The sequence below is a fragment of the Andrographis paniculata genome, unplaced genomic scaffold (assembly GCF_009805555.1).
Source record: "Andrographis paniculata isolate CXL003 unplaced genomic scaffold, ASM980555v1 Contig37END, whole genome shotgun sequence".
NCBI classification, from domain to species: domain Eukaryota; kingdom Viridiplantae; phylum Streptophyta; class Magnoliopsida; order Lamiales; family Acanthaceae; genus Andrographis; species Andrographis paniculata.
In genome coordinates, this window is record NW_026137570.1 from 6,235,282 (window position 1) to 6,379,460 (window position 144,179).

The window sequence follows — 144,179 nt, forward strand, 5'->3', positions numbered from 1 at the left end:
AGATTTAAAAAATATTGATATTATATTAGTAATGGGTAAAAAGTACGGGTAAAAAACTTTTTTGCTCTTGTGAGTGTATTAGTGTAAAAAGCAGTGGCAATTGTGTAATACTCCCTCCGTCCTAGATATTTTGTCCTGTTTACCGTAGACACGAGAATTTAGGAGGAGTATAATTAGTAAGTAATTAAAAATATATTAGTAAAAATAATTATTATATAATAAAAATAATCATAGATTAAGATTAAGATAACTCATTAGTATAATTAAAATTAAAAAAATTATAAATTAATTTTTTTTAAAATAAGATTAAAGTGTATAATTTTTTCCAAAAAATGAAAGTGACAAAATAACTGGGACGGACGGAAATGGAAAAGTGGACATGAGAAGTGGGACGGAGGGAGTAATAAAAAAAAAGTAAGAGTAGTTTTATAGTGATATGATTAAAGTGTATAATTTTTTATTTTTTATTTTTTTAAGTAAAGTTACATTACAATAAATACAAAAATATTTTTACTTTATCATTACATCATTATTTTTACACTAAAAAATAAAGGTGAAATTGTCTTTACATACATGTTTGTACTACACTTCAATAAAATACTAATATACCTAAATTCACGTGTCAAAAATAAATAAAATATTATTAATGAATGGAAGAAATATATTATACTTTTTAATAATATTAATTCGAAAAGTATCCATAAAAATAATAATTTGATGAACAAATCCAATAATATTACTCCCTCCGTCTCATTGAAAGGTTATCATTTTCCATTTTCGTCATTCCCAAAACAAGGTTATCATTTCCTAATTTAGTAATTGTACTACCTACTTAACACAATAAATACCCTTTCAACTTATAATATATTACACAAATGTCATTACTTTTATATTACACCATACTAATAGGGGTATTTTTTGTCTTTTTTATACAATCCAATATAATACTAATATTAAAAAATCTATGTGCAAAAAACAAACGTCACCCTTCCAACGGGACGGAGGGAGTATATTGGTGATTTTATTTTGTTTAAGATAAAAAAAAAATAAAATTAATGATATCATTTGCAATTATCTAATATTCTCTAGTGTGTAATGCTTCATTCGTCTCACTCTGATGTATTCTTTTGAATTTTTATACTTTCTCTATTCATTTTGAAAGATTAAATTTATTTTTTGCGTGTTGATATTTAAATATTAATTACTATATCAAAATATGGTACAAATAAAAAAAATGGTAAAAATACTTATGTTAGTGTCTTACAATATTAATAAAATGACGTTTATGTAAAAAATTATAAAAATATAAGAATATTTTTAATATTAAGTACAATGACGCAAAAAATAAATGTAAACTTATTAAGTGGACGGAGAGAACAGTAAATTAAAAAATAATACTCATTTCGTCCCACATATCATATCACAATTTTTATTTTTATGTGTCCCACATCTATTTTTTTTTTTTTTAAAAAAATGTATTTTAATCGCATTTTAAATTCTCTACTCCCTCCGTCCCAGATACTATGTCCACGTTGCCGTTTCTGTCCGTCCCACATACCATGTCACTTTCCTTTTTTTTAAAAAATGATTACACACTTTAATCTCATTTTAAATTTTTTAATTTTATTTTTTTAATTTTAATTAAACTAACTAGTTATCTTAATATTTATTTATAATTATTTATATTAAAGGATAATTATTTTCACTAATATATTTTTAATTATCTACTAATTACACCCCTCATAAAATACCGTGTCTACAGTGTAGCAGACACGGTATCTGGGACGGAGGGAGTAATATATATACTCCATTCCCTCCGTTCCTTTTGAAAGGGGCCTGTGGGGTTTTGTAGTATTAAACAAATAATAGTATTATTTTATTAATTAGTGAAAATGTATAAAGAGATTTTAACACTTTTATCATTTGACTTTATTTAAAAGTAAGTGCATATGTAATGATATGTTTATAATTTAAATAAAAGTTAATAATATTATGATATTAGTGTATGATTACTTTTACTAAAAATGAAAATTGATATTTTGAAATGAAATGAAAGAAAATGGTAAAAATAATAAATTGAGACAGAGAGAATATTAAATTTTAATTATACTAACTACTTATTTTAATTTTAATATATAATTATTTATATTGTATTTATTTTTTTAATACATTATTAATTATTTACTAATTATATATTTTTTTAAAAAATTATTGTGTCTACAGTAACCATGACACCATATTTTGGACGGAATGAGTAGTGTTTCATTAGTTAATGAATGTGTGTTAAATAATTATAACATTTTTATCATTAGTTATTTCAAAATATATTATTATAATTTTTTTATTAGTTTTATGTTTGTTTTTAATAAGTTTAATAATAATTTTTTTATAAAAATAATAATAATTAAATAAATAACAATTATTTTTTTAAGAAAAAATTATCATTTAAATAAATTAATAAATAATTTTACAAACTTCAAATAAATATCTAATAATATAAATTATGATTTACAATATATAACTAAAATAATATAATATTAAAATAATGAACAATATCAATTAAAAAATGTATAAAAACTTGAATGTGTTTAGATCTTTGATTATGATAATAGTAAACTATTTATTTATATATAAAATGAGATAAAATCAATAATTACGGATATATATATGTTTGACAATACTTCTTTTATATAAATTATACAAAAATATTGTTTATGTAACATGAGTTTATTTGATTTTTTTTTAATAGTAAATACTATAATAGTTTTTTATTTAAAAATAAAATAAAATCCATACTTACAAATTAAATATAAAAAACTCAACTTTTTTTTATAATAAAATGTAATATAAAAATAAAACTATTATCTTTATACATAACAACAACTGTTTTTTCTTTTATTAATGATTATAAGAATGATAATATATATTTAATTTAGACAAAAATTGAAGATATTAGTTACTAGTTAAACAAAAAATAGTAAAAAAATAGTTTTAGATGGAATAGAAGATGTAGAATTTTGATAAATCGAGATTAAAGTAAGATAAATTAATATTTCTCCCGCCATTTAAATTTATATTTTTTAAAATTTTTTTTAATAAAAATATTATTTTTTCTATATATATATTTTTACTTGAAAAAAATATTTATATTTTTACTTATTTTTTTAAAAAATCCCGTTTACAATCAAATGAATATAATCTTTTATAACAGAAAAAATAAGTCAATAAAAATCACGGGAAATATAAATGGATATGAGCTTTTTAAACTATATTAATAAGATAAAATTAAACAAAAAACAAAAAAGAATATTTTTATATGATAATTAATTGGTTCTTTTTGTATTTGAACTTAAAATACTTTTAAGTTTTATAATATATATATTTTTCAATTTTTAAAAATAAAAATATAAAAATTATTTATATATTTCAGTTAGTTAATAAAATATTATTATTTTTAATATATTATAAAAATAAAAAATTCATTAAATTCAAATAGAGAGAATATTATTTTTATAAAAAATAAAAAATAATTTAAAAGCCCAAAATAATAAATACAAGTCCACTTCACCATTTTATTTTAAATTTAATTTAGGTATTGGAATTATTGGGTAATAATTATAGAATATATATATATATATAATAATCCCTTCATCTCACATATCATGTTCATATTGCCGTTTTTATCCGTTCTACATTATATGTCACTTTTTTTTTTGGAAAATGATTATACACTTTAATCTCATTGTAAATTTTTAATTTAATTTTTTTAAATTTTAATTAAATTAATTAGTTATTTTAACCTTAATATATAATTATTTCTATTATATAAATATTTATTTTCACTAATTATTTTTAATTATCTAATAATTATACTTATTCTAAATTATTTTCGTATCTACAGTGACCCAGACATCCAACTAGGGAAGGAGGGAGTATATATGTATGTGTATGTATATGCGACACGGAATAATTCAACGTTGTTGTCTGGATTCTTCTGGAAATATACGATGGTTGACATGACCACAATCTTTAAAGTTAATCATGTTTATAAGTTTATTTGATTTTCTATAGCAAAATTTTGAATTGAAATAGTTGTTTGATGTGATATAAATATGTGTTGATGTGATATTTTGAATATAAAATTAAATTTTAATGTAATAAAATAAATAAAAATTAGGTGTTTGATTTGATGTTTTTGAAGGAAAAAAAAAGTTAGGAATAGTAATATCGAGTGTAAAACCTGACAAGTAAACACACTTAAATATTAAAAATTAATAAATTAATGATAGTAAATTATAGTCTCTCAGTACCACATAATTTGTTCATATTTTATATTTTTGTCCGTTTCATATAACTTATTATTTTGTTTTGGAAATATGATTATCCACTTTAATCACATTTTAAATTTTATAATTTTTTTAATCTTAAATAAACTATTTACTTTTTTTTAATCTTAATTTATAATTATTTTTATTAAATAGTACTCCCTCCGTCCCAATACAATATTCTTGTTTACCATTTTCGTCCGTCTCAAAACAATAGTCTCATTTCTATAAATAATCATATCATTGTAAAACTATCATTCCTTTTTCATTATTATTACACAATTCACAATTGTAACTACTTTTTACACTAATACACTCACAAGGGCAAAAAAGTTTTTTACCCGTACTTTTTACCCACCACTAATATAATATCAATATTCTTTAAATTCCGTGTCAAACCCAATCCAGACTATAGTTCTGGAACGGAGAAAGTAATGATTAATTCTACTAATCTATTTTTTAATTACCTACTAATTATATTTTACCTAAATATATATATATGGGACGGATGAAGTAATATTATTTCATGTAGTAATTTTTTATATAAGTGAATAAGTGATGATATTGATATTTTCAAAATATGAATTAATATACTTTTTTCGTTAAGATCCAAAATATCATTTTTACTATTTTCGTTTGTCTATCTAAAATTATTTATTTATTTATTTTAATATAATAAAAGTATTTTCTATACATACTAAAATACCCCTACATTTACACAAATTACAAAAATATGATTATTTCATTTGTACTCTTTAAAAATAAAAATATCAAATTATCTTACATATTTCAACTAACCAATAAAATGCTATAATTTTATTCTTTCTATTTTTTTTTCTCTCTCACGTTTTCTCAAAAATATTAATACGCTATGTACTTTAATTATTTTTATATTTCATACCCGACCCTATAATTCATATAATTTTTTTTTTTTCAATATTCTCACAGAACAAACATACTCTATTATTTTGATTTTTATAATATTATGTTTTTTTTTTCATTAAATATGAAATGTTATTAATTTAATATTTGTATTTCGTTAGAATTTCAATAATGGGATAAAAAATAATGAATATGTTTTTGTAGTAAGATTAGTTTTAAATTTTAATGATTTCTTTTTTTTTTAATGGAACTAAAAATATGACTATGTTTTTGTAGTAAAATTAGTTTTAAACTTTAATGATTTTTCTTTCTTTCTTTTTTTTTAATGGAACTAAAAATATAAAATAAAATAAAAATTTGAATGAGACTATTTTTTTTTTTTTTGGTCTATATATAGTGCTATATGAAAAGTATGTAGCATATAAATATTCAATAAAATTTATAATTACAATTACCAAATTACTAAATAAACAGATTTAAGTAGGGTTTTGTTCAGTTGTGTTTCTTCTCCTTCTTTTATGTTAATTTTTTTGTGTATTTGTGCCTTAATTATTAAATTAAATAATTACTAAATATCATATTTTATATAAAAGTATTTTTACAAAGAACATTAAGGGCATAGTAAAAAACTGAAAAAAATAAAGAAATAAAAAAAAGGAAAAAAATAATTTTTGGTCCCAATATAAACAAAATTCATCAATTTTGATCCAAATATAAAAATCTTATCAATTTGGTCCCAATATAACCAAAACTCATATTTTTTGTCCCAGTATGACTAAAACTCATCATATGTGGTCCAAATATAAAATTTTTATTAATTTTAGTCCCAATATAACAAAATTCATCATTTTTTGGTCCCAATATAATCAAATTTTATCTTTTTTGGTCTTACTGTTAACAAACCGACGGAAAATGCTGCAGATTGTGCAATTTTTTCAAATATAAATATAAGGTTTGATTTCTTTTCACGTCAACATTTTCTGTTGATTTGTTGACAGTGTGAGACCAAAAAAGATAAGATTTGATTATATTGAGACAAAAAAAGATAAAGTTTGATTATATTGAGACTAAAAATGATAAGTTTTGATTATATTGAGAGTAAAATTGATAATAATTTTATATTCTGACAAAAAATGATGAGTTTTGGTTATATTGTAACCAAAATTGATAAAATTTTTATATTTAGACCAAAATTAATAAATTTTTGTTATATTAGAACAAAAAATAATTTTTTTTTTCCCTAAAAAAAAGAAGCCTTAAATATACACACATTAACTATATCGTACTATTACATATTTATAATCATCATATTGAATCGAAAATAAGAATACAAAAGTAATTGAAGAATATAATCGACATAATATTGAAATATATATGTATATATATAGTAACTATGTAATCAACATAATATATAGTTTATAAAGTACTCCCTCCGTCCCATGTAATATGGGTGTATTACTGTAAATACGATAATTTAGGTAAAATATAATTAGTAAATAATTAAGAAGTGTATTAGTAAAAATTATTATTATTTACTAAAAATAATTATAGATTAAAATTAAAATAAGTAAATAGTTAATTAAAATTAAGAAAATTATAAAATTTAAAATGCGATTAAAGTGCATAATTATATTTCTAAAAATAGAAAGAACAAGTTACGTGAGACGGATGAAAATAGAAAATAGAAACAAATTATGTGGACGGAGGGAGTAATTTAAAATATTTACTTAAAAAATATATATATATAATTTAAAATATTTACTTAAAAATATATATATATATATTGTGGAAGAAATAATGCTAAGTGTAAACACAGCAAAAAGAAATGAAATAAAATAATAGAGAATATAGAAAAAGAATGAAGCAGTTGTTGAAAAGTCTTGACAGTAATGCGTGTTCTTTTGTATATTTATTTCATTTTTTTTTTTCAATGCAATGATAATTTTATGATATCTTATATAAAAATAAATATTAAATATAATATTTTTAAAAAATAAAAATACAATAAATCTTCGTACAAATCCATCCCAAGAATATTAAACAAACAAAACGATTATTATTATTATTATTATAAAAATATTATTATTATCCAAACATTACCATCAATACATACTTTTATCGAAAAAGAAATATCTATATTGACCAGTAAATCAGCTAATTTTGGTGTTTGATAAATTAGCGTTTTTAATTAACTTATTAGATCCAAAAAATTAATTTTTCATTTTAATTTTTCTTATTCCTTATTTATCTTTAAAATTAATTAATTCTTTGAATTATATTAATATTTATTTTTTATTATACTATTTATTAATTATTTGGATATATTTTCTTCTAATAACTTATAAATTCATATTTATAAATTTAAAATAATTATTTTTTATATGTCAATTATCTTATTCATAATTTTTTTTTAATTATTTAGAATAAAGATGATATAAAAATATTACTACTATTATTGATTCATTTATATAGTATTTTTTATCACATAATATTTTTATTAAAAATAAATATATTTATTTAAAATTATAAATTTAATAGAAATATATATTAATTAAAAATTAATCTAATAAAAATATATATACTAATAATTTTTATTTTTTTTTTATATTTATACTATTTCTAACGAAAAAAAAAATATTTTTCAATAAATTTTCATTAATTTTTTACAAAATGTTTTAAAAATAATAAAAATAAATATCTTAATAAAATTTTCTAATTTTTAAAATTAATAATAAAATTCTAAAAAAGTATACCATTCGAAAAAACTCAAGTAAATATATTGAAAATTACATAGAAAATGTCTTTAATTGTCCTTTTAAGTATAAACAGCTAATATCAAACCGCTATTTTACCGAACACTTTAATACAAATAGTTAATCGAATCAGCCAATCAAACCAGCTAATTGAATCAGCTAATCGCTAACAACTAATCGAATCAGCTAAGAGCTATCGGCTAATCGCCAAACACACCATATATATTCATACCACAGCTAAAAAAATGTAACCAAAATTTTTATATATTTTAAGTTTTATAAAAATTATATTCAAAGGTTTAATTAAAATTGATTTTAAAAAAACAAATACATTCAACTGTTCATAATTAAATTGCTATTATATTTCAATTATAATTTAATTTGTTAATATTTGAACAAGTCCTTTTAGTTATGATTTTAACTAAAAACAATAACTTGCTTCATATACTAAAATGATATTTTATCACAAAAGTGAATATAAAATTATGGTTTTTTATTTAAAACTAAAACACACACATATATATATATATATTTATACTCCACCCGTCCTATATCTATATATCCATTTATTTTTTACACAGAGTTTTAAAAATATTAGTATTATATTGAAATAAAGTAGAAATAAAGGTAAAAAGACTAAATTAATCATATTAGTATTGTATGATACAAAGGCAATGACATTTGTGTAATATATTAAAAGGATATTTGTAATATTAGATAGATAGTACAATTATTAAAAAAAAAAAATAGAGATTTTGTTATGAGACGGATCAAAATAAAAAAATTGATAAATTGTTAAAGGAGAGAGGAAGCATATAAAATGATTAATTGCATCAATCCTTGTTATCAAAATATCATTGAAATGAAGATTCCCAATTACATCAATTTGCTTGGAGTAATTATACATTTCGTTTTTCAAATGCTAAAAAATATTACCAAAAATGTATTTTTATAAACATTATTATCGAATTTTACTATTTGAATTTCATATTTTTTCAAAAAAAAAAATATCACATCAAATATTATTTAAATACAAAAAATTTAAATTAAATCTTTTTAAATCAAATCCAAAGAAACAACAATTCAATTGTAAATTTTTATTTGAATATAATATTTTGTGTGGTGAAATACTATAATTTTTTTTTTTTTTTAATTAGAAATTGTGATAGTTAAACAATTTATAAATAAAAATCAAACTGAAAAATAGAACCCTTAATTTTATATAGGGTAAACTATTTTTTTAGTTTCGTAACTGGACCCCTTATCATTTTAGTCCCGTAAGTGGAGCCTGTCGCAAAAAAAAATTTAAAAAAAATAATAAATCCATGTGTCCGCCAGGTGTCGCTGACCTGGCGGGACACCTGGCGGACACGTCACCTCCGGCGAGCCACGCGGGCGTCTCCGGCGCAGGAGGACTAAAACAACGAAAATTTTTCACTCATGTGACTAGTTTGCGACAGGCTCCACTTACGGAACTAAAATGATAAATGGGTCAAGTTCCGGGACTAAAAAAACAGTTTACCCTTTTATATAAAATGACATAGTCTCTCCGTCCCATAACAAAGTATATATTTGTCTTTTGCGTCACTGTACTTAACATTGAAAATATCCTTATATTTGTATAAATTTTTATACAAATGTCATTGTATTAGTATTATAAGACACCAATATAAGTATTTTTGTCATTTTCTCTTTATTTTTATACAAATGTCATTGTATTAGTATTATAAGACACCAAAAAGTAAATGAATACGTTATTATGAGACGGATGAAGTAGGTAATTTTACTTTTATTGCATAAAATCTTATCAACTTACCTGAGATAAAGATCAAAGATAAAAGCATATTTTCTTTACCTCCCGATGAATTCTAAGGTCCAAAGAAGATCCCCACTCCCATAGCTAATCCGGCACGTATATAATTTATCACTGATCGCTATCTAATACTATAATCGTTACAAATTTTTAACTCATCTCTATTGAAAAGAAAGAGAAAAAAAGAAAAGAAAAGTAAATCAATTTCAAAAAAGAAAGTGATGCGGATACGCTACAAACTTCTTTTTTTTTTTAAATAAAAAAATGAACATCGAGAACTAAATATTGACACTTATTTTTCTAAGTAAAACCTTGTATCCGTCCAATTTTCACCTTATTATTTTTTAAAAAAAATTAAAAAAATATATCCCAAATTATTTAATTTTCTTTGTGAAAAGAACTAAACACAAAAAGAGCCTTTAAATATTCCTTCTCCATCAACAAATGGATGCCAACCATAGATGATTCTCCATCCCTTTTTCATCGATCATCTCTTCTTTTCTTCAAAACCATTCATTAAACTCTATTCTTCGTAGCAAAAACTTTCCAAGGTTTCAACAATGGAGGTACGTTTCAAGCAAACAAATTTCAAAAAAAAAAAAAAAAAATTCTAACACCAACACACACTTCTTAATCTAACTTCAAGTTTTTGTTTTGTTTTCGAAATGTCGAAGAATCCTAGAGTTACCGAGATTCGGGTGAGATTGGATTGCAACGGGTGCGTGCAAAAGATCAAGAAATCCTTACACGGCGTAGCCGGTTAGTTATGACAATGCGTTGTCGCTATGCCCATGTTTGTGTTCGTGTTCTTGTTTCGTGTCTCTCACAAAAATTAAGCTTTTTTTGAATTTTTTTAGGTATATCCGATCTCTACATCGATCTCCCTCAACAAAAGGTGACGGTAGTCGGATGGGCCGATCCATCCGATATCGTCAAGGCGATCAAGAAAACTAGAAAAACGGCGGTTATATGTTTGCATACTGAGCCATCCGACGAGGCAACTCAATCAAAGTTAGAACCAGAGCCAGAATCAGAAACAGAACCAAAACCAGAGCCAGAGCCAGAGTCCGCCGACGAACATCAACAAAACAACACACAAGTGCCGTCACAAGAAAACGAACAAAATCACGAAGCCCCGTCGCAGGCGGACGATACCGCGGTGCCCGAGCCTAACGACGAGACGAGCCAAGCTAAACCTCGAAAAAGCCTCGAACAAATTCACGTCGTGTACCACCACCCTCCCGACTACGCCTACGATCAATACTTCCATCGAGGGAACACCGCGCAACGGAACAGCCCGCAAACCCGAGTCGAGCCGCCGCAACCACCTCGACCAATTCAAGTCACCCATAGCTACAATGCATACAAGCCATCGCCGTACGTAACCGAGTACGCATATCCCCATCGACCGCCACCACTGCCACCACCGTCGCCGCCGCCACCTTACTCACATTACTACAACCCGTCGGAGTACCAAAACCACACTTATTATAGCAGCGCAGGAATGCCACTGCAACCACCTCAGCCGATACATTATTACAGCAGACAAGAAATCCGAGGAGAGCCGTCATATACACCAACCGAATACGCATACCCTCAGTCGCCGCGAGGATATTCGCATTACAATATGGTCGAAAATTACAGCCCGCCGCTTTACTACAGCGGAAACAACGGCGGCGGCGGCGGTGGCAATATCACGTCGATGTTCAGTGAGGAGAATCCTAACGCTTGCAGAATTGTCTAAGTCCCAAAGATTCGATAAGATACTACTACTACTATTACAAGGTTTATTTGTTATTTTTGCCTATTGCATCTTCAAAAAAACATAAGAACCAAATATATCGATCATTTTTATTTACTACACAGCCTACAACCTTAAAAATAAATGAAACAAGATTTAACCATTTTTACCTCTACTGATTTCATCTGTCGATGGCGGTTCGGATGGATCGAAATCATCAATGGAAGACTTGAGAGGATGCATAGTATTCGCTTTCCTTGAACACGGGTCGTAAATCTTCCTTGCACATGAAGTCGAGAGGGAACGAAACAAGATGTCCATTTATGGATTCTAACCTTTCCGCAGGGTCTGCGCCGGAGACTTCTCCGTTTTGGAAGGTTTCCAGCTTGTTTGGGGCTATGCATAAATCGGTAGTTGTGTGGCTGAGCTTTTCCCTCCTCAAGCTCATGCATTGTCGAAGCGACGCCCTGGAGAGACAAAAAATCAGGTCGAGATAAGCTAAGTTGTATTGAGTGTCTACATGTAGTGCATCACTCTAGTATTTGTCAAATTTGAACTCGACTTGTTTAATAAAATGAATGTATCGAGTTTAGACCTTAACAAGCAGATCCACATAGAGTTTTCGAGCAGTTCAAATTGATTAACATCGGTACTTGAGAATAGAAATGGAAATGAAGGGGCATACCGTGTATGTATTAGATCGTTCGGAATACAGGCAAAGACATCTTGATAGATCATGGTATTTGTCTGCCGGCAATGAGTTTGAATGAAGAAATTGAGTTGATAATATTGAATTTTGATTGATGAAGTTGAGTAATAAACACAGAGTAGAGACACGATCCGAAAGTTTGTGTACCTTTGCTGTTGCCATCCACAAATCCTTGTAGGTTGAATCAATCACAGGGTCTTCAATTTGATTGACCTAAATGAATTCAAATATAATTTGTCAATTTCGATAAGATTTTACGGACAGAATTAGAGTATAGCCAATAGGAAAAATACCTCTCTGGGATGAAGGCCGAGGTGTTCAGACCACAGAGAAAGTCGAAGACTCAACGCAAATTTCCCAGCTTTCCAAGGCTTCCCATCTATCACCGAATCGACAAATTCTTTGTCCTCAATCACTGCTCCAATCTGAATAAAAAGAATTCAGTTACATCAAGCCATAGACAGTAAAGCCAATAATTTGATCTGTTTCAGAAAGGAGGTGCAATATGATGATAGTTATCAAAGATGGTGGTAATGAATGAATGGACATTATGATACATAGTTCCGACAACTTAGAACAACCTTCATGCAAACAAAATTGTCTTAATAAACGACAAGTTTCCATTGTACTCAGTGATGATAAGAATAGTTAGTGTGCTCGTATCAGGTTTCCCTCCATTCCATTCATTCATTTTAGATGAATTTAAACGATGTGCATGTGATATGTCCAAAGGAAGGTTAAAAGAGTATATTTCATATTACGAAGAGTACAAAAATAACGGTAATAATTCAAGAAATAATTTAGATGATACCTCAGAATCTCTGGATCCAAGCAAACTTCTGTCATTAACATTAGCAGAGCCGACCAATGTTGTACGGTCATCGATAATCATGATCTTGCTATGAACATACACCTGAGAGAACATAAAAGAATTATACGCCCAAATTCTATAGCTTTAAGAAAAAACATCGTCAATGAACAATAATAAGTTCGCATACCCAAAAACAGGAAAAAGTTCCACAAAAAGAAACGTCATCAAATGGCAAAAGATATATATACACAATATATGAGAAGAAAATTTTCATGTAGTTGGAGAACTATTACCATGCAAAGGACAATGTACTGTCTTGATTCTCTGATGAAAAACTGAGGCATAATGAAAAATATAATAGAAAAGAGACAATTCTACTATCTACCAAATCGAGCCTCAAGTTACTAAAGAGGCAGTGCGGAGAAGGGCTACAATTCAAAATTCAATATTGTTGATCAAAGAACAGGACTGAATATGAATATTTGTACAAGAAGAACATGTATGCTTACCTGACTAGTGGCAACAGGGCCCCCATCAAAAAGTGGACCATAAGCTCTGAGACCATAAAAGGATATATAATCATGCATTCTGGGGCCAACAAGGTTTTGGAGTTTATGAAGTATTGAATTAGGTCCTCTGCTTATTGTCCGATATTGCCAGTGCATAATGGCTCTCACAGATGCAGCACCAGAATCATCGACACCTCCCTGTTAAAATATAACAAGGTAAAAGTATACCAAGAACCATTGAAAACAGCTATGGCATAGCAGAAATGGCAGTACCTGGAAACCTGGTAGAAGAGGTATGACAATAATAACCCTGAAACACTTGTTTTCATTGTGTGCTCGCATAATACGCCTACACAATGCATCTAAAACACGATTCTGAATCATCTCATCACCTGATAAACCAGAGATGAAGAACTGATTCTGGAAAAGAAAAACATTACAAAAGTGCATGTTAAAATGTGACTAAAGTTTAATGCTTTGGGAACTACATTACAAAGATGTCACTCTACTTCTGTTTACAATCAACATGTCTTCTGTTCATTTATCTTTATACCAATTTTATATAAATGGAATTTCAACTTGTTTACAGTAATTGCACAAAAATTAACCCCACAAGGTAAATTTAGCAGATTTCAACACTTCAGAAGCAAACGATGACAACAAACCTCAATGTAGACATAATGCTCTGCTTTATCGATGAGTGAACAATATGCATTGTGAATACTTTCTTCAGTCTGGCTTGTGCCTGCTGACCACTGGCTAACACTCCGTATAATCTGAGAATCACAGATCATAGTTCATCCATGTGAAATGAAAATTCAAATTTGCAAGCAAAGGACATCAATTGTTACCTTTGCTGAAAGCAATTAAATAGTAAAGCACCATATAATAATAACAAAGTGGGTTTCATAAAACTCATAAAACCCACAAGTTGATCCATGTGATAGTTTTATCCTGCACATGGGGTATCGTCACCTATCCTATATTTACGCATATAAATTAGTACTACAAATGACACGATCGGATAGCTATACATGTAAATAGGCTTCGATAGATCAAAATTCATCTACTGACCTACCATAGATAGGTGATAGAGCCCCTTGTGCAGGACACACCTACCAGACAGACCAGCTACATATCAGACTTGAAAGTAAATAAATTTATGTCACGTTAAGGATCATAGGGCTTTAAATTCACCTGACAGTGACAAGAAACACGAGGACCAACTTGCCCAACTTCATCAGAAGAAACAACTTCAGCACCTTGCTCCTGTGTTTCCATCCATTCCTTTTCGGGAACTTCGAAATCAGGATGCATCACATGGGAAGAAAACTCACTAGAAGAATCCAAGGTGTCAGGATCATCCCCAAAATCCCTCATGGGCATATCTTGGATCAATGGGTCATTTTTGCTTTTATTGAAAAAGAAAGAACTCTTGCTAGATCGTCCTGATTGATCCTGAAGATCATGCAATGGGCTTGATACATTTACTTTTGGGACTATCTTTGCTGAATCAGGACAATCGGCATCTTGAGGCATCAGCAAAGGGACGTCTTGGAATGATGAGGAACAGTGCAGAGAGCCACTTCTTGTAATGTCATTATGATTGCTATAATCATTGTTACCAGAAATTTCTATCTCTCTGCTTTTTCCCAAATAATGAGGAATAACCATGTGATGCTGAGGCAATAGCAGCGGAATTGTATGTTCGTTTGGAGCCTTACTTCTCTGGAGATCACATATGAAAAATAAGCAAAAAGGAATTCCAAGATAAATTTTATTCAAAAGTCCACAGCAGAAAATGTTCAACCTTTGCATAGTTCCATCTCTGCACAAAATGCCGAGCCACATCACGGCAAGGGGCCCCCCAAAGGGCACAATGAACATCATGCCAAGGCATGCGAGGATATTTCAGTCGATCTAACTCATCCTTCATTGTGTCCTCCCATGAATTGGGTTCTGATTCCCTACAATTTAGTAACAAGTCGAGCGGTTTAAAATTAGATTGAAAATAATCGCAAAGAGTAAAAGTATTGTGGCAACACATAAAAATACTCCAGCAACTAACAACTATCCGGGTACGTGATGAGGAATGCTGTACAACAACTGTTTGTGATTTAAATTTTAGTAAGAATAGATAATAACAGAAGTTCCATGATCATCTGTGCAACTAAAGAAAAACACAGCTCCTAGGACTCAAAATACCTAAGTGGCCCATGCCAGTGGGATAGATGAAATGTTTAAAGAATCAGCTACTAGATGTTTGTGTTTTACTAGAGAATTAGAGATTTGATTACACCCAATTGATGTCATATCATATTCTAATGTATCCCATCTAAAACATGTACTCACACACCTCGGATTGTAATAATCCTTGCCTGGCCATATTCGAGATGGATGATCACCCACTTTGTGCTCAGGAGAATCATAACGACCAAAGCACAGATCGAGCCCTCCAATAAAACATATTTGATGATCCACAATAACAATTTTTTCGTGGTGAGACCTATGCACCAGAAAAATCAGCACATGTAAAATAATAATAATAATATTAAAACCATTTCTGGTACCAAATTCTATCAACATAATAAAATGATTTTCATTTATGATACAAAGCATACCATAGATAGACGCCTGTAGAAAAGTGGTCAGGATAGCGAAGCACTCTGATATTTTCATGGATGCCTAGAAGCCTTCTTTTGCTATAGACACTATTAATTTTGAGAGCTAGGGCAACCTCTTTGTACAGAAGAACATATACCTAGATAGATAATATAAATCAAGAACTACCAAGCACTCAAGTTAAACCCGGAAAAAAAAGGTCATTCATATGATGCAATGAAACATAATTAATAGATTCTTTACATGGAATTACCTGAACACCTTGCTTGGCTTTAGATTCCAGCAAATAATCAAGACGAAAGGATTTATGTTCCTGAAATGGACGCTGCATGTATAGTTCTGGGCATACCCACCACCCACATATAAATATCTGCATCGAAGATCTGATAATTGGTCACTGTAACTTGTATTCAATTATACAAATCATGGTTACTTAAAATTGGTGAAACTGACCTCTGACTTGGCTTCCTCAATGGCCAAAGCAATAGCTTCAAATGCAGCACAACCATCCACAAACCATTGAGCCTCACTACCATCTTCAGTTAAACCTCGGGGAGGAGCAAAAGAGCCAAATCGATGAGAATGACACCAACCTTCAGGTGGTCGAAGACCAGCATCATTGATTGCAGCAACCCAATTTTTTGCTTTTTCATCACTTTTGGCTCTGAGCATTACACTACGAGTACCAGAAGTCACCTGTCATATGAATCCAATATCTTTTAAAGTTTCTCAAATATACACTATGAGTTAAGGAAATCTTACATTCTAGCAAGTCTTCATTTATTACTGACATTGCCGTTTACAGTTTAAACTACAAAAATCACTTAAATGCTCATAGTCAAGTATTATACTCAAAACAGTGGCGGATCCAACTACTTTCTTGAATCGGTGTACAATTTATTAAATTATCATTTACAACATAAAAGAAATAAATTACAATTGTCTCTTAAGCGTGACAATTATACTCAAGCTGTAATATTTCAGACACTTGTGACTCTAATAACAACAATCTTCATATCAACAATCTTCATGCATCAATACCTAAAGTTACAATCCAAACGAAGAAGGAAGAAGGGATGAGTTTGAAGAAGAAATGAGTTTGACTTGGAGAATTACATTCCAAACGAAGAAATCACCAAATTGATACCCAAATTGATATGTTGTCGTGCTGTCTTTTGAATACAGAAGTATAGAATGAAAGTAGAGTAAAAGAAATTGAAGTTTGGATAGAGTATAACATTAATAAATTATATAACTAAATACTTTTTTAAAAAAATCTAATTCGACTTTTTTGATATAATTCTAAGAAGGAATTTGTGGGTAAAATTTGCTATTTAGGTATTTAGATTGAGAAAAAATATTAAATAATTAATAAATATATAGTTATATAATATATTCAAGTGGGATCCTGTAATCCCACTAGTTATATGATGGATCCGCCTCAGCCCAAAACCCAGGTACAATGAGCAAAGCAAAGAAGTAAAATCCCATAGTTTGAAGTTTTACATCTAAGCTTCCATATGAACAACAGTTGTGATTAGAGAAACCAGAAAAGCAGCAATTCTGTCTTAGGCTAAAACGGTACTCTGTGTGTAGTGTACATGACTAACCACTAGAGGCATACATAATTGTTGCCAATTAACCTCTGCTGATAACTACTGTATGAAGGGACCATTTACTGGACCTCAGCAACTGAGGTTTCACATGCTTAGATAATTGAGCTTGAGTACGTATGAGGCCCAGTGCACATTATAAGGACATTGGACATCACTCCACTAGTTGGATGAACAAGCAGTGCTAAATAGAGAATTCTCCAAGAAAATGGCTCACGCATAACTTACCCTGAAATAATGCCGCAAAGGATTGTGATCACTCACTTCTTTAGCCAAGGGTACTTGGCCATCTCCATTTCTGTCGGAGGCTGGAAGAACATCAAATACAATTATATCTAAAGGCTTTGGATCAAAAGGGTCTTTAAGAATGGCCAAAAATCCAGGTTTCAATACAGCCCAAACCTGCATATTATCCAAAACAGCATACATCAATTTCAGTAGTAGCTGCAATTTGCACAATGCTTAAGATTTTATATTAATTAAACAATAGTATAAGCCTTTGTTAAGAAGAATTAAAAACTGGTCTAACAAACTTCATTCAGTATAAGATATCATTTCGGATAAAATGATTATCAACTGATAAATAATGAACCATTACAACAATGATAAGTTTTATACTTCTGTCCACTGCAGAACATAATAACTACTCATATAGGAATGGAATTCCTTTATTGCTTCTACAAATAAGTAAAACAACAAACAAAAGTATGAGCAGGAGCAGGAGCAAGAAAAGCAAAGTTATGGACACAGAGCAGGCAAGCAGTTAACCATCATGAGCCTCTTCAAACTGGTTTATTGCTATTGAATATTGATTCAATGATCCGTAAAAGGTGTGGTCAGGGAGAATTAATTTTTGAAGATAAACAGAGTGGAAAACAGCAGTAGCCACTGAGTAATAAGAAGTAGATACATGAAAGGACATGGGGGAGATCATATTTGAATGATAATGAGTGTGATAACAGAAGATTGTATACTCATAGATATCCCCAAAAGAAAATAAGAAGAGAAAGAGAAAGATAAAAAGATAACAATAAAGCAATGCAAGCACAATGGAAACTATTTACATTTTCTAAAATAACTGTTTAGGAACGCGACCATACCTTTTGCCAGTTATCTCTACAACAGCTGAACCATTGACATGAGCAACATTTTCTATCATCAGCATCGTTGAGAATCGTTGGTAAATGGTTCACCATAACATAATCTTCCTTTAGCTTAGGACCATACTCTGGTAAAAAGGATAAAGTTGAAACTTCCAGAAACCTGCAAACCTACAAAAGCACAGAATTTCAACATGAAATAAGAGAACGGAAAAAGTTTCAATACCTAGAGAGTGCACCAAATGGAGCCAACCATTTTGGTTATTTTGTTGGGTACAGATATCAGTTTAAAACAGTAATAATGAACCTAATATGGATATAACTGCTACTCAATATCAATATATGATTAAAAGGGAATGCCAATTGAGACATTCCTGTATAGTTAAAGTCCATTTTCAACATGATCATTCTCTTATTTGAAATTGAAAACAAAATATTCAGATTAGTTCTTAGAATTCCAAATATGATATTAATAAGGCTGGAAAGTAGTTAGCCCTTGCCTCTTCGGAATTTACAATGTCTATATTGGTGAGAAACTGCTTCAAGTATCCTTGCATAGCTCCCTTTGCTCGGTCAGACATTGAATACTGTCTTCCAAGCGCTGGCCGTATGAGCGAAAATGCAGCACTAGATGGAACGTCTCTGAACAAAAAAGCACCTGTAAGGTATGTAAATATTACAACAGTAACGGATGTGTATCACTCTTTTTAATGCCTAAGCAATTTGACTAAGAAGCACCTGTTTTTAGAACTCTCATCATTGCGCGGAAAAACTGCTTCATCATCAGGTTCTTCTTCATCCTGTAAAACTGTCGTGTGGTCCACTATTCCTAAATTTTGAAGCCATTCTCTAACCTTTCCAACAATTGAATGAAGTGTAAATTATCAATAGATAAGACTAGCCTGTGCAGGCAAAATTTAAAATGTGTAGAAGGGTAGATGCCACTTGTTATTATACTGGGGATGATAACAAATCTATGGAATTTCAAGGCATGTGCACAGTCAAAATTGAACCATTCCAATAGGATATCGAATGGAATACTAAGTTAATTATAGTTCAGAAGCATAATAAAACTTATCGATATGAGCGCATTACCTGCTCCTGTTTCTCATGTATCTCCTCAATGAATTTTCGCCTCTTCAAAGCAAAGTGTAAATAAAAAACTTGTGAAGCTTTCTTCACAAGTTGCCACTTGAACTAAAACAAAAAAAGGATAAGAGTAGCCATCGTCAATTTAGATGATAATTCAAATTCACAAATAAAATGGAAAATAATCACTAACATGCAGATAAACATGTTACCAAACTGAGTTGCTAATAGCTCCCTAAAGATAATATAGTTAATACACAACGGTGAATATAATGACAATTTTGAAATGCATCTCTTCGCACTAGGGTACCACAACCGTCGAGGTAATATCTTTCTAATCACACAGATGATGCTTCCACACTTAGAAATTCAATCTTCGATAGTAATCCACCATGTCTGATTTTATACACATTTAATATTGTTTTACGATATTGAAACAAGTCCATGATTTCAAAATGAAAAGATTTTCGGGAAAAATAAAATGAAAAAAGTCCATGATTTCGAAATGAAAAGATTTTTGAGAAAAATAGAATGAAAAAAGTCCATGATTTTAAAGGGTAAGCAAATGTATGTCCACATGAATCAGAAAGGATCATCATTTCTTTACAGAGCTAACTCCACAGATCCAAAAATTCTCCTTTCAACATAGCGATGGCATTTAATCTTTCTAGAATGCTTAACATGTTTCCGATTGTATACTATAGTAAGAAATTCACAATACACTTAACCCGAAGCTAACATCCCCAAATTTGAATCGTCCAATGTGCTAATTCAATTCAAATTATTCCTAAGGCGAACATTCAATCCGTACAAAACAAACAGTCATATAACAATAAAAAACCTAATCCCAAACACATCAGAACAATCATCAATATGCAATTCATAATGAATTCGCACCTCTTTATACCGGCATTGAATCGTGTAAGTCAGTTGCATGGGGCTAATATCGCCGGCATCAGGGCGCGAAACTTGGATTATTACAGCGTTGGGCAACTCATCAAAAATCCGAGCAGGCTCGAAGGCGGAGGAATTCCTCTGATGAGCCGAGGACGGTGTCATCGACGACAACAACTCTGATTGCGCCTGCACCTCCGTCTGCATCTGCACGTACTTCGGCCCCCCGCCGCCGCCCCCCATCAATTGCTCGGTGGACGCCATAAACATTACACAGAAAATTAATCGGAAAACGAGATGACACCATACATATAAATTGAAAGATCTGATAGAGCTTCGATTTGCACCTGAAGAAGAACATCAACTTTATTCGATTTCAGGTTTGTTCATATCTCGCGTTCGATTTCAAGGTTACGGTTATAGTTCGATTCTGAAATTCGGGTCGGGTATACGGATATGGATCGCCCGCATGAAACTAGTGCCGTGCGTTTTAATCAAAGGTTAATATGTGATATGCATGACTCTGTTCTTTGTTGGTAAGATTTTATTCAAATTTGTTACTATCATTCAAGAAGCTTTTTCTAAAAATATCCAAGTTAAATATATTTTTCTATATTTATTATTATTTTTTTAAAAAAAAAAAAACTTTCTTTCTATTTAAAATTTTCTTTTATTATTTTTATTTGCATATTCAAAAGTATAATTATTTATTATAATAAAAATAATCACACACTAATAATAAAATATTTTAATTTTATATAAATTACTAATATAATAATAAATAAAAAATAATTATTTTTTATTTTTCTCATAAGTATTATAATAAAATTAATTTATATTTATAATATATCAGTAATTATTTATATCATATTAAATTAATTCAAATTTTTATTATTTAAAATTTACATTAAAATGCAAATTATGCACACAAAAAAAATAAGTTGGTTCACTTACTAGTTTTAAATTTATTTTTCATGTTAGGTATGAAATATCGTATCAGTAATATAAAAGATTATTTTTTATATTAATTTATAAACTTTTTGTGAGTAAATCATGTATATACATTATATGGCCGCAGCCGTAGTGTTCAATCTGTGCTGAACATTACACAACGTAGTAACAAAAAACAAATGATATTATTAAAGTAAATTGCAAAAAAATATCCTACACTTATACCCTATTATCACTTTTGTCTTGTATTTATCTCTTTAGCAAAATATATCTCACATATTTATAAAACTCGTTATTTATGTCCTTTTCTCGCGCGTGAAATTCACACAACGAGCCCTTACGCGCGGTCAAAGGATAGAAATAGCGACTTTTGAAAACATGTGGGATATATTTTGCCAAAGAGATAAATACAGGACAAAAGTGATAATGAGGTATACGTGTGGGATATCTTTTGCAATTTTCTCGATATTACTACTTCTGAGAGCACACAATTTATATTAACATAATACAAATATAACATATGAACTAACAACAAATGGCATAGTCTCGCTACAGTTTGATTTTAGCACATACAATACTCTTATATATATCATATGTTATAATTATGAACACAATATAATTACGAACAAACAACACATACTTTTATCTACAAACAACACATGTCAGTGTATGATAAAAACATATGTTATTTTTATATTTTATGTGTGCTGAAAAATCAACATTGTCCCATATTATATATTTTGTGTTAATATGAATATATATTGTATTTTTTTTATTATTGTTGATGTAATTTTTCAACAAAAATAAAGTAAAATTCAAAGATATAGAAAATATCCTTAAACTTGATTAATTAGTGCCTGAGATTAGGAATCTCTAAACACTGTATGGTACAGAAAATAAACTGGAAAATAAAAGACTGAAATTTAAAGTGGTGATCCCCAAATCTGACTTTGCTTTGTTGAAGTTGATTGAAGATACCTTGCCCAATGATTATCCAAGCCTTTAAATATTCTCTGGGAAACCGTACCGAAAACCGTCACCCGAACGGTTACAACGTCTCCTTCCCAACCGTCTTCCAACCCTTCTCATGCTGACACGCGTCCCCAGCAGACCAAAATTATCCCTATATTTCACTCTTTGAGCCGACCACAGACCTTCCGCTCTTTTGGCCCGACTGCCAATCTACAATAGTATGGGTCCGACTGCCAATCCTCCCGACTTGCGAACCATCTGGCTTGAGGTCTTTCCGCCTTGAGGACTTCCCGACCTGAAAACCTTCCGACTTGAGGTCTTTCCGTCTTGAGGACCTCCCGACCTGAAAACCTTCCGACTTGAGGTCTTTCCGCCTTGAGGACTTCCCGACCTGAAAACCTTCCGACTTGAGGTCTTTCCGTCTTGAGGACCTACCGACCTGAAGTCCTTCCGTCCTGATGACTTTCCGTCTTGAGGACTTCCCGACCTGAAAACCTTCCGACTTGAGGTCTTTCCGTCTTGAGGACCTCCCGACCTGAAAACCTTCCGACTTGAGGTTTTTCCGTCTTGAGGACCTACCGACCTGAGGTCCTTCCGTCCTGATGACTTTCCGTCTTGAGGACCTCCCGTCCTGAAGACCTTCCGACCTGAGGTCCTTCCGTCTTGAGGACCTACCGACCTGAGGTCCTTCCGTCCTAATGACTTTCCGTCTTGAGGACCTCCCGACCTGAGGACTTTCCTTAGTAATAAACCTATTTTCCTTGATTTCCTCATGGTGCCCTTCAGTCAGTTCAATCAACTCTATTGCCAGGCCCATTCTTCTTTTTACCTTGGGCTTTTAACCTAATTCTAAATTTCGTACGTAACAACTTGCCCGCCGCCAAGGGACTTTCAAACGCCATTTAACAATCAATGTTTGGAAGTTCATAAATCACCACCCTCTTGAAAAACTCCCTTAGCAACTGCACCAGTTACTGCAACACTCCTGATTAACTTCCTTCTCCGCAATACAAGCTTTTGTGAATCACAATCCCAAAACACTCTAACCATGGCGAATCAATACATTCCTGCCCTTCCCTTCGACGGAACCCTCCCGGAGGGCCCATTTTCAGCCTCGAAAGTACTAACTCCGACGATCCGTCCATATTGCACTACTCCTGAAGATTCAAATCGGATGAGGGAAGTCTTGGAATCCCGAAATTCCTTGGCTATCAACAACCCTAACTACCAAGCAGTTCGCATTCGAGACAGCATCAAAACCCATCTCACGGACCCAAAAGATCCTTACCGCGCTTGGTATCGACGGGTAGCAGAACACTTCCAGACCCAATGGCGATCCCAAAAAATCGACCAAGCAATACTACTGTCCACCATGCCTATCAATCTGCATGAGAAGGTGCTGTTGGCCATGTCTGCCTTCTGGAATGCGGAAAATGGGGTTTTCCTCTTACCATCGGGCCCCTTTGGTCCAACTCTTATGGATGTGGCAATGATCGCGCATCTCCCAATCGTGGGTGAAGACCCTGTGATGGGAGCCCTAGATGGGCAGGAGCCATCAGAAGACCATCCAGGATGGTCTTTACAAGGTGTGAAGGAATGGGGTTGGACAAAATTCGCAACCGACCAGCAAGGGGCTCCAGGGACCCCCGTGACCGACCGGGAGCATACTGCCTTTATCCTTTTTTGGCTTTGTAGGTACGTCATTGTTTCCCCTTCCAAAAGTGTTCTTCCTTCTCATCTCGACCTAGCCATTCATATCGCGTCAGGTCGTTTTTTCTCTCTTGGCACCCTGTTTTTAGCCAATCTGTTTGAAGGACTTACTAGAGTTAGCCTTCGTCTGACAGATAATGATAGTAGAAAATTAGACACTGCCGCATCGGGTCCTTTTTGGTTTTTAGAACTTTGGTTCCGTCTTTACTTCCCCAACGCGTTCAACTTAGGATCTCCGCCCACTATGCCAACATCTGAAAAACATTTGGGATTAGCCCTCAACCGACTCTGCTCAGGACGCAATAAACTCCAATCTTCCGATCCAATAATAATCGCAGTTTTAACAGATACCCGCAGTAACTCTCGATTTTCTATGTATAAAAAGTATGCGGGCTATGCTCCCGACCATTTTTGGCCTTTTCCAGTACCAAATCCGCTTCCGACTCCTGAGCCTTGTCCTCATTCCACTTATCCTTTTGCCTGGGACGTTGCCCTCAAACCCAGGTCTCTTTTTAGTAGCAAAAAACTTGATAAAAAGGGGCAGAAAACCTTTTACACTTTTAATTATGAACCTCAATTCATGGCGCGCCAGTTCGGCTGTTGCCAAGGTATCCCTGGACCCGTCGCGTGTCCGCATATAATTTTTCAAAGCCCTGACCGACGAGTCCTACCGAATTCAATCCCTTCTTATATCTCCCAACTCACCACGTATATAACTTCCAATTCTTATATTCCTTTCCGCTCCAACCCTGAGACTGTAGAAACATTCAATGAATGGTGGTCGGTTGTATGGCCCCTGATCTCCCCTGATGAGGGTCGGTTGCTGAACATACTCCTTCCCCCCCAAGGATTGGTTCTAGGGGCGGCTAGACATACTAGCACTCCACAACAAACAGCCGCCCCGGGGATCGGGTCTAGTGTTCCAACGCGAAAAAGGAAAGCGTCCCAGCTGCCAACACCCCCGACCTCTGGGGCCGACCAGCAAGCACCAGCGGACCTTGGAACTACGAGGATGTCCGCAAGGACCCGACCCCGAATAGGTAATTTTTTCCTTACAACCGTGAACCAATTCACTATATCTTAACTTTGATGTCACTCATTTCATTCCTCAGAACCGACTTTGGTAATACCGACCACACAAGCAACACCAGTCCCAGCCGACCATTCAATCGGGCCTTTGGTCCAGACCCATTTGCCAATGAGCAGTCGGGCGGAGGACCCGACGAGGAGGCAAACTCTTCCTCCCGTACCGAGGAGTGGTCGGGCCAGGCACCCGACCAGGAGGCAATCTTTACCAGCAGTGCCTATAGAACCAGTAAGTTCTCTCATCAGCAAAACTTATGATTCTCATGACCGACCTTGGTATATTTAACCAACAACATTTCCATGATTTTTCACAGACACCTTCACCAATCGCATCAGCAGCAGGGGTCTCTTCTGACAGCGAAGGGACTACTTCCCAGATGGGTCGACCGCCATACATGGCATCAGACTCATCCGTTTCGAAGGAAGGACCAACTGCCCCTGCCGAAGCGGACCCTCACAACAACATACCTGCTGCTGGTGATCTCGAAATAGTCCAATCGGATGCAGCCGCACTGGGAACCGAAAGTGTCCCGACTGCGGCTATCCCAGTTGCTCCAGAGATCCCGACTGCAGTGGCTCTAGATGCAGCCGCCCAACCTGCAGCCGCCCAGCCAGCAGCAGCGTTACCTTCAGCAATCGAGTGGCAGGCAGAAGAACCACCTGTGGCAGCCCAACCTCCAGAAATGGAAGAGGTTTCTTCATCCGATTCGGAGACTTCTGTGAATTTGGTAAAATTAAACCAATCCATGCCATAATGTTTCTTTCGAAAAACACTAACTGTTTCAAATACTACTTTCCATAGGGACCCAGGTCGGCACCTCAGCGACCATTCGCAGCAGCCGACGAGTCGGCTGCTGTTATACCAGCTGTCTGCCCTACTCGACCGACCTCATTGCTGCCCCCCTCACTGACAGCAGTCCGCCCAGAGGTAACACATATCTTATCTGAATAAATTTGCACCTCCCTTGGAATACTTATTGACATTGTAGGACTTGCAGGGGCCTTCGGACTTAGCTGTCCTATCGACTGTTCCGGTTCCGGCGGAGGCCCGAACCATATTCACTGAGGCCATTAACCATCCCCTTTCAGAATTAGGATCCGACTTATTGGACAGACTCATTCAGACGGTTGGTGGCCTTCTCTTTTACACTCCGACGGAATCGCCAGCCGTCCCCATTCTGCATCGGCTGATGGAAAGACTTACAGAGCTCAAGACTGAAGTGTTAGTCATTGGACTCCTGTCAACCGAAACCCCCCAGCCCGACTTCGATCAAACAACGCTGGAGAATTCTTTGGCTAAGACCCGAGAATCCCTTCAGCAGACTACTGGAAGGCTGGGTGGTCTCCTTAGCACGAAAGCTCAAGTCGATGAAGCTATTCAGAAAAATGAGGCAGAATTGCGGGAGCTAAAGAAGGAACAGTCTACCCTGGATAAGCAAATTACCAATGAGCAGCGTCTGCTTGAAAGGTATACCAAGAATGAAGCTGAATTGGATCAAGAGCTGAAAACCCAAGCCCGATCCCAATTCATCATAAGATATCAGACGGCTGCCAATACCAGAAGGCTATCCAGGGATGAAATCAAATGGACACATATAAAAACTGCCCTAGGGGCACTGTTGTAATATTTCCCCCTTTGTAACAACATTTGACTTAGTAATCCATTTTTTCTTTCGTCTCTCAAAATAAGGATCACCTTTCAATTTCCAACTTTGTAGGAATCGAAACAAACTCCTTCTTTAAAAGAACATTGTTTCTCACATTTTAAGAAACACATTCCAAGGCATATTTTGAAAATCAAAAACACTTGAAGTGTTAACAAACATGGCGAATGACCGACCTCATGTTCCATCAAGCAACTGGGAAGGTGTTCTTCAACCCTTCTTTGTGGGTAATCACCCTATTGGAGGCCATGCAGAAGACTTGTTACATATACTCAAGCAACTAGACTTCAAATTCCGATTCTCCCAACGAGGTAGAAGAACTATTCATCGCGTCATCCGCCTGATGGAAAAAATCATTGAGGGATATGAACCTCTTCGTGACATCCTTAGCCGCATTCCTGATCTCCATCATCACATGGAAATGATAGAAAATCACGCAGCAACTATACTTCCAGATCTTGGTTGGGATAACATCTTTTCCAATCAACGAAAAGTCTTCTCAAGATTACGGACCATTGTTGATCGTGAACATCAAGCCATAACAGACATGCAAGCACGTACCCATCAAGATTTAGATGAAATGCAAAGCCAATGGGAAAGGTACCGACCAGATTTGGAAGATCTTATTGAAGAAGAACCAGAGCTAATATCCACTCACTGGGATGAAAAGTCTGATTCAGAGGCAGAAAATTTCTCACAACTACACGATGACTAACTGAACTGAACCTTTAAATAGGTTCGAACCCCACAAGTGGGTTCTGAATAATATTTGTTTCAGGCAGTTTTGTTATCTGAAAAGGCAGGATAATACCTCTTCAGATATTTAGCATTAATACAATCATGTACTCTCTTACCTTCATGATTTACAATAATGAAAGCACCATTCCCAATATCTTTTTGAACAATGTATGGTCCTTCCCAATTCGGTGACCACTTTCCCAATTGGTCAGTTTTCTTATACGTAGGAAGAATGGTCTTCCAGACTAGGTCTCCTTTTTGGAATATCCTGTGAAGAACTTTCTTTCCGTAACTCCTTGCTCTGATTTCACTCTGTTTCACACTTCGATCTATTGCATGAAGTCGGTTAACATCCAAATCTTCTAACTGTTGCAACATAAGTTGTTGGTATTCCTCTGTAAGATCACCATCAGTAAATTCTGTTCGGCCAGATGATACTCGGATTTCGGCTGGTAAAACAGCATCTTGGCCAAACGTGAGTTGGTAAGGTGAGAACCCTGTGGCCGTATTTCTGGTATTCCTATGTGCCCATAAAGCCTGAGACAATAACAAATGCCACTTTCTTGGATTCCCTTCAACCATCTTCTTTATAATCCCAATAATAATCTTATTTGCTGCTTCCGCCTGTCCGTTGGCTTGGGGATAATAAGGTGAAGAATGATGTAATCGAACACCGAATTCTGCCAAGAAACTAGAGAACTTTTCCCCTGTGAACACCAGGCCTTGGTCGGTTGTTATAGACTGAGGAATACCATATCTGTAAATAATTTGGTTCAAAACGAAGTCTATCACTTCTTTCTGATCCACATTTTTCAAAGCAACCGCTTCTACCCATTTGGTAAAGTAGTCAGTCGCGACCAATATGAAACAATGATGTTTCGATGAAGCAGGATGTATTTTACCAATAATATCCATAGCCCATGATTTAAAAGGCCATGGTTTTGCCAAAAATTGCAATTCGGTTACTGGCAAATGGTTTAAGTTTCCATGTCTTTGACATTCCTGGCAGCCCTTGGCAAATTGTATGCAATCTTCAAAAATCTTTGGCCAGAAAAAACCCAAACGATGAATGGCCCATCTCATATTCAGACCTGCCCGATGAGCTCCACATATCCCACCATGTACTTCTGTCATCACCTCTAGAGCTTCTTTAGACCCCAAACATTTCAAAAGTAAACCTTCAAATGATCTCTTATACAAAATTCCATTTATCAATTGAAAACGCAAAGCCTTCAATCGTGTCGCAACTGAAACACTTGCACCTGGATTCTGTAAATACGTGATAAGCTCTGTTCTCCAATCGGGCACTGTTTCACTGGTATCTTTGTGTCCGACTGTAACTAAGCCGTCGGGCTCCTGTCCGACAGTAACTATGCAGTCGGGCTCCTGTCCGACAGTCTCCTGCCCAACCATAATTTCGTAGTCGGTCTCCTGTCCAATAGCCTCTTGCCCGACCGTAACTTCGCAGTCGGGCTCCTGTCTGACAGCCTTTTGCCCGACCGTAACTTCGCAGTCGGGCTCCTGTCTGACAGCCTTTTGCCCGACCGTTCGGTCACATATTGGGTCTGTCTTTTCTTCTATGCCCGACTTGACCTCCGACCACATATCCTCCAGAATTCCTTTACAGGCCCTTTGAGCCAACTCATCAGCACGTTGGTTTTCTTTCCTCGGAATGAACTCAATTATTACTTCTGAGATTTTCGTCAGTAACCGACCCACAATGTCCCTGTATCTGCGAAGATGAGGGTAATTGCAAACATATTGATTGTTTACCTGGTTGACTACTAATTGAGAATCCCCCCTTATTATTACAGACTGGACCTTCCTGGCTATTAAAGCCTCCAAACCCAAAATTAAAGCTTCATATTCTGCCGAATTATGGGTCATGGCTTCCAATCGTAATTGTAAGTTGATCTTTTGACCATCAGGTCCTTGCAAAAAGACCCCTGCCCCTGATTTGTTTCCAGAGGTAGAACCATCAAAGAACATCAACCATGTTCTGGTACTTATATAAGGCACACATCCGACCTGTAGATTATCCAAATATGATGAACAACTAAATGGTCGGACACTATCACAAAGAGAATACCCGACTTGTGAGAATTCTGCTAAGAAGTCGGCTACTGCTTGTCCCTTGATTGCCCTCAAAGGGGAATGTTGAAGATCAAAAGGAGCCAATTTGATGGCCCACTTCATAAGTCTGCCCTTCATAGTAGGTCTCTGTAAAATCAATTTGATGAGATCCACCTTAGATATGACCTCAATTCTTCTGGGCAGCAAATAATGCTCAAGTTTAGTACAAGCGAAGACCAATGAATAACACATTTTTTCTGGCATAAGTAATTCAGTTCTGGTCCTGTAAGGGTTTTACTGAGATAGTAGATTGCCCTTTCCTTCCCGTCATCACCATCCTGTGCCAATAAACAGCTAACCACTTCATATGTATTTGCCAAATAAAGTTTGAGTGGCCGACCTTGTTTAGGAGGCATCAAGACTGGAGGGTGAACCAATGCCTGCTTGATAGCATCTAAAGCCATCTGTTGATCGGGACCCCATTCAAAAACATTTTTTCCAGCTTTCAACAATTTAGTGATGGGTCTGACCTTGCCAGCAGCATTAGAAATGAAACGCCTCAAATAGTTCACCTTACCCAAAAGACTTTGGATTTCTTTAATCGTCTTGGGTGGCCGACTATCAAGAATGGCTTTAGCCTTGTTGGCATCAATTTCAATTCCTCTCTCATGAACTAAAAATCCTAAAAAGCTCCCGGCTGATATTCCAAAAGCACATTTGGTTGGATTCATCTTCAACTTGTACTTCTTCATTCTTTCGAATGCCTCTTCAAGATTTCTCAAATGTTCATCAAAACTGGCAGATTTAACAATAACATCATCAATATACACTTCCATAGATCTGCCAATTAAATCATGAAAGATTGAATTCATGGCTCTTTGGTAAGTTGCCCCTGCATTCTTTAACCCGAATGGCATGACTGTCCATTCATAAATACCTAAAGCCCCTGGGCACCTGAATGCTGTCTTAGGAATGTCTTCTTCTGCCAGAAATATTTGGTTATAACCTGCATAACCATCCATCAGACTAAGGATTTTATGCCCTGCTGCTGCATCTATCAACATGTCGGCCATAGGCATCACATATTCATCCTTAGGGGTAGCTAGATTCAAATCCCTGAAATCGATGCATATCCTAATCTTACCATTTTTCTTGACCACTGGCACAATATTAGCCAGCCACTCCGCATAACGGCAAGGCTGAATAAAACCCACTTTGAGAAGTTTTTGGATTTCTTCCTTGATTTGAGGCATTAGATCCGGGCTCATTCGCCTTGGAGGTTGTTTGTAAGGTTTACAACCTTCTTTGATAGGCAATCGATGCTCTATTAGACTTCTTGTCAAACCAGGCATCTCTGAATAATCCCATGCTAAACAATCAATGTTGTTTCTAATAACTTCGAGCATCATTGTTTGTTGCTCTTTAGACAAATAACCACTTAACCTGATCACTTTTGGAACCAATTCGGTTCCTAAATTAAACTCCAATAATGGGTCTTGTGATGAAGCTGTTGGTTCTGTTTTTTCTAATAGGTCGGGCCAACGAAATTGTTCATCTTCTTGGAGGTGAACATCCAGAATCTCTTTACTATTTTCTGCTTTATGTAATAACTGCTTTAAATAGAACTTATTAATAAGAGAACTACATACTTCTAAGCTTGTATCATCCATAACAAACAAATTATATGGGAATGGGTGTGGCTTTATCATGAGCCATACAATAAAGGTGTTCTTTTAATAGAACATCGAGTTCTGGCCAGTAACTTTATAACCCTTGTTTGGGTATTCCCTGGCCATATACAACTGAGACATCGGAGCCAAATGACTGGAATAAAACACTGACTCTTCAACTTGTTCTGATACATCGAATGGGTTGTCATTCGCTTCCATTTTGAAGACCTGATTTCCTTCCCAGAACATTAATTGTTGGTGCAGGGTTGAAGGCACACATTGAGAGGCATAATCCAGTCTCTTCCCAGCAAGAGAGAGTATGTAGTATCTGCGTCCACAATAAAGAAAACAGTGGAGATCTTCTTTGGTCCGACCTCGATTGTGGCAACCATCATGCCCTCAGGCTTAGTCGGCTGCCCTGTAAAACTTGTCATTTCGAATTCCACAGGAGACAAATCATGAATTCCTTTCCCTAGCTTCTTGAGAGTCTTCAATGGCATAACATTAAAAACTGCTCCGTTATCCACGAAAACCTTTGTGATTGGTTTCCCACAAATATGAGCATTAACATACAGAGGCTTCAAATGGGAGATCGCACCCTCTGGAATAGGAGGAAACACAATCGAAGGTGGCTCCGGCTGAGGCTCAGAATCTGAAGTCTTTGCCCACTCTGTTTCCTCTAATTCATCATCTGCCAAGAATGCCCATAACGGTTCGTCCATAGTATCATCTACCAGACTCGCCCATATCGGTTCATCTCTCATCTGATTAATCTCTGTCATTCGACAAGGGATTCGTGGTCCCAGACGAGATTTAACAGATCTTGAACTTTCCTCTGTAGTTAGAACTTCTTCCTTCGTCTTGTTCTGAGGTTGAAGCGTCAAAGATTCTATACGGAAATCTTCAAGAGATGGATTGATGTTGATCCGTTCACAATGTTGGCATCTAAAACCTTTAATTATTTCATCTGCCATTCCTTTACCTTTCCCCTGTCCCGACGAACTTCTTTTGGTATGGTCGGAAGCGCCTAATCCGTCATTCGGTTGCTTTCCTGACCAGACCCGACTGGACCGACCAATTGGAGACTGAATGGCTGCTCCCTGCTCGTTGGTCGTTTGTTCTGTAAAGACCCGAATGGACTGATCTCCTGCCAAATGGTCGGCTGCTTTTTGTTCGTCGGTTAGTTGTTTTGCTGAAGGAACTCGTTTCCCATACTTTGCAGCATACCTGCGTTTGGCATTGCGAATCTGTGTACGATTCATACCTGGGAAACGAGGATCTATATCAACTGGTAAAGGCTTTTTATTTCGAGCCCAATTGTTCCCGACTGACCCTGTTTTTCTGGTCGGGTGGTCACGCACTAAAACCTTTTCTTTCACCTCCACGTTAAAAGAACCGTCTGGATGGTCCCATTTTTCAGCGACTGGTTTCTCACAAACTTTGAGTCGTTCTTCAGGTCGGCTGCTTTTTGGCTGATTTCCTTTCTTTGTTCCGGGGCTTGCCTGAGTTCGTTCCCCTGTTTGTCCATCATTGGCCGAACTTTTCCTTGTTTCCGAACTTGGTTGGATGTCAACCATTGCAGTTGTTACTTTCGGAAACGGTTGCTGGTCTACACCTAGAGTGATGTATTTGAGCCGACCTGTCTTGATGGCCTTTTGAATTTCCTTCCTGAAATGAGTACACTGACTTGTATTGTGTGTGAAAGAATTATGCCACTTACAATATGGTCTCCCTTTGATTTCTTCTTTAGTGGCCAATCTTTGCCCCTTTGGAATACGGATCTGCCCATCAGTCAGTAGGATATCAAAGATTTCATCAGCTTTCGAACTATCAAAAGTCGGTTGCTCCTTTCCTTCAGATCCTGGTACTGGCTTCAATTTAGGGCATACATAAGGTTTTCCAGAAAGGATTTCGGCTGCCATCTCTTCTGACTGATTAAAATCAAAGTCACATGTTTCTGTTCCCATACTCGCCATATGTTGGCCTCTATTACGCCTGTTATGCTGATCTTCCTCTCTGAACAAAGACTCTAAACGTCCTGCCTTGGATGCAAGACTTGCCAAATCCTCCACATCCAGGGCAGTGAGTGCCTTTCTTAAACGAGTATGCATATTCCGGACCACTAAATTGGTCATCTCTTTCTCACTGATTACCGTAGGACATCGTCCTTTCATCAATCGCACCCTTTCTATAAACTGTGAAGCAGATTCTTCTGGAAACTGTCTCAATTCTAGTAAATCAGTTAAAGAAACAACTGGTAAAGGATTGAAGAATCTAGCGTGAAATGCCATCTCCAGTCCTTCCCATGTCTGAATTTGTCCAGGAGGCAGACTTACAAACCACGAAAACGCCGTTCTAGTAAGAGATAAACCAAACAGCTGTAACTTATAAAAAGGGTTATTGCCAACTTCTCCTAATTGTGCTGTGAACCGACCAACATGTTCTATGGTGGAAGATCCGTCCTCCCCTGAGAATGCATGAAAATCGGGTGGTCGAAAATTCCTTGGGAGAGGGTGTTCATTAATGATCCTTTCTGGGAAAGGTCTCTGATATGCAGGGCGGTTAGCCATCTGAGGAGTTAATCCATACTGATCCCTTAATATGTGTGCAATCTCATCAGGATCTACATGAAAGCGTTGATGATCAGGAACATGGAACGGATCCGGCACAGGAATATGAATAGGATCATGTATATATCCTTCAGGCCTATCCTCCCTTGTATTGTTTGGCTGCGGATTGGTAACCCTTGGTCCCAGTGGAACATTGTTGGGAAAAGTCAAAGGAGATTTTCCCCTATCCGTTCGGTTGGGATTTGTGGCACTTGGGAATGTACTATCCACGAATGATGGCCCTGCGAAATTTGCCTGTGGTCGGGACGGTGACACTCCTGGTGGCGTTTGAGTGGGTTGAAGACTAACCCTTGACAATGCTTGATCTATCATGTTCTGCATCAGACTCTGTTGCTCACGCAACATGTTCGTTTGTTGCTCACGCAACATATTCTGCATAACCAAAGTATGCTGGTTGTTCATCTGTTGAACATAAGACCACCAATCAGTTGGTGGTTGTGGGATTTCCCCGGCATTTGGCACAATGGGTGGTGGAACGGATTCTCCCACCGGTGCCGAAGATGATTGCGGTTGTGAACCTGCCATATGGACCCTTCCGATGATTCGGCCGGATCTAAGACGTATGAAATTATCGCCGGAATTGGAATGAGCAATTTTGTCTTGCTCCCACTGTGGTCGCCAATTTGTTGATGTAATTTTTCAACAAAAATAAAGTAAAATTCAAAGATATAGAAAATATCCTTAAACTTGATTAATTAGTGCCTGAGATTAGGAATCTCTAAACACTGTATGGTACAGAAAATAAACTGGAAAATAAAAGACTGAAATTTAAAGTGGTGATCCCCAAATCTGACTTTGCTTTGTTGAAGTTGATTGAAGATACCTTGCCCAATGATTATCCAAGCCTTTAAATATTCTCTGGGAAACCGTACCGAAAACCGTCACCCGAACGGTTACAACGTCTCCTTCCCAACCGTCTTCCAACCCTTCTCATGCTGACACGCGTCCCCAGCAGACCAAAATTATCCCTATATTTCACTCTTTGAGCCGACCACAGACCTTCCGCTCTTTTGGCCCGACTGCCAATCTACAATAGTATGGGTCCGACTGCCAATCCTCCCGACTTGCGAACCATCTGGCTTGAGGTCTTTCCGCCTTGAGGACTTCCCGACCTGAAAACCTTCCGACTTGAGGTCTTTCCGCCTTGAGGACTTCCCGACCTGAAAACCTTCCGACTTGAGGTCTTTCCGTCTTGAGGACCTACCGACCTGAAGTCCTTCCGTCCTGATGACTTTCCGTCTTGAGGACTTCCCGACCTGAAAACCTTCCGACTTGAGGTCTTTCCGTCTTGAGGACCTCCCGACCTGAAAACCTTCCGACTTGAGGTTTTTCCGTCTTGAGGACCTACCGACCTGAGGTCCTTCCGTCCTGATGACTTTCCGTCTTGAGGACCTCCCGTCCTGAAGACCTTCCGACCTGAGGTCCTTCCGTCTTGAGGACCTACCGACCTGAGGTCCTTCCGTCCTAATGACTTTCCGTCTTGAGGACCTCCCGACCTGAGGACTTTCCTTAGTAATAAACCTATTTTCCTTGATTTCCTCATGGTGCCCTTCAGTCAGTTCAATCAACTCTATTGCCAGGCCCATTCTTCTTTTTACCTTGGGCTTTTAACCTAATTCTAAATTTCGTACGTAACAATTATATTTATACGAATTATACCATAAAAATAATGATGGTCAATAAAACAAAGGTTTTCTTTGATTAAATATTTTTTCACCGGTCAAATTTATACTTTCTCGGTCTCAAACCAATAGACGTATTTTTAAAAATTGCATTACAAAAAATTAATATATTACACACACTCATTATTTTTATATTATCTATACTTTTTTTTTTTACCTACGTTAAAAAGAAATAAAAAAAAAAATCCTTCATATCAAAATACAAAACAAACACATTACTTGGTAAGATTTTGCCATTATTTTTAAGTATAAAAGTAATAATGTAATGATAAAGTATAAGTATTCTGTAGAAAAAAATAGGGTATTTTTGAAATAGTTATTTTATAATTGGATAGCTCAAAATATAAATATGTATACTTTTTAAGTAGACAGATGAAATAATAAATATAAATTGCATAATACCCTATTACATTTTTGTATGAATGTATAAAATTATTTTATACTCCCTTTGTCCCATATACCATGTCCACGTTGCCGTTTCTGTCCGTCACACATTCCACGTCACTTTCTTTTTTTGGAAAATGATTATACACTTTAATCTCATTTTAAACTTTTTAATTTATTTTTTTAATTTTAATTAAACTAATTAGTTATCTTAATTTTAATTTATATTTATTTATATAATAGGATAATTATTTTCACTAATATATTCTTGATTATCTACTAATTACATCCCTCCTAAAATACCGTGTTTACAGTATAGCACACACGATATATGGGACGGAGGGAGTAGTATTTATTTATTAGGGTAAACTGTTTTTTTAATCCCGTAATTGGACCCCTTTATCATTTTAGTCCCGTAAGTAGAGCCTGTCGCAAACTAGTCCCATAAGTGAAAAATTTTCGCTGTTTTAGTCCTCCGGCGCCGGAGATGCCCGCGTGGCTCACCGGAGGTGACATGTCTGCCAGGTGTCGCTGACCTGGCGGACACGTGGATTTTTTATTTTTATTTTTATTTTTTAAAATTTTTTTAAAACTTATTTTTAATTTATTTTAAATTTTCTTTGTATTTTTTTTTAATTTTTTTTATTTGGTTCAATTAAAAAAATTAAAAAAAATGAAAAAATCCACGTGTCCGCCCGGTGTCGTTGACCTGGCGGGACACCTGGCGGACACGTCACCTCCGGTGTGCCACACGGGCGTCTCCGGCGCCGGAGGACTAAAACAGCGAAAAATTTTCAATTATGGGACTATTTTGCGACAGGTTCCACTTACAGGACTGAAATGATAAAGAAGTCCAGTTACGAGACTAAAAAAACAGTTTATTCTATTTATTATGTGAAACCCCTGGTGTTAAATTAAAGTATACACAAAATAAATTGTAAATGTGTAAGTAATTATGCAAAGTTTATATAAATAAAATAGGTAAAATATCTTAAATAGTGTTATTTGAATAAATAAATAAATTATTAATATTTTCTTTTATAGGTTTTTTTAAAAAAAAAAATTAAAAAATAATACTCCCCCTGTCCACATACAAAGTGTACACTTACTTTTAACACGGTATTTAAGAAATAATACTATTTTAATTATAGTTGGTTGTTAAAAGTAGATTTTTGTCGTTGCTGTTTTGGTGTAAAAGTAATGATGTGATGTAAAGTAATGATATTTTTGGAAAAAATGTGAAGTATTTAATGAAATATTTACTTTGTAATTGGACGTTCCAAAATAGAAATATGTATACTTTCTAGTTGGACGGAATGAGTAAGTCTGTCTTAGAAAAAGTATTAAGTGAATGATTGATAAATTATTTAGTTGTATTTCATTAAAAAAACATATTATTTAAAATATTTTACCATTTTCATTTGTATAAAACTTGAATAATTAGTTATATATTTCCAATCAAGCATAATTTTGGATAATATAGATATTTTATTCATACTTTAATATAATACAAAAAAAAATTCACGAATACAAAATATTATATACATTTTTACTAAATACAATATAGCACTTGGTACATTATCATAATTAAACAAACACACTTTTGTATTTAGTAAAAATATATAAAATATTTTATATTTTATTTATTCCGTAAAATTTTTGTGGAATGCCTACTTAACATTCTATTTGACATTATTATTATTTTGGCTATGTCCTTCTATTTTTTTTAAAAAAATAAAAATAAGAATTCATCATTCTTACTATTTTTCTTCTAAAAACATATTTAAAATTTTCATAAAATATTATTTTAATAACTATTTAATGTAAAAAACTAAAAATAAATATAAATAGAAATAAAACATCATCTTTTAACATTACACAAATTAAAAAAAATGATATAGAGAGATGAATGCATACCAACAAAACATGGATTATATAACTTGCAAGCACATAAAATATAAATAAACAATACAAAACATGCATTAACATGATATAAGTGTAATATATTACCTCTACCAGGTTTTAACGGTCTCATTTACTTTTTGTATGTTCATATTTGAATATTAATTATTATATCAAAACGTTATACAAATTAAGAAAAAATTGCAAAAATATTTTCATTAGTGTTTTATAATACTAACAGAAGGATATTTGTACAAAAAAATTATAAAAATATAAAAATATTTTTAATATTAAGTACAATAATACAAAAAAGAAATATGACCCTCGACAGAGGGAGTATAAACTAACAATATAGTGCTAATATTCTATACACCTTAATAGAGAAACAACATACTCCCAAAGTGTGAGTTTATATCAAATAATTTTACAAAATATATTGTTTTAATTGAACGTTAAATCTAGTGTTTGTTCATCTAATTTATTTTTTTAAGTGGGATAATCTCTTATAAATATTACTCCCTCTGTTTCAAAACTATGGTCTTATTTGAGTTGGGTCCGAAATTTAAGAAATATTGATAGTTTGTAAAAAAATATGAGCAAAAGACTTTTTTTGTCATTGTGAGTGTATTACTGTAAAAAGTAATGATATTTGTGTAATAATAATGAAAAAAGTAAAGATAATTTTATAGTGATATGAATATTTATGGAAATGAGACTATTGTTTTGGGACGGACAAAAATGATAAACAAGACTATTGTATTGGGACGGAGGGAGTATAAAAAAAGTATAATATATATTCCCTCCGTACCAATTCAAAATACAATTTTTTATCATTTATGTATGTTCTATTTTAAAGTATTAATTTTATATTTCTAGAAAAATTAATATACATTAATACTAAAATACTCTTAACTTTTACTTAAATTACGAACATACTATTACACATACAATTACTTTATACAAAAAGTCAAAATGAAAAAAAATATCAAAATCTCTTACACACTTTCATTAATCAATAAAGTATTATGTCTTAACCTACTGCAAAATAGAGTATATTATATTCACTCATAAAATTTCTTAGGGTGTGTTTGTTTTGGGGTTTGGATTTTGGATTGGGATTTGAATAGTAAAAATTTTGAATTTGAATAGTTGTATGATGTGATATAAATAGGGTTTGATGTGATGTTTTGAATGTAAAATTGATTTTTAGTATAATATAAAAAATAAAAAATAGATGTTTGATTTGATGTTTTTGAGGGAAAAAAATTGGATGAATAGTGGAAATCCTTCAAACAAACACACCCTTAGTCGACTATAAAACCTGAGAGGGCTCCTTTAAAAAAAGACGGATGAAGTATTATATTCACTCACAATCTTTAATAATTTGATATAAATATTATTTTTAATACCAACGATACAATTTCTCATACTCAATGGCGGAACTACGCGGGGCAAGAGGGGCTCCAGTCCCCCCCACCCCATCTCACCCTTTATTTTTATTTTAATTTATATAATTTTAAAATTATATACACTTAAAAAAAATTAAAAATTTTGATATATAAATATTCTTTTGTACCAAAAAAGTTTATTTAAAAAAGTACTGAAATTTTAGTTGAGTATATCAAAATTTTTGGTGTGTTATAATATCATATTAAATTTTTGTGCAATATTTTCAGTATATTTATATATATATATATAAATAATTTAATATATTGACGCTAAAATTAATATTTTAAATTTTAGTATTTGGATATTAAATGCTATATATAAATACAGTATCAAAATTTTGGTACGGTATCAATATATGCATTTATCATACCGATTTTTCAATATATTGAATTTTCGAAAAATAAAATTTAGCTCTCCTTTTATTCTTGTTCTGATTCTGCTGCGGCTTATATTTAACAGGAAAACACATTCATTCAAAAATACACTAATCAAACACAATCATAATGTCTGTTAATTTTGTAATTCCTTATTAGATTTAATCAATAATCCCTCCGTTTCACTTACTATGTCTACATTTTCATTTTTGTCTGTTCAACTTATTTGGTCATTTTTCTTTTTTGGAAAAGTATTATACATTTTCATCTAATTTTAAAAATTTAATTTTAATTTTTTAATTTTTTTTTAATTATATTAATTAGTTATTTTATCTTAATTTAAAATTATTTTTATTAAATTACTCCCTCCGTCCCGTTGAAAGGGTGGCGTTTGTTTTTTGCACGTAGATTTTTTATATTAGTATTATATTGGATTGTAGTAAAAAAGATAAAAATACCCCTATTAGTATGGTGTAATACATAAGTAATGATATTTGTGTAATATATTGTAAGTTGAAAGGGTATTTATTATGTTAAATAAGTAGTACAATTACTAAATTAAGAATAACTTTATTTTGGGAGTACGAAAATGGAAAATTGTAATATTTCAATGGGACGGAGGGAGTATAATTATTTTCACTAACATATTATTAATTATTAATTAATTATATTTTTAGTAAAAGAGACACCATATCTGGGACGGAGGAAGTATCATACTGATTAATCCTAATTAACACTCAAATATAGGGATGTGCATTCGGTCGGCTCAGTTCAAACCAAACCGAACTTTCAATTTTAACCGGTTATTGGTTTATAAAAATTGAAATCGAAATCGAACTAAAGTTTTTTAAAACCGAAGAAACCAAAATTTTATTTATATATATATATTTTTAATATACAATCAAATATAAATACTCAAAATTATCATATATCTTATTTATTAATATATAATTTATTATTATTTTTATAAGTTAGATTTTTTCGGTTAACCAAAGTTAAAAAATTGAAAATCATAAACGAACCGAAACTAAAATTTATAAAGTCGATTTTGAACCGAATCAAACTAATTAACCAAACAATCGAAACCAAAGAGTCCGAACCGAAAAAAAATTTTGATTTTTTCGATTTAAATCAACCAATGCTCAACCCTATTCAAATCCGGTTCTATATATATTTATAAAATAAAATAAAAGGGACAAAATCCACAACTATTACATAACTGCCCTTGCTGATTCCCCTAAAGGAGGAATCCCTTGCTGATTCCTAAAAACATTCATAGGATCAATCATAGTCTTTGCCCTAACCAGCCTTTCATAATTCTCCAAAAAATACTTCTCCCCCCAAACCCTAGCCCTCTCCACCTCATCTCCACCGTCCACGTGTCCATCCCCCATCACTCCCAGATCATAGTCCACGTAGTTCACATACGCCGCCCTCGGATCTGCCGACACGTGTCCCTCCATCTCACCGTACACTCCCCTTATCCACTCCATATACTCCTCCCTTCTCACATCCTCGTCCTCCTCCCAATCCACCAAATACTGCACTGTAAAAAGATTCCCTTCCCTATGTGGAAAGGCTATGGAATCTTTTTTTATTCTTCCCATTTTGCCCCCGTACGGATCCATAATTACATACCCTTTTGGCTGCTTCTCCAGGGCCCCGATTAGGGTCCGAATTCCTTGTCGGGTTATCGGGTTTCTTACGTAGTCCGATTTTGCTTTGAAGTAGTTCTTGTTGTGTAAGAATCTGTCTTTTAGACCTTCGATTTGTGTCCCGTTTTTAAGACCTGAAAAATACAGTATTGATTCGATCCACGTCATTTCTTGGCAGTTTTCGATTTTGATTTTTAACTGTGGGAAGAATTTTTGTAATGTTTTGATGGTTTGTGATTTGGGTCCTAAAAAGAAGCCTTTGAATGTCGCCGAGATTCCGCCGGAATTCGGATATTCCGGCAAGCCGGCGCCGACGAATACCGAGAGGTAAAACTCGTCGGGTAATTTTGGCGCCACGTGCTGCCACGTGTCCACCAAATTGGTCACGTGATCTCCGCCGTGTCGGGATGCGATGAAGGCGGTGACCGTTGGCGGGACGGGGTGTAGCCGGATTTTCCAGGCGGCGACGACTCCCCAGACGCCGCCGCCGCCGCCGCGGATGGCCCAGAAGACCTCCTCCCCCATGGCGGCGCGGTCGAGGACTGCGCCGCCGGCGACGACGAGATGCGCGTCCACCACGTTGTCCGCCGCCAGGCCGTGCTTCCGAGATAGTAGTCCGAATCCGCCGCCGGCGATGTGGCCGCCTGCGCCGACGGTGGGGCACGATCCGGCGGAGAATCCTAGCGCGCCGCCGCTCGCCTCCGTGATAGCGTAGTACACCTATTATGTTTTTATTGGAAGAAATTTTTACTATTTAATTGAAAAAATAGAATTATATATCTGGAAAAAAATGATACTCGCATATGGATGTATAGACATATAATATCTTTAGTAAGTAATTAAGATTAAGATAACTAAATAATTTAATTAAAATTAAAAATATAAAATTAAAAAAAAAAGACAAATAATTAAGGACAAAAATACAAAATAGAAACAAAACGTGAAAATTGAATAAATTGAGTGCATTAATAGTTGTAGATTACACAAATGTAATATTAAATGATACTCTCCCCTTCATATATTATATCATATTTTTTATTTTTATTAGTATCATATTTTATGTTATTATTATTATTATTATTATTATTATTATTATTATTATTTGAAAAATTAAAGGTTTACACATTTTACTCATACTTTAATTTTTTTAATTTATATTTTTTGATTTTAATCAATAAATATTTATAGTATATTGTAATTAATTTTATTAATATATTTTAAATTATTTACTAATATATCGTTCATAAATTATTCCTAAATTCTCGTATTAATTGTGACATTGTATTCGGGGCGAAGATAGTATAAATTATAAAGTGTGTATGAATTTCTTATGTTATAAATAAAAAATATATATCTTTTGGAAAAAATCAACAATCTTCTCCCGTCATAAAAAAATCGACTCAACATATTGACAAAAATATTTATAACCCATAAATTGAATGAAATTTTCTTGTGTTTTAAAAAATAACCATCTCCCGTCATCGAAAATAGACTCAAAATATTGTCAAAATTAATTATAATTCACGTGTGATTTGAAAAATTTGCACAAATTTCTTTATAATTTAACAATTGTTTGAGACTCTATTATATTTTAAAAAATACTGTACAAATTTATTTTTCTTTTAGAAAATTCTATGTAATATTTTTAAAAATACAAAGAAAGTTTCATTCAATCTTTAAGAGATTTTATGCAATTTTTTTTCAAAACACTGATAGAAAGCCTTGTGCAATTTCTAACTAATAAAATTATATATATAATACGGATTTTTCAAACCATAAATAAATTATATGCAATTTTGCTCAAAATAGTTGAACACATATTTTAATATGTTGGATACGTTTGTTATTTTTTACTCCTTCCGTCTCAGAGATACCGTGTCTGCTACACTGTAGATATAGTATTTTAGGAGATGTGTAATTAGTAGATAATTAAAAATGTATTAGTGAAAATAATTATCCTATAATATAAATAATTATAAATTAAGATTAAGATATTTAATTAGTTTAATTAAAATTAAAAAAAATAAAATTTAAAAATATAAAATGAGATTAAAGTGTGTAATCATTTTCCGAAAAAAGAAAGTGGCATGGTATATGGGATGGACAGAAACGGCAACGTGGACGTGATATCTGGGACGGAGAGAGTATCATTTATAATAAAAAAATAAAAAATAATAATATAATTTTAACTAAAAAGAAAACACTTATATCTTTTAATGACAAACAAAAATAAGAAACAAAATGGTTTGTTTGTCCACAATTTTCTTTTCGACACGAATTTTAATATATATATATTTTATCATTTCACAAAATTAATATTCAAAATAAAATATTATTTTTTATAATATTAATACAATTTTCTATATTTTATATCAAATAAATTCTTCAAATAAAAATACTAAACAAATTAACCTAAATAAAATGAACATATTGTTTTTCATATAGGAATGGAGTATTAAGTGGATATATTTAAATACTTATTCGATATCAAAGCATTTGACTAGTGAAATGGTATTTAAGGAAATGAAGTTAATAAGTTAATGATAGTAAATTATTATACTCCTTTCGTTTCAATACAATGTCTTATTTACTATTTTTGTCCGTCCAAAAACAATAGTTTTATTTCCATAAATAATCATATCACGATGTAACTACCATTACTCTTTCATTATTATTACACAAATGCCACTATTTTTTACACTAATACACTCACAAGGGTAAAAATATTTCTTACCTATACTTTTTACCTATTATCAATATAATGTCAACATTCCTTAAATCTCATGCCCAACATAACAAAGATTATAGTTTCGGGACGGAGGGAGTATCATTTTATAAGTTTTTTATGTGAGTGATATTATTTATATTTTTAAAATACAAATGTTTGGGACAATATAAGTGATCAAAGAGTAGTAATTCATATTATGAGAGGAAATTTTGTGCTCTTTTTAGCAAGAACTATTACATGAGAGAATTAATATACTTCCTCATTCCCACGTAATTTGTCCATATTTTCTATTTTCGCTTGTCCCACATAATTTGTCATTTTCATTTTTGGAAATATAATTATACACTTTAATTTAGTTTTAAATTTTAAATTTTATAATTTTTTTAATCTTAATGAAACTATTTAGTTATTTTAATTTTACTCTACAATTATTTTTACTATACAATAATTATTTTTACTAATACACTTTTTAATTACTTACTAATTACAGTTTATCTAAATTCTCGTATCTAAAGTAACACGCTCATATTATATGGGACGGAGGGAGTACTTCTTTCGTCCCAAATTAAATGGGCTTTTTAGGATTTTGTAGTATATTAAAACATAATAGTATTTTATTAGTTATTAGAAGTGAATAAGAGTTTTTGACATTTTTGTCATTTGATTCTTATAATTGTATATGTAATGATATATTTATAATTTAAGTAAATATTAAGGGTATTTTGGTATTAATAGATGATTATTTTTTTAAAATAGAAAAAAAATACTTTGAAGTGGAAAAGACGAAAATGATAAAAAATGTACTTTGAATTGAGATATAAAAGTATTTTATTGGTTAGTAGAATTATATAAGATATTTTGACATTTTTGTTATTTGACTCTATTTATAAAATAATTGTATGTGTAATGATATATTAATAATTTTGTATATGTTGATATATTAGTAATTTAGAAAAAAATTAAGAATATCAATGTATGATTATTTTTAATAAAATTAAAAATTACTACCTCCGTCCGACTCTAAACGTCTCAATTACTTTTTGCTTGTGATATTTGAATATTAATTATTATATCAAAACGTAGTACAAATAAAGAAAAAATTACAAAAATACTTTCATTAGTGTCTTATAATACTAATAGAAAGACATTTGTAAAAAAAAAATTATACAAATATAAATATATTTTTAATATTAACTACATTGCCGCAAAAGATAAATGTGACTTTTAGAACCGGACGAAGACATTAATATTTTGATTGTTATACTAGTATTTGTTACAGTAGGGATGAATCATTAATTAAAATAAGTATCTAAAAAGTATCTCAAAAAGACCTGGCCTAGCGTAGCGCCGCCCTGGACCCACGCCGTCGCCGCCGCCACGTCAACATGAACCCGGTCGAGCCGCATCAAGTCCACCACCACAAACGGCGCCGCGCCGCCGGAGACGTACGAGGAGCCCTCGTAGCTATGTCCGCCGGATCTCACTCTTATTTCAAACCCCTCTTTCCGGCAGCACCGCACGCTGTCGGCGACCTCCGCAGTGCTCGCCGGCAAGACGATCGCCGCCGGCTTCGGCACGGCGGCGCCGGCGAATCGAAGATTCTGGATAGAGAAATTCAGCAGGCTGTAATAAAAACCGCCTGGATCGTTCCCCGCCGTCGGATACATGTAAAAATTATTCACTTTCCGATGGATTAAGCACGATTGCAACGTGGCAATAGATTCATAATTATCGCCGCCATGGCTAAGAGCTCGAGGAAATGATAAGAAGACAGAAATTGTAAGAACGAAGAGGCAAGAAACAGTAATCGACTTCATTTTTGAGGACATAAATGTATATGCATACATACATAAAGCCTTATATATATATATAAAGCTGAGAATGCATCGATTTGTGTCGGATTGAATACTTTAAACGGGTTAAATTACTCAATTCTAATCCGACCGGTTTATTATCGTGTCGGGTACGTGTTGATCCGTTTATTATCGTGTGGACCCGTATACAAAATTAATTCGAGATTTTTTATTCAAATTAGATTATATTTTGTCGTGCTGTTATTTTATGTTAGTTTTTATTGGTTTAAGCATAATATGTGCAATGAATTAGGTTAAATTATTTAATATTGAACTTAGTTTAAATTAATTTACGAGCAAATTATCAAATTATAATTATTTTACATAATATAATCTGGTTATCGTGTCGGGTTTGAGTTAAGAACGTCAACTCTAATCCGACCCGTTTATTAACTTATCGGGTTCGTGTCAATCCGTATACATAATCGGGTTAAAATACGTGACCCAAATCCAATTATTTTATGTCGGGTTTATATCAAATTGTCGTGTCGGGTTAGTTTTTGCCAGCTATATATATACATATATATGTGTATACGTATATCCGCCATTAGAGCCGGCCTTGAGTTTTTTAATGTAAGAATTGATAATTAAAATGGAGATTCTTAATTGTCTGTGTATATATATATATATATATATTTTAATTGTCTGTATATTTAATTAGGGAGGAACGAAACGACTGAATGAGACAAGGAGGCAGAACAAAGCCGCAGGCCATTCTTCTTGTTGTTACATTTACATACACGAAGGCACATAATATATATACTTAGGGTGTGTTTGTTTGGGGGTTTGGATTTTGAGATGGGATTTGAATAGTAAAAATTTTGAATTTGAATAGTTGTATGATGTGATATAAATAGGCGCTGATGTGATGTTTTGAATGTAAAATTGATTTTTAATATAATATAAAAAATGAAAAATAGGTGTTTGATTTGATGTTTTTGGGGGGAAAAAATAGGATGAATAGTAATATTTTTACAAAATCTTAAAACCGAACACACCCTTAATATGTTCAAGAAAAATTGTCTATTTTAACGGTAAATACGAGAATTTATATAAAATATAATTATTAATTGATTAAAAAATATATTAGTAAAATTAATTATTATATTATATAATTAAAATAATTTTAAATTAAAATCAAAATAATTAAATAATTAAATTAAAATTATAAAATTATATATTATGAAATTTAAAATACAATTAAAATGTATAATTATATTTTTTAAAAAATAAAAAATTATATGAGAAATGTGGATAATTTACGTGGGATGGAATGAGTAAATGTCGGGATTGGCTTTAAATATTACTTCTTTCGTTCCAGTCAAAATATTCATTTTGTCATTTTTGTCAAAATCAAAATTATTTGTTTTTTTATTTTGCTTTTTTATTTTTTTATTTTTTTTTATTTTGTAAAAGTAGTTCCTAATTAAATATCATAATAGGCATTGCTTTATTGTCCTTGTTCTTTTCATCTCACTGGTGCAAATAATAAAATAGACTTTACAAAAAAAAGAATGCATCCCAATGCACTTATGAGACATTCGATACAGAGGATGAAATTGGAAGAAAAAAAATTCACTGAGAAATAATTTTTTGTTTAATAAAAAAGATAAAAAAAAAAATAAAAAAAAATACAGTTTTATGAATAAATTGGTCAAGAATAAATAATTAATCGAATAAAGAGATAGTTTTAATAAGTGAGCATCTATAAGAAATATTTTTGGTAATTTTTTTTATTTAAATAATAAATTAGATAAGATATTTTGTAAAATCAAATTTAGTGTATTTTTTTTTTTAAATGGTATTAATTAATTACTTAAATAATATATTAAATGTAATATTTTGCAAAATTGAAATAATATAATTTCAAAAAAATATAAAAACTAAATAGTACGAAAATAGAAAAAATAAATAATAAAAATAAATATATTACATAAATATTCAATTATCTGCATTTGTCAGCATGTGAAGGAGAAATAAATTTAAATGAACACCGCCAATATAATCCATTTAAGTAGGGGTGAGTATTCGAATTTTTAGTTCGGTTTGCAAAATTCATACCGATTCGAAAATTTTAATTTTTTGAAAAAATCAATCCGAACCAAATCAAACCGAAAAATTCAGAATTCAAAATTTTATAATTAATTTTATATTTTATAATTGTTTTATAATATTAAATATATATATATAATAAATATATTAAAATATAATTATAATTTTGAGTTTTATTTATATTAAATATATAATAAAAAAAATATATTAAAATATTATATTTCAAATTTCGAATTGGATCGGATTTTAAGCATACTGATCTAATTTGATCTGAAAATTCGATATTTGACAAAAATATCAATGCCAAAATCCGAAATTTATCAAAAATTCAATCCAAACCAGTTGAAAATTCAAGTAATCCGAACCAAATTTAAATTTCGGTTTAATTCTAATTGAATTTTTCGGATATTTTAATCACCTATGCATTTAAGATTACTTAAATTAATCATATAATGTGATGTAAGATTAAAAAAAAACAACACTTTGAGATATTTTGTTTAAATTGATTAATTAAAATTATACTATCAATTGAACAGGTAATTATGCTTATGCTTGTTATATATATATATATATATATATTGGCTTCAAACCCCCAACGCCTCAGGTCCTCCTGCTACACATAGTTCGCCTAGTGTAACTTTTTCGTCGGACTTAGTTTGCAGGGTATTAGGTTCGGCCGAAAGTTTACCCAGTGCGTACTTTCGGATAGCGGCTGCGGGTTACCACGTCATAATAAAAAATAAAAAAAAAAAAAGTTTGATTCTTTGTTTGAATAGTGAATTGTAATAAATTTTTGTAGGATAAAAATATATAATATAGTATATTTTATAGAAAATTATGTAAATTAAAGTGTTAAAAGTAAAAATAATGGTCAAATGAACAAAGTTTTAATTCAATAAAGTTAAAGTGTTACTTTCATTGCAATTATATAAAATAAAATAAAATTAAATTAAACTCCAAGTCAAGCTAAAAGTAAAACATTTTCTACCAACTGAAGTTAAAGTATTATATGTTTGTTTGGTTTGTATTTTTGTAAATTTTGTATTTTTTCTATATAGGTAAAAGTATTATTGATTGTGATATTGTAATAAAAATAAAAAAATCATGTATATTTTTACTATGAATGAAACAATTAAATAGAAAAAATCGATTTATTTATGTGCGTATCTATTAGGGTTGGGTCTTTGTTTCGATTTAATCTCTGATATTAACGATGGCAACCGTCGCAGCCCATTTATTTTTCGTGACAATTTTTCGAATTTATTTGTATATACTATAATATAAAAAATACTAAAATTTAGAATTTGTTTGATTTAGATTTTAAATCAAAATTATTACTTTGTCCAACTCTAAAAGGATCTTTTGGAGTTTTGTAGTCAATGAAAAAATAATAATCTATTTGTCCCACGTACCATGTCCACATTGCCGTTTTTGTCTGTCCCACGATACTATGTCACTTTCTTTTTTTAGAAAATGATTATACACTTTAATCTCATTTTAAACTTTTTACTTTTATTTTTCTTTTAATTTTAATTAAACTAATTAGTTATCTTAATCTTAATTTATAATAATTTATATTATAGGATAATTATTTTCACTAATACATTTTTAATTATCTACTCATTACACCCCCTCCTAAAATACCGTGTCTACAGTGTAGCAGACACCGTATGTGGGACGGAGGGAGTAGTATTTTATTGCTTAGTGGAAGTGTGTTTGAAGTTATGATATTTTTGCCATTTAATTTTATTTATAAAGTAATTATACTTATAATAATATGCTTGTAATTTAGGTAAAAATTAAGGTTATTTTTGTATTAGTATATAATTATTTTTATTAAAATACAAAGAAAAAAAGATACTTTGAGAAGAAAATGGTAAAAAACGATACTTTCAGTTGGGATGGAGAGAACATTATTTAGTTTGTATAATAAAAATATACATTTTTAAAATATTATTTTGAAAAAAATTAAATAAAATATTTAAATTCACATAAAAACCAAACAAATCTGTAGTTGTGAGAATGAAATAATTTAATGATTTTTGTTATTAAGTGTTAAAATTTCTTTTGAAGATATATGCATTATTTGTCAATTTCAAATAATACAAAAAAAATATCTATAATATGTATTCGTTATTTGTCAATATTTTTAGAGACTTTTAGGGTATATTTCTTTAGAGGAGTTTGGTAAAAGTTGGGTTAGGGTTTGGTTTTTATTTGAATTTTAGGATGAGTTTGGATTTTGTTGTTTCTTTTGTGTTTGGGTTTGGCTTTGGTTGGGGTTTGGGGAGTTTTGATATTTATTGATTTGATGGATAATGAATAAAATAATATAAATGTGTATTAAATTTAATTGATAAAATTTATATTGTATGATTTGATTATGAATTTATATTATACCAAACATATATATATATTTAAATTTTTATTTATTTGTATTATAAAAAATTTTATTCTCTACAAAATGACATATATTGTATATATTTTTTTCATTTAATTATAATAAATATTAAATTAAATTTTAATTTAAAAAAGAACGGGGGTTTGTCGCCCATTTTACTGTGCATCTATTACAATTTACCAAGTGATAGATTAATCTAATCAACACCATAGCTAGCATAAATTTTAAAATATAATAATTCAAAAATATAATTACTCGAAAATAAATAGATATATACTCCCTTCGTCCCAAAATTATAGTTTTGGTTGTATTTGATACGAGATCTAAGGAATATTGATATTATATTGCTAGAATGTAAAAAGTACTGGCAAAAAACTTTTTTGTCCTTATGAGTGTATTAGTGTAAAAAGTAATGGCAATTATGTAATAATAATGAAAAAGTAAAGATAATTTTATAGTGATATGATTATTTATGGAAATCAGACTATTGGCTTGGGACGAACAAAAATGGTAAATAAGATTATTGTATTGGGACGGAGAGAATATGTTTTATACGTATAAATTAAATATACTATATTATTTTTCAAATTTTTGAAAATTATCCATTCTTCGGCCACTTAGTGCATATGATATTTATACAAGCTTTGACGGGCCGGATCGGCACGTGGCCCAAGCCCAATATCAACACAATAGCCCAACATTTGTGGGCCCAAAACAATAATATATATAATCATTGGACTGTTTTGCAAGAATAATCATATATATATATATAATCGAACTTATAATTTTATCTCACTCCCCCTATTATTACTTATTACAATTTACACACTAAAATACATTTATATTATTAATATTCATTTTTATTAGTATTATTTATTTATTTATGTTTTTCTTTTTTTTGAAAAAAAATCAACTCTAAAGTGACATATTTAATATACCTTAATAATGTTAATTTTAAAATATATATAAAATATATATGTAGTTATTGTTATTGTTGATGAATTTTTATTTTATTTTTATTTTTTACAATCACATGTTTTTAAAAAACATAGTATTGTTGTATACAATTGGTTTATTTTCTTTTCTGAACGATAAAAGATGATTATAAGCTTTTTTTTATATTTTAAATTTTATAATTTATAATTTTTTTATTTTAATTACATTATTTAATTATTTTAATTTTAATTTATAATTATTTGTATTATATAATAATCATTTTTATTAATATATATTTAAATTATTTACCATATATAATAATCATTTTTCCATTTTAGTCTGTCCATAACAAAGTATCCATTTCCTTTTTTAGTAACTGTATTATCTATCTAACATTACAAATACCCTTACAATTTACAATATATTACACAAATGTCATTACCTTTATATCACATATACTAATAAGGTTATTTTAGTCATTTATACTTTATTCCTACTATATCACAATATAATACTATTATTTCTAAAACTACGTGCAAAAAGCAAATAGATACTTACTTTTGGGACGGAGAGAGTAATAATATTATATGAAGTAGTGAATATATATAAGATGGTTTAACATCTTTTTTATTTGTACATTACGTATACATTATTGATGTTTATATAATGATATATTTGTAATTTAAATAAAGGTAAAAGATATTTTGATATTTGCGTATAATTATTTTTTTATAATAGAAAAATAAATAGTTTTGGATGGACTGAAAAAAATAGTGAAAAATTGCTACTTTCACATAGGAAGGAGAAATATATTATTTTTCTATAAACACATAAAATATAATTTACAATAAAACACATAAAACTATAAACATTAAACAAATATATACTCAAAAATTTTTGAATTAAAAATGTGTAGTTTTATTTTAAATACTCCATCCATTCCATAAGAAGGATACAATGAGTTTTTTTTGACGTATTGATTTTTAAATTTAATTATTATATCAATATGTAGTACAAAGTAAGAAAAAATTACAAAAATATTTTTATTAGTCTGTTATAATATAAATACAATAATATATTGAGTAAATCCTACAAATATAAAAATATTTTTAATACTAAATACAATGAAAAAAAAAAAACAAATGGTGCCCTTCTTATGAGATATAATTTGTTATTTTCTTTTTAAAAATTAAGTACATACTCATAATTATGTCACTTATTTGTATAATTTTTAGATATTAATGCGTTCTTCTCTCTCAATTCGGCTAAAAAGTTTATACATTTCTCTTTTAGGACGTCCAATTACAAAATAAATATTTCATTAAATATCTCATTTTTTTTTCCATAGATACCCTTATTTTACATCACATCATTACTTTTATACCAAAAAATAAGGGCAAAATGTCATTACACTGCTCTTATCTACTCACTATAATTAAAATACTATTATTTCCTAAACACCGCGTCAAAAGTAATTTTTATTATACATACCAAATATTTTTTATACTTCACATATATTTATTTAAACAATTTTACTAAAAAAATACACCCATAATTGGAGACCTAGTGGTGTGGGATAAACTCGTGATCATGAGTCATGAGTTTAAACCTAGACCATTCGAATTTTACCCGTCACACATGGTTCGTTTATTGTCACTTACTTTATTAATTTTTATTATAATAAAAAAATAATTTAAAAGTTTTGAAAAAAAATGATAAATAATAAAATGTTGATAAAATCTAATAAGAAAAACACAACCTAGTATGTATTTAATTTAATATTAAAAAAAATTAAAATAGTAAAAGTCAATCCTACACAAATTTTATATCTCAAAATACAACATTATTGTATTGCACGTTGCTATTATTAAATTATTATTATTGTCAGTTTAGTTAGCCATAGCCATAGCCGTACGTGGTTGGATTTTGGAAGCCAGACGGCAGCCTCCGACAAAAGGGCAGAGCAGAAATCGAGGGAGCCAAACCCAAACCCATACTCATTCGGATGACTTTATCTCACCCAATTCATTCTTTATTTCGAGATTTTGATATCTCCCGACCACTGTCTCTGTCCCTGTCTTGCTTTCTTACTCAATCGATTTTTTCTTTTCCGAGGGTTTTATAGATCGGGTTGAAATTTCCGGCGAAGAATGGCGGTCCGGACATCGGAGCTTGTGGTTCGGGTCGACCCGGCACAGAGCTTCGATCGCGGTGCTTTGCTGCGCTACGCGATCGCCAACGTTGATGGCTTTCCTCCAAACCCTTCGCAACTCACCATTTCTCAGGTTTATTACTTGTTTATTTGTTTCTAGAATTGAAATTTGGGGAAGTTTGATATGATTCGTGATGCTTAACTATATGCCTGTTGATTTGTTGAATTGAATTTGTGTTTTTGATGAAACAGTTGTCAGTGTATAAAATGTTTTGTATAGAAAATTGTTGAAGAATTGCATAAGGAGCCTTCAGTTGGATAAATTATAAGTTAAAAGCTAAGGCTCCTTGTAGATGGAATTTTCAGTAGTTTTGGAGTTTAGGAAAATTTTAGGAGAAGTAAAAAGTTGTGTAGAAAGAATGGATTTGATGAAATGTTCTTTATTGAAAAAGTTTAGTACTAAAAGTTTTATGTAAATGTGTTTTTACACTTTGAGAAGTATGAAGTAGGGAGATGGAAAGGGGGTATTTTGTTTCGACGAAATCTAGGCGATTGTTGAGTTGTCTGAAAATGTGGGAGGGAAGAACAAGAAGAAGAAGACAAAATCTAGGTGATGTAATGTTGTTGATTTGTCTGAAAAAACGGGAGGAAGGAAGAAGAAACTGTTCGTGTTTTCGATCCCCCAGCTAGTTTGTAATGATTGAAAGCTTCTCAGGCGCTTTTAGTTCTTTAGTTTTGTTTGGATGCTATCAGAATTCATCCTATTTTCGGAGATTCGATTATGCTTTGTTTCCATCATTTGCAAAATTCAATGTTGCAAAGAAATGAGAACATCTAATGACTAGATGAAAATAGGAAAGAGCTTTGTTTCGACAGGACAATGTGATTACACTATGTAAGCATTTCTGTACTTCCTGTTCAGTTCGGACACGGTCAATCAAATCCGACATTTCTCCTGGATGTGCGCGAAGGGCCTGTGAAGAAGCAGTATGTCCTGAGGAAGAAGCCTCCCGGAAAACTACTTGACTCTGCACATGCTGTTGAGAGAGAGTATCGGGTTCTATTCTAATCCGCCAAGTTTGTTTTTCGTTGTTTTCTGGTAAATATTCTCATTTTTTCTGTGAATTATTCGAACATTGCAGGTTTTACATGCCTTGGGAACTCATGCACTGGTTCCCGTGCCCAAAGTCTATTGCTTGTGCACCGATCCGGAAGTGATAGGGACTCCATTCTACATTATGGAGCACCTAGAAGGACGCATTTTTATCGATCCGATGCTTCCGGTATGAGTTTTTTTTTTTCACTTGTCTTGTTTTCTTTGTTCAAGCTTTTCGATTTAGTACGTGGATTTGATTATTTATTACGTCGTCGATTCAGGGTGTTCCCCCGAGGCAAAGGAGAGCTCTTTATCTTGCAACAGCCAAAGCTTTGGCATCCCTCCATTCTGCCGATGTGAATGCCGTCGGTTTGAGCAATTACGGCAAACCAAATAATTACTGCAAACGGCAGGTCGGTAATGCATTTTTTCGCAAGTTTCTTTCTTCTACGTGAAGGGTGTGTTCTTTTACAGGATTTTCACAAAATTTTACTATTAATATCGGATCAATCAATTATTTTTCATTTTTTATATTATATTAAATATTAATTTTATATTTAAAACATCACATTAAGACCTATTTATATCATTATGCAATTATTTCAATTCAAAGTTTTTACTGTTCAAATCACAAACCCAAAATTCAAACCCTCGAACAAACACACCCTTCGAGGCGTTTCTTTTTTTTTTTTTTTTTTTTTTTTTCGGGCGTTTGGTAATTATAGAGTGGATATTCATTAGATTCATAATTAAGTATGTTTTTGTAGTACGAACTAGGAAATTTAACTTTATATTTTGTGACAATTTGAACTGTCTTTACATTGTATTGTGACGAGGTAATGAAATTTTTGTACGTCCTTAGGTGGAGAGATGGGGCAAACAGTATCTTGTTTCTACTGGTGAGGGCAAGTCTAATAGAAATCCAAGAATGTTGGAGCTTGGCAATTGGCTACAGCGAAACATTCCTCTTGAAGATTCGTCGGGTGCAGCCGCGGGTTTAGTACATGGCGACTATCGCATCGACAATCTTATATTCCATCCCATTGAGGTTGCTTCGACTGACATTTCTTACACTGTCTTTTAACATGTGGTGTGTTATCCCTATACTGAAATTTTCTAAACTATTTATTGTTTTAAAATTCCAGGATCGAGTCATCGGGATTATAGATTGGGAGCTCTCCACTCTGGGAAATCAAATGTGCGATGTTGCGTACAGCTGCTTGGTAATCGAATTATTTGTGCATATGTTGTCTGAAACTACATTTCTTGAAATGATGCTTTTTATTTATGCCATATTACATCACTGCGTGCAGTTGCTTGGTAATCGAATGATTAATCCACTTTTGTCTGAAACTAAATTTCGTGTACTGAAATCTGTACGTGGAATCGATGCTTATTCTTTATTCTTTGTCATTACAGCATTACGTTGCTGATATTTCTATGCACAAAGAGGAGTCAACTGGAATCCACGATTTGACTGAAATTCCTGAAGGAATTCCTTCCCTTGCTGAATATATTGCAGATTACTGCATTGCTGCGGTGAGAACTAATTGACATTGTATCAAAGTCCGCATTTCCGCGTTTCGAATAGTAAAATTGGTACACCAATTGTATAATTAGCTCGACATTTCTTGAGGGACTTTACATTTTCCGAACCACACTTGTTTTTAAAAATTTTTAAATCTATCTTCGATCAAAATTAAAGTGAGGACATTCTCGTTGCTCGATTATTGCAATTCAGGGGAGGCTGTGGCCTGCTGCCAATTGGAAGTTCTATGTTGCTTTTTCTTTGTTCCGCGGAGCATCCATCCTCGCCGGCGTGCATTGTCGATGGATCTTGGTATGATCTATTGAACTTATTTGAATCTATTTTTGTTAGATGGTTTAATTCTGTGTTTGGAAGGATTTTAGTTTGTAGCTGGGCTTTGATTAATCTTTTCTGTACAATGTCTCTATAGGGCAATGCTTCGGGTGGAAAACGTGCTCACAATGCTGGAAAGAAGGCCGATGATATGATCGATATTGCGTGGAGATTTATTAATAGAGAATCACCGCTTCCGCCAAATCCCCCTCGTGGTAAACCTCACTTTTTGGATATAATTTCTACTAAAAGGACGAATGAAGCATGTAACTTTGGAAAGCTCGGACATGTTTTTCACCATGTTTTCGATCTAATATAATTACAATTTGAACTTTAATTTGCCTTCGCATCGAATGCTTCATTCTTTTTCTTCTTGTATTAGTCTCAAGTAGTGTCGTCGATCTTAATTGAAATCGAATTTGGGAACTTGGTATTTATGATTTTTGGGAAAAATTGGATTTGAATTGTCACTGAACTCCAATTTTGATTTCAGTACTTCTCCTCTACTTACACTATCCTTGCATTTTACTTGGTTTCGATATATCAGAATTAGTTCCTCAACAACAAAGGCAACAAGCTGGAAATGAAACCCGGGATACCCTGCAGCCAATCGGAGGAAGATTTGTTCCAAGCCCGAAAGTTCAAGAATTGAGAAACAAATTGATCAGATTCATGGAGGATTACATATATCCAATGGAAAAAGAGTTCTACAAACTTGCTCAATCTGATAAGCGCTGGACGATTCACCCCGAGGAAGAAAGATTAAAGCAGCTTGCGAAAAAAGAAGGCCTGTGGAACTTATTCATACCGGTATCATATAGTCTCCCGATAAATTTCTCTCCTGTTTATAATGCTTTGAAAAATCGACAAAAATCTGAAAGTTTTTTGCAGTTTGATAGTGCTGCTCGGGTTAAAGAAATCATTGGCCGTGGAAGAAGTGATCCTCTCGACACAAAATTTGATGATCTGTTGGGCCCGGGACTTACAAATCTTGAGTATGGACACCTCTGCGAGATCATGGGCCGATCTATTTGCGCGCCGCAAGTGTTTAACTGCGGAGCACCGGACACCGGAAATATGGAGGTGACGAGCTTGCCGAATGCTAGAAGCTTATTAGAAATTGAATCTGAATATCCTCATGAAAAGAAAATGGTTTTGAAATAGGTACTAATGCGGTATGGAAGTCCTGAACAAATGCGTCGGTGGCTTATTCCTTTGCTCGACGGAACTATCCGCTCGGGATTTGCGATGACCGAGCCACAAGTAGCATCCTCGGATGCTACCAATATAGAGTGCTCTATAAAGGGGTATGATTAGTGCAAGATTTTGACAATCCATTTTGAACTTCAATTTTTATGTGAGAACAATTCGGGTTGATTTATTTAGTCGAACTATGTCAATGTTGATAGACATGGAGATTCGTATGTAATCAACGGGCGAAAATGGTGGACAAGCGGAGCTATGGATCCTCGGTGCAAAGTTCTTATCGTCATGGTTGGTCATATTTGATAGATATTTTCCAGTATGATATATACGAAGGATGTATTCTTTTAATAGAATTAGATTGATACAAACAAATGATTAAATTAAATGTGTTATTTACGAATCAATTTACAAGATTATAATTTTATTATTGTTATTATTATGCAGGGAAAAACCGACTTTGAAGCTGCGAAACACAAGCAGCAATCGATGATCTTGGTAGACATTGAAACTCCCGGCGTTACCATAAAGAGACCGTTGACGGTGTTCGGATTCGACGACGCACCTCATGGACATGCCGAAATCACTTTCAAGAATGTTCGTGTGCCAGCTGATAATATCCTCCTCGGAGAAGGACGCGGATTCGAAATTGCACAGGTGAACAATTATTCTAAGAGTGTGTTTACTTATATACAATTTTTCACCTGATTTTACTATTCTAATTTTTTTTGCCTCCAAAAATATCAAATCAAATATCCATTTTTTAATTATTATATCAACTAAAATTTAATTTTACATTCAAAATATCACATCAATACACGTTTCTATCACATCAAATAACTTTTTCAATTCAAAATTATACTATTCAAAACCAAAATCTTACAAGTAAACACATTCTATTTTTATTCAGCTAAACATGTATCTGGTTTTTAAAGTGATTACTTCAATTCTAGTTGTAACACGGGTTCCTTGAAAGTTTGGTTTCGTATTTTCATTTTCTTTTTTTTAGGGTCGGCTTGGGCCGGGAAGAATGCACCATTGCATGAGGTTGATTGGTGCCGCCGAACGTGGTATGCAGTTGATGGTTCAAAGGGCACTAAGCAGAAGGGCTTTCGACAAGCTAATTGCGCAGCATGGCTCGTTCCTTTCGGATCTTGCTAAGGTTTGAACCAAACTCTTTTATTAAGTTACAGTTATCACCACGAAAATGTGAATCTATTTCAACCCGGTGATCGTCTTATTATGTACATTTGAAAATTGAAATTGGAGAATTTTGAATAAGTGGATTTGAAGTTCCCTTGGAACTCAATTATGATTATAGAATTCGGTAGTTTTAAGATCACAAAACCGGGAACTTATATTCCATTTTGGGATGTCCTTGCACGTGAAATTGGTGTCGATTTGGGTTCAGTTCTATAAGCGATGACTCTTTAAATGACCATGCTTGGAAATAGTGTTTTATTTCTCTCGTCATAGTTCTGATAGTCTTAATTTTGCGCGCGGCATTTAAAATAATATGGGAAACTCGTATAGAATTAGGATTATTAGTGCAACAAAGTGTGAGATATAAAAACCGTTGTCAAAATAATATGGGATTCAAAGTTAGAGAACCAAAGACTTAACTCGAAGCTATTTAGACTAATCCAAGTAATGAAATTTCGACCTGAGTTCCCAATCTCTGAATTCATTTCAACATCGGTTATTTTTTCCCTTGCTATCTAGGATTACTGATTTTTGGGTTTAGCCATAGGTGTTCTTGATGAAATGATGAAATTAATGTCTATTTTTGCTAAAGGAGTCCCTTGTGTTAGCCATGGGCTAAAATCGAGTCTAATTTTTTGCTCTAGCTGTATTTTGATATGTTTTATTTCTTTATTTCATTGATAAAGTGCCGGATCGAGCTAGAGAGCACAAGATTGCTCGTTCTTGAAGCTGCGGATCAACTCGATCGTCTTGGAAACAAAGGGGCCCGTGGGATAATCGCCATGGCCAAGGTATTTATGGCTTTTCACTAAAACTTTAAAAACTTAATGTGCGTTTTTGTTTGATATTTTGGCGCCAATTGGAAATCTAAATGGGCTTAATAATGGAGGGATCAATTACTTCATTTTGGTTTCTTTTAGATACGATGTTTTAAATAGAAAATAAAGATTTTTTCACTCTTTTTTTTTTTTTTTTTTGAGTGAATTGTTGTTTCATATAATGTTTTATACGAAAAACTGTTAATATTTTTATAGGAAATTGTGAAATTGAATAGAAATTTTTTTTTTTTTTTTAAAATAAATAAAATCAGAAAGAACTCGAGAGCAATGTCTTAAGTTTTGGGTATAATCGTCTTTATAAAGGAAAAGTAAATATTTTTACTGAAGATTGAAAGCATTGTTTGTATTTGTACACTAGTTTGATATGATATTCTATAAGAGAGATTAATACACTCCTTCCATTTAGCTTTAGCATTTACATTTATTTTTTGCATGCGGATTAAGAAATATTAATATTCTAATCCAGCTGTAACATTTATATTTATTTTTTGCAGACGGATTAAAAAATATTAGTATTTTAAGAGACATGTAGATATAATAGTGTAAAGACCAAATTGTCTTTACTTTTTGATACGAGTGTATGATAAAGTGAAGATAAGATAATAAATAAGTATAAAATAAAAATGTATTAGTAGTTAGTGGTAGGGTTCAAATTTACTAAAGAAAAAAATGTAAACCTTTAAATTGGACCGATGAAAATAGAGATATGTAAACATGGAGGGAGTATTTTTTTAATTTTCTTAAGATGTGTTTAGTTAAGTGATTTTTTTTGTTTATTTGTTTGTTTGAATCGTGGTTTGGACGTAATGTTTTATGAGAAAAAAATGATACTCTCTCCGTTCCATAATTAAATATCCATTTGCTTTTTGTACGTAGTTTTAGAAATATTAATATTATATTTGAATGTAGTAGGAATAAAGTAAAAATGACTAAAATAACCTTATTACTATGTGTGATAAATATAATGACATTTGTGTAATATAAGTTGTAAGGGTATTTATAATGTTAAGTAGATAGTACAATTACTAAAAAAAGAAATGGATACTTTGTTATGGGATGGACTAAAATGGAAAAATTGATACTTTGTTATGGGACGGAGGGAGTATTAATTATAATATAAAAAACGTAGTTCAATGTAAGGGAAAATGACAAAATTTTTCTTATAATACTGATGTAATGATATTTATATAACGCTGTAAATGTAACCCTTATAGGCGGATGGAGAGTAAAATATTTTTACATGTTGAATGAGTGGTGAGAATGGCGACCGGAGAAGTATATGGTGGTTGTTGATAAAACTTGGGTGGTCGGATTTTGTTTTCAGGTGGCGGCTCCGAACATGGCCCTGAAGGTGCTGGACAAGGCGATGCAAGTGCACGGGGCGGCGGGGTTGTCAGGAGACACCGTGCTTGCTCATCTCTGGGCTACTGCAAGAACACTGAGGATAGCTGATGGTCCTGATGAAGTCCACTTGGGAGCCATTGCCAAGCTCGAGCTCAACCTGCTGCTTAATACAACACCATCTTCTAAGCTCTGAAGATGCTGTTTATTGCCAGAAACACCACTTTCAGGTTTCATAATATACTAATACTAATACTAATTATTATTACTAAGATTGATATATATATATATATTATATATAAATGTATATGTGTCTGAAGAATAAGGGTGGTGTGTTGTAGAATGAATGCCATTAGAAAAAGGCTTAAATAATGTGTAATGACACTGGAGGCACATTGTGCAGATATTTAAAAGTTTTATTATATGAAAAAGAATTGGCAGAAATGAACTCTTCTGTTAGCCATATGATATAGATTCGTAAGATATTAATAATAACTATGATACTATTTTTGTTATTTTTATGAGTAGTGTTAGTAGGTATTTTAGATATTTTTAAAATTATATCTCACTAAAAAATATGCAATATGGATATAATTATTTTGTAGATAATAAAATTTTATATAATATAATATGAATATTATTTTTTAATAAAAAAATTATACTCCCTCCGTCCTCAATCTATCTATCCATTTTGTTTATGCACGAGATTGGAATATTAGTATTATATTTGGATAAAGTAAAAATAAAGGTAAAAAGACTAAATTAACCCTATTAGTATTGTATGATATAAAAGTAATAGCAATTGTGTAATATATTGTAAATTAGAAGGGTAATATATAATACAAATAAATAAAAAAAATATAATTACTTATTTATAATTAACTTAGAATTTATTTTATAAAAAATGAGAAATTTTAAATATAGATAAAAAACTTATTTATGTATAAGAGAGATAGAAATAAAAATTTTGAGTAGACTTTGCCTGTAAGAAGTTAAAAATATAATTAAATTGATTTATATTTCTTAAATGTATTTAAAATGAATTAATTTATTAAAAATATAAACATGTCATTTTTTATGTCAAGAATATTTAAAGAAAATAGGTCATACTGAGGGAGTATTAATATATATACTACTTGTGTTCTAATTTAAAATATTATTTTTGTTTATTCCATTCAAAAAGTAATTAGACACTAATATTAAAATATCTTAAATTTTTTTATAAATTAAAAATAGAAGTATTACAAATACAATTAATTTTTACATAAAATAAAATCAAAGACAAATATGTGGTGTGTTTGTTTGGGGGTTTGGATTTTAAGTTGGGATTTAAATAGTAAAAATTTTGAATTTGAATAGTTGTATGATGTGAATAAATAGGTGTTGATGTGATGTTTTGAATGTAAAATTTATTTTTAGTATAATATAAAAAATGAAAAATAGGTGTTTAATTTGATGTCTTTTAGGAAAAAAATGGAATGAATAGTGAAAATCTAATCCAATTCTCCAAACAAACACATTTTCAATAACTAATGAAATATTTCTCACTTTACTACAAAATTTAAATGGATACATTCAAAAGGGATAGAGGAGTAATATTTTAATAAAAAATTATATAATTTACAAATAAATTATACAATACAATATATAATTCATAAAAAAATATTAATATAATATATAATATATTATATTATATAATTGTACGTAGCATAATATATATGTTTGAGCAATTTTGCCTATTACATAATAATATACTCCCTCTATCCCATAACTATAGTCTGAGTTGTGTTTGACACGGTATTTAAGGAATATTGATATTATATTAGTAGTGGGTAAAAAGTATGGATAAAAGACTTTTTTGCCCTTGTAAGCGTATGATTGTAAAAAGTAGTGGCAATTGTGTAATAATAATAAAAAAGTAAGAATAGTTTTATAGTTATATGATTATTTATGGAAATTTTTGCCCTTGTGAGCGTATTAGTGTAAAAAGTAGTGACAATTGTGTAATAATAATGAAAAAGTAAGAATAGTTTTATAGTGATATGGTTATTTATAGAAATGAGACTATTGTTTTGAGACGGACGAAAATAGTAAACAAGTATATTGTATTGGGACGAAAGAAGTATAAGTTGTATAACTCGATACAACAATAATGACTTGGATCAAATCAGCTGCTACTTGTCCCACATGGTTAGCCTAGTGTGACTTTCTCGTTGGACCTAGTTTGCAGGATATTAAGTTCGAGCGGGAATTTATCCAGTGCGCATTTTCGAGTAGCGGTGGCCGCTCTTCCTGTGTTAGCTAGCATAGAAGTATGCTACGTATTTTAGACTTTATAATTATTATAATTAATTTTTAAGTAAAGTAATTTTTTGATACAATAAAATTTTATATAAAAAATTAGTATGTTTATTTTATAAATGGTATCGTGTATATATATATATATATAACAAATTCAAGTATAATTAAAACCTCATTACACTATTTCTTTTGTATATAAAAAAAATATAAAAGCATGTGTCCCAAATTTGATTTCCTCCATTATTACATTTCAAATCGGAGAGACCTAAAAAAAAACAATTAACAAAACAACAAATACAATACACTCGATCCTTAATTTATCTTAAAAATCCACAAATCAATAAATTAATTAATTTTTTTTTTTAAAAAAAACCCTAATTTTAGACCTTCATCATCCCTGGCTCGTACGTAATTCCGGCGTTGACTATCCAAGAGTCGCCGAGGAACGCCTTCGCCGGCGTCCACCCCTCCGCCGTCGCCGGGTCAATGCGCTGAATACCCTTCCACTGGACCCGTTTACTCGTGTCGGATCCGGGGCCCCGATTCTGAAACTCCGCATAATAACACGTGTCCAGCGCAAAGTTCCCGTTCATCGGCGTCCACCCCTCCGGCGAGATGAAGCCGTCGATCTCCGCCTGCATTATCACTGTCCTCGACAGCTCCTTCCATGGCCGCCCCAGGAACGCCGGCACCGGCGGCGCAGCCGCCAGAAGCTCCGGCGCGGCGGTGATGTGGCCGCCCTCCACCACAATCGCCCCCAGACTTCGCGGATCCACGCGCCCCTGCGCGGTTATCGTGCACGCGCGGGCGTCGGCCGGCCGCCGGACGACGATCGTCGTGTTCTGGAAGATCGCCAGAGCGTCACCGAAGATGAAGTCGATGGTGCCGGCGATGGTGCAGTCGCGGTAGAATTGCCGGTAGGTGTGCGTGAAGAGCGTGTCCTCGTAGCCTTCGATGTTCACGTTGAAGAAGACGGCCCGGTCGCCGGAGACCCGCAGCGCCACTGCCTGGCCCTTCGCCGGCCCGGCGGCGTTCTCGATCGTCATGTCCTTCGCCACGAAGTCGTCGGAGTTGATCGCTGCAACAAAATCCCCAAATTAAATTTCAAATTTAAACTCAAACCCTAACCCTAATTTTTTTTCCGATCTCGGCGAGGCTCACCGACGGTCGGCGTGTTGTACGTCTTCACGCCGTCGACAGAGTTCTTACTTCCGGTGATCTTCGTCTTCCCCGGACCTTCCCCCAACAGCACAATCTTGTTCATATACCGAGGAATTATAACTTCTTCATTATAAACGCCGGCCTTCACGAAAATGACGAAAGTGTTATTGTTCTGCGGCGACACCATTTTTATAGCTTCGTTTATCGTCTTAAACTGTCCGCTGCCGTCCTGCGCCACGACGGAATTAATCGCGGCGGATCCCGCCGGCGGCGAGTTGAAATCGTACAGCACACGATCAGCGTGGTCGAATCCGGCGCCGGCGCCGGAAGCGTCGTCGGCGAAGAGTCGACGGCCGGATTTAAAACCTTCGAATCCGAGGGATTGAATAATCGACGTCACGCCGTCGAGCATGGCCAGGCCATTGCTGGCCAATTCCTTGCCGGTTTTCAGAAGCTGCTTGATCTTCTCGCCGGTGTCGCCGGAGGTGTTCTCGAAGGCGTCGGCGCAGGTCTGGTGGTAAGTTCCGACGGCGCTCAGCCATGACCGGAGATCCTCGACGAATTCCTCCGGCTTGTCGGGATCGTAATCTCCGACCTGATCGACGGTGCGTTTCAGGTCGTCGACGGCGGCGTTGAGCACCTCCTGGCAGACGGAGAGGGAGTTTTTGACGTCGGGGTCCTCCGCCGCCTTTTTGAAGAGCTCCGACTTCTTGACGACGGCGCTGATGGTGTCGACGGAATATTCCAGCGCCGCCTGGATGAGCTTTTTGGGGTCGGAGCTGTTGGTTTGGGAGAGAGACTGTTGACAGGTTTCTTTGTAATCGGTCTGGGAGCAGAGAGCTTCGGCCGCCTTGTTGTTGGCGGTGACGGCGGCGCCGCCCTCCCCGGCGGCGTTGTTTTTCGAAACTACTATCACGGCGGCGACCACCATCGCCACCACTAGGACCGACGCGAGCCCCGCGATGGCGAATTTTCCGGTTCCGGCCATTATTGCGATTTTATAACTAATTAAATAAATAAAAAAAAATATTATTATTATTATTTTATAAAATGATCGATTACTCGACAGGGTTCATTTGAGCCCATTAATGAGGCACCTCCTGAACTCTGTTTTATTTTAATTTATTTTATTTTTTTTTGGGGGAAGGGATGAGAATTGAAGAAGCCAACCATCTATTTATGGGTCTCTGACTTTCTAATAATAGAAATATGTACGGATGTCATTTGTCGGATTATACGTGGCTTGGCGCATGTTTAGGAAATTTCACTTTCTGTTTTTAGTAATTAAATTATATAATTAATTTTTAAAAATTAAATAGTACTCCCTCTGTCTCAAACATTCCGCAACATTTTTTTTGGTACGTCTTAAACATCTTGCAACATTCTAAAATAGGAAATAATTAATTATACTTAATCTTTACCCCATATTTTATCCTCTCACATCATCCAAATAAAAAAATAAAATATTTATTTCTCTCCGTCACATCACCTAATTTCTAAATTATCCTACTTAATGCTATCCACCTAAAAATCCGTGTCAAAAGTAAATGTTGCACCTTGTTTGGGATAGAGGGAGTATAAGCTAGTCGTTTCCTTGAACAAAGGCAATAGTTTGAATTTATTTATTTAGTTTTTATAGCATTGAATAATTTTGTTGTTAGTATAAAATCGTGAAAATGCTACTATATGACATAATATTCTATTTATTGTTATCATTTTTTTTTTAATGTCACATGTACATATTGGATATAATTTATTACTCCGTTCGTCTATACATAAAGTATACAATTACTTTTAGCCCGGTGTTTAAGAAATGATAATATTTTAATTATAGTGGATAGTTAAAAGTAGTGTAATGATATTTTTGTTTTTCCTTTTTTGTGTAAAAGTAACGATGTAACCTAAAGTATAGGTATTTGTTAAAAAAATGAGATATTTAATGAAATATTTAATCTGTAATTGGACTATGATCTTTGACAAAATTACATCAAATATCATTTAAATAAAATCTAAAATCAACACCACATTTTAAATCAATTTTAAATCACACCACCACAAACCCTAAATGAACATATTCTTTGATTGGTTTGCATTTGAATTAATTTTTTTTTAGTTTTAATTTATAAAAAATTAATACTATAATAATTTCTAAAATAATAAAATATTTGTACACATCGGTCTACAAGTCATACAAGCCAAGCATATTGACATCATAGATTGATCCATAAATCAAAATAAATCCTTACAAAATGTTTTGCTTTTCTCATGCTTTCTCACATAGTTTGATTAACTATTCAATAATTTTCTTACATAGTTTGATTAAAAAATATGCATATTATTTATATGGGTAGACTAATTAATCTTTTTTTTTAACTTAACTCAACTCGACTTGACTCTGGAACATTGCATTATGTATCGTGTGAAATTGTAATTACGTCTTGTGTGTCAAGCGAAGGATGTTTCACCGCTTGATCTACAAGGGTTTGACGGGCTTATTATTAGTAGTTGATGCATGGAAATGTTGTGTACATGATGAACCGGAGTTGGTTGAGCATGTGAGCTGTGGATTTGGCTAGAGTATGTCGTGGATTGACAAATCGGATAATTTGTTGTGTCAGCAGTAGACTTGATTAAACTTTGTCATTGATTGACAAGTCGGATGATTGGTTATGACCCGTGAATTTATCTGGACTTGACCATTGATTAGCAAATTAGATGATATATTGAATAAGCTGTGGATTCTACTTGAAATTTGTTAGTTAATTGACAAGTCGAATGATTGATTGTGTGGATCGTAGATTTAGCTAGGTTGAATTGTTTGCTTGACTATTGTTGATTGTTGGTTGTGATAATATATTGCATATTTAATTTTTTACACAATTTTAGTCGATAATACTACTTTTCTCGTGAGATTTGTCTACTTTCAGCGCATGAATAAAGACAAAATGTATTGTAATAACTTGTATTGACATGTGAGAGGAATTTATAGTTGTGATGCACTCAACTTGCATAACATACGAGCCAGAATGGTATAATATTTTTATTAATAATCATATAGATTAAATAATAAAAAGATTAATTTGAAGTTCAAACCAAACAAACCTTCTATTTCCTTTACAAAAGTATAATAATCCTCGGGTATGTTTTTTTTACATTAAATTTTAAATTTTTATTATTTGAACTCTGCATTTTTTTAAAAAAATACATTTTTTTGTTAAATAAAACATCCTATCCTATATTATTTTAATATTAAATTCAATTCAAAATTTCCCCGGAGAAACATACCCATTGTTTTCGGATCGCCGCATATTTGGTCATCATGTAATGAACCCCAAACATAGAAATGCGGCAACCCGTCCCTCCCTCCCTCCTCTTTGTCCGTACAACTTTCTATTTTAAGAAAGTCCCCGCAGTACAAATACTCCGCCGTGTCCGCCATTTCCACCGCCGCAATAATCACAGAGTTCCTCCGGGAGGTGCTTTCACACCTCTCTCCGAACTCTGTCCAATAAATTAATTAATTGGATCAATAATTAATTAATTATCACATAGGATAAAAAAAATTAATATTTAATTAATCACCGTTATGTCCGGCACCGGAAAATTCGCCGTCGCGGCGCTGGTGGTGGCGATTGTCGTCGCCACCATCGTCGTCGTCTCGAAAACCACCGCCCTCGGCGGCGCTCAGATCACCAGCTCTAATAAGGCGGCGGAAGCTCTCTGCGCCCAGACGGATTACAAAGAAACCTGCCGGCAGTCGCTCGCAAATTCCAACTCCTCCGACCCCAAAAAGCTCGTCCAGGCGGCGCTGGAATATTCCGTCAACACCATCGCCGCCGCCGTCAAGCAATCGGCGGCGTACAAGGAGGCGGCGGAGGATAAAAGCGTCAAAGACGCGTTAACCGTCTGCGAAGAAGTTCTTAACGCCGCCGTCGACGACCTGAAACGGTCGGTAAATCAAATCGGCGATTACGATTCCGGCAGCTCCGGCGAATTCCTCGAGGAGCTTAAATCGTGGCTGAGCGCCGTCGGAACTTACCACCAGACCTGCGTCGACGCCTTCGACAATACCGCCGGCGACGCCGCCGAGAAGATGAAGGAGCTTCTGAAAACCGGCGAGGAATTGGCCAGCAACGGCCTGGCAATGCTCGACGGAATTTCGTCGATTGTTCAGTCTCTCGGATTTAAAGGAATCAGCTCCGGGCGGCGACTTCTCGCCGGATTCGACCACGCCAATCGAGTATTGTACGATTACAATTCAGCTCCGGCCGGCGACGCCGCCATTAACGCCGTTGTCGCTCAGGACGGCTCCGGTCAGTTCAAGACGATAAACGAAGCTCTGAAAATGGTGCCGCCGCAGAACAATAACACCTTCGTCATTTTCGTGAAGGCCGGCGTTTATAACGAGGAAGTTATAATCCCTAAACATACGAACAAAATTGTGCTTTTAGGAGAAGGTCCGACGAAGACGAGAGTCACCGGCCGGAAGAGCTTCGCCGGCGGCGTGAAGACGTACTACACCGCCACCGTCGGTAAGCGTCGTCGAAGTTCAATTCAGAGACGGAAAAAAATTGAAAAATTAAAGACTTTTAACTATTTTTGCAGGTGTGAATTCCGACGACTTCGTCGCAAAGGACATCGCGTTCGAGAACGCCGCCGGCGCGGCGAACCACCAGGCGGTGGCGCTGCGGGTCTCCGGCGACCGCGCCGTCTTCTTCAACGTACACATCGACGGTTACCAGGACAGTCTCTACACGCACACCTACCGGCAATTCTACCGCGACTGCACCATCTCCGGCACGATCGACTTCGTCTTCGGCGACGCTCTGGCGATCTTCCAGAACACGACGTTCGTCGTCCGCCGGCCGATGGAGAATCAGGCGTGTATGGTGACGGCTCAGGGGCGCAAGGATCCACGCAGTCTGGGGGCGATTGTTATCGACGGCGGCCGGATCACCGCCACGCCGCAGTTCCTGGCGGCGGATCCGCCGGTGAAGGCGTACCTGGGGCGGCCATGGAAGGAGCTGTCGAGGACGATTATAATGCAGGCGGAGATCGGCGGTTTCATTTCGCCGGCGGGGTGGTCGGAGTGGGACGGGAACTACGGGTTGGACACGTGTTACTATGCGGAGTATGAGAATCGGGGCCCCGGATCCGAGACGGGTAAACGGGTCCAGTGGAAGGGGATTAAGCATATCGACGAGGCGACGGCGGAGAGCTGGACGCCGGGGAAAGCATTGGTCGGCGACACCTGGATCACCGCCGCCGGAGTTCCGTACGAGCCGGGGATGATGAAAGCCTAATTTATTTATTTAAACCCAATGTGATAATTGATTTATTCATTCATTCGTTAATAATATATCCAATTTATTCATGTTTCGATATATATATATATAGTTTTTATTTAATTTCACTGCACTTACAAAATATAAAATTTTAAAATATTTTTGACTTCACAATAGTTATAAAATTAAAATTACCCAACTAAAGAAGAACTCTCTCCCTAAATTAAATTCACTATCTAACCAAACTTATATACATTTCCACGTTCTGTCTCAAAACTATATTTTGGATTGTATTTGGCACAGAATTTAAAAAATATTAATATTATATTGATAATGGATAAAACGTATTGGTAAAATATTTTTTTTATTAGTGTAAAAAGTAGTGATAATTGTGTAATAATAATAAAAGAATAAGAGTAATTTTACAGTGATATAATTATTTATGAAAATAAGACTATTATTTAAGACGGACAAAAATGATAAACAGGACTGTTGTATTGAGGCAGTGAGTAATTTTTATAAAGGGAAAGAATATTTCCATAAAAATATTGATAAATTGCAAAGTATGTTTATTTGACATTATTTTTACTATTTAATTTAGTCAATTATATATAAAAATTTAATTGATTTTATTATAAAATATCACATCAATCTTATTTGATTTATTATTTTTTTCTAATTAATCAATCTTCTCATTTTACATTGCCTCTTCTAAATTGATTTATTTGAAATATTATAGTATTTTATTATTATTATTATTATATTTTTCAATTGAATTCTTAAATTTACCAGAACAAAAAATCAGTTAGCACTTTTAGTTAATTCAATATATGAATATTTATTTTCTAATATCATTTATGTGCAATTCAATTATTTCTAAAAAAATGTTAATTTTTTATTTCTTTTTCTCACGTAATCTGTCAATTTTTTCTATTTTATTATACATAATTGGTCATATTTTTTTGAAAATATCATCATATATTTTAATTACGTTTAAAATTTTATAATTTTCTATAATTTTAAATTTTAATTAAATTATTTAGTTATTTTAAGTTTGATTTATAATTATTTTTATTATATAATAATTATTTTTACTAATATATTTTTTAATTTTTTATTAATTATATTCTAATTAAATTTTCTTATTTCCAATAATTTGACAAATTAATTGGGACGGAAAAAGTATTTAATACTTTATTTTATTTCACCAATAATTTGTAAATTTGTATTTTATGATTTTTTTTGCAATATCAAAATGATTTGTTTGCTAATAGAAATTTACATATATTTATAATTTCTTAATTAGCTCAATAAAATTCAAGAAAACAAAATATATAAATAGGCAATGTGTCCAAATAATATATATAAATAAAAATATTGCGTTCTAGACCGAGTTTGCCTCTCCTCGTGTTGCTTCACTTAACTCACTGAGTCCACTCTCCAAACCCAACTCGCCGGTCTCCGCCGTCGCAATTTGCCGGCCGCCGCCGGAAACCGCCGGTGGTTTCCGGCTAACACTGAGCAATCTCTTCAATGATAACAACGACGAGCTCTGACTCATCTCGTTATCTAACGGCGGCGGCGCCGCCGGCGTCTCAATCCGAATCCCTAACAATCCTCGCCCACAATAACCTTTCCTCCTGCCCCAAAACGACGCCGTATCGCTATTCCCCTCGTCGTTTTGACCGCTCAACCCGGTTCCCGCCGCGGAACTCGATCCGGCGTCGGAAGCACTCGCTCGGTCGGGGAATTTCTGCGCCAGCCCGACCGGGTTCACCACCGGTTCGATGGAGGACCGGCAAAGCGGGCAAGTGGAGTGGGAGTGAAGCCACATTCCGATACAGTCCACGTGGAAGGAGTGGCCGCATTTAGGGAGGAGGCGAACGACGTCGTTTTCTTCGAATTCCGAAAGGCAGACAGCGCAGTCTAGCGACGGGCGGCGCCGCTCCTCCTCCTCCGCCGCCGAGGAGGAGGAGTAAAGGAATAGTGGAAGTGAGTTTAAGACGGATGGATCGAGGCCGCGGTCCACGGCCGGTCGGAGGCGGTTTCCGGCGGCGTAGAAGACGATGTGGCTTTGGCTCCGGCGGCGGCGGCGGCGGCGAAGGAGGTGCCATCGGGCGTAGAGGTGGATGCAGGCGACGACGAGGACGACGGCGAGGACTATAACGGCGGCGATGAGCAGCGTGCCCTCACTCAAATTGTAAGATTCTTCTTCAGGCTCTCTCTCTCTCGGCAATTCCTGATCCATTTTGCCACTGCGAGGGGACGACTCTCTCTCTCTCTCTATATATATATATGTATATATGTATGTGTATGTGGGTATATTTTAATTACTTATTGTAGTGAGTGAAACTCTTTTTGTGGAGTAAGTGAATAGTGGAAATGGTGAAGTCAATGGTTTGGTTTAGCTCATAATAATAATAATGATAATAATTTTATTTTTGTTTGGATTAGTTTATTTTAAAAAATTTATTTTGATTTAATAAAAAATATTATATTATATTAGTAATTTTTCAAATTGAATAGTTATAAAAAGAAAAAAAAAAAAAAAAAAAAAAAAAAAAGCTACAAATCTAACGAACCAAGTGATCATATCTAATTTTTTATTTGGATAATAAAATTTTAAATTTTAATGTTTTTCTATTGTGACCTAAATAGAAATTGATATAATATTTTAAATATAAAATTACTTGTTAATATAAATTTAATTATATATAAGAATAATTTTTTTATTTTACTATTTTAGTTTGTCTATATCATAATTTATTTATTTTTTCAAAAAAAATAAATTTTAAATAAATATTAAAATACTTATATTTTTTATTTAATATAAAAAATTAAATGAATATTACACTATTTTATTATATTATGATTATTTTTGTTTTGTGAGATTGTTGGAAATATTTTTTTTTTATTTAAATTATAGAGAATTGTAGAGAAAATATACAAATAATAAATATTTTAGTGTATTATTTTTTTAAAAAAATATGAAAAAAAATTATTGAAAGAACAAAGCTATAAAATATTAATTTATTTTAATTTACCTGTCAAATAAAAAATTTACTAGTGAACAGAAGAAAAATAAACTATAGCTAATTTATTATATATACATATATATATATATATTGATAATTTTGCTATATATTTTGTTGGCATTAACATGGCAAGTAAACACGTCCGAAAAGCTTTATAGGAGTATATTTTTGTGTTTTTACTTCCTTTGAATATCAATTAAATAAGTAATTACTCCAACCGTTTCACTTACCGTGTCTGCTACATTATAGATACGATATTTTAAGAGGGGTATAATTATTAGATAATTAAAAATATATTAGTGAAAATAATTATTCAATAATATAAATAATTATAAATTAAAATTAAGATAACTAATTAGTTTAATTAAAATTTTAAAAAAATAAAATTAAAAAATTTAAAATGAGATTAAAGTGTGTAATTATTTTCCAGAAAAGGAAAGTGACGTGGTATGTGGGATGGACAGAAACAACAACGTAGATATGGTATGTGGAACGAATAGAGTAATATATATTTTGAATAAAAAATAACGCTATAACATTTTAAATAAAAAATAGACGTATTGAACTATATATTTTTAAGAAATAAATAATAAATAATGCAAAGAAACAAACAATAGTGTGTTGTTTGGCGGATTTAGATTTTATTTTTAAATTTTGATTAATAAAAAAATTTAAATTAGAATAGCTATATGATGTGATATAAATAAATATTAATATAATATTTTAAATATAAAATTAATTTTAATATAATATAAAAAATAAGTAGTTAATTTAATATATTTTACAAAAAATAATGAATAATAAAATTTTAGATAAAAACTCAAACATCCAACTTAGTTGTAAATACTAAGGCGTGTTTGGCAATTAGCTGATAGTTGTTAGCTGTTAGCTGAATCAATTAGCTAATAGCTGTTAGCTGATTCAATTAGCTGGTTTGACTAGCTGATTCGATTAGCTGTTTGTATTAAAATGTTTGGTAAAACAACTGTTTGATATTAGTTGTTTATACGTAAAATGACAATTGAGGACATTTCTATTTTATTCTTGTTTCTAATATATTCAATTATGTTTTTTTGAGTTTAGAATATTTAAAAATTTTTGTTATTAGTTATTGAAAATTGTAAAAGTGTTATAAAAGTATTTATTTTTATTACAGTTAGATTTTTTTTAAAAAAATAGTATATTTTTATTAAAATATATAAATAATTTTTTTTTATTGAAAATGATGTAAAATATAAAATAATAAATTTTTCGTGTATATATTTATTATGTTAGTTATCGATTAGTTCATTAAATTTATAATTTTCAATAAACTTAATTTATTTAATTTATTTTTAGTATAAAATTTATATAATGTAATTTTAATAAAAAATAAATTATTAATATTTATATTTTTTATTTATGTTGATTTTAACAAATTTATATATTTTACAAAAGTAAAACTATAATATAATAAAATATTTTAATATAATTAATAAATAATGAAAATATATTTATTTGTGTAAAATGTATAATAAATTTTTAAGGGCATATAAGGAATAAAAAAAATTACAGAAAAAACTATTTCAAAACGTTGGGTAAGTTAGCTTTTCAGAAATTAGTTTTTTGGGTCCAAAAAGCTATTCCAAAAATCTAATTTACCAAATACCTAAATTAGCTTTTTGACTGGTTAAACAGCTAAAAGCTGTTCAATAAGCTAAAAGCTCTTCAAAAAACTATTTGCGAAACACCCCTAAATCTTTTCTAAGCTTTCATAGTGAGAGGGTGAAGCTCATGCTAATTAATTATTTTTTTTTTTTAATTTGATGATAATTAGATAAAATGTCTAATAACATTGAACATATTTTTTATTTTAATTTTGATTAAAAATTTGACCGGTTGAGATCGAATTCAATCGATCCTTTAAAAGTATAATAATTGGTCTATTGTTTAGTCCGACCGATCGGACTCGATACAAACCCTTTAAGCGAAACTCTTATTCCCTTCAACTCTAGTCTAAATCCAAACCAAAACCATAAATTCAAACCACTAGTTAGTCTATTTTTTACTCCTTCCGTTTCACTTACCATGTTCACATTGCCGTTTTCGTCCGTTCCACATCTCATGTTATTTTTTTTTTTTTGGAAAATGATTATCCATCTTAAATTTATTTTAAATTTTATAATTTAAATTTTTTTAATTTTAATTAAATTAATTAGTTATCTTAATCTTAATCTATAATGATTTATATTATAAGTTAATTATTTTCACTAATACATTCTTAATTATATTTATCATAAATTTCTGTGTCTACAGTGACCAAGATACCCAATATGGGATGGAGGTAGTATTACTTTTTTGGGAAAGTTTTTCGATGGATTTTCAATTTCTTTATGCCGATTTTGGTGGATATCTGGATTTAAAGTGAAATGCCGACCTTCACTTTGTAATATGGTTATCTCGGGTCATTTAGCATTGGATCCGAGCCTTAGTTCGAAGACTTTCTAGTTGGTGTTAAATAAGAAAGAAGGAGTAAATTGATCTAGTTCAAAGAAGATTGGTGCGAATTGAAGTGGATCGGTGTTGTTCGATGCCAATGGAGGAAGAAGACGTTGTTTTTTGTTCGTCGGAGTGTTGGAAAATCGGTTATTATTGAATCGATGAAATTTAATTTTAAAATTAAAATCATAGTTTTCGGAACCAATTAGTCAGTGAGTTAAAATGCATGTGAATTGTATAGTGGTTATTAATAGTGTGGCGGTAAACCACAGACGCGTATGCCACCTACCCGAATCAAATAATGATATAAGCACACGAGTGTGAGTTTTGTCTCCGGCTCAAAGGTCTTGGCCGTGGTCGTCGGTTGAGCAAGAGTTCGGTAAATGCTAATTTTGACCAAGTCTATTATGATCTTGAGCCAAAATTGAAATATCAAAATATTTTGTTGAAGCCCAAGAAAATTGTAATATAGTATAAAATTATAATTACATGTATGTATAATAAATGATTATTTGAAATTCAAAATTCAAATAATATATTTATGATCGAAATTAAGTTTGGCATTTATGGTCGGACGTTACCGAAATTAATTATCGTTAGTTAGACGATTTCGACTCTGACATTAATTGCTCTGCATGGTGGAGGTGCCTTCCAACACGCACTAGTCCTCTCATTATAGTTCGTCAAAACTCCGAAATATTGAGGTACCTCATAATTCGGCGACGAAAGTCGTTTATCTTTGGGAACATTGTGTCACAAATCGGAGATACTACCGGGGAGTATTTGTTTTTACAAAGAGAGATTCTATCTCGACATGATATAATTATTGAATTTATATCGATAAATTATTCAATCATCGAGTTTTATTTTTCGATAATTATTTGATATTCTCACAATATAAAAATTTTTCAACACGGAGAAGATGTCCGTCGTCGCTATCCATTGGAGTAAATGTTGGTTTGTCGCTGTCGTGGATGGATTCATCGATTATGGAAACCGAGTTGAAGTCTTCGTCGGCGTGAATTGGGCATTCTTGTTTGGTTATTTGATAATTCAATTTCATGAAGTTACCATTGTAGCCATATTTTAACGTGCTTAAATTTTAATTTCGATTCCGGTATTGAATTGATTAAATTTTATTCAATTATTTGTTAATGTTACTAATTAAATTTTATTTTATTTACAAGGTATTAATTGAATAAAGTCCATTCACTACAAGAAAATATTATTTTTGTAACGAAGTTGTTGATGTGTTTTTTCAACAATAAAAAGTAAAATTCGAAAATAGGAAATATCTTCGAATTTGATAGATGAGTGCCTGAGATTAGGAATCTCTAAACACTATAGAGTACATAAGTAAACTAGGAAATTAAAAACTACATACTGGAAAAGTAAAGTGGTGATCCCCAAAGGCAATTCTTTTGAAGTTTTGTCGATTGAAGATCCTTTTTCAGAACAGACCTGAATCCTTAAATAATCCCTTGAAGAAACGGTTTGAACCGTCGTCTGGTCGGTTGCAGCAACCGCTGTTCAACCGCCCAGAAAATCCTCCTCTGTCAACACGTGTGTTAACCGACTCACCAACCGCTCGCGCCAGTTACAGCACTCAACTGCTCAGCCGACCGCCTCTGAACACTTTTCTGCCTCAAATGGGTGGCTGGCCCGACCGGTTACTCAGCCGCCCAAAATAACCCCTGATTCCTTAGACGGACCACAGGCCAACCGACCAGTCCATATACTAATTGGTCGCTAGACCGAACGATTCATTGGTCGCTCAATCAAGCGACCACCATCCAATCTCTTTAATCGGCTGAACAACCATCCGTCCGGACGATTCATTGGTCGCCACATCAAGAGATCACCACCTGGTCCCTTCAGACGGCCGAACAACCATTCGTCCAGACGATTCATTGGTCGCCTAAACAAGGGACCACCATCTAGTCCCTTCAAACGGCCGAATAACCATTCGTCCAGACGCTTGATTGGTCGCCCCATCAAGCGACCAACAGACCGCCCTTTCAAGCGACTGAACTACTGTTTGACCAAGTGACCAACCAATTGATCAGGTGACTAACAGGCGACTAATTAACAGACCTTTCTTCGTCCGTCTTCCTTTTGTCCGACCTATATGCCACCCGACCAATCCAAAGACTAACTGGTCGCTAGACCAAACGATTCCTTGGCCGCCCCATCAACCGACCACCATCTGGTCTCTTGTCTGACCACGTATCGTCCGTCTCATTCTTCTTCGCCCGACCTCACTTGGTCCGAACTCCGCATAAACCGACCTCTATATCAGCCGACCTCCGTATCGTCCGACTCAACCGACTGCGGACCACCCGACTTGCTCAACCGACTTTGGACTATCCGACCTATTTAACCGACTGAGAACCAACCGACCGCGGATCAACCGACTGAGAACCAACCAACCATGGATCAACCGACGGCGAAACAGCATCCTCTGGTCGCTTTATCTCCTTAAATGGACGGCTGGTCCAACCGACTTCCTTTTGACTCTGCTACCATACCGTCTTACCTTGGCCCGTCCGTGGGCCAACCAACCAACTTACTTTGGTCGGATTGCAGACCAACCGACCAACTTCCTTTGGTCAGACTGCAAACCAACTGACCTGCTTATCCGACTGCGTACCATCTGATCTCCTTCTTCGCCCGACTTCCTCTTTCAACCGACCTCTGGGCCGTTTGGCTTATATTCAGACCCATCCAGAATCCTACTGCCATTATTAATTATTATTATTATTTTTTTGTGCTCAACAGAAGTATTTTCGTCCATAAATCTACTTTTTTTCGTTGCAAATGACATATAAGGATGGAATTATGGATGAAATTGCGTTAACTACGTGAACTTTAATAACGGAATTTTGTTACAAATATACTAATTTTCTTGTAGTGATTGATTCACAATATAAATTCACAACAATTTCTCGTATAACAATTTTCATTTTCCTTAGTAAATTTTTTAAATTTGAATATAGTTAATAAATATAAATCAAGTTAATTATAAATAAAAAATATTTATTAATTATATTTTATAAAATTTTATTCTCTATAAAAATATATTCATATGTATAATATATTTTATTAAAATATAGTATTATTTAAATTTTTAATTATATAGGTAAATTTTGTTTTACTTTAAAACACTAATTTCATCCTCGCTTTTATTTTTATTTTTTACATTTTCTTTATTACTATATCGTTTTCATTATACTTGACCTTATTGTTCCAATATTCGAAAGCTATTGAGAGTGCTTAGTTGATTATTTTTAATTTATTTTTTGGAATCGTAAATATTGAATAACACTATAAAATAGATTATTTTTATAGGGATCGTGAATCTTGGATAATATTGAGTATGTTCATTTTATTATCTCATTTTCTCTATTTTTTCGTTTTAAAAAAATAAAAAATTAAATAATAATGATATTTAATAAAAATTAGTTTATGTTTTTTTTTTTCTTTTTATTAAAAATTTGCACGAATTGTATAGTAAAAAATGAGAAATATATATATATATATATATGAAGTGGACAATTGCTTTCGGATATGTTTGGTTTGTTTTTCGTGATTTTAAATTTTAGTTTAAACAATAATTAGAATATACCATTATGTAAAATAAAATGATATATTTTAATAGAAAAAAAAAACCAACTAAAACAATATAGAGTTTACCAGTCATATATATATACTTTTTCCGTCCTAAAAGAATTATACTCCTTCCGTCCCAGAAAATATGGGACTATTACTGTAGATATGAGAATTTAGGTAAAGTATAATTAATAAGTAATTAAGAAGTATATTAGTAAAAATAATTATTATTTAGTAAAATAATTATTGATTAAGATTAAAATAAGTAAATAGTTTAATTAAAATTAAAAAAATTATAAAATTTAAAATGCGATTAAAGTGCATAATTATATTTTCAAAAATAGAAAGGACAAGTTATGTGATATGGACGAAAATAGAAAATAGGGACAAATTATGTGAGACGGATGGAGTATTATTTTTCATTTTTGTATGTTTTAAAATAAGAGTCTTGTTTCTTAATAATAGTAATTGTACTACTTACCTAACATAATAAATATATTTTTAATTTACAATTTATTACATAAATATTACTCCCTTTCTCCACTTAATAAGTTTACATTTACATTTGCGTCATTGTACTTAACATTAAAAATATCTTTATATTTGTATAATTTTTTGTATAAATGTCATTTTATTAGTATTATAAGACACTCGTAGAAGTATTTTTGTCATTTTTTCTTAATTTGTGTAACGTTTTGATATAATAATTAATATTAAAAAATAAACACGCAAAAAGTAAATGTAAACTTTACAAATTGACGGAGGAAATATTATTTTTATATTACACAATACTAATAGAAATATTTTTGCCTTTTTAATTTATTTGTACTATATACTAATATAATACTAATATTAAAAAAAATCTCTATGCAAAAAAACAAACGACAATCTTCTTTCCGAAAGGATTGAGTATATATTTTAGTTTGATATTTTTAATTTCCAATAATTATTTAATGCATCTTTATATGAAAATTTAATTATTCTTTATAGTCTTTATATATTTAAAATTATTTTTGCGCTATACATTATTTATTTAAAAAGCAAATACATATTTTTTTATTTAAAATATGACATAAAAATATTTATTTTATTTGAAATATTTCGTTTAGTACTTATTTACATTATATTATACATCTTAATATTTTTTACAATACATATTTACATCAAGTTAACCATTATTTTTATATTCAATCATATAGTAGTATATTTAAACCATTCTAAAATCTCAAAATATAACTGCAAATTAATCAAATAATTTTATTCGATTCAAAATTTATAATTGTGAATTTGAATATAAATATTCAATTCAATCTAGCTATTAAATTTGATTTATACAATCCTGTATATTTCAAAATCAAGAGTTAGTTTGCCCGATATTGTTTTCAATACAATTCTAATACTCTCTCCGTCTCATTGAAAAGTTATCATTTTTTATTTTCGTCCGTCCCAAAATAAGGTTACTATTTCCTAATTTAGTAATTGTACTACCTACTTCACATAATAAATACTCTTTCAACTTACAATATATTACAGAAATGTCATTACTTTTATATTACACCATACTAATAGGGGTATTTTTGTCTTTTTTACTACAATCAAATATAATACTAATATTCAAAAATTTACGTGCAAAAAGCAAACACCATCCTTGTTGCGGGACGGAGGGAGAATATATTTTATCTTCACATAAAAATCAATTTTCAATATAAAATAACTTTTTTATATTATCGAGATAATTTCTTATACTTAATAGTATAAAAAAAAAAATTCAAACCAAAATACTAAACGAACACACTTTAAATATAATACTCCCTCAGTTCATTAAAATTAATACAATTTGATTCGGTACGAAGATTAAAAAAAATTAATATTTTATTGAAAAAGTGATAGGCAATTAGAGGTATTTTTGAAAATTTATTTAGAAATTAAAATAAATAAAGAGAAAATGTAATAAAGTTAGTAGTATTTGTTGTAAATAAGTGCTAAATAAAGAATAATAATTAAATGTTGATTTGTTGACTTTATCAAAATTAATAATTGAATAAATTTAGCAGACGAATTAAAAATAAAAATAATAATAAATTTGGCGGACAAAAGGAATAATAATAATAATACTCTCTCTATTCCATAGCCATTATTTTTATATTACATAATATATATAGAGATGTTTTTATCTTTTTTATTATAATCAAATATAATACTAATATTAAAAAAATTATACAAAAGTAAACATTACTCAATTTATGGGACGGGAACGAATAATAATAATGGGTTTATTTTTTAGCAAAATTTCTCCAAATTTTATAATTTAAACTCTGCATTTTTTAAAAAACAAATTTATATTTTTTTTTACAAAATATTGCATTAAATATTATTTTCGTACCAAACTCATCTAATAAACCTAGGAGGAATATACAAACTATATACTCTCTCCGTTCTATAAGAAGTTTACGACTTTTTATTTTTGTCCGTTCTAAAACAAGGATATCATTTTCTAATTTAGTAACTGGATTACCTACTTAACATAATAATTATCTTTACAACTTACCATATATTAAATAAATATTATTATTTTTATAATATATTATATTAATATAAGTATTTTTATTTTTTTACTATAAATTAATATAGTATTAATATTTAAAAATTTAAATGAAAAAACAAAGGATGTCTATGGTACAAGTATGATGGTGATAGGTGGAGGATTTACACGTGTCGCGTGATGATAGGTGGAGGAGTTACACGTGTCGCGTGAAGAGAACCGTATAGTGCATATAGATCCTTGTCCACTTCCCCACGCCAACTCCGCCGTCTCTTTTACGTACTTATATATATAAACACGCGCCCGCGCGTATACTTATCGTCCTTGTCTGCACCGCCGCCGCCGCCGCGGGAAAGATGATGGTAGGGCTTAGCGTTATATTGGAAAGGCAAAGGGCAAATTCCGATCATCATCATCATCCGTCACCACGTGTGATCAGCAAAGCCAGCACGTGCCTGCAAGTGATAAAGTCACCCGGCGGTGACTCACAGCCGTCGTTCTTAGGGTTTCTCGACCGCTGTTTCCTCTGCAACCGAAAACTCTTGTCCGGAGAAGACATCTACATGTACAAGTAAGACATAATAATAATAATAATAATAATAATAATAATAATAATTTATTTATTTATTTATTTATTTATTATATTTGTTTGTAGATTAAATTATTCGTTAATTAATGGAAACAAATCACTGGAGATTAAGAACGAAACAGAATTACATATATTCTATTATTATTTTAAAAAATTACTAATAAAAATAAAAACAGAAAACAAAACTGGGGTTTAGTTATCGAGGATGGATTAATTTTTGGGCAGTCAGTATTCACGGTTGGTACGGTTCACTTAAAAAAATAATATATTTGTAACGGAATTTCGTCCCTAAAGTTTACGTAGTTAACGTAATTTCATTCCTAATTCCGTCTCTAATATCATTAGTAACGAAAAAAATAAATTTAGAGATAAAAAAATTTTGTTATCTTGTAACGGTTTTTTCCACTAGAGTTGGCTCCAGCGTGTTCTTAAAGACTGAAACTATACCCTATTTTTAGTTTGTTATTTTATTATTTTGAATTAAAATTAATACTATTTTCGTCTCATATACCGTGTTTGCTACACTGTAGACCGGTATTTTAGGAGATGTGTATATTAGTAAAATTAATTATTCTATAATATAAATAATTATAAATTAAAATTAAGATAACTAATTTGTTTAATTAATTTTTTTAAAAAAATAAAAAGTTTAAAATGAGATTAAAATATGTAATTATTTTTCAAAAAATGAAAGTGACATGGTATGTGGGACGGGTAGAAACGACAACGTGAGCATGGTATGTGGAACGGAGGGAGTATTATTTATTATTTATTATTTATTTATTTATTAAAATATACTCCCGCCATCTCATATATATATCCATTTGTTTTTTACATAAGTTTTAAAAATATTAGTATTATATTGATATAAAGTAGAAATAAAAGTAAAAATACTAAATTAACCCTATTAGTATTGTATGATATACAAATAATGATATTTGTGTAATATATTATAAATTGAAAGGATATTTGTAAGTAGATAGTACAATTATTTAAAAATATATATATTTTATTATGGAACAGACCGAAATAAAAAAAAAAATTGATAGATTATTAAGAGATAGAGAAAGTATTACTATTAAAAAAAAATTCAAATCTAACGTCTCATTTCAAATTAATTTTAAAATTTCAAGGCACAATGGAACCAACACTTGTAATTACCAAAAATTCTAATCAAGGAAGCAAAGTTATTATTATTATTATTATTATTATTATTATTATTATTATTATTATTTTAAGTTGTAGAATTAGGATATATAAATTGGTGATTTTTTCTTTTTAATATGACATAAAATTTATTGTTACTTTACTTCAAGTACGTTTTGAATAAACTCTCGACTGAACTCAATAAAATTGTTAGGGTGTGTTTGTTTGTGGATTTTAGGTTTTGAATTTGAATTTTTGAATAGTAAAAAGTTGAATTTGAATAATTGTTTGGTGTAACATAAATAGAGATTGATGTGATATTTTGAATGTAAAATAAATTTTTAGTATAATATAAATAACTAAAAGTAATTATTTAATGTGATTTTTTTTTAGAAAAAAAAGAATTTAAATAATAAAAACATGGGGTAAAACTCATAGAAGAACACAACCTTAATTCAATGAGGCACGGAAAGTGTAGACAATATTTGATGTATAAATTAACATTGAAAAAACGCTTTGAATCAATAATATATTAAGATAAATGATATATATTTAATTGATAATACTCCCTCCGTCTCACTGATAGGTTATCATTTGTTATTTTCGTCCATCTCAAAATAAGGTTATCATTTCCTAATTTAGTAACTGTACTACATATCTAACATAATAAATATACTTTCAACTTACAATATAACTTTTATATTACACTATACTAATAGGGGTATTTTTGTCTTCTTCACTACAATTCAATATAATACTAATATTTAAAAATCTACGTGCAAAAAGTAAATGAGACTCTTTCAATAAGACGGAGGAAATATATAAGAATAGTTTAAAAACGAATTCTTATTGATTTCAAAATATATGTTATATTAACATAGTCATTTCATTTTCAAACTAATGTCCTATTTTTCTATTTGAAATGTCCAATAATTATTATTGTATTAACAAATACTCTTTCCGTCTCAATACAATAGTCTTATTTACCATTTTTGTCTATCCCAAAACAATAGTCTCATTTTCATAAATAACTATATCACTATAAAATTACCTTTACTTTTTCATTATTATTACACAATTGTTATTACTTTTTACACTAATGCACTCACAATGACAAAAAAGTTTTTTACCTGTACTTTTTATCCACTATCAATATAATATCAAAATTTTTTAAATCTCGTGTCAAACATAACTCAATCTATAATTTTGGACGGAGAAAGTAATAGATTTGTCCATTTATAACTAAAAGGTAATTACCTCAAAAGATTGGGGTAATATATATATGTATATATATATGTGTGTGTGTGTAAAATAAGAACAAATAGATTACAATAAGTTATGATATGATTAGTTATAATAAGTGCTTTAACTATTCCGTATGTATATATATATATATATGATTTTATGGTTATTATATAATTATATTCCCTCATTTTTGCTCTAGGGTTTGATTGGTTGAGGGTTTGGATTTTGAGTTGGGATTTGAATAGTAAAAATTTTGAATTTGAATAGTTGTATGATGTGATATAAATAGGTGTTGATGTAATGTTTTGAATGTAAAATTGATTTTTAGTATAATATAAAAATAAAAAATAAGTGTTTGATTTAATATTTTTAGGGGGAAAAATGGGATGAATATGGAAAATCTAATACAATCTCCCAAACAAACATACCCTTAAAGTTCTCATTTACCTATTGCGTTAATGTATTAAATTTTAATAATATTATTTTATTTATATAATTTTCTGCACAAAATATTCAGTTGAAATGATTATCTGTCTATATTTAATTTTAATAATTTGATCATTAAGAGAGATCCATTAGTGTATATATATAATACAGAAAAAAAAAATTTATACAATACAAAAACTTAAGGCTGTTTTTAGTGTCTTAAACATAATAATAATAATAATAATAATAATAATAATAATAATATCCAATTTGATGTTTGAATGAAATATTGGTATAATAATTTTATTTAAAAAAAAAAAGGAAATATGAATAGTAGAAAATTGGATTGAGAACTTGAGATAGACTTCAAAGAAACACAATTTGGTTTTCACAATTTTAAATAATTTTCAATTAGGTTTTAAGAAATATTCAATCACTTCACTCAACATTTGTCAAATGAAACAATTTTTTATAAATATTATTAAAACAATACAAATATACATATATATTAATGTATATTGGTGTTTTTGTTTGGGGATTGGATTTTAAATACACTGTTTATTTCATTTTTTCCTCTAAAAAATATCAAATCAAACACCTATTCTTTATTTTTTATATTATATTAAAAATTAATTTTACATTCAAAATATCACATAAACACCTATTTATATCACATCATACAACTATTCAAATTTAAAATTTTTACTATTCAAATCTCAACTCAAAATCCAAACCCCCAAACAAACAATAATCTCACTTTCATTTTTGGTAATTTAACTCTTGATTTTTTTACAAAATTCTTATCATTTTTTTTTTACAATAATTACATAAAGTAAGAGTATTTTAATTTTTTAAAATACTTTTACACTCATTATCAATATAATATTATTGTTATTTAATTCTCTTGCTCATCCCAAATGTCCCTGTTGTTTTGTCAATTGATGTGTTTTGTTAGTGTTTTTATTACACACGTTTCTCCAAAAATATTACTTCCTCCGTCCCATGTAATATGGATGTATTACTGTAGACACGAGAATTTAGGTAAAGTATAATTAGTAAGTAATTAAGGAGTGTATTAATAAAAATAATTATTATTTAGTAAAAATAATTATAGATTAAGATTAAGACAAGTAAATAGTTTAATTAAAATTAAAAAAATTATAAAATTTAAAATGCGATTAAAGTACATAATTATATTTTCAAAAATAGAAATGACAAGTTACGTGGGACGGACGAAAATAAAAAATATGGATAAATTATATGGGATGGATGGAGTAATAAGATTATATATATTTATTATTGCAAATTATCTATACTTTATATAAAAAAATAAAAAAAAAATTCTTCGTACTATTTTTGAAAAAAAGTGCACCCTATGTGTTTAAATCAACTTACATAAGTAAGGAAGTATTCCCTCCGTCCCATATAATATGGGTGTATTACTGGAAACACGGAAATTTAGGTAAAGTATAATTAGTAAGTAATTAAGAAGTGTATTAGTAAAAATAACTATAGATTAAGATTAAGATAAGTAAATAGTTTAATTAAAATTAAGAAATTTATAAAATTTAAAATTTAAAATGCGATTAAAGTGCATAATTATATTTCCAAAAATAGAAAGGACAAGTTACGTAGGACGGACGAAAATAGAAAATAGGGACAAATTATGTGGGACGAAAGGAGTATTAATTATTATTTACATATAATATTTTTAATCCCTGCACCAAAATTATGATTTGTTTAGCTGTGGTTGAAAATTAATTTAAAATAAAGTATTGATTTAAATTTTTATTTAAATAATATTTTATTGTGATATTTTATAAAAAAAAATCATATATTTTTATTAAAAATTATACAAATTAAATAATACTAATTTGTATTTGAAATTATAAAAGACAAACCCTAAAATATATATACTCCAAATAGCATTGAGGTTTTGTAGTAGATTAAAAAATAATAGTATTTTATTAGTTAGTAGAAATGTGTCAGAGATTTTGATATTTTTGTCCTTTAACTTTATGTACAAAATAGTTGTATGTGTAATATTTAGGTAAAAGTTAAGGGTATTTTGATATTAGTGTATGATTACTTTTATTAAAATAAAAATTGATACTTTGAAGTATGATGGACAAAAATGATAAAAATAATACTTTGAATTAAAATAAAGTGAATATGTAAGTGTCTTAGAGAATATATTTTATGTAGTATTTTATTTTATTTTATTTTATTTTATAATAGTTGTTAATGGGGTTTTAATGTGAAGTTATTATTACTACTATAATATAATCAAAATTAAAAATAAAATATTTGAGTTGATATTTTTTAAAAGAAAAAAAAAAAGGTACTCTCTCTTCGTCTGCCTCGGTCATTTTTATCTTTTGCGTCATTGTATTTAACATTAAAAATATCTATATATTTGTATAATTTTTTTTTTGTACAAATGTCATTCTATTAGTATTACAAGATACCAATCGAAGTATTTTTGCAATTTTTTTTTAATTTATACTATATTTGATATAATAATTAATATTTAAAGATCAATATACAAAAATAAATAAAATTATGAGAACCGGACTGAGATAGCATATAGTAAATAAAATAAAAACTCAAAAAAAATAATCAAAACCAAACAAAGAAGCCCGCCATTATACTCACATAAAAGGTACCACCTTTGATGCAGAGGGGACAAGGCATTTTGCAGCGTGGAGTGCAGGTACAAGCAGATTTCTATGGACGAACAAACAAACAATTGTACCACCCGAATAAATGGTTGTACCAAGGGATAGCACGCCGACTCTCCTCCGCCTCCGTGTAAATAACATGCTTAGTATTGTTCATCTATATTTGTATTTTGCATTTAGACAGTAGTTGAGTATTATTTACTGTACAATATAACAGTACATATATGTTTTTATCTTATACTTTCCTTTGTTATCCGATTGTGTGCTCATTTGACCGGACACGAGTTATAAAAAAAATATGTAAGAATATGAATTTTTACTTTTTTTGGTAAAAAAAAAATGATATTTTTTTACTAAAAATTGAAACAGAAATAAATTTGGATGACAATAAAAAAATGTATATTTATTTGGTCGGGTATGAATTTTAATAAAAATGGATAATAATTAATTTTTTTAATAAAAAAATAACAAAAGCATAATAATTTTTTCACTTAAAAAAACATAAATAAAAATAATAATAATAATTTGACGACGCAAGGTGAATTTGTGGGCTATTTGAGCTCACATTCAGTGTCTTAAAATTTTGAGCTCTTTTAGGGGTTTTTTTGAAAAAATGTCATGGCTTGCCCAATTATTTTTTCTCAGTACGATCTGAAAATATGTATTTTATTTATTTTATAAAAATTAATTTTTATATTATTCATACAATTTTCTATATTTATATATTAAAAAAATTAAATCAAAACACTAAACAAATAAAACCCTATATATAAAGCAAAATTTATTAATATATGTACTTCGTTCATCTAAAATCATGCATGTTTTTTAATGAAGGAATATAATTTTAAGAAACATATATTAAATTTTATTTTATTAAAATTTAATTTCTTATTTAAGTTTTGATTTAAATTTATTTTAATAATATTTATAGAAAAAAGGTACATTTTTATTGAATAAAACCAAATAAAATTTAATAATAAAATAAATAATAAAAAAATACTTTTATATCAATTATAAACAAATTTTGTTCATCGACTATAGAGATATAATTAGACAATTTTGACTTAATACTAAAAATAAAGTTAGAAGTATGGTGAGTTTAAATTTAACTTGTAATCAAACATAATATCCATAATTTTTGATAAAAATATAAGTTTTTATAAATTATATAAAAAATAACAAATATTACATTTATTAATATTTTTACAATTTTGAATAATTAATAACAAAATATTAAAAGAACTCAAAATTTTCAATTTTGGTAAAGATAAAAAATTAGAAAAAAAAGTATATATTTAATGACAAAAATGTTTGTAGTCTTGTAATATTTAAAAAAATTGAATTTATTATTGAGGATTATTAAAATACTATTAAATCATTTAGTTTATTTTAAATATTTTTATAATAAGTAATAGGAAACAAACAATTTTGGTCAAAATAAAACTAAAATATATCAATATTGGTCCAAAAATATAAAAAAAATATATATATATAAATTTTTTTTTATGACATGGGAATCCGCAGCCGAAAAAAAAATTATCTTAGTTTTATTATAAACAATTCAATATATTTTGGTTCAACTATTCCAGAACTAATGAAAATTATTGATGTAGACGGTAGATGACTTGAAACAACACTATCCTATACAATTAACATGATCATGATCATGTTGTCACACTACCAACTATAATTCTACACTACCGTGTATTTGTGTGTTTTGGTCTAAAATTTCATTTGTTTTGTTATATTTTTCTTTTAAAAATGAATATTTTGAATTGAGAATAATTGATATTGTTATAATAATAATAATAAAAAAAATCAGCAGTAATATAAATATAATTAAAATATATCAATCTTAGTTTCAATATAATAAAATCTATCGGTATATTTTTTTCAATAAATTAAAAAATAATAATATTTTATTGGTGAGTGAAAGTGTGAAATTGGCTTTTTGTGTTTTTGTCGTATAATTTTTATGTGTAAAATAATTGTATATGTAATGGTTTTGATATTTTTGTCATATGACTTTATGTGAAATAATTGCATGTATAATAAATATATTTGTAATTAAGGTAAAAATTAAAAATATTTTTATATTAATGTATAATTAATTTTATTAAAATAAAAAATAGTTAAAGATTGAAAAGTAGAAAAGATACGACGATTAGATGGTGTTTCAATGTAAAAACCAGCAACTAGTAAACACGTGACAACCACGTGGGCTACCGACTGCCGGTCCAGCGTGCGCACCGTGCCTTGACAACAAATCTATGTACCGTACAAATCAATATATATATACAGGCAGAGAGAGAAACCGAACTTCGAAACCAGGAAAAGGCGCAAAGAGAAACAATGGGCGAAGAAAAGAGCAAGCTGGAATCAATCAGAGAATGGGTCGTCGAGCACAAGCTTCGTACCGTCGGTAACGTCGATTCGTTTCGCTCTTCGTGTTTTGTGTCGATTGAATGATTTGTTTGGTTGAAATTCGATTTTATTTTATTTTTCGAGAAAGGGGCGTTGTGGGCGAGTGGAATTGTTGGATCTATGGCGTATAATTGGTCTCGCCCCAATATGAAAACCAGCATCAAAATCATTCATGCTAGGTACGTATTTATGCTAATTTTATTTGTTTAATTTCAATTTCGTCTGTATTATAAATCGTATTTGTGTTTTACTTCCGAGAAATTGGGGTTTTTCCTTTTGGTTCTTTATAGTTCGACTGTTTGTATGAATTGAGGCTTTTGTTTTGATGGTGATTGTGTTCTTATGCGATGAGCATTTCAATTTTGTTTCTAGGGTAATTTTGTGTATTAGCAATCCTTTTTCCAGAGGGATTTGGAGATATGTATTAGCTCTTGTTCATCAATTGAGGTGTATTGATGTTGATTTTTTGACCTTATGAATTGAAAATTCTTATTGATTAGGATTATTGATTAAGTTTCCAAAAATTGATGTTATATGTTGTTGAAGAACATAGTTCATATATATGTTGAACATTATCTGCTTTACGACAGCTTTATAATATAATTCAATGACTTTCTTGTACCCTTTTATAGATACGACACTATCGTTGTTTAACATATACCTTATGGAGTTCAATTCTCATGTTTCAATAGCACATTTCTGAAGTTATCAAATTATACAATTGCAATTCTATCTAATCACCGATAAATTAAAACTTCAATCAATTAACTTTGTTGATTGCATTCGGTAGGGGCTTGTTGGGAATAAAAACCATAAATATCAATGTATTAAATGTGTGTGTATGTTTGTTTTCTATATGTAAGGGATGGGAGCGGTTAGGGTGCTACCTAGTCGCAGATTAGCAACTATTTTTAACGATGATTGAATCAAATCAACACATGCTAGCTGAATTATTATCATGTACTGTCAGTTAAATGTTATGTATTTGTGCTATGTTAATATTGCAACTTGTGCCGAGATCAATTATGGAATGTAATCTGTGGACTATTACCGTATGCTGTCAGCTCATGCAATGCATTTATATTATAATAATATGTATTTTGCATTGAGATCAATAGTAGTATGTGTTGTGTAGTGTAAGAGAGATTAAATATACATGGTAACGTATTTGTTGGATATCATGTGTTCTTTGGGGGAGAAAGCTCGTGTAAATTAGATGAAATGCATTCTTTTAGGGTGTGTTTGGCTGGGGGTTTGGATTTTGAATAATAAAAAATTGAATTGGAATAGTTTATAGTGTCATATAAATAGTTATTGATGAGATGGTTTGAATGTAAAATTGATTTGTACTATGATATAATAAATGAAATATATGCCTTTGATTTATGTTTTTTATGGAAAATTTTGGTGAATAATAGAAATCAACCAAAATTTGGTGATCGAACTGCATAAGAATATACATGCAAGAATTTTCTCGTTCTTGTTTGTTTTTCAAAGCTATTTTGTTTGTTAGAAGCATTTCTTCAAAGTTTATTAACCGATTCTTATATTTGTCGCTGGCATTTAGTATTAGATTAGCATAGATCTCAGTAGCCAATTAATACCCTTTACATCTAAATCCCGGTTGAGCCTTTTTACTCGATCCATCACAATATTTCATCGAAAATGTAACGAGATTCCATTGGATTTCCTTGGCTGCAATTTGGTATCGATTCAAAACTGTCTCAAAATTATCAGTTAATCTAGTTGCTTCGTCGTTCTAAATGATTCTCGAAAAACCAGGTTGAACGCTCAAGCACTTACTCTCGCCGCATTGGCTGGCGCTGCCATTGTCGAGTATTACGACCACAAATCCGGAGCAAAAGCAGAGCGCGTGGCGAAGTTTCTGGAGATGAACGAAAACCGACACAGGGACTAAGTCATCTTCGACAAAATCGATAATAAAGGTTGAAATTCATATATACATTGAAATTACATATTACTATATCATTAGTAATTTTCAGAATGACCCATACATCATATTGTTTCTTATGAACAGCATTTTTCTCGGTGTTTTTGAGGTAAAATAGAATCTCGATACTTTTGTATCGGAGCCATGCTCCCGCCTCCTCCGTAGGTCGAATGTAAGTTCTATTTTTATGACAGTAAAAGTTTCTTAATTCTAGCGATGACAAAAATTTATATCCGACTCTTGTGCTCTATTTGCCCGATATTTTTTATTGTTTGAGGTTTGCAAATAGTTTCCGGCGAAGAAGCAATTAGGTTGAGGTATTCGATTCTCGTTTAAGATAAAACTTGATCGAAAACTCAGGGCATTTTATCGATCGATTTCTTTTATCGTTTAAGTATAAAATATTTATTTTTTCTTTTAGTAAGTATAGATCATGTGATATACAATCTTTAGCATATAATGTATAAATTGATAGCATAATGTAGATTCAGAATAATTCTTACACGATCGATTCTTCTTTGTTCACTTCGTTATATTTTTTCAATTGCGATTCCTAAAAATAATAATAAATAATACAAATTACATATTATAAAATTCAAAAAGTAAAAAAAAATTCAAATACTCATTCATTACAAAAATTTAAAATATTTAATTTAAAATAATATATTTAATATTTTTGACGCAACTCTTTCTATTACTCATTAAAAATACATTTCTTTTATATTAAACATAAAAAATCAAATCCATCTATAAAAATGTTGGCTTAACAAAGTCATACTTTTATGTTAATCGAATATATTAAAGTAAGTTTTTACTATTAATTTTATTTAATAATCCATAAATATTACTACTATTATAATAATAGTATTTCGTCAGTATGTGAGGATCATATTTATTTTTTTTATTTATTATTATTGTATTTAATATTAAAAATATATTTATATTTGTATAATTGTGTTTTTTACAAATATCCCTTTATTAGTATTATAATTCAATAATGAAAATATTTTTATAATTTTTTATTAATTTGTATTATATTTTGATATAATAATTAATATTTAAATATAACTTGCAAAAATCTGATGAAAGGTAGTACTATTATATTATTCCCTCAATCTCAGCTAATTTCCCCTCTAATTTGTGACATAAAATTTTAGGTATTATATAATTACTAAATAATTAAAATGTGAATTATTAAAAATAATTATAATATAATTAAAATGACGTATAATTTTAAAATGTCATTAGTATAATTATATGTTAGAAAATAAAAAAAATAAATTATATGATATGACCCGAAATAAAAATACGGATAAATTACATGGAACGAATACCAAATAAATTAAAAAATAAAATAACATACAATTCAAATACAAACACTTCAAATCATTGTTCAGTCCTTGTTACGAAAGAATTATTAAAATAAATAAATAAAAGTGACACAATAACTAAAAAGTAGAGGACAAGAGACGAACGCCTTTACCAAAATCATTTATATATAATAATAATAATAATAATAAAAGCCAAGCCTCTGCCCTGGCCCTGACCGACCGACCGGAGATCCAACTATGATTGACGACCGCCGCGCCGGACCTCCCTACGCCGCCATCCTCGCCGTCGTGGTAGTGCTGGTGGTGCTACTTCCGATGTTCTTCGGCGACCAAGGCGAGGCCATTACAGGCTTCGTCGCCGACCTCCTCACCCCCATCGGCCTCCTCCTCCTCCCTATAATCCTCCTCCTCACCATCCAGTTCCTCTCCTCCGACACCGGATCCTTCATCGCCGCCGTGTTCTCCGGCGGAGAGCCGAACACCATACATCGCGCCTCCGGATCTCCAATCGGCGTCGCGCTCTTCCTAATCCTCGTTCTGCTGCTTCTCTACAACCGATTCTCCATCTTCGGCGGCGACGACGACTCTGGCGACTGACGGTTCTCCGCCTCCGCCTCCGCCTCCGCCGCCGTCCGCTTCCTCAGCCGCGGTTAGTTAATTCTTCTGCTATTTTCTACATTTCCGTTCCGATTTCGATTTCAATTTTGGTTTTTGGGGAAATTTTACAGATTCGTGAATAACTGAATAGTATTTGGTAGCTCTAGCAGCCATGGTTGTACGGATGCCTTTGATGTATGCTGGGGGAATGACATAAATGCCCCTGATGTGATGTGGACTGTTTGGCTGATATTTTATTTCAAAATTTTGCCTTTTCCCAATATATTCCGCGTGATTTTTAATTCCGAGGTTAAAATATTACTAATAAAATGAGAGGGAAAAAAAATCGATATTAATACCTAAAAATAATATGTGTTACATGCATGATGACATGTGTTATTGATGTGTAGATTCCATATATTAACACACGATTTTATTACGATGACTAATCATCATCACTAAAGCCTATAAATAGGCTTTGCTTGGTATTGAAATAAAACACAACAAAAACTTTCACTTCTATCAATATCTATTTCTTTCTAAATTATTAGAAATATTATGTCTATACACACATATTTTTATACATATATGCTTATATATATATATATATTATTAGTACGAGTTGTAAAAATTTTGTCTAACGAAATTTTTTATTGAAATGCTGCTCCGTATACAAAAGAAGGCGTCGAAGTGCTGCAAAAATTTTGCCCAAATCCCGTCTCGAAACAAAAAGAATATATCAAGGTGCTGGGGAGATTTTGCCGAGCTTTTTGGTAATTACTTAACTATTTTCAATATAATTATGACTAATATAACAAAATTTGAAATTCTCCCACTGCTGGCTATTATCGGAAGTAATTGTATGTCGTGATGGATGTTGAAATACACCTTAAGTTTATGGGGCTTGCAAAAACAATAATTAAGGAGAATGAATGCACAAGCCGAAAGCGTGCAAAATAATGATTTTTCTTCGTTATCATATTGATGAAACTCTGAAAATCAAATACCTTATAGTAAAAGATCCATTTGAATTATCGACAAATTTAAAAAATCGATTTGGCAACATGAAGTCGGCTATATTGGCAAAAGCAAAATACGCATGGCAACACTTGCGATTGCAAGATTTTAAAACAATTGTCGATTATAATTCTATGATGTTTGAAATTACGTCCCAAATAAAATTTTTTGGTGAAAATATCATTGATAGAGATATGTCGGAAAAAACGTTCACCATGTTTCATGCATTTAATATAGTTTTGCACCAATAATATCGAGAAAGAGGTTTTACTAATATTGTGATTTTATTACTTGTTTCCTTGTTGCTGAGTAGAATAACGAATTATTATTGAAAAATTACAAATCAAAGCCAATTGGTGCAAGTTCATTCCCTGAGGTGAATGTGACTCAGTATTTGAGCAATATGCCTAGATACAACTGCGAACGAGAGCGCAGACAAGGCCGTGGACGTGGATTTAACCGTGAATGTAGAATGAACAATAGACATGGAACCATCCGTGGTCGTGGTCGTGGCAAGTTTGTTTCGCATAATTACCGTGAGGGATGTTTTGATGAACAAGAACCAAACAAGCCCCTGAAGCAGCCTCAAGATGATATTGGTCAAAGTTCTAAGAAAATCAAGGATAAGTGTTATCGATGTTGGATGACAAAACATTGGTTCAGAACTTGTCGCTCAAACTTTTATTTCATAGAGTTGTACTAGAACTCCTTGAAGCAGAAAAATAAAGCACCTGAAGATGCTAAAACCCCAGAAATTGCCAATACCCCATAAATGAAATTCTGTGCTTCGGGTGTTTTATTATTTTGCTTTAGGTGCTTTAGAAAAATTCATTTCCGAGGCATTGGCAATTTTTGGGGTTTTAGCATTTTCAGGTGTTTTATTCTTTATGTTTCATGAAGTTCTTGTACAACTTTATAACATAAGAGTTTGAGCGACAAGTTCTGGACTAATAATGTCTTGTCATTTCACATCGATAACACTTGTCCTCGGTTTTCTTCGAATTTTGACCAACATCATCTTGAGGCCACTTCAAGAGCCTATTTGGTTCGTGTTCATCAAAATGTCCCTCACGGTAATCATGCGAAACAAACTTGCAACGACCACGGTTGGTTCCATGTCCACAATTCATTCTATGTCTACGGTTAAATCCACGTCTACAGCCTTGTCCGCGTCCTCATCCGCGGTTGTATCTAGGCATATTGTTCAAATACTGAGTTGCATTCACTTCTAGGAATAGACTTGAACCAGTTGGTCTCAATTTGTGATTTTTCAATAATAATTCGTTATTCCATTCAGCAACAAGGGGCAAGTACTAAGATTACAATATTTTAGTAAAATCTCTTTCTCGATATTGTTACTGCAAAATTATATTAGAAGCATGGAATGTAGTGAATATTTTTTCCAGCATATCCCTATAAGTGATCTTTTCACCATAAAATCTTAATTGGACATCATTTTAAAACATCATAGAATTATAATCGGCAATTGTTTTAAAATCTTGCAAACACAAGTGTTGTCATATGTGTTTTTCTTTTGCCAATATGACCGACTTAATGTTGTCGAATCGATCATTTAAATTTGTCCACAATTCAAATGAATTTTTTACCATGAGGTATTCCATTTTCAGAGCTTCGTCAATATGATGACAAAAAAAAAATCATTGTCTTTCCACGCTCTCGGCTTGTGTATTCATTCTTCTAATTATTGTTTTTGCAAAGCTCCATAGATTTGAGGTGCACTTCAACATTCATTACTCACGACATATAATTACACGTCCGGTAATAGCCAGTGGGGGAATTTAAATTTTGCTATGTCGGTAATAAATATATTGAAAATAGTTGAGTAATTACCTAAAAATTTAGCAAAAGTTCTGCAGCACTTCAATATATTCTTTTCGTATCCAATACGGAATTTGGGCAGAATTTCTACAGCACTTCGACGTTTTCGTTTTGTATCCGGGGCAGCACTTCAATAAAAAATCTCCCGGATAAAATTTTTACAGCTCGTGCTAATAACGTGGTATATATATAATCACATCATATATTACTATGGTATAATAATATATAGAGAACTTAATAATAGCTATACATCATATGTAAATTTAAATATATATATATAAGTATATCCGTATAAAACTATGTGTATAAATATAATACTTTTAATAATTTATAATAATAATAATAATAATAATAATAATAATAAAAGATAAATTTATAATAATAATAATAATAATAATAATAATAATAAAAGATATTGATAGAAGCTGAAGTTTTTGTTGTATTTTATTAATACACAGCCAAGACCATTTACATGCTTCAAATACAATGGTTGTGATTATATGGAATATACACATCAATAATAACACATGTGATCATGAGTATTTGTTCTGGGGATTGAATTTTGAGTTGAGATTTGAGTATTTGTTCGGGGGTTTGGATTTGAGTTGGGATTTGAATAGTAAAAATTTTAAATTTGAATAGTTGTATGATGTGATATAAATAGGTGTTGATGTAATGTTTTGAATGTAAAATTGATTTTTAGTATAATATAAAAAATAAACAATAGGTGTTTGATTTGATATTTTTGTGGAAAAAAAAGAAATAAATAGTGTAAATTCAATCCAATCCTCCAAATAAACACGACATCTACTATTTTTTTTTTTACGAGTCATAACATTTTAGTACACTGGCAAGTTTCATAGTAATTTTTTAAAATATATATACACCAGATATAATTTTATTGAAATTATATAGATATTTATTTATATACTAGGATTATAAAATTTAATATATTATTATTTTTTATTTAAAAAAAATTAACCATAACACATGAGTTAACTTAAGAGCATGGGGGCAGTTTAGTCAATTCGGCTTACAAGGAAGCCCCACTGTCGGTGGTGGGCCTGGTGGCTGCTCCTTGTCCTTGGGCCTATATATTAATATGTGTGTTTGTTTTATAATTTTAGTTATGGAAAAAATTATTTTTTGTCGTAATATAACCAAAATTCATCAATTTTGGTCCCAATATAAAAAATTTATCAATTTTGGTCTAAATATAACAAAAATTCATTATTTTTGGTCTCATATAACTAAAACTCATCATTTTTTGTTCCAATATAATCAAACTTATCTTTTTTTTGTCCCACCGTCAACAAATCGACGGAAAATGTTGAAGTGGACTTGCAAGATTGTGCAATTTCTTCAAATATAAATATAAGATTTGATTTCTTTTCCCTTCAGCATTTTCCGTCGGTTTGTTGACGGTAAAACAAAAAATAATAAGATTTGATTATATTATGACAAAAAATGATGAGTTTTTGTTATATTGGGACTAAAATTGATAAAAATATATGTATATATATTGAGACAAAAAATGATGAGTTTTGGTTATATTGGGACAAAAAATGATGAGTTTTGGTTATATTGGAACCAAAATTAATGAATTTTTGTTATATTTGGATTAAAAATGATTTTTTCCCTTTTAGTTAAGTGTTTTTGAAACATTAATTGTGGTGTGTTTATTTATTTACTTCCTCTGTCCGCTGAAAGGTTACTATTTTCTATTTTAGTCCGTTCCAAAACAAGGTTATCATTTTCTAATTTAATAATTGTACTATCTACCTAACATAATAAATATTCTTTCAACTTACATTATATTACACAAATGTCATTAATTTTATATTATATCATACTAATAAGGGTATTTTCGTCTTTTTTACTACAATCCAATATAATATTAATATTAAAAAATTTACGTGAAAAAATAAATATCACCGCAGAGAATATTTTATTTTATTTTATTTGAGATTTGGGTTTTGAATTTGTATTAAATAGATGTTGACAATATAATATAGAAATAAAATAAATAAATACTCAGGCCGCCATATTTAGATCCGACTGAGATAAAAGAAAATTATTTTATTGAAAAATTGGGCATAGTTTTGAAATTTTAGGGTATGTTTTTTTGCCCAAAAATTTTGATTTTTACTATTTGGATTCTGCATTTTTCGAAAAAAATATATATTTTTCTCTCACAGAACGTCTCATCGTACATTATTTTAATACCAAATTCAAACCAAATTTTTTTCAAACTTGTCTAAAGAAACAAACCCTTAATATTTAAAGAGCATGAAGATAAATAATGTAATGAAATTAATAAATCAAAACACAAAACAAACTCACCCTAAATTATATAATCAATTATCTTTGTTTTACTTATTTTGTCACTTATATATTTTGAAAATTTTTACACTTTAATTTCGCTTTGATTTTTTTATTTTAATTAAATTAATTAATTATTTTAATTTTAATTTATTATTTTTTTATACAATAATTATTTTAATTAATACTTCATATTTTTAATTATATCTTTTTTATATTTTTGTGTGTACAATTGGATATTATAGGAAAAGAGTATTAATTATAAAAAAAATATTAATATATTAGATAATAATGTTACATCCGTCCTGCCCAATTATGTCACATCTCATTTCTTAGTTGTCATATTCAATTAGTTAGTTTCCAAAAAGGAGAAAGTAAACACCAACAAATTTTAATTTTATTTAAATTTTAACTAATTTAAATTAATTTATTTAGTTTTTTACTCACAATTATTTCAAACTTATTTTTAATTACATTGAATTAAAAATCATAAAGATTAACATATACCAAAAATTTAATAGTAAAAAATTTTAATTTGAATCATTATTAGATGTTATATGAATAATTATTAATGTGATAAGTTGCTATGAAATTAATTTATAATATATAATATAAAAAATAAAAATTTGATTTGAAATTTTTAGGAGAAAAAATTATGTAAATAAACTCTAACGGTGTATTTGGTTGGGAGTTTAGGGTGTGTTCGTTTTGTAAAAATAAATATTATCTTCGTCCGGCTTTAAGGTCCTATATATTTTTTGTCGTGTTGATATTTGAATATTGATTATTATATCAAAATATAGTACAAATTAAAAAAAATGCAAAAATACTTTCATTAGTGTCTTATAATACTAATAGAAGGATATTTGTAAAATAAAAAAAAATTATACAAATATAAAAATATTTTTAATGTTAAGTACAATGACATAAAATTAAAAAAAGTAAATATGAATTTAAGAGGCAAAGTGAATAACACATTTTCAAAAACATTAATAGATTACACACTCATTATTTTCCTAATATCTACGCAATTTTATATCTGTCTGTTCACTGCAATTTTTAGATGAATTGATTGTTTTATATGTGTGAGAAGTTGTGTTAAATAGTTGACATTTTATGAGTTGATAATATATTAAATTATATTAATGTGTGTAGACACTAAAAATATATGTCTAAAATCAATTAGATATCATATATTTTGGAAGAAAATAAAATTCCAATAATATAAATATATGGTATTTAATTATGCAAATATGTTAATTTTTGTACAATAAATAATAACCATTAATGCAAAAATCTGCTTAAAATGGAACATATCGTACAAATATTACGTGCATAAATAGAGCCGTAATAAATTTGGCAGCAAAATAAATTAATCTTGTCAATAAATGAAGTATATAAATTAATATCTTCCAAACAAGGCAATGATATAAAGATCTTGTCAATAAAGGAAATATATAAATTAATATTAATGATATAAAGATTTTGGCGAGAAAGAAGGTGCATAATCAAATCCGTAAAAAATGGAAAACGGCATCCGATGAAAAAGAAAAGATTATAAAATCTTTTCATCCTCGTGGCACCATCCGAAAAGGAAGCCAAGGCCACCCTCCCCTATAAATAGGAGTCTTGGCCAATTCATTTACACACCGAAGTTCATTTGAAGACTTGCGCAAGGGTAGTCTCTCTAGACTCTCTGCAATGTTTTTCATTGTTCTTCGTGTTCTTTGAAGCGTTCTTCGTCAAAAAGTCACCGATTTGGACAAATGATCCAATATTGGTTGACGAATCGATGGAGTTAACATTCTTCGTCGTATGTCCGAACCGGAGGAAAGAAAGAGCCTCCAAAGTCGCTCCCAAAGCTTCAAGATGTTCGTCGCGTTCTTCGTAAAAGGCGCAAACCAGGCCATCTTCGATCCAAAAGTCAAAGGGACACGCCGCCAAAAGTGTTATGGAGCATCAAATCCCTCCCTCAAAGATCAAATTCCGTCGGATCATCCAAAGGAGGCATCAATCCAAAGTCGACGATCAAAATCGCCAACACGGATACCAAAGTTTCCTAAAAGCCGGCGAAGTCAATCCGAAGACCAAAATTCCTTCGGATCAAAGAAGCCACCCAAATCCAAATTGGAAAAATGAATCGACCCGGAGAAAAAAGGACCCGAATTTTGTGTTTATAAAAATATAACACAATTTTTTTGTCTACAGTGTGTATATTTATATTTTAAAATAATATTTATGAGAAATTGTTCCATTGACAAATGCGAAACAAACTGTATATCTCATATAAAAATATCTCTTAAAATAATTTTACAAAACAAATACACAGTTAAAGTTTGAATATTAAAATTTTATGTGATAATTTTAATGTAAAATTATTTTTTAATGTAATACTCTAAAAAATAGGAATAAAAAATGAGAGTTTTATTTGATATTTTTTTAAAAAGAAAATTGTGAATAGTAAATTTTTTTGAATAAATCAACCAAATACATATTTTTTAATTTATATTTAAAGTAATTTATAATATTAAAAAATAGTATTTTTAAAAATAATTACATAAATTATTTATCTAAATATAAAAATTATTTATGTCAAAATAATTTAATATCTATTTTATTTATAAAATATTAAAAAAATAAAATATTGAAAAAAATGACATAATATATCGAAAAAAGTATAATATAATATAAATTAAATATAATTATATAATAAAAATTTATAAAATTTAAAATATAAATTATTAATAAATACTATTTTTATTAATATTATTTTAATTTTATAAAAAAAAATAATATATAATAATAATTTGGTATGGCTAATGAAAATGCATAAAATTGATTTTTTGTTTGATAAAAGAGATTGAAAAATATATAAAAAATTGTAAGAGAATATGTTATGTTAATTAAATTGCAATGCACGGAGTTTAGTGACAAAACCCCATTTGGGCTTGAAGTTATTTTTGGGCCAAAGCCCGGCCCACAAACAAACCGTTCGTTATCTGCAGAGCATCGTCTCCACTCTCCACAGCCACCAGAGCAGACCAGACCATCCATGGCGACTACGCTTGCAAATTCCACCATATTCTGTAAGCCTGCTCTTTCACTACTTCGTCGAAGAGGCCTAGCCTGTCTGCACTTCTCCGCCGATAAGCTCCAATCCCCTAAGAAGCGGGGACGACCGGTGACCGCCTCTGTTGTCGAGCTTGGAGGCGTTCGGATTGCGAGAGAGGGTGAGTTCCTCATTACAATACGTCGTATTTCACTATAACTGCTTTTGATTGTGAAATATCGACCAAAACGACCTTATTGAACGATGAATTTGCAGAAATAGTGAAGGATGACCCGACGAACAATGTTCCAGATTCGATATTCTCAAAGCTTGGGATGCAACTTCATAGGAGAGATGAGCATCCCCTTGGTATACTGAGGAATGCGATCTATGAATATTTCGACACTAACTACCCCAACAGATTTGTCAAGTTCGACAACTTGTGCCCGATAGTTTCTGTAAAAGCAGTATGTTCATCAATTCTTTTGGCATTTGGAGTTTCTAATGTTTCTTTTCCACATTTATGAGATTCTGGTTTTCTTCTTCTCTATGTAAATGTTGCAGTACATTTTGTATCATTTATGAGATTCTGGTTTTCTTCTTCTCTATGTAAATGTTGCAGTACATTTTGTATCGTTTGGTAAACATGTACACTTTGCATCTGATTTGTTTGGTTTTGGCAATTTCAACTCATTCTTTCTAACTAGAAGTCTCTGATTTTGAAAATTCTATTAGATGTGGCTGATAATGGTGTATAATGATTATTCTAGAATTTTGATGATGTATTTGAAAGTGCTGTTCAATGTAGCTCTGATAATGGTGTATTGTGATTTTTCCATATTTGAAAGCGCTGTTCGATGTAGCTCTGATAACGGTGTATTGCGATTTTTCCAGAATTTTGATGATGTATTTGAAAGTGCTGTTCGAAGTAGCTCTGATAATGGTGTATTGTATTGTGATTTTTCCAGAATTTTGATGATGTATTGGTGCCTGCTGATCATGTAAGCAGGAGTTACAACGACACATATTATGTGGATTCTCAAACTGTGCTGAGGTGTCATACGAGTGCTCATCAAGCTGAGCTGCTTAGGGAAGGACATACTCATTTCTTAGTTGCTGGAGATGTGTACCGCCGAGATTCTATCGACTCAACTCACTACCCTGTATTCCATCAGGTTTGCTGTCATCGAAATCTTTTAATCCATGCAAATTTAATTATGGTTGCTTTGTTAAATATTGTTTTCCACATGACATAGATGGAAGGTGTCCGTGTTTTTAACCCAGCTGATTGGAAAGAAGTCGGCATAGATGGAACAGCATATGCTGCTAAAGATCTAAAGCACTGTCTCCAGGGACTGGCATGCCATTTGTTTGGTACACTTGATTAAATTTAAGGGTGTGTTCAGTTGGAGGTTTTGGATCTTGGGTTTGAGTTTGAGTTTGAGTTTTGAATTGTAATGTTTATATGATGTGATATAAATACGTGCTGATACGATGTTTTAAATATAAAATTGATTTTTATTATAATTTTAAAAAATACAAAAATATGTTTTTGGTTTGAAATTTTAGGGGAATAATTTTGGTGAAGTAGTGAAATTTTCTAAAATCCTCAACCAAACACAACCTAACATTCTCTGAAGATATTTGGAGACTGAAATCCATACTTCATCTTGTTGATGCTATACATTCTGAACTAAACCCTAATTCTTATGCTCTTTTAGTCTTTGATATTCTTAGACTTGAGTCAATATGTGAAATAATATCATGGATGAATAATATTGAAAATGCTAGAAAAAAGAATATGATAAATAGAAAATTCCCTGTTCCAACCCTAGTTGTCAACCACTGAAAGTGTGTTTGTTTGTTTGTTGGTTTTAGTTTTTGGGTTTGGATTTTTGAATAGTAAAAAGTTAAATTTGAATAGTTGTTTGATGTGATATAAATAAAGGTTGATGTGATGTTGAATGTAAAATAAATTTGTAGTATAATAGAAGAATGTAAAAATAATTTGTAGTATAAATTTGGATTTAATGTATTGTAGATAATTTAGGTGTTTTTGGTTGCGAAGAAACTCTTAACACCATTGCATATTGCAAAAACAGTGTTGAAAACACAAATAAAACGAAGTTAGTAATCATTGCCTCCTTTCTCCATTACTTGCTCCACATAATATAACATGCCACACTTATGCTTTCTATAGTATAGCAGTCACTGTAAGATATAATACTACTTGTTAAGATCAACTTTAAGAAATGTATGCTCATATCCATTGTGGATCTGAATCGTGGAAACTTAATCACCTGTTGTTAACTATAAAAATTCAAATAAATGGCTATTTTCATGTGATCTAAGCAATGTACTTGAAATTCTAGAGTTGGTGTGGTTCTATGTTCAAGGATCTGTATAGGTTGATATATGAGCAGCCTCATATTTGAAAATTCGCAGGTGATGTGGAAATGCGGTGGGTGGACACATATTTTCCTTTCACCAATCCCTCTTTTGAATTGGAGATTTTTTTTAAGGTGCTGTTCTTATGTATTAAAAATATTAAGCACCACTAATATCCATTTTTTCTTTCTCTAAGACCATATGTCACACCCTAGGTAGATTTTGATGAAATAAATGTTTTCAGGATGAATGGTTGGAGGTGTTGGGGTGTGGAGTGATGGAGCAAGAGATATTGAAAAGAAGTGGTAGGATAGACAATGTTGCGTGGGCGTTTGGGCTTGGGCTGGAGCGACTAGCAATGGTTTTATTTGATATTCCAGATATCCGTCTTTTCTGGACCACGGACGAGCGTTTTACTTCGCAAGTATATTATTCTTCCAAAAAACTTGTTATGTGGTCTATATATATATATATATTATATTCTATAAAATCTTCACTAACTGTAAATGTTCCTTATTTTTGTGCAGTTTTCCGAAGGTCAGCTGGGGGTTAAGTTTAAACCATTTTCGAAGGTACAAACTAATGATGTTGATTTATACTTAGTTAAGTCTCAAAGATTCAATCCAGCATATGTTTTAACATTTTATTGGGTGAAACTCTTGCAGTTTCCTCCGTGTTACAAGGACATGAGTTTTTGGATAAGCGATTCGTTTACTGAAAACAACCTATGTGAAGTTGTCAGAGGTATTGCTGGAGATCTTGTGGAGGAGGTAATGAATGCTATGTGCTGTTTTCATTACAATGTAGTTGGAATCAAAGTTGTAAGATTTAGTACAATAACATTTACCTGATTATAGTGCAGTGCTATCTTCACTGACTATTTTATTTCATATATTGTATACTTGTGCCTACCTGGTTTTTATTTGTAAGGAAGCTACATCATAAATATTTTGTCCAACAATCGAGTAATTTCTACGAGAATTTATTTTATTTTCTGTTTGCTTGCATGTGTAGGTGAAATTGATTGACAACTTTACCAACAAGAAAGGAATGACGAGTCACTGTTATAGGATTGCATATAGATCAATGGAGCGGTCCCTCACAGACGAAGAGATAAACGATTTACAGGTACTGATCACAATTTGTCTCAATAAGTTTTTGGTTTTTTTTTTTAATTATTCCATCCATTATTTAAATTTGTGCAAATACCTTTTGGGCATAGATTTTAGTGTGTGTACTTTTTTTACAAAAAAAGTAAAAGTAATATGATACTCCCTCTGTCGCAAATCAAAGAGGCCAAGGGGCCTTTTAATATTTAATTAGTTAATGGAAGTGTGTAAGAGTTCTTAACATTTTTGTCCACTTTATGTATAATATAATTATATGTGTAATGGTATATTTGTAATTTAAGTAAAAGTTAAGTGTATTTTGGTATTAGTGTATGATTTCTTTTTCTAAAATAGGAAAATAATACTTTGAAATAGGACAAAAGAAAATGGTAAAAATGATACTTTGAATTAGGATGGAGGGAGTATTTACTAAAAAGAAATATGAGAATTTTTTTATGACAACCCCCAAAATCTATATATATATATATATACTTGGTTGATAGAAGGGGTATGTAATATCAATCAATTTATCCAATAGATTTGGGAGAAGACATTGGCACCAACACAATGAAACTTATCACTAAATCATTGTTGGCACTGCCGGCATATAGCCATATACATCTAGAACGTTCACAAGCATAGAAACTGAAGATGAATATTGGACTATCGGAAAAGAGTATTGGTTATTATCATTGTCGAAAATCACTTAGTGGCATATTTTGAATAGTTTGTTGAATTTGTGACGATGCAGTGGAAAGTGCGAGAGGAGGTGGAGGGCAAATTAAAGGTTGTTTTGAGATGAGAAGAATTCTTGTTCATTCAGGTATGCATTTTAATCGATATGATCTTTTTTTTTTTGGTAATCATGCAACAAATAATCGATACACTATTGTATTTATTGCTATGCATGTAGGAGGTGTGAAACCAATAATGGCTTTCTTGATTCGAAAACTAGAGAATGGGTGGGGTGGGGAGGGGGGAGGGATGCGGATTGCTGATAACTGACCACCTGCCGTAACTGTACCGTTATCATTCTCACCTTTTGTTGTTATATAATAATTGTTTTGCTATCATTCTCGCCTTTCGTCATTACTAATTCTACCATTATTACTTTGCTTTCACTTATCGTCATTGCTTCGTGTAATTTTTGTCCTTGTTTACAAAGTGTATCCGAGTGATGGAGAGAGGGGGGTTGGTTACGCCGTGTTGAATTGCCCCGATCAATATATAAATATATATATATATAAGCTGACAAATATGTTGGTAGTTCATACTTGTAGAAATGTTGTATGAATATATTTATTGTAATGAAAATCAATGATAGCATGTACTGTGTTGACTATATCATATGTTGTCAGTTTATCTAATGCATTTGTATTATGTTAACATAAACTGTGAATTGTTTGTCATTATGTAATCCTCTCTTTGTCCCGAACCATAGAGGCTTTTTGGGATTTTATAATAGATAATAATAGTATTTTATTAGTTAGTGAAGGTGTGTAAGATTTTTTTGACATTTTTGCTCTTTGAAGTTATATATAAAGTAATTGTATGTATAATGGTATGTTTGTAATTTAAATGAAAGTTAAAAGTATTTTAGTATTGGCGTACGATTATTTTTTTAAAAAAATAAAAAATAGATACTTTGAAGTGGGACGGACGAAAATGGTAAAAATGATACTTTAAATTAGGACGCATAGAATATGCTGAATGTTTATTATATGTGGTGTTGGATAAAATTTAGCACTGCAACTACTGCCAGTGAAGAGGACAAGAGTAGCTTTAAAGTACGGCCTTTAGGGGCAACGAGCCAGTGACACATTGTCTTTTGTTTAGGCATTAGAAAGATGCTCGGGCTTGTATAAATTGGGTGGGTGAAAGATATAATGACATGATCCCTAAATAAAACATTAGTTTCAATTTGATTATTATGTTGTAGGGATAAAATAGAAGTTCTCCAGTCACCTTCTAGGATAGAGGAGTAACTAAGCCCCTAGTCTCGAGCAATAGTATGTTCATGCAAAGAATTGTCGGAATTTGTCCCGGAAGGTTCGGTGGTGTGGGGATGGACTTGTGACCGTGAGATCATGGGTTCAAATTCAGACGTCTCCAGGTCTTGTCTGTCATACATAATTTGCTTAGTGTAACCTAGTTTGCATATTATTAGATTCGACTAGGGTTTACTCTAAAGGGTAGCAGCTGAAGATTCCTACATTATAAAAAAAAATATCGAAATTTGGTCATAGTATTGAATATTGGTTTCCGATTGCCCTCTTCTTTTCGAATCCTCCTTGTGGTGTGAAAGTGTAGCGAGATCGGTCATCCTTTAGACTTTGTTCGATTCTTATTTTGTGTTCGGTATTATGTGTGTAGCTATCAAGTATACTTATTGGGTGTACTTGGAGTTTGGTTTGTTTTTTTACTATTCAATTCTTACTATTTTTTAGAAAAAAAAGATAATATTTCTGATATTATTTATGAATTACTATTTGAAACCAAAACACAAAATTGAATTATAAGTAAACCATGTTCATTTATTGTATTTTATTTTGTGAATAGGTTATATTAAAATTATCAAAATATTTATATCTATTCAATACAAGATTATTGGTTGATTTTTAGCCTTCGCAACATGTTGAAAGAAAAATATTACATGCAAACTTTATGTTATCACAAAAGAAGTTATCTAATAAATAAAATACAAGTGTATTACTCCTTCCGTCGAAATAATAGTATTTTAATTACAGTGGGGAGGTAAAAGTAATGTAATAATATTTTTGCTTTACTTTTTGGTATAAAAGTATGTGATGCAAAGTAAGAATATTTGTGGGAAAAAAAATAAGGTATTTAATAAAATAGTTACTTAATGAGATGTTTTAAAATAAAAATACGTATACTTTCTTGTTAGACTTGAAAGGGGCCGTGCAAGATATTTGAACATTTTTGTCATTTGATTTTTTTGTTTATAAAGTAATTGTATATGTACGGTATGTTTGTAATTTAAATAAAAATTAAGAATATTTTAATATTGGTGTATGATTATTATTTTAAAAATAAGAAAGTGATATGTTACCCCATACGATATTTTTTATGCACGTACGTTTTTGTATATATAGACCATACATACAAAAATGTATGTATAATTATTGAGTGTAAAGGGGCAAGGAAGGGTGGGTGGGGTGGTTAGGTTTGTTCGAGAATCCAACCCAAATGTATATTGTTAAATGTGAGACTTGAATCGGACTTGGTTGTACTTGGATTTGACAAGAGTTGTGCTCATATATTTGTAATTTTCACTCGGACTTGATATATATCACAATATTTTTAATAAAATTTTGTTGTAGATGGGTAGTATTAAGTAGGATAATCTAAAAATTAGATGAAGGTGTTGGAATATACCAAAAAAAGAATGTTGCAGAGTGTTTGTGTTTGGGACGGAGGGTGAGAGTATATTTTATTCGCATGAGGAAGATAATTCGATTCTTAATCGGTTAAAAAAACATAATATATTTATCCCCATTTTCTTTCTGAGCGTTGCAATCAAATCAATACTCTCATCATCAAATTATTTAATTTATAATATAAGTCATATAAAAAATCAGATAAAATATAAAATTAAATTTTAACATAATTTATAACTTATAGAGTTGAAAACCGTGAATTAATTTGTGTTTCCTATGTGGAGAAAAGTGCCTCCATTTTCTTCTTCCTCTTTCATCTTAATACACCCAACAAAATTTTAGATTTGTCTTTCTCCATTTGATCTTTTTCCAAATATGAAACTTCCGTCTCAGATTACTTGGCACACATGGTTCGTTTAGTGTAACTTGTTCGTCAAGTCTAGTTTGCAGAATATTAGATTCGGCCGGGTGCACTGACTGCGGGTTCCCATGCCATAAAAATAAATAAATAAATCAAAAATCAAAAATCAAAATTAAAAAAAATCATGGGCTTAAAAAAACAGGACTTGTAATCAATTACCACAAAGTTAAATTTACATACTGGATCTTTAAGGAAGGTTTCTTTGCTGGTCGATTCTGCTTGTCCTGTTTACAATATTGTAAGAATGATATTTATGAGGTAAAAATTGAAACACAAATTAACATCCCTCCATCCTCGTCCATGCCGAAAACACCCATCGAAGAAACCTCTTTGGTTATCACTCGGCTTTCAGATTCAAAATTTCCTTCGCCGTCCTCTGCCTAAAATACGGCATATCGCCCTGCGTCAGGAGAAAAACCAACCTTCAGACAAGATAAACAGCATGAAAAGCATGTTGCATGAGTCACTATGGAAATTTTTGTGAATTGGAAAGTAGAAAAAAAAAAAAAAAAGAGTGAATTGCATCTTTTTTGTATTAAGTTTATTACATAAAGGGTGCTGATAGGATATTAGTTAGCACATGAAATATAACCCGGCAGCACAAAAGTATAAATAAACATCATAGAATATTTGTTACCATAATACAAATGTAACATACGAACTGATAGTAAATCACATGACAATAGTTCTTAAGTTCTTATAGCCTGTCCTATAATTGAACTTAGCACGTAAGTACATAAAAAAGCATACCTTCAAAATATAAATCAATATTACATGACAATAATTCATATAGCACATAATGATTGAACTCGGCCCATTAAGTATATAAAAACAACACATCTTTAAAATATAAACCGACAACAGATAATAATAATTTCAAGCATGTACTGACGGTCTATATTTTATATGTTATCAGCATAAGACTGACTAATTTAAATCAGCACCCTAGTCAAGCTGATATAACACATATATTTGCACACAAATTTTATTATTATTTTAAAGAAAAAAATAAGTCTTGCCTATTTTTTGTTAACAAATAGTAAATTATAAAATAAACTTTACACAAGATATTTCATGCATCTATTCTAAAACATAGTCCCATAATACACATTTTAACCAATAATAGAAGTGATATATTCAGCATGTTTTTTTTTTGAACACATATGAATGGTGTTAAGAGCCAAAACTTGTAATTCGACAAGCTATGGAATCACTAATATAACAATGACAAAAGTAGTACAACAGACGAGACAGAGGCACATATGTTTTTGTTACCTGGTCAAAACAAAGTCCGATGTTTCTGCTATGGAAGTCGACGTACTTGATCATGAACATGCCACAGTCAGACCTGTTTGATCAAACAATTCACCATTATAAAGAAAATCTACTTAGGAATTGTAAACTATACAGGAAATTCATTTCAATTTGTCATTTTGAATTTTCGATATTCCAAAAGGCAGACAGGGAGCTTAATAAAGGTCACAATACACATTAAATTTTAATCATCAGCGTGGAACTTTTAGCCACAAGAGATGTATCGAATTACTACGTAAAATCTGATATGTTTCATATTTCACACAAATTAGGGTCCATATCCTCAATTTCACAAAATTTGGAAACTTCCGGTGCTCATTAACTATATCAAAAGATTAAAAACATAAAGATGAAAATACTGTACTCACTAGATAAAAAATCAAATTTCCCCGTCACAACTCAATTCAAATGTATCTCACGTCAACTGAAATTTTTACTATTCCCCAAATAAATCAAAACACTCCAAAACACAAAGGAACACAACCTCTAGTTTTTTTTTTTTTTCTACTTGTCCCGTGATATTCTTCTCTTGGTAAGCATAGGATGGTATAACAATAATCAATTTGAAAATCAACACTTATCGTGCTACACAGAAACAGTCACCACTATAGGTGAAAAACCACATTAAAATTTTCAAAAACCTACCCGTTTTCCTGCCGGGGAAGATTCACAACACATTCTTTCTTCCATGAACTAACATCAATGTCTACTCCACTTTTGTCTTTTGCCTCATCAACATAATACCTTGCCTGCATTTGCAAAGAAATATTAACAGTAAATAAAACTAACTATTAATGGAAATAATTCTAATGTCTTTTAAGATAAGATTAGTGATGTGATCTAGTTTCTGTCATGATGATTGATGATACTAAAAGAAATCTCAAGAAAATAGAGGTGTCCTTTAACATTGTTCTCGACCCTTCCACTCGTTCCAATCAGTAATGTATAGGGTTTGTTTGGTTTTGGTTTCAAACCAAAATCACTATTATTCAGCTGCACAATTCCTAATAAAAATAAGCTATTTTTTCTTACAAAACATCATATCAAAATATTATTTAAATCAAAATTTAAATTCAAACCAAAAGCAATCAAACCCTCTATGATTCCCCTTTTCTGTGATTTTTCCTTATAAACAAACGGACGTATATTTAAGCAGCTTCGCTGTGGTCTTTATCCATATTTTTGCAACTGCCAAAAGCAACCCCTTCTATTTCACTCATTGATATCCTAATATTGTGGAAACTTAAGTGATGTTTACAGTTTTCCTTAGGCTGTGTTTATTTGTCTTTATTACCCTTTCCGAATTATTTTATTCATAGGGCTTTCCAGTTTTTCTCCAAAAATTATCACATTCAACATTTATTTACCATTCAAAACATTACATCGAGCACCCATTCCACAATAAAAATTTCAAAATCCAGAACATCAAAACACAAGGAAACATGCCTTTACTATTTTTTCATCGATAATTGGCTGTTGTGATATATCTATAATCTTTTTAATACACATTAGCATTTTCCACACCCTTCTGACCAGTAAGTTTATAAGACATAAAAGTCTGAAAAAAGGGATTTTTGAATTTTCTACACTTTTTTCTAATAAAAGAAAACACTTTAGCCAGTAGCAAACATACCAGTACATGCAACACTTGACTATCGACTCCTTTGTAGAGTGAATCGAGATACTGAAACTTTTCATCCTTTTTGTTGATGATGGCCAAGCACCAATGCAGTTCCTTGTGGATGGGCACAAAAATCTTTAAAAAGACAACAAAAATTAAGAAATACAGGTTAAATAAATTGTGGAAGTGGTTGAATATGATAGTGACATAATGTGATTGAATATTCAGTGAAAGTCATATGGCTGAAAAATTACTTTCTCACAATCCATAAGGTGATATCCAAGCTTTCTTTGTGTCGTCCATCTTCGAACCGCTTGGAAGTTGTAGCCATCTCCACCACTGATCAACTTGAAAGAACAAAAGTAAAAAAAAAAATGGCTAAATGGACAAACAAAGCCTTTCAAAAATATTATTATTAAAATAAAAAGAAAAAAAACGGTAATGTTGAGGCTATGAAGGCTTAAATTACATACAAGAGAACTTAGAATCGACATAAATTTGCTCTGTTCACTTTCACTTGTGTTTTCAACATCCTTTTTCGAACCATGTAATTTACAGTAAAAAGGTTTTGCTGCCTAAACAATCATTTTTGACAATTAGTCCAACCACTAGTTTACACTCCAGAAATTAAAGTCCAAAGCAACCCAAAATACCAAAAGCATCCCAGAACACAAGTAAACAAACCCATAATTTTCAGAACATGAACGAATCAACAAGCTAAAAAAAGAAAATTAAAACAGGTGCTATGCAAGTTTTCATGCCTGTAAAATGACTAATGTAAGTTATTTGATAAACAAAATAGTTATAGTTCACAAAATCCCTTGTATGCAATCAATCTACTATCAAGCACCAAGCCATTTTTGTCTCTAAATGACGAGAATTTGATGCATCCAAAGATATATATCTTGAGCTTCTATCTTTTTTGGCTGATAAAATGCAGGGAACGAGAATATTCAATATATCAAATGAAGTGTGTAAGATAACAAACCTTCTTATAAAAGAAAGTGTTGAAGAAATGACATTTCAAGAACTTTCTAGGCTCTCTTTGTTCTCTCTCCTTCAATAATTCGAAATATAAATTAATGACCTGCAAGAAAGTGTGGATGATCATATAAAATTCAAACCATAAGCTTCCCAAATCAGCTTCTTCACACCCAGAAAAGTCCTGGTATCATTCAAGAATTAAAATAAAAATAGAAAAAAGAAATAAAATATATATATATATATATTAACAAAGAAACAGATTCACCTCATCATTAAGCCAAGCTCCTATTCTCAAACACTCAAATATTTTTCCAGTAATATCAATGCCAGAATTCTTATGACTCACCAACACTTTTCCCCTATTGAGAACAAACAAAATGCATTATTACTTAGTAAGCATTTCTGCACCTATTAAGGGTCCACAAGGAGTCTCTATTCTATTTTCATTGCATAATATAACAAAATTAATTTTAGTGATTTAGTCCTATGGCTACAATTAGGTTACTATACCCAATCACACCTTGAGTGCTAAACATCTCAATATTGCCAAAATAAGTTCTGTAAACACCAACTATTAGTAATTTTGGTACTGTAAATTTCAGGGACAGGTAAAATCGATGGAGAAATTTACCGAAAAAAGTAATGTACATATCTTAAGAGGTTTCTTCCATTAATATTAATTGTCTCAAAAAGATGATAAGATTAAGTTTACTTATATTTTCTCTACTTATTTTTTAGTAGTCAATTTTGGTCATAACATATCATATCAAATACTCATTTTTCATTCAAAATATTACAATCAACAACTATTTCACCTCAAAAACTTTAAAAATAAATAAACAAACAAACAAACACAGAAGTGAATAAACTCTAAAATTTCTAAAGCTTCACCGATTGTTGCATCTAATATTACATTGTGGGACTAAATTAAAAGTGTACATATTACAAACTACAATAGAAATGAACACTCCTAGTCAAACATACTGCAATTTTTGTCCCTAATGTTAAACATCATACCTATTGGAAATGGATAAGGCCTGAGCAACCAAAGCTTCTTCCTGTGCAGTAAGTGGCGCAAAGCATTCCTCCACCGCATCCTACAAATTAACCAAAACATATTTGTAGCAAAACAATTATATTGTCACAAATTAAGATAATTGCTAAGATTTTTTGTTGTAATCCAATATTTTTAATTTGTTTATAATTATGCCTCTATAACGTTAGTTGATTGGCATAGTGTCTTCCATTGGTAGTAAACATGAGTGTTAGTTATATGAAAATAAGTCTTGCATAATTATATTGATGTAGTAGCAATTGTGACTCCAACTCCTAATATATGTTATATTCTCTCACAAAAAGTTAATATTCAATCCAAAATACTATTTTTTATTTTACCAGAACGATTCCCCATACCTTACATAAAAAATTAAAAATAAAAACCTCAAATTAAAACACTAAACAAACACACTCGTAATAAATCCATCTACCACATAAAATTCCCTTAAGTCATTCATGGGCTTTCCTCATTTATTTCTTATGTTGTTTGCACACTTGTATTGTTATTAGTCATTCTTAGATTTAGTTCGTCTTCGGAATTTTATTACAATATATTACATCAAAATAATAATACCGGTAAAACAAAAATTCAAATTAACACCTGATTTCAATTTCAAACCACAACCAAACAATGTTTTTATTTGTGATTCCTTGACTTTAGTGTATTTTTGTTAACTTGTACGTGTGTATATATTTATATTATATATCCTCACAGTCCCACATTCCCACCAATATTTTCAAAATACAAATAATTAACTATATTTTATCACTTTACATTTCTCAAATAAAAAAATAAATATACATTTCTCTCTAGTTACATCGTTTACATGTCAATTTATTCTACTATAAAACTACCCACCTAAATTTTCCATTTTCCATGCTGAAATATTTACAAAATACACTTTCACACCCATTTGACGCTATTCACTTTTTAAAAACTATTATATCAAATACACTTTTTCTCTAGCAAAACATGATTCCAAATTCTAACTTTTTATTTTTTCCAAACTTCCAAAAACACCTGTCTAAACAAAAATGTTTCACTGAGGGAGTATTTTTTGGAAATAACTTTCCAACATTTTGTAATGAAAAACAGAAGAGTGACTGGGGGATTTTGCAGATTTTCACCTATTTCACAATAAAATAAAATAAAATCCAAAATATATGAAATCAAACAAACAGTTGCTCACCTGCTTAATTTTCTGAGCCTTATGCAACAGAAGCCGACACTCATCATCATTATACTCAGCCTCCAAACTGCTCCTCCTCTTAGTGAAATCATCGGACTCCTCCACCACCCCCAAATCGATCCTCACCTCCCACACATCACCTGATTCTCCAACTCTCAGAGCATCCGCGACGTCACATCGATCGGAATCGTCGGTCACAACCGCCGTCGGACATTCGGAAGACGAATCGGCGGGTTTAGGCGACAACTTCAGTCGTCTGGATGCGCCAAGTCTCCGCACATTCAGAAATTGAAACAAACTCCCCAAACAGTTCCCCATGTTATCGGGCGGCGTCAGACGCGGATCCTCGATTAATTCGATGCCACCGCCGGAAACAGCGGTCGGCCACTCGCAGAATCTTTTGAAAGCACACTCAGCACTGTGAGGTAGGTAAAAGGCTTTTTATTTTGTGTGCGCGTGTGATGTAAAAGGAAACAATATGGGTACCGTACAATATTTTGGGAAAAAATCAATTTTATTTTAATATAATAAAAATTTATTAATTTTGATTTTATTATAAATAATTTTAAACAATTTTGGTTCCACAGTTAAAAATTTAACGAAAATTGCCTCCATGTAAATAACGGATGTGACATAGCAGCTGACTGGGAAACTACACGAATGTTGTTATACGACCATTTATATTTTAGTGAATAATTATATATGATCATATTGTTACACGGTCATCTAACAATATGATCATGTATATTTCAGTGTATAATTATACGTTATCATATTGTTACACAGCCATATATAATTTTACACGGCCGTGTACATTTTTGTTTTAGTCTACATTTTTATTTGTTTTGTTATATTTTTTAAAAAAAAAAATATTTTGAATTTAAAATAGTTGATACAGTTAAAATGGACAAAATAAATAGGAATCATAATATAATTAAAATTTATCAATTTTAATTCGAATATAAAAATTTATAAGATATATTCTTTTGAAATATTTTTGTCTAAAATTCTATTACTCATAAACAATTTTCTTCTTACAAACATCCAATTATACAACTATTTTTTTAATTTTGTATATTATAGTAGTATTAAAAATTAATTTATTATTTCAATACAATAATTGGATGTTTGTAAGAGAATTTTATTTTTATTTTTTTGTAAATAGTAGAATTTTAAACAAAATATTCCAAAAGAACATACTCGATAAATATTTATATTTGAACTAAAATTGATACATTTTAATTATATTATGATTATTATTGATTTTTTTTTTTTTCATTGTAACTATATCAACTCTTCTAAATTCAAAAAAATAAAATTTTAGACAAAACAGAAAGATATACGGCCATGTATAATTATACACCGAAATATACATGGTCATGTAACAATATGTGTCGTATATAATTGTACATGGTCGTATAGTTTCCAAGTCAGCCGCCACATCACTTCCGTCATGTCCACGTCAGCAATTTTCGTTAATTTTTTAACGGTGTGACCAAAATTGATTGAAATTATTTATAATGGGACCAAAACTGATTGAAATTGTTTATAATATGACTAAAATTGATGAGTTTTTTATACTGTGACCAAAATTGATAAATTTTTGTTATATTTGGACTAAAATTGATTTTTTCCCTAAAATTTTATATAATACTCATCCGACTCACCACAATTGACACTATTTTCATTTATGTTTGTGCTGTAACAATTGACATATTTCTATATTTTTAGTAAAAATTATTAAATCAAAACATATTTAACAAATAATAAATTAATAAAATAATATCCACTCAAAACTCATTTATTTCTATAGCTCCTAAAAAAAAATAGCTATATTTAAAACTACACATCTTTTATAAAATTGATTTATGTTAATTATAAACAAACAAAAATATTTTCTTATTTACTTGTATTATAGAAAATTTTATTGACGATGCATATATTTTTTTAATTGTTATATAATTTTTAAATATTTAAATATATATTTTTATTTTTTAAATATATATATATTTAACTTTAAAATTATAAATATTATCAATTACATAAAAAATATAATATAATAATTTTATAACTCATTATTATTAACTAATTAAATATTTTTATCTTAAATACCGTGTCTCTAATCAAATGGTTCAATTTATCATTATTATGAATTATTTTTAATAAAGAATTTTAAAAATAAATTATAATATTTATTAATTAAAAAAACAATAATAATAAATGAATTTTGCGCATAATAAATTAATAAATTTAATGTGGAACAGAAAAAAAAAAATAAAATAAAGAATTATCAAATAATTATGGAGCACCTAAAGAGGAATAGGCGTTGACTTTTCAATATTTAGAGTACAATAACAAAACAAACGGTACCAAAAAATTGAGCGGGAATTTGGTATAGAAAATAAAATTACATTGAGAAATGTAATAAAATGCAATTATAGGAATAGATTGAATAAGAATAAATGGTTAATGGGACGAAATAAAGTTTTAGAAAATTTATAAAAAAATATTTATTGTGATTTATTTTTTAAAAAATTATAAATTATATATTTCCTCTGTCCCATGTAATATGGGTGTATTAGTGTAGATACTAGAATTTAGGTAAAATATAATTAATTAAGAAGTATATTAGTAAAAATAATTATTATTTATTAAAAATAATTATAGATTAAGATTAAAATAAGTAAATGGTTTAATTAAAATTAAAAAAATTATAAAATTTATAATTTAAAATGCGATTAAAGTGCATAATTATATTTCCAAAAATAGAAATGACAAGTTACATGGGACGGATGAAAATAGAAAATAGAGACAAATTATATGGGACAGAGGGAGTACCATGTTATATAAGATCATAATTTTTTAAAAAGTTTTAAAAATTAAATATTTGAATAATAAATTAAATGTGATTTTTGTAAAACTGAATTAATATAATTTTAAAAATTACAAAAATAATAAAATAAAAATAAAAATAAAAATACTGCAACATCATTTCTTTCAATTTTTCGTATTTCATTTCTCTAACTCAAACAAATAAGATAAATAAAAACATTTATATTTCTCTACTGTCAATTCTTTGTACCAATCACACTTCACACCCTTAGAATTTCATCCATGACCCCAATGGTTATGTTTTATGTGGGTTTTCAAAACAGATTTTTAGTATTCAGATTTTTTTTTTCCTCCAAAAATATCAATGGCGTGTTTAGAAATTAGCTGATATTTGATTCAATTAGATGATAGTTGTTAGTTGATTCGATTAGATGTTTGTATTAAAAGGTTTGGTAAAACAATTGTGTTCTTTTGAGTTTATAATATTTTTAAAAAAGAATTATTAGTTATTGAAAATTGTAAAAGTGTTATAAAATAATATTTATTTTTATTATAGTTAAATTTTAAAAAATATATATTTTTATTGAAAAATATATATAAATAGTTTTTTTATTAAAAATAATGTAAAATATAAAATAATAATTTTTTCGTATATATATTTATTATGTTAATTATCGATTAGTTCAGTATATTTATATTTTACAATAAATTTAATTTATTTTTAATGTAAAATTTATACAATGTAATTTTAATATAAAAATAAATTATTAATATAAATATTTTATATTTTGTGTTAATTTTAATAAATTTATATATTTTACAATTAAAATAATTTTTATATATTAATTATTTATTTTAAATTTATAAAAGTAAAATTATAATATAATAAAATATTCCAATATAATTAATGAATAATCAAAATATATTATTTATATAAAATACATAATCAATTTTGAAGGGCAAATAAGAAATAAAAAAAAAAATTAAACTGAAAAAGCTATTTCAAAATGTTGGATAAGTTAGCTTTTCAGAAATTAGATTTTCGGGTCCAAAAAACTATTTCAAAAAGCTAATTTACCAAACACCTAAATTAACTGTTTAACTAATAAAACTGCTAAAAGTTGTTCAATAAGATAAAAGTTAAATCTCTTTGTCAAACACCCTCCAAATTAAATAATTATTTTTTTTATATTATACTACAAATTTATTTTACATTCAAAACGTGACATCATTATCTATTTATATCATATCAAACAACTATTCAAATTCTAACTTTTTTACTATTCATAGATATTAAGTTTTGATGAATTTGAACTTCTCGGACCAAACAAAAATCGGCCAATTGTGTGGAGCGTAGATTGGATGGGAACGGTGGGATTGAGGGTAAAAAAAGGATATTAAGAAATGTTACCTCAATTTGCAATTGGGGATTTTACTTCAATTACCAGTTCAAATTAATGTTTATGTAACAATTTAAATAAATATATGCCCAATAAAATATTTTTAAAAATATAATTTTTCGGCCCATTTTTAGAGTATACATATTTTTATTGTGGATTGTCCAATTACAAGGTAATTATTTAAAAAATAATTCACTTTTTTAACAAATGCTCCTATTTTAATATCATATCATTATTTTTACACTTAAAAAAATAATAATAATAAAATTATCTTTATATTGTTTAGAACTACTCACTACATTTAAAATAGTACAATATTATTTCTTAAATTCTGTATCAAAAGTAAATGTATACTCCCAAATGGGACAAAAATAATATATATATATATAGGTGACCAAGTCAATATAGTGTTGATTTGATCGGATCAGCTTATGCTATAAATGTGACAATATATATTTATACACATAACATATGTTGATCTATTCACCATGCTGATTTGACTTGATTTGACCGGAATGATCCATGTTCATATACGTAGAATTTGTTAGGTTTTGATTTGAATTTAAATTTTTTATTTACATAGTGTATTTAATATAATATTTTGTGAGAAAAATGTTATGTTGAATAGTGATTTGAGTTTAAAATTTAATTCAAATACTTCGTATGTTCACTTCAAAATACAATTTTTATTATTTGCATTTGTTCCACAAGTATTCACTTCCTATTTTAGAAAAAATAATCATATACTTAAATAAAAATATCTTAATTTTTATTTAAATTTCAAATGTATTATTAAACATACAATTATTTTATATATAAAGCCAAATGACAAAAATATCAAAAAAATTTATACACTTCCACTAATTAATAAAATATAAGAGTATTATTTTTTAATTTACTATAAAATTTTATAAAATCCTTTTGATTTGGAACGAAGAAAGTATATATTATTTTATCTTATAAAACATATATCAAATAATTATTTAAATTAAAGATTTAAATACAAAACACAATGGGAAAATAAGCGCAAACCAAAGGGGTTGTTTGTTTAGTGATTTTATTTAAAGAATATTTTTACCCGATATATAAAAAATTGTGTTAATAATATAAAAAAAATATTTTTATATTGAATATTGACTATTGTGAGATAATAAAATATACATTTGAAAAATATATTTGAAAAAATTATTGGACAAACAAACCCGGCTTGTTTAATTTAGTTTTATTCTTTGTGAAAGTTGTTTTCAAATTTCTATGGAACTACCAAAATTATATGTACATTTATCTTTTGCGTCATTCTATTTAACATTAAAAATATTCTTATATTTGCATAATTTTTTTTTACAAATGTTTTTTATTAGTATTAAAAGACACTAATGAAAATATTATTGCAATTTTTTTTTATTTGTACTACGATTTGATATAATAATTAATATTCAAAGATCAGTACACAAAAAATAAATAAGAACCTTATAGCCGGACGAAGATAGTAAAAAATAAAAATTTCTAACACCAAAAAACAACAACAAAATAAATTATTGGTATACATTATTTTCATTTCTATACAAAAATGAATTCAAAACTTAGAACACACCTACATATCCTTCCTTCACATCTACAGATAACAATCTCATATATATATATATATATATATATACACACATATATATACACACAGTTAGTAAGAGTTAAGCTTAACAGACTTAAATGGAGGATGAAGCAGCCCAAACTCATCTTCAACCTCTAAAGGCTTACCGGAATCATTCCGAATCCGCACCACTCTTCGACTCGCCAATGTCTTGTGTCCGAACCCGTACATTTGCAAGATTTGATTGTCGCCGAAGTTGTACGCGCGGTTCATTTGCTTCAAGCACCGTTCCACCGAGTAGTCCCCGAACTCGCCGCAAGGCTTGCACCCGACAAAGTGCGTCACCAATGGCCACCTTTGGTCCCCGAGCCCCGGGTGGTAGCTATCGATCATTTCCTCGTACCGGTCGACGAGAATGCCCCAATATCCGTGTAGATAAAACGCGTTCTCTAGATAAACCTTGTCCTTCCATTTTTCTCGTTGCGTAGCTAATATGTACACCATTGCTGATTGGTCGTCCGCTTCGAAAACTGGCCGGTCTTTTAGCTCCCTTGTTAGGACCTCCCCGGCTTCCTCCCGGGCTTTTCCTACTGGGCCCATTGGAGCCCAGACGTCGAGAAGATCTAACGACCATTGGCAGTTACGTAGTAAGAAACTGCCGGTGTTTAAACCGACCCAGTGCTTTTCGCCGTACACCTTGTGATCCCATCCATGGAGTATGAGGTTATGGTTCTTGTACCTATTGTTAATTTGGGAAATGAAAATGTTGTCTTAACTTCATATAGGTTATTCATATGTATTTAAGTATGTATTGCAAGTAATCCAACAAGAAGATAGGATGATAAAAATTGAATGGTACATGAAATATAGACACAAATTATGTAATAAAACAAATACTAGCATATATTTATATTAACATAATACTCCATCCGTCCCTTAATAATTTATCTATTTTTTTATTTTGGTCTGTCCCATAACAAAGTATCAATTTCTTTTTTTAGTAATTGTACTATCTACTTAATATTACAAATACTATTTCAATTTATAATATATTACACAAATGTGATTACCTTTATATCATACCATACAAATATGGTTAATTTACTCTTTTTACCTTTATTTCTACTTTATTCAAATATAATACTCCCTCCGTCCTACATAATTTGTCCATATTTTCTATTTTCGTCCGTCCCACATAATTTGTCCATTCTTTTTTTGGAAATATAATTATACACTTTAATCTCATTTTAAATTTTAAATTTTATAATTTTTAAATCTTAATTAAACTATTTAGTTATCTTAATCTTAATCCACAATTATTTTTATTATACGACAATTATTTTTACTAATACACTTCTTAATTACTTACTAATCACACTTTACCTAAATTCTCGTATTTACAGTAATAGGCCCATAATACATGGAACGGAGGGAGTACTAATATTTCTAAAACTTCATGCAAAAAGCAAATTGATATATAGATATGGGACAAAGAGAGTATAAATAAATATATAAACTGATAACACGCGATAGCAAGATCTTATATGAACACATATCAATCATTATTAATTTCAATACATATCACATGATAGTACATAACAATAGTGTAAAGTAGGTCCAACAAGACAAGTAATACCAGATGAATTATACTTAACAGATGACCTGTAGATGTTGGGGCTTGAACTTATGACCACATTGTCAGTCAACAAGATTTTTTAAATATATTAATATTATATTAATAGTTGGTATATATTATTTTATTCTTTAAAATTTTGTTTAAATTAAATGTAAAATGTAATATATATTTTAATAATAATAATAATAATAATAATAAAATATGAATAATTTTATCGTGATATAGTCATAAATAGTTATGAGAATAATACCGAACAAACAAAAATAGTAAAAAAAATACATATCACTGAAAACATTTAAATATTCAATTCTTATTATTTTTAAAATTATTTAAAATTAAAAAGTAATAAAAATAAAAAATTCATTCTATATGGAGAGTAAATTATTTTTTTAAACAACAATTCGGAGGTGTGTAGTGAAAATTTCAAATAAATATTTTTTCAACAAAAACTATTTCTTCTAAAATATTATTTAAATAAAAATTAAAAATTAATATTTTATTTTAAATCAATTTCAAATTATACCCATCAAAACCCTTTGTTTGATGGAATTCAATAGAAAATAAGAATTTTTGTTTGATAAAATAGAAAATTAAATTAAGAAATATTAAAAAAATATATATGTATATAATGATGCATTGTAGTTCTAGTTGAAAAAAATAAATGGATCACTAAAAAAAATGATAAATTAGACCCAAAATAAAATTATTGTATTTTTTAATTATATTTTTATTTTGAGAATTTATTTTGATAATAGTTTAAATATGATATTTTATAAGATTTAAATAATAAAAAAATCATAAAAAATAAAAATACAGCAAATAAACAAAAATTAAATTTAAATGTAAAAATGAAACATATAAACAAATTACACTATCTCAATTTTATTTTTTTATCTGATATATAGAAGAGAAATAAAATTAAAGAATAAAAAATTATTAATTTTTTAATTATGAATTATCGCCTCAACCAAAGTATTGCTCCGTACTAAATACCCCTTAAGTACAAAAAGAACTTCTATAACAAATACTACCTAAACTTCTTATTTAACTATTTTATATGTTAAAGTGAAAAATAATAATAATAATAATAATAATAATTTTTTTATATTTTTCAATTAAATACTAAAATATTTCTATATTTTAATGTTATACATTACTTTATTTATAATCTACTAATCGGGCGTTGGACGTTTGATACAGAGAATGAAATTGCAGAGAAATTAGAGTAGAGAATAGAATTGGAGGAAAAGGGAATTGATGATTAATTCTCTTGTTTGGTACAATTGAGAATTCAGTTAAGAAATATAAAAAAAAATGAATTTACCGGACAAGAATAAATGATTAATCTATAAAAAAAGAGAGTTTTAGCAAGTGAGAATCATGAAAAAATATTTATGGTGATTTTTTTTAAAATAAAAAACTATAATTATATACTAAGTTTTGTAAGATCATATTTTAATATAAATTTTTTGTAAAAAATTAAATACTTGAATGATAAATTAAAAATAATTTTTGTAAAACTGAAATAATATAATATGAATAATTATAAAAATTAAATATTAAAAAAAAATAAAAAATAAAAATATATGTAGTGGAACGTCATTTCTCCCTATTTCTCTGAATATAAGAGAGAAATGAAAATAGAAAAATGAAAATGATTTATTTCTCAACTTCTATTTCTCTGATTCAAATAAACAGTAGAAAAACAGTAGAAATGGAAATTTCCATTTCTCTGCTTCTCTGTACCAAACACACCTTTGGGACTTGGATTTTGAGTTGAGATTTGAATAGTAAAAATTTTGAATTTGAATAGTTGTATGATGTGATATAAATAGATGTTGATGTGATGTTTTGAATGTAAAATTGATTTTTAGTATAATATAAAAAATTGAAAAATAGGTGTTTTGATTTGATGTTTTTGGGGAAAAAAAATTGAATGAATAGTGTAAATCCAATCAATTCCACGGACAAACACACACACACTTAGTACAAAAATTTGATAGAAAGCTTACTAAAGGAATATAAAGCAAAAATTCAATTGTTAACTTTTGAATAAAATGGGTTATGTATCCTCCATACCTCTCCCATGGAAGCTCGAAGGCCATGTCAGTGAACATGGCGTCGCTATCCATCCACCATAGCAGTTCCACCTCCGGGTGCGACACCAGAAGCTTACGGATCAACGGCAGCTTCGCCCAAAAACCAGACATCTCTGCATCCAGCAACGCCATATTGTAGAACATCTCCAAACCATGAAGCCTGCAGTAATCAACCTTGTTTTTTAACGATTTCAACAAGTAATGATCCCCAACTGGATTCTCACATGGTTTTGGGGACGAACCAGTCACCAATAGAACCCTAGGTTTTCGCCTCCCAACAAAATTGGGGAATTTCGGATTCCTTCTAAGCCATCGCAGCCGTTCATTATCCCAATCCGATATTCTCGCTCCTAATCTGTACGGCTCAGATTCATTCCGCTTCAATTCCCCAACTCCGCCACCGTCGCCGTCGTTGAAGATTCTCGCCGCGTCGAAATCGGCGTATCTGTAAACTCTACTGTGAAATTGAGAAGCGGTCGACACCGATTCGAGAATCCGCCGCGGCTCCGCGCGGCGGCGGAGGTACGCGAACGTCTGGCGGATCTCGTTCAGATCCTTCTCCGGCGTGCCGAATCTCCCTGCGCCGAGGTACGCTCGGAACATAATCACCGTCAGGATGAGGCAGAGGAGTGTAAGCTTTCCGTTGCGGAAATACCGGTGGAGGCGGCGGCTCCGGCAGGGGGAAATCACCTTATCGAACATTCCGGTTCCGAATCCTCGATCGGAATTGTGTATATATATATCTATAATAACAATAATTGGGGAAATTCCAGATTCTGCCGCCACGAGCGCTTCTCATGTATACGATCAACTCTACCGGAGAACTCGGATGTGCGATTTCTTCTGGAAATTCTGTCGCCGGAAATCTATGCCGGAATGGCGATCGTCGACGGGACCTATTTTCAAAAGTTAGTTAGAAATGTCGCTTCGTATCGTACGTATTACAATTTGCAATATCAGAAGAACCGGTGGTATTATAAGCGTGGCTAACCCGGCCCGTTTTAAACCGGATATGGGCCGAACGAAATGCGTGATTAAATAGTAAGCCTTTCGGCCCATATTAGGGCACAAGGATAATTGGGCTCTACTTTGGTGTGTCTTTGTATATGGATTGTAGGAATTTTATTATTATTATTATTATTATTATTATTATTATTATTCAGTTCTTAATCAACAACTCTCTATAAATATTATTAAAAATATATATACACATATTAATATAATATATATTTTTTATTAAAAATTAATCATTCAATGTAAAATATTATTTTTTATATTAGCAATATAGTTCCTTATATAAATACTATTTTATATGTTATTTTGTAAGAAAATACTCTCTCCGTCCCGGAACTAAATATCCATTTATTTTTTGCACGTAGTTTTAAAAATATTAGTATTATATTGGGATATAGTAGGAATAAAGTAGAAATAACTAAAATAACTTTATTAGTATGTATGATACAGAGGTAATGACATTTGTGTAATATATTATAAATTGTAAAAGTATTTGTAATGTTAGGTAGATACTAGTACAGTTACCAAAAAAGGAAAATACTTTGTTATGAGACGGACTAAAATGAAAAAATAGATACTTTGTTATGGGACGGAGGGAGTATAATATATTATTCTCTATGTCCGGTTAATTATAATATCATTTTGCTTATGCACAAAGACTAAAAATAATGATATATTAATGTAAAAATAAAATATATAAAAAATAAAGTAAGTATTATAAAAAATTATTAAAAATTATAAAATAATAATGCCTAAAAAAATAATAAAAAATTAATTATCATATTAATATATATATATATATATATTTGAAGGAGTTTCTATTTTTCTAACTTTTTATTGGTTAGAATATTACGTGAGTGGATACATATTAATAACAATTGGTTGAACTATTTTTTTGGTCCTATAAATATTAATAATAATAATGAATTTAACTATTTCTTTGGGTGAAAAAATGATGTACAAATAATAAAACTAAATCATATTAATAATTATTTCTAAAGTTATATTTTACTCCTTCGGTCTCATGTAATATGAGTGTATTATTGTAGACACTAGAATTTGGGTAAAGTATAATTACTAAGTAATTAAGATGTGTATTAATAAAAATAATTATTATTTAGTAAAAATAATTATAGATTAAGATTTAAGATAAGTAAATAGTTTAATTAAAATTAAAAAAATTATAAAATTTAAAATGCGATTAAAGTGCATAATTATATTTCCAAAAATAAAAAGGAAAAATTATGTGGGACGGACAAAAATAAAAAATGGGGACAAATTATGTGGGACTAATGGAGTATTTTATTTTACTTTGCTCTAAAAAAACACAAACTATAATATTGTTATAAATATGACAATATATATTAACTCGTATATGTCTAGCTTTAGACTATGTTAAAAAGTATTATAATTTAATATCGGGATCGATTCAAATAATATTAAATTAATTATTTTGATTAAAATTTATATTTTTTGCTTTTTATAATGGTTTTTTCTATAAAAATTTGTTATATTTTGTCTTACATTATTTTTGCAGAAAATTAATTTTATAAAAATTTTAATTTTATCTTTTTTATTTGATCTGTTAATATATAATGGTAAGTCATACCAAACTTATTTATAAATGATATTTTGTCTTGTATTATTTTTAATAAAAAATAAATAAATTCATAATTATCATATTATATTTGTCTTATCATACTTTCAACAACAAAACAAACGATACATTTGAAAGATGTATGGTGGGGTTTTTTTGTTTACAGACTTTTTATGTGAGATTAAAATTTTACAATATGATTTATATATGATAAAAATTATTATATTTAAAATTTGGTATATGTTTGGTTGGTACAATTATCCATTATTTATACAAAATTCAATTTGTTTTGTAAATTAATCAAATGATTTAGATCTTTTATATTTTAAATAATATAATTGTCATCCCACAAGTTTTATTTTTGTGATAAATTAAACTTACACATCCAATTTCTTTTATGAATTTTATTTATTTTTCTATTAAATTGGGTGTGCTTTAATAAAAAAAAGTTGATACGATTTTTTTTATTAATATTAAAAAAATATAATACATATATATATTCATACAAAATACTCCATATAATATATAGCGTGTACATTAAAAAATACAATAATTCAATATAAAATATTATTTTTTATAGTATCGACGCTCTTTCTCATTTACAATATAAAAATACATAAAATAAAAAATACAAAACCAACACACTAATCAAATAATTTTGAAATTGTTAACTTATTTAAAATATCATTAGCAATATAAATTAAAATTAATAAAATTAATGCTTATAAATAAATATATGTATTTGTACTAATAAATTTAAATAAAATACTTATTATATAATATTAAAAGGAAAAAAAAATAGGGTACCATAATATTACAAAATCATTCATTTGCAATAATTTAAAATTTAAGTACTTAAAAAAAATAGTGTAAATTTAATGTGATATTGAGTTTACAAGCAAGATAATGTCAAATTAATTATATTTATTAAAATAAAAATTCTAAAATTCAATAATATCTTATATATATATAATAGTACTTCTAGAAGTGAGTCATAGTAAAATTACTATTCACATATATTTTACATTATTTTTAAAACTAAGGAGTCATAATATTTACCTATATTATACTCTCTTCGTTCTAATACATTAGTAGTCTTGTTTATTATTTTTGTCCGTTCCAAAGCAATAGTTTTATTTTCATAAATAACCATATCACTGTTGTTGGGTAAGAAAAAACCCATGTGCAGGGTTTTTGAGAATGGGCTTAGGGCTGTGGTATATAGTTCAATGGGTCTGTTAATGGCAGTGAGATCCTAAATAGGTCTGAATATAAGCCAAACGACTCAAGTGTTATTAAAAAATGGATTTTTTTCGGGAGAAATCTGTGATTAGGATATCGGTGAATACAGAGGTTAGACAAAAGGAAGACGGACGAAGAAAGATGAAGGCCGATACGGAAGTCGGGCAAAAGGAAGTCGGACGAAGAAAGATGAGACGACCGATACGGAGGTCGGACAAAAGGAAGTCGGGGGAAGAAAGATAAGATGACAGACATGGAGGTCTGACAAAAAGAAGTCGGGAGAAGAAAGATGAGACGACCAATACGGAGGTCGGTCAAAAGGAGGTCGGACGAAGAAAGATGAGATGGCAGACAAAGAGATCAGACAAGTGGAAGACGGACAAGAGGAGACGTAGCAGCAGGTGTGCCAGTCGGACGAAAAGCAATTCTAAGACGGTTAAGGGAAGTTACAACCGGCGAGCGGATCGGACAAGTGGAAGGCGGGCAAGAGGAGGCGTAGCAGCAGTTGTGCCGGTCGGACGAAAAACAGTTCTAAGACGGTTGAGAGAAGTTACAACCGGCGAGCGGATATGAAGACACGACCTGGTGTGGCGGTTGACATAGGTTTTAAATAGGTCTGATCATAACCTAAATAAACCATCTTTAATCGACATCAAATTCAGTGAAATTTATTTTGGGATCACCATTTTACTTTTACAATATGTAGTATTTATTTATTTTTTCTATTTTATTTATGTATCGTACGGTGTCTAGGGATTCTTAAATCTCAGTCATTTTATTTTATCAAATTCGAAGATAATCTCTATTTTCGGATTTTATTTTTTATTGTTGAAAATCGGCATCAACAACTATAAAACTATCCTTACTCTTTTATTATTATTACACAATTGTCACTACATTTTACACTAATACACTCACAAGGGCAAAAAATGTCTTTACTTATAATTTTTACTCACTATCAATATAATATCAATATTTTTTAAATCTCATGTCCAACATAACTAAGACTATAGTTTCGGGACGGAAGGAGTTTTATATTATATATATTTCAATGGTATATAATATATGTTGTGCAAAATAAAATGATATTTTATCCATATGAATTTCAACAATAGAAAAAAGAAAAAATTATATTTAGTGCTATAAATATGACAATTGATATTAACTCATATATGTGTTGGCTTTAGGTTATGATACAAAAAGTATAAATTTAGCCTTTGATACAAAGTTAATGATCAAAGTAATAGTGTTAAATTAATTATGTTGATTAGCCAATTTTCTAAAATTTAATATTTAATTATTCCTATTATTTTTAAAAACATTGTATTTGTAGTTATTATTATTATTTTAAAATATTTTACTATTATTTTAAGGTATATAGTGATTCAAACTACACATATAATTTATTCCCTCTGTCCTAAATAAGATGGACGCATTACTGTAGATACACGAGAATTTATGAAAAATATAATTAGTAAATAATTAAGAAGTGTATTAGTAAAAATAATTATAAATTAAGATTAAAATAACAAAATAGTTTAATTAAGATTTAAAAAAATTAATTTTTAAATTTTTAAATATGATTAAAGTGTATAATCAATTTTCCAAAAAATGAAAGGACAAATTATGTGGGAGTATTATATTTTATTCATCATAATTCAGAGTATATTTTTACTATTTTATATTTCATTTTAAAGTATCATTTTTCTATTTTTTTTTTTAAAATAATTATACTATTATACCATAATACTTTTACTTTTTGTGACTAATAAATTTTATTAAAATATACCATAGAATGAAATATAACCGAAATAATTACAGCAACGATAAAATTGAAATAGTAATCACATTCTAATGAATATAATAATAACTTGAAATATTATAATAAAATATATTAAATATAAAATATTTCAGCAACTTCTAATAAATAATATACTCACATATAGTTTTAATAATATAATAAAAGTTATATGGAATATATATTATTTTAAAATTAGTATGACTCTATTTACTTGTAAGATTTTATTGATGATTTTATTATTTTAAATTTATTTTTTCTTCCAAACATCAAATTTAATATTCAATTTTTATTTATTTTATTATATTAAAATTTAATTTTATATTCAAAACATCACATCAATACATATGTGTATCACGTCAAACAACTACTCCCTCTGTAGCATAATAAAGTATCTATTTACTTTTTGTGTGTTGATATTTGAATATTAATTATTATATCAAATCGTATTACAAATAAAGAAAAAATAACAAAAATATTTCTATTAGTATCTTATAATACTAATATAATGACATTTATATAAAAAATTATACAAATATAAAAATATTTTCAATATTAAATACAATGATGCAGAAAATAAATGGATACTTTGTTACGAGATTGAGAGAGTATTTTAATTCAAAATTTTACTATTCAAAATTAAAACTAAAAATCAACTATTCAAAATTAAAACTAAAAATCAAAACTTCTTTAAGGAAACACACCCTATATAACGACAAACCGTCATTCCAAACTGAGATTTATTCATACTTGAAGGGCAATAAAGTAATAACTTAAACACTTGGGGTATAATAGAAATTATCAAAAGTACAGGGAGCAGTTCAGTATAACAGAAATATTGCGTATATAAAATATACCTCGAGCGAGAAATAGGGCAATAAGCTGATATTTCTTCATTTTTATTTTGGGAAAAGTAAAAAGGGGAAGTGAAAAATAAGAAGACGATAGAGAGGGATTCTCACAAGACATTGAACCAGGCTTCTCTCTCCTCTCCGGTAATCTCCTCCGTCGCAGAACCCAAGCACGCGTCCATGGAATGCGTTTTTCATTGATTGTGTTTGTGTTTGTGATTTTACATGTTTATGTTCGCGGTGTGTATGGTTTTTGTACGATCGGCTTTGAATGTTGGAATTTATTTGAGTGCGGATCCCGATTTAGCGACGATTGCAGCTCGGATGCCTTGAATTTGTTTCTGTGCTCGATTTAATGAACTCTGATTTGAATATTTTGTACGCGTAGTTGTGGGTGTAGGTGACTGCTAGGGTTTTATTTTTTGTTCGTATTGTCATACCTGGACGCGTGTTCTTAGGTTAATTAGGTTATTTGATGTGGTTTCACTTTTGTTGTGATTGTGAGGTTATGATTTTCTAATTATTTTTTCCTTTTTTTTTGGTGGTGAATACCTGACTTGGTGCGGAACAATTGGCTTAGGTTTAATTACGCTGTTTGATGATAGAAGTAGAAATAGCTGATTTATAATTAAATTCTTCTTTACTACTTAGTTTTGTCTCCTGTGGTTATGGAATGGCAATGGGGTTGAGAATTTAAAATGAACTGATTACCTGGAGGGGGGGGGGGGGGCTGGGAGGGGGTATTGGTTGGGATAGTTTGGTGTCAGTGGATGTGTACTTCTCTTAAATTTTGTTGCCGCAATCAATCCTCTTATTTCCATGAAAAGTATAAGATTGAAGTTTTGATGTAAGTAATATGCCGCCGCCCTAATAGTTGCAGAGTCGTGTGATCCACATGTTTGCAAACATTGTCATTTTCTGTGGTTGGTTGTATTAATGGGTATTCTGATGTTAGATTTGAGCTCCTTGCGGCATAATGGCATAATTTTATACAATTTGTATTGTATACTGCAACTAATTCTTGAAATTCCTATTGAGTAATTACCTTACATGATTTTGATGTTTTTCGCTTTCTATCCTTTTGACTTTTAGTTTTTGTGTGGCAGTGTTATTTTTGAACTGAGTTAAACTGTTGTGGCTCTGTGATCTTGGGCTTGGCTGGTGGAGAAGATGAATATGAACCACCGGAACGCTATTGACTTAGATCAAGGATGGGATTTCATGCAAAAAGGAATCACAAAATTGAAAAACATTCTAGAAGGATTACCTGAGCCACAATTCAATTCAGAGGACTACATGATGCTCTATACGTACTGTTTTAATATGTTATAGTGTTCATTTGTCTTTCTCTCGGCTATTACAAACACTTCAACGGGTCTTGACTCTCCTTTTACCTTATGTGCAGGACCATATATAACATGTGTACCCAAAAGCCTCCTTATGATTATTCCCAGCAATTATATGACAAGTACCGGGAATCTTTTGAAGAGTACATTACAACAACGGTATGAACACATGAAGCATTTGTTGTGTGAATGCTTACATGTATTTTACACTTTATTTTTGGTGCTTAATTCTTTAATTATGGAAACATACACTAGTTGGTGCGTTACAAAGGATCACTCCAGAGGTTATATACACATTTTGGGAATTTTGCTGCGTCATTTTCTGTGCACGCATCAGGAAGTAGCCATCAAAATTCTGGCTGCAGAAGTTATAATTCCTGGTTGTTACCGTAGATGTTAACATTCCATTTGGTTATGATAGCTTGTCCGAAACGTGCATCACTTGCATTTATCACTGCATGGTATTTAAGTGCTGATCAAATATTTTGGTTGAAATATGGAAGTGCTGACTAATGATATACTGGTCATTCTTGCTTCTGGTTTTCATTTGTTGTTGACATTCCTGTTTGTTGTTCAGGTGCTTCCTTCTCTGAGAGAGAAGCATGATGAGTTCCTGTTGAGAGAGCTTGTGAAAAGGTGGATGAATCATAAAATCATGGTTCGATGGCTTTCAAGATTCTTTAATTACCTTGATCGGTACTTCATAGCTAGAAGATCACTTCCTGCACTCAGAGAAGTTGGGCTGACATGCTTCCGAGAACTGGTAATTTTTACAGTACTTGGAAACGTGACTGGTAAAGTGGACTTACTAATTTATCCCAGTTCCTTGCTCCCATGCTCTATTTTTTAGTTTATATTTCCATTATCTGTTATTTTTTTAATAACCATATTATTTTTTCAGGTGTACAAGGAGTTAGCTGGCCGAGTAAGGGATGCTGTTATTTCTCTGGTATGTTTGTGTTGTTTATCCATACCATGAGCAATGTCTTAACCATCTCTGTTGAGGTTTTCATATATATATATATATATTAAATGATGGATTAGATTGATCAAGAGCGTGAAGGGGAGCAGATAGATCGAGCTTTATTAAAGAATGTGTTGGATATTTTTGTTGAAATTGGAATGGGTCAGATGGATTATTACGAGAACGACTTTGAAACCTATTTGTTGAAGGACACAGCTGCATACTATTCTCGGAAGGCTTCCAATTGGATCCTAGATGATTCATGTCCTGACTACATGTTGAAAGTAAGTTTCCCTTTATTATTACATTTTGTAAGCCCACTCCGAATTTTGGATCCAAGGTCAGTGACACTTGCAAACACATAACTTCCAAGCTAATGAGTTAAAGTTTCCATATCAAAGTCCTGAAGTTCTTTTCTGCCTGCATTGTAATATTTTTTTTTTTTGGAATCCAGGCTGAGGAGTGCTTGAAACGAGAAAAGGATAGGGTTGCTCATTATCTACATTCAAGTAGCGAAACAAAGTTGCTTGAGGTCTGTTCGTTCTTTGGGACAAAACTAGTCATTTGCCTAATTCCATACTGTGCATTATGATGTGTTTCTATATAGCTAATGGTCTATCATTGTATAATATATATATATATATATTTGTACTCAGTTGGGTTATATTTTTTTTGGTTGTTTTATATTATATAATTCCTTTCTGTTTCTGCAGAGAGTGCAAAACGAGCTATTATCTGTATATGCTGGCCAACTGCTTGAGAAGGAGCACTCAGGTTGCCATGCTTTACTCAGGGATGAAAAGGTATTTTTACTTCCAAAATTTTTTGGTGTTTTATTTCACTCTGTGTCTTTGATTTCTAAAGCTATACCTTTGCGGCAGGTGGAAGATTTGTCTAGGATGTTCAGACTCTTTTCAAAAATTCCTCGAGGCCTGGAGCCTGTGGCTAATATATTTAAGCAGGTTAGTGATTTGGTCTTACCTATGTGCTGTAAATTGTGTACTATTCTGAAGTTTATAATACTTATACTGACCAACCTGTTATATGTGTGCTCATGCATAATTCTTCTCCAACTGCAGCATGTTACGGCTGAAGGTACTGCGCTGGTTAAACAAGCTGAAGATGCTGCAAGTAACAAGAAGGTTGCTTTGTTTCTCAAGAAAATGTCTTTTGTTTGTTTCTTTGATTAGGAAGATTATCCTTTTTGTTGTTGAATAGTTATCCATGTGGATGCAGTTTTTCATTTGCAGGACTACTTGAATCATTATGTTTTTGTCTAAGTGTCATTTAGTCTTTATATATGAAGAAACTATTTAGATTCCTCATTTGCAAGTTGGCCGTTGATGAGCTTCTTATGTTTCTTCTTGTTGTAATTAACTACTTGCTATTGTATCACTTTTGCAGGCAGAAAAGAGAGATGTCGTCGGATTACAGGAACAGGCAAGTTTTCTTTCTTTTTGTTTTTTTGGATTTTCGTGGTTAATTGTTATTATGCTGCTAATTAGTTTCTGCTTTGGTGTTCAGATATTTGTCAGGAAAGTAATTGAACTCCATGACAAATTCATGGCATATGTAAACAATTGTTTCCAGAATCATACACTGTTTCACAAGGTTAGAATTAGGAATTTTGTCTTTTCTTCTTCCATGTCCTTATTCCAATATCAATGCAATATTATTCCTATAATGCACTTCCAATTTACAGGCTCTTAAAGAGGCTTTCGAAGTCTTCTGTAACAAGGGTGTCGCTGGAAGTTCTAGTGCAGAACTTCTTGCTACATTCTGTGATAACCTTCTTAAAAAGGGTGGAAGTGAAAAGTTGAGCGATGATGCAATAGAGGACACACTGGAAAAGGTCTGCTTAATGCATGTTTCAAGTTTGGTTTAATAGTTTATTATCATAGTGCCCTGATGGGTTTCATCAACCTTCCCCTAAATATCTTCCAGGTGGTAAAGTTGCTTGCTTATATTGGCGATAAGGATTTATTTGCTGAATTCTACAGGTGACTTTCCCAAATTCGCTGTTGGATTGCATGATTGAAGTCATAGAATGATTGATCACGTTTTTGTTTGATTTACCTGTGTTGCAGAAAAAAACTTGCTCGGCGATTGTTATTTGACAAAAGTGCTAATGATGAGCACGAGAGAAGCATTCTAACAAAGTTGAAGCAGCAATGCGGCGGTCAATTTACTTCAAAAATGGAGGGCATGGTCTGTTATTATAATATGACATAATCTGAGATTCTGAATCTGTAAATTCTTCATCACAATATGATGTATTTCTTTTAAATATATTTTAACCATTTCAGGTCACAGATCTCACATTAGCCAGGGAAAATCAAGCCAACTTTGAGGAATATCTCAGCCACTCTTCGACGGAAAACCCTGGGATTGACTTGACAGTTACCGTACTCACTACTGGTTTCTGGCCTAGTTACAAGTCCTTTGACCTTAACCTTCCAGCCGAGATGGTAAAATTTACACAGTTATACTAAGCGGGGGGATTGGGTTATGCTTTTTGGGTTTAGGTTACATAATTTGCTATCAAACCTGAAAAAATTGCGAATAAGTTACTATTAATAATATATAAACATATAGTACATTAAATTTACATTCAGGTTCTTACTAATCAATGTATCTATAATAGTTTTAAAATGAACATTTAGAAATGCAAAAAATTATAATTACGTATGTTTTTTAATTACTGAAACATGTTCCCTATCAGGTAGTTATGTATGCTTCCACTACCAGATGCCCAAACTGATTATTTTGTTAGTATTTGACTGATTTATGACCATTTTAGTTTGTATTGGTTACCTGAAACCCGCCTTAGCCATAGACAAGAATCCTTATGTAGCAGAACCCACTTTGTCACTTATTGCTTATTGTCATTACTTTTGAGTTATTTTTCTAGGTCAAGTGCGTCGAAGTTTTCAGAGATTTCTACCAGACAAAAACAAAGCACAGGAAACTCACTTGGATTTATTCATTGGGTACTTGCAACATTAATGGAAAATTCGAAGCAAAGACCATAGAACTTATTGTGACTACCTATCAGGTTTTACTGCTAGATAAAATACTTTATTCATTTATGCTTTCTTTCTGTCATCTGATGGAAATTTTATTGCTTATTTTTTCAGGCTGCTGCCCTATTGCTGTTCAATAACTCCGACAAATATAGTTATCAAGAAATCATGACGCAATTGAATCTATCCGATGATGATGTCTCCAGGTTGCTTCATTCCCTTTCATGTGCCAAATATAAGATTCTGAACAAGGAGCCGAGCACCAAGTCAGTTTCCCCAAATGATGTTTTTGAATTTAATTCAAAATTCACTGACAAAATGAGGAGAATCAAGGTACTTGGTTCCCACCCCAACACCGTCTGATAATGTCTGATGCTTTATATTGCATAACTGAATTTTTTTTTTTTTTTAACTTTATTTTCCCTGCTCTCTCATTGGAACAAAGATACCTCTCCCTCCTGTGGATGAGAAGAAGAAGGTCATTGAAGATGTTGACAAGGATAGACGCTATGCGATTGATGCCTCAATTGTGCGTATCATGAAGAGCAGGAAGACCTTGCTCTATCAACATTTGGTCATGGAGTGCGCTGATCAACTTGGAAAAATGTTTAAGGTACAATATATATTTGCAGTGTTTTTAAAGTATTTTACATTATTTTCTATTAAATGATTAGTTTATCAAACATGTGTCTTTTGGGAATGTGTTTTGTGCTTAATGAATAGGGAAAGTTAGTTTATATATTACATTATATATATATCTTTCTTAAATTATGTATAAATTCGATGATTGAATGATAAAACTATTTAATCACTACCCCCGTTGTCAGTCCAAATCTGATATATTAATACTTACAAGATGTGTACAATAGAGTCTTAACATTTCTAAGGCTATGTTTACCTATAATGATTATATAAACTTAAAAGTTCTACACAACCTAATTGAGTAATATTTCCATGTTTTGTCTATGTTTAATATATGGGGGCGATTTAGGGTTTGTTTGTTTAGTGAAATGGCTTGAAGAGATTTTTTTTTTATGTAAGGTATATGACATTGTGTAGATAATATAAAAATAATGAGTATGTAATCTACTGTTTTTTTTTTTTGGAAATGTGTTTTTAGTGAAATGTGTTTTTCACAAATAGAACGCACCCTTAATCATCTTTTGTTCATTTGAAGATTAAATAATCCCATGTAGTAAACAAGGCACCAAAAAAATCTGTTTGAACCAATTTTGCCAAGCTCAAGGCTTTGGCCAGAAACACTACTGCATTCCAGATATAGGTTCTATTCTTTTAGAATTTGGTTTCATTTTTTTTACTATGCAACTTTGCGCTTTCCCATTAAAAAGATACTATATTCTCTCACAAAACATCATATTCAAATCACTATTCAATCAAGAAACAAAGAAAACAAACTTAAAAAAAAAAAAGCACGCACACACACGCTATTTCCCCCACCCTCTTTTTAAAAAAATAAGGAAGAAAGAAAGAAGCACCAAATGGAAAACAAATCAACTATAATTTTAAGGGTGTGTTTGTTTGGAGGTTTTGAATTTGAATAGTTATTTGTTGTGATATAAATAGGTGTTATGTGATTTTTAAATATAATTTTGTGTGTGTGTGTAATATAAAAAATTGAACAATAAGAGTTTGATGTGATATAAATAGGTGTTATGTGATGTTTTAAATATATATATATATATATTTTTTTGTGTGTAACATAAAACATTAAATAATAGGAGTTTGATGTGATACTTTTAGGTGGGAGAGATTAGTGACTAGTAAAGTTTGAGTTTAAAACACATACAAACAGAGCCTAACAAAATGGCGAAATAAATATATATGCTCTATCCCGAGGAGAATCCTAAAACTATAGTTTACACAAAATAGTTTAGATAAGAGTTCGAAAATTATTGGATTATTGAAGTTTTTATCAGTCTGAATGCTCATGAAATAGAATCCTAAATGTACATTTGTTTAAAGGAAAATCCTGATCAAAATAGAATCCCAAAATACCGAAACTAATCTTAATAGTTTACTTAGGTCAATAATATTAGGATTATTGAAGTTTTTATCAGTTTGGATAGAATCCGAATTGTACTTCTGTTAAAAGGAAAATTCTAATCAAAATAGAATCCAAGTTTTTACTGAAACTAATCTTGATAGTTTATATATATAGTTTGGATAAGAGTTCGATAATTATAGGATTATTGAAATTTATCAGTTTGGATAGAATCCAAATTGTGCATTCGTTAAAAGGAAAATTCTAATCAAAATAAAATCCTAAAATACCGAAACTAATCTTAAGACAAGGCTGGACCCCACCCTTATGCATGACATTCACATCACAATCCGATACAAAAGAAAATGTGTAGCATTATTCCGAAGTCATGCATAAGGGTAGGTCCAGCTTTCATTCAAATTTGTTAATTTTTATCAAAGATTTCAATAAATGTGAATCTTCTAATATTTACAGGATTGCATTAAAAAACCGAAACTTAGTATTGTAATACCGTCCAAATGTTACCATTCCTGATACTGAACTAGAATCATTTTTGTTTGTTTACTTGGGGATTGTGTGTGTGTGTGTGTGTGAGTTTTATTTTGATGATTTTTATTTTTTTAAATGTAAAATAGTTATTTATTGTAATGTTCTTCTGTAGAAAATTGAATGCAATGTGACGTATAAAATTTTGAATGCGATGTGACGTATAAATGCTGCTATTGCTGATGAAATATTTATCTTGTGTGTTTCATAGCCTGACATCAAGGCAATAAAGAAGAGAATCGAAGATTTGATCACTCGTGACTATCTGGAAAGAGACTCGAGCAATGCTAACTTATTCAGATACTTGGCTTGAATCAAACCCAACCGGAGACCACCTCTGCTGCCAAACTGCGCCACAAAAGCTGCAGCATCTAAACCACCCGCTGTAAATGCTGCCTGCACAAAAGGTCTCCCCTCGAACTTTTTTGATGATTCTACTAGGTAGATGAAGCTGCTCGTCTAGTCTTGTATATTTTTTCCTGAAACTAGGTATGGACAAAGCCATTTGGTCCTCCGTCATGGTCGAACCACCCGCCCACCCACCCACCCACCCCTGGTATGTTTGTTTGCTTTCCTGAACCTACCTTCTTATTTTGAAGAGTTACTTTGATTAAATCTATTTGCTTTCTCTACTTTTTATCTTCGTCGGTGTTTGGGGCCTTTGCATTTAATTAGTTTCTTTTTTATTTGTCGTAATTATCTAAGGGATCCCTAAGTTGGACTTTGATATATTCCTCTACATTGTGATATTTGGTTTTTTTGGTTATTTTAAGGTCATGTTTACTATAAGCATTTAGGATGTGTTTGGTTTGTGTTTTACTTTTTAGATTTTGTTTAAATAATTATTTGATTTGATGTTTTTTAGAAGTCGGATCTTAGGAAGTGGATGTGTTGTTTTTGGCATATTAATGACTATTATTATATGGTCGTGCTTACTACACAAGATGTGTTTGGTTTGTGTTTTCTTGTTTTAGCTTTTGCGTAAATAGTGATTTGATTTTATATTTTGTAAAGGCAGAAATACTTATAATCTACTTTATGGTTTAGAAAGTATGTACCATTTTTTCTCATGAGACTAGTTTATGTTTTCAAAATATTGCATAAAATCTATTTTTCAGGAGATTATGTCCAATATTTTTGAAAATACGAGGAAGTTTTATTCAATTTTTAAATCATCTTTATCCCTTTTGTTATGGTTATTGTTTGAAATTGAAGTTTTTTTATTTGTGTGTGAGAGAATATAGTAGTGAATTTTTATTTATAAATGTGGTGATGATTTTGATTTGAAATCGAAACAAAGCATGCCTTTTAGTTTTAAATTTATAGAATTTTAATCCAAGGGGATAGGGGTTGCTGCGGATCAATCCATAATATGAGGTTTTCAGTATTTTGATTTTTTTTTTTTAAAAAAATAGTATTTAATTAGATCTTTGGTACGAAGAAATATGTTTTGAGATGATCTTTTTTTTAAATAAAAAATAAAAAAATTGATATTGATAAATATTGTCAAAATTTGTAAGTGTAAATTGAAGTTTGGACAGTTTGAATTGCTTGTTCAGAATTTTATTTTATTTTTTGGTTCATTTCTATTACATTTACAATGATATAAAAATACACATATATATATATATATAATATTACGTTCAATCACTTCTTCAATTAAAATTTATCTTTTTAAAAAGATATTGCAACTAAACACTCTTTAAATTAGCTAGTTTTGTTCCTTCACTTGAAAGGTAAGAGGTTTTTTTTTACTGATTTTGTAAAAAGTATTTTGTGTTTTGATTACTCTCTTCGTCCCGTAAGAGTCTGATTTACCTTTTTTTTTTTATCATTGTACTTAACATTAAAAATATTTTTATATTTGTATAATTTTTTAAACAAATGTTGTTATAATAGTATTATAAAATACTAATTGAAGTATTTTTGTCATTTCTTTTGATTTGTACTACTTTTATGTATAATAACTAACGTTCAAAAATTAACATGTAAAAAGTAAATGAAACTCTTAGAATTGGGCCAAGTATTATTTTAAAAAGATCGCAATTAAAAAATAAAGTTAGGAAGATTTTTATACTACTGTACAACAAAGATATAAAACTACAGGAGTTTGGTTTTGGTTTGAGTATTAATTTTTTATTGAAATTTTATTTTAAATAATATTTTAATATAATATTTGACAATGACAATACATAAACATACAATGATAAATTTTAATTTTAAATAAAAATAAAAAATATTTATAAATATTAAACATACACAAATACTAAAAAAACAAACTACTCACTCTATCCATTAAATTTTCTATTATACCAGTTTGTCTAATTAAAAAAAAAAAAAAATTTTTTTTTTTAAATAAAAGTAACTTTCAATTAAATATCAAAATATTTTTATTTTTTATTTTTCATAGCATTTTTACTTTAATGTTAAAGAATAAAATAGATATTACATTACTTTATTAGATTATATATATAAAATATTAATTTATCTTAGTTTATGGGCAAAAATTAAATAAGTTCACTTTACATGTGGGCAAATAAAGTACATAATTTTATATGTTGGATTTATATTTTGTAAACATATACTCTATATTTCTAATTATACATTTTCAAGTTAAATTTTATAAGATGTCAGCACCATATTGCCTAATCATGTATATACTTCCTCTGTTCCATAACTATAAGAGTTGTGTTTGGCACAAGAAATATTGATATTAGGTTAGTAGTGAATAAAAAGTACGGGTAAAAGACCTTTTTGTCTTTGTGAGTGTATTAGTGTAAAAAATAGTGACAATAGTGTAATAATAATGAAAAAGTAAGATAGTTTTACAGTGATATGATTATTTATAAAAATGAGACTATTGTTTGGGACGAACAAAACTATTTTTTTGAGACTATTATTTATATAGTAAATCAAAATAATTTTAAATAGTGGGATGTTATTTTAAATAATTTTATTTAATTATCAAAATAAATGATACAGGGGGTTTAAATGACAGTTTTGTTAGATAGTGAGACGGTGGTTTGAGAAAAACTGATTTCATTATTTATTTGTAATATATAAAAATTATTTTATTATACATAGAAATATTTAAGTGTAATTTAATTTCTTATTCTCAGTTGATTATAATTTATATTAAGGTATATTTTATTTTATTCTATTTACTCTTTTTTTACATCAGAGAGTTGCATTTTTTTCCGTAAGAGAGTTACAATTTTGTTATCATTAATAAAAGAAAATGTTAAAAAGTTATTATGTATATAAATAATAATGTTATTTTCATATTACATTTTATTATAGAAAAAAATTGAGTTTTTTTTTTATATATAATTTGTAAGTATGTATTTTATTTTATTTTTAAATAAAAACTATTAGTATTTAATATTTTAAATAAATCAAACAAACTCACGTTACATAAATAATATTTTTGTATAATTTATAGAAAAAAATTATTGTATGTTTTTTAAATCAAATATTTTAAACATATATATTCGCAATTATTAATTTTAGCTCATTTTATATATAAATAAATAGTTTACTATTATCATAATTAAAATTCTAAACACATTCAAATTTTTATACATTTTTTTAATTGATATTGTTCATTATTTTAATATTATATTATGTTAGTTATATTATATTTTTTATTTCAAATATATAAGGTAAATCATAATTTATATTATTAAATATTCATTTGAAATTTGTAAAATTATTTATTTAATTTAATTAAATGATAATATTTTCCTTAACTAAATAATTGTTATTTATTTAATTATTATTATTTTTATAAAAAATTTAGTATTATTAAACTTATTAAAATATTTGAAAATAAACATAAAAGTAATATAAATTTCTATAATAATATAGTATTATGAAATAACTAACAACGTTTTTTGTTGATTTGTTATAGACAAGTACAATATCAACCTTTAGTCCTTTACTTGGGTTTGGTGTTATATAATTTTTATGATATTTCGATTAAAAAAAAATTTTAAAAAATAAAATAAAAAATACATTATTATTATTATTATTATTTGCGAAATAGCATATTTAAATTACTATTTAATTAAATAAAATAAATACTTTCCTTACCAGTAATATTTCATTTTAAAGTTGCTTGTTTAGTGTTAATATTTAAGTATCTTTTTGTGATGTATAAAAAATTGGTATCCGTAGGGGTTTGAATTTTGAGTTAGAATTTGAATAGTTGTATGATGTGATATAAATAGGTTTTGATGTGATGTTTTGAATATAAAATTGATT

General features: G+C 30.6%; 14 protein-coding genes across 22 annotated transcripts; 8 read left to right on the top strand and 6 right to left on the bottom strand.

Moving 5' to 3' along the window:
- The first annotated feature begins 10,232 nt into the window (after nucleotides 1-10,232).
- LOC127250552 (extensin-3-like) lies at nucleotides 10,233-11,517 on the top strand. 2 transcript variants are annotated; one of them, XM_051273889.1, is made up of 3 exons: nucleotides 10,233-10,339; nucleotides 10,448-10,532; nucleotides 10,631-11,517. In XM_051273889.1, exons 1-3 carry the CDS (start codon nucleotides 10,334-10,336, stop codon nucleotides 11,515-11,517), a joined length of 978 nt encoding a protein of 325 aa, XP_051129846.1. In that variant the 5' UTR covers nucleotides 10,233-10,333. The 2 variants fall into 2 exon arrangements, with proteins under 2 accessions (XP_051129846.1, XP_051129845.1); XM_051273888.1 differs by lacking the exon at nucleotides 10,233-10,339 and having other exon boundaries at nucleotides 10,346-10,532.
- Nucleotides 11,510-21,235, bottom strand: LOC127250550 (phospholipase D zeta 1-like). Of its 4 annotated transcripts, none has more exons than XM_051273884.1 (20): nucleotides 20,865-21,235; nucleotides 19,974-20,075; nucleotides 19,617-19,732; nucleotides 19,379-19,520; nucleotides 18,879-19,049; nucleotides 18,007-18,180; nucleotides 16,619-16,861; nucleotides 16,419-16,535; nucleotides 16,165-16,304; nucleotides 15,900-16,049; nucleotides 15,354-15,510; nucleotides 14,741-15,271; nucleotides 14,209-14,319; nucleotides 13,817-13,963; nucleotides 13,544-13,741; nucleotides 13,035-13,136; nucleotides 12,517-12,648; nucleotides 12,371-12,436; nucleotides 12,200-12,261; nucleotides 11,510-11,981 (listed from the first exon to the last, which is right to left on the bottom strand). In XM_051273884.1, the coding sequence occupies exons 1-20, from the start codon at nucleotides 21,129-21,131 to the stop codon at nucleotides 11,732-11,734; spliced, it is 3,378 nt and encodes a 1,125-aa protein (XP_051129841.1). In that variant the 5' UTR covers nucleotides 21,132-21,235; the 3' UTR covers nucleotides 11,510-11,731. The 4 variants fall into 4 exon arrangements, with proteins under 4 accessions (XP_051129841.1, XP_051129842.1, XP_051129843.1 ...); XM_051273885.1 differs by having other exon boundaries at nucleotides 19,617-19,727; nucleotides 20,865-20,991; XM_051273886.1 differs by lacking the exon at nucleotides 20,865-21,235 and having other exon boundaries at nucleotides 19,379-19,536.
- A 13,982-nt stretch (nucleotides 21,236-35,217) lies between these two features.
- LOC127250176 (berberine bridge enzyme-like D-2) lies at nucleotides 35,218-46,346 on the bottom strand (the record flags this gene model as incomplete). Its single annotated transcript, XM_051273337.1, has 3 exons — nucleotides 45,861-46,346; nucleotides 41,376-42,521; nucleotides 35,218-35,382 (listed from the first exon to the last, which is right to left on the bottom strand). Coding segments are annotated over exons 1-3 (1,797 nt in total), but the record flags the coding sequence as incomplete, so codon positions are not given.
- A 7,327-nt stretch (nucleotides 46,347-53,673) lies between these two features.
- LOC127250384 (probable acyl-CoA dehydrogenase IBR3) lies at nucleotides 53,674-61,981 on the top strand. The gene is made up of 17 exons (XM_051273659.1): nucleotides 53,674-54,056; nucleotides 54,846-54,980; nucleotides 55,066-55,206; nucleotides 55,301-55,432; nucleotides 55,882-56,067; nucleotides 56,165-56,242; nucleotides 56,439-56,558; nucleotides 56,761-56,859; nucleotides 56,978-57,095; nucleotides 57,428-57,690; nucleotides 57,772-57,963; nucleotides 58,045-58,187; nucleotides 58,290-58,374; nucleotides 58,531-58,740; nucleotides 59,093-59,245; nucleotides 59,973-60,077; nucleotides 61,450-61,981. Exons 1-17 carry the CDS (start codon nucleotides 53,922-53,924, stop codon nucleotides 61,660-61,662), a joined length of 2,508 nt encoding a protein of 835 aa, XP_051129616.1. The 5' UTR covers nucleotides 53,674-53,921; the 3' UTR covers nucleotides 61,663-61,981.
- Nucleotides 61,982-64,147: 2,166 nt separating this feature from the next.
- LOC127250177 (pectinesterase-like) lies at nucleotides 64,148-65,916 on the bottom strand. The gene is made up of 2 exons (XM_051273338.1): nucleotides 64,929-65,916; nucleotides 64,148-64,845 (listed from the first exon to the last, which is right to left on the bottom strand). The coding sequence occupies exons 1-2, from the start codon at nucleotides 65,914-65,916 to the stop codon at nucleotides 64,148-64,150; spliced, it is 1,686 nt and encodes a 561-aa protein (XP_051129295.1).
- Nucleotides 65,917-68,514: 2,598 nt separating this feature from the next.
- Nucleotides 68,515-70,231, top strand: LOC127250178 (pectinesterase-like). Its single transcript, XM_051273339.1, has 2 exons — nucleotides 68,515-69,460; nucleotides 69,534-70,231. Exons 1-2 carry the CDS (start codon nucleotides 68,515-68,517, stop codon nucleotides 70,229-70,231), a joined length of 1,644 nt encoding a protein of 547 aa, XP_051129296.1.
- Nucleotides 70,232-71,559: 1,328 nt separating this feature from the next.
- On the bottom strand, nucleotides 71,560-72,461 carry LOC127250606 (RING-H2 finger protein ATL5-like). Its single transcript, XM_051273969.1, has one exon. The coding sequence runs from the start codon at nucleotides 72,459-72,461 to the stop codon at nucleotides 71,598-71,600; it is 864 nt and encodes a 287-aa protein (XP_051129926.1). The 3' UTR covers nucleotides 71,560-71,597.
- Nucleotides 72,462-82,153: 9,692 nt separating this feature from the next.
- LOC127250498 (FCS-Like Zinc finger 15-like) lies at nucleotides 82,154-88,217 on the top strand. Its single transcript, XM_051273814.1, has 2 exons — nucleotides 82,154-82,448; nucleotides 87,964-88,217. Exons 1-2 carry the CDS (start codon nucleotides 82,234-82,236, stop codon nucleotides 88,067-88,069), a joined length of 321 nt encoding a protein of 106 aa, XP_051129771.1. The 5' UTR covers nucleotides 82,154-82,233; the 3' UTR covers nucleotides 88,070-88,217.
- Nucleotides 88,218-90,244: 2,027 nt separating this feature from the next.
- Nucleotides 90,245-92,759, top strand: LOC127250098 (uncharacterized). Its single transcript, XM_051273254.1, has 4 exons — nucleotides 90,245-90,386; nucleotides 90,477-90,567; nucleotides 92,171-92,334; nucleotides 92,427-92,759. The coding sequence occupies exons 1-3, from the start codon at nucleotides 90,317-90,319 to the stop codon at nucleotides 92,304-92,306; spliced, it is 297 nt and encodes a 98-aa protein (XP_051129211.1). The 5' UTR covers nucleotides 90,245-90,316; the 3' UTR covers nucleotides 92,307-92,334; nucleotides 92,427-92,759.
- A 938-nt stretch (nucleotides 92,760-93,697) lies between these two features.
- On the top strand, nucleotides 93,698-97,670 carry LOC127250673 (uncharacterized). Of its 5 annotated transcripts, XM_051274065.1 has the most exons (3): nucleotides 93,698-94,319; nucleotides 94,947-95,040; nucleotides 95,696-97,281. In XM_051274065.1, exon 1 carries the CDS (start codon nucleotides 93,908-93,910, stop codon nucleotides 94,265-94,267), a length of 360 nt encoding a protein of 119 aa, XP_051130022.1. In that variant the 5' UTR covers nucleotides 93,698-93,907; the 3' UTR covers nucleotides 94,268-94,319; nucleotides 94,947-95,040; nucleotides 95,696-97,281. The 5 variants fall into 5 exon arrangements, with proteins under 5 accessions (XP_051130022.1, XP_051130024.1, XP_051130019.1 ...); XM_051274067.1 differs by lacking the exons at nucleotides 94,947-95,040; nucleotides 95,696-97,281 and adding an exon at nucleotides 97,288-97,670; XM_051274062.1 differs by having other exon boundaries at nucleotides 94,947-97,281.
- Nucleotides 97,671-102,456: 4,786 nt separating this feature from the next.
- Nucleotides 102,457-107,333, top strand: LOC127250703 (phenylalanine--tRNA ligase, chloroplastic/mitochondrial). Its single transcript, XM_051274108.1, has 11 exons — nucleotides 102,457-102,675; nucleotides 102,771-102,961; nucleotides 103,463-103,669; nucleotides 103,751-103,868; nucleotides 104,940-105,016; nucleotides 105,127-105,306; nucleotides 105,410-105,454; nucleotides 105,548-105,652; nucleotides 105,897-106,010; nucleotides 106,743-106,814; nucleotides 106,905-107,333. Exons 1-10 carry the CDS (start codon nucleotides 102,498-102,500, stop codon nucleotides 106,791-106,793), a joined length of 1,266 nt encoding a protein of 421 aa, XP_051130065.1. The 5' UTR covers nucleotides 102,457-102,497; the 3' UTR covers nucleotides 106,794-106,814; nucleotides 106,905-107,333.
- A 2,610-nt stretch (nucleotides 107,334-109,943) lies between these two features.
- On the bottom strand, nucleotides 109,944-116,415 carry LOC127250084 (putative ubiquitin-like-specific protease 1B). The gene is made up of 9 exons (XM_051273241.1): nucleotides 115,979-116,415; nucleotides 114,750-114,829; nucleotides 113,998-114,091; nucleotides 113,737-113,913; nucleotides 113,003-113,095; nucleotides 112,761-112,883; nucleotides 111,773-111,876; nucleotides 111,089-111,161; nucleotides 109,944-110,213 (listed from the first exon to the last, which is right to left on the bottom strand). Exons 1-9 carry the CDS (start codon nucleotides 116,294-116,296, stop codon nucleotides 110,151-110,153), a joined length of 1,125 nt encoding a protein of 374 aa, XP_051129198.1. The 5' UTR covers nucleotides 116,297-116,415; the 3' UTR covers nucleotides 109,944-110,150.
- A 5,394-nt stretch (nucleotides 116,416-121,809) lies between these two features.
- On the bottom strand, nucleotides 121,810-126,459 carry LOC127250514 (xyloglucan 6-xylosyltransferase 2-like). The gene is made up of 2 exons (XM_051273843.1): nucleotides 125,514-126,459; nucleotides 121,810-122,537 (listed from the first exon to the last, which is right to left on the bottom strand). Exons 1-2 carry the CDS (start codon nucleotides 126,233-126,235, stop codon nucleotides 121,889-121,891), a joined length of 1,371 nt encoding a protein of 456 aa, XP_051129800.1. The 5' UTR covers nucleotides 126,236-126,459; the 3' UTR covers nucleotides 121,810-121,888.
- A 5,588-nt stretch (nucleotides 126,460-132,047) lies between these two features.
- LOC127250311 (cullin-1-like) lies at nucleotides 132,048-140,548 on the top strand. The gene is made up of 20 exons (XM_051273512.1): nucleotides 132,048-132,179; nucleotides 133,142-133,345; nucleotides 133,441-133,540; nucleotides 133,959-134,144; nucleotides 134,283-134,330; nucleotides 134,426-134,629; nucleotides 134,800-134,877; nucleotides 135,059-135,148; nucleotides 135,227-135,307; nucleotides 135,425-135,487; nucleotides 135,750-135,785; nucleotides 135,870-135,956; nucleotides 136,048-136,197; nucleotides 136,290-136,345; nucleotides 136,433-136,553; nucleotides 136,652-136,813; nucleotides 137,257-137,400; nucleotides 137,483-137,701; nucleotides 137,814-137,981; nucleotides 140,128-140,548. The coding sequence occupies exons 2-20, from the start codon at nucleotides 133,206-133,208 to the stop codon at nucleotides 140,227-140,229; spliced, it is 2,235 nt and encodes a 744-aa protein (XP_051129469.1). The 5' UTR covers nucleotides 132,048-132,179; nucleotides 133,142-133,205; the 3' UTR covers nucleotides 140,230-140,548.
- The last annotated feature ends 3,631 nt before the right edge of the window (nucleotides 140,549-144,179 follow it).

Bases quoted from the DNA above. Each gene is read 5' to 3' on its own strand.
- LOC127250552 (XM_051273888.1), top strand. From the start codon at position 10,439: ATGTCGAAGAATCCTAGAGTTACCGAGATTCGGGTGAGATTGGATTGC. The intron at 10,533-10,630 runs GTTAGTTATGAC...GAATTTTTTTAG, and splicing joins ATCCTTACACGGCGTAGCCG to GTATATCCGATCTCTACATC.
- LOC127250550 (XM_051273884.1), bottom strand. From the start codon at position 21,131: ATGTTTATGGCGTCCACCGAGCAATTGATGGGGGGCGGCGGCGGGGGG. The intron at 15,511-15,899 runs GTGTGTGAGTAC...ACTAAATTGTAG, and splicing joins AAGGATTATTACAATCCGAG to GGAATCAGAACCCAATTCAT. The intron at 14,320-14,740 runs GTGAATTTAAAG...TGTGATTCTCAG, and splicing joins GTGTTTCTTGTCACTGTCAG to ATTATACGGAGTGTTAGCCA.
- LOC127250384 (XM_051273659.1), top strand. From the start codon at position 53,922: ATGGCGGTCCGGACATCGGAGCTTGTGGTTCGGGTCGACCCGGCACAG. The intron at 55,433-55,881 runs GTCGGTAATGCA...GTACGTCCTTAG, and splicing joins ATAATTACTGCAAACGGCAG to GTGGAGAGATGGGGCAAACA. The intron at 56,068-56,164 runs GTTGCTTCGACT...TTAAAATTCCAG, and splicing joins TTATATTCCATCCCATTGAG to GATCGAGTCATCGGGATTAT.
- LOC127250177 (XM_051273338.1), bottom strand. From the start codon at position 65,916: ATGGCCGGAACCGGAAAATTCGCCATCGCGGGGCTCGCGTCGGTCCTA. The intron at 64,846-64,928 runs GTGAGCCTCGCC...ATTTTGTTGCAG, and splicing joins GTACAACACGCCGACCGTCG to CGATCAACTCCGACGACTTC.
- LOC127250178 (XM_051273339.1), top strand. From the start codon at position 68,515: ATGTCCGGCACCGGAAAATTCGCCGTCGCGGCGCTGGTGGTGGCGATT. The intron at 69,461-69,533 runs GTAAGCGTCGTC...CTATTTTTGCAG, and splicing joins GTACTACACCGCCACCGTCG to GTGTGAATTCCGACGACTTC.
- LOC127250606 (XM_051273969.1), bottom strand. From the start codon at position 72,461: ATGGATCAGGAATTGCCGAGAGAGAGAGAGCCTGAAGAAGAATCTTAC.
- LOC127250498 (XM_051273814.1), top strand. From the start codon at position 82,234: ATGATGGTAGGGCTTAGCGTTATATTGGAAAGGCAAAGGGCAAATTCC. The intron at 82,449-87,963 runs GTAAGACATAAT...CCTTTGATGCAG, and splicing joins GAAGACATCTACATGTACAA to AGGGGACAAGGCATTTTGCA.
- LOC127250098 (XM_051273254.1), top strand. From the start codon at position 90,317: ATGGGCGAAGAAAAGAGCAAGCTGGAATCAATCAGAGAATGGGTCGTC. The intron at 90,387-90,476 runs GTAACGTCGATT...TTTTCGAGAAAG, and splicing joins GCACAAGCTTCGTACCGTCG to GGGCGTTGTGGGCGAGTGGA. The intron at 90,568-92,170 runs GTACGTATTTAT...TCGAAAAACCAG, and splicing joins ATCAAAATCATTCATGCTAG to GTTGAACGCTCAAGCACTTA.
- LOC127250673 (XM_051274067.1), top strand. From the start codon at position 93,908: ATGATTGACGACCGCCGCGCCGGACCTCCCTACGCCGCCATCCTCGCC.
- LOC127250703 (XM_051274108.1), top strand. From the start codon at position 102,498: ATGGCGACTACGCTTGCAAATTCCACCATATTCTGTAAGCCTGCTCTT. The intron at 102,676-102,770 runs GTGAGTTCCTCA...ATGAATTTGCAG, and splicing joins CGTTCGGATTGCGAGAGAGG to AAATAGTGAAGGATGACCCG. The intron at 106,011-106,742 runs GTACTGATCACA...GTGACGATGCAG, and splicing joins AAGAGATAAACGATTTACAG to TGGAAAGTGCGAGAGGAGGT.
- LOC127250084 (XM_051273241.1), bottom strand. From the start codon at position 116,296: ATGGGGAACTGTTTGGGGAGTTTGTTTCAATTTCTGAATGTGCGGAGA. The intron at 114,092-114,749 runs GTATGATGTTTA...TGTTCTCAATAG, and splicing joins GCCTTATCCATTTCCAATAG to GGGAAAAGTGTTGGTGAGTC. The intron at 113,096-113,736 runs GTTTGTTATCTT...TGTTCTTTCAAG, and splicing joins ACACTTTCTTTTATAAGAAG to TTGATCAGTGGTGGAGATGG.
- LOC127250514 (XM_051273843.1), bottom strand. From the start codon at position 126,235: ATGTTCGATAAGGTGATTTCCCCCTGCCGGAGCCGCCGCCTCCACCGG. The intron at 122,538-125,513 runs GTATGGAGGATA...AATTAACAATAG, and splicing joins TTCGAGCTTCCATGGGAGAG to GTACAAGAACCATAACCTCA.
- LOC127250311 (XM_051273512.1), top strand. From the start codon at position 133,206: ATGAATATGAACCACCGGAACGCTATTGACTTAGATCAAGGATGGGAT. The intron at 134,331-134,425 runs GTATGTTTGTGT...ATGATGGATTAG, and splicing joins GGGATGCTGTTATTTCTCTG to ATTGATCAAGAGCGTGAAGG. The intron at 134,878-135,058 runs GTCTGTTCGTTC...CTGTTTCTGCAG, and splicing joins GCGAAACAAAGTTGCTTGAG to AGAGTGCAAAACGAGCTATT.